This window comes from Pleurodeles waltl, chromosome 11 (genome assembly GCF_031143425.1).
Source record: "Pleurodeles waltl isolate 20211129_DDA chromosome 11, aPleWal1.hap1.20221129, whole genome shotgun sequence".
In the NCBI taxonomy this organism is placed as follows: Eukaryota; Metazoa; Chordata; class Amphibia; order Caudata; family Salamandridae; genus Pleurodeles; species Pleurodeles waltl.
This window is the reverse complement of record NC_090450.1, coordinates 541725916-541870094: the sequence shown is the minus strand read 5'-3', so window position 1 is coordinate 541870094 and position 144179 is coordinate 541725916. Positions and strand designations below refer to the sequence as shown.

Sequence of the window (144179 nt, the reverse complement as noted above, 5' to 3'; positions counted from 1 at the left end):
TTGATGCGGTGTCGAGCTCCGAGCCGCCATGAGCTTCAAGGACTGCTCCCTCAAAGCCTTTGGATTCATGGTTCGGCACTCGGAGCACGACTTCCAGTCATGGTCGTGCTCCAGGCACCACAAGCACCCGAGGTGCAGATCCGTCACTGATATCCGTCGGTGACTGGAGTCACACAGCTTAAAACCAGTCTTCCGTGACATTCTCGATGCACCAATAAGTCAAAAATATTGCAAAATGGTCGAAGTTAGTAAAAAAAAAATAGTAACGGTAGCCTTCTTCAGATCTGCGCGTAAGCTGGTGCGGAAGTAAAAGAACTGACGCCAGCACACCAAGGTGGTCCTATATACGACCACAATGTCAACACGGCGACCACAACGCCAACAACCCACGCGGAGTCCACAGACGCCACCAGACTGCACGCAAGGGCACTGCTCGAAAAAAAGTCTGCGGATCCAGTTTAACTCCTAGGGGAAATTCTAAGGTAAGGAATCTGCAACTAGAAGTCTCTATCAGATATAATATACAATAACAAACCATTACAGTATAATTACAGTCCATATCATACAATAACAGACCACACAATAACATACCATACAATAGCCCACATCATACTCTAAAATGACAGGCCAAACCATACATATAATATTATACCATACTATATAGTGGCAGGCCATTCGGTATCATGCTATCCATTACAGTCACCCTAACCTCCTTTATCCTCTGCCCATCCCTGAACCCTCAAGTCACCCTCCACCTTTACTCTCAAGCCACTCTCAACTCCCTTTACCTCTAAGAATCCCTGAATGCTTAATTTACCCTCACCTCAGTGGTGTAACAGAGGCCCACACAGCTCCTGCATTATTTGGAGGGTGCCCCCCTCACCCTCTAAGCCATGCTATTGCATGCCCTGCAGAATGGCATAGAATAAGTAATAACTAACCACAAGAGAAAGACACTCTTCTTTAAACAACAGGTCCCTGCAGTGTGGGGGGGCCAACCGTTCACCCCCCCTATTGAGCCCATTCTGCAGGGGACCACCATCCTTTTGCATTGTGCCACTGCCTCACCTCCATTTCCCTCTATCAGCCCCAAAACACTCAAGTCATCCTCACATCCCCTTACCTATACCCACCCCTGCGCCCTCAAGTCACTCTCACCTCCCTTTACCTCTACTCACCCCTGAGCCCTTGCCACCCTCATCTCGCCTTAGCTCTCTGACCCAAGCCCTCATCACCGTCACCTCCCTTTACCTCTACTCTCCCACCTCCCTTTACTTCTACCAACCCAAGCCTTCCAGTCACCTCACATCTGTTTATCTCTATCCAGCAAGAACCAGCAAGAGTTATAGAAAAATGGAGTAGTGGTGACAGTCTGCAATGGTGCCCAGCTAAGAATTCTATGTGAATAGAAAACTTACCTAATTACCCTAAAGGAGTCTGCTTGGTCCTTCGTGGAACTTTAAAAGTTAACACCATAAGAGGTACTCGACTATCCACACTGTCCACTGTTGTAGAATTCCCTTTTGCTGGACTCCAGACCTTACCTTGTGATAACTTGCTCTCCTGCAATTATGACCTGAATTAACCTAGAAGAGAGGTCTCTGAAACATTTTCTTTCATTGCATTTACTCTTTGGCCACCCTGCTACTTTTTTTTGTAACTTTTCTTTCTCAATACCAGTACCCAGATTGAGTAGCTTTAAAGGGACCCAGATGGACAGCAGCTTTAAGGGATGAAATGGTAAATGTGCTATCCTTGGAAATGTAATCAATTTCTATTTCGTTTGTGTGCCTGATTCCGAAGGAGGGAGCCTACAGCCTAGGTTTTTGCATTGGTGGGTTGGATACATATTATGATGAGGGCTGCTGGAATTATGCGATTCTGTGGCCGTGGCATTTTCCGCAGTAGAATGGATTGGCCTCATAATCATCAACTCCATAATCTGCAGATGTTAACAAAAAAAAAGTTACTAGCTCAAAAGTTGCTAAAAAAATAAAACGCAGCAACACGTGTTGCTGCTCAATGGAAGGCCCTTCGCAGGGCTTATGTGGCCAACTTCCAGTTTTAGTGCTGCATTTGCGTGTTACACTGATACTAATGGTGTGAAACCTTTCACCAGACAGTGTTAACTTGTGAAAAATACAAATAATAAAGTAATACTATCCCAAAATGTGCCGCATTGCACCACATAATTTGCTTTTGTCTTACCACTTAATTTAGTCAAACTGGCTGCATAATTTGATTCTCCTCTGTCGCATAAATCCAGTGGTCCAAAGAGTGATGCTTTTCACTTTCCTAATAAAATGTATTTTTTTAAAGCATGCAATGCATCCCTTGTTCATCCATATCTATGCCACTTTGTTCCACTGATTGGGCCCTGAGGCCCAGGTGTAATAAAGGGGTTGAGATATCAAAGGCTCCCAATAACAGGTAAAAACTGAGAGGGGCACTAAATCATTAATAAGTTAGACTATTCACTTCCCCAAGGGATCTACTCCTACCTTCAACAAAAAAAAAACTTTATTACCTGCATGAAGATCCAGAAAAGGTTTTAATGAACGCTCCGAAACATGTGCACTTGTAAGTGGACTCAAAATTGTGGTTCATTTCCTCACTGGGTCGCCCACTCCCAACCCACAGGTGGAGATTTCCTTACACGATAACCTCTGTGTGCGTAAACTGATTTGTGAGAGCAAAACCAACTTTGCTAAGTAGGAAAAATGGCTTTGAACTAAAAGCTATTGAACATCTAAGTTTGACTTACATGCACAAGCAGCTTTAACTCTGAGGCCCATATTATTTTCTGCGTAGGATAACATTGTACAAAATATTGTTTGGATTTGTATTTCTACTGCAGAAAGCACAAGGACCTTCTGTGATAGTTTTTTTTTTTTTTTTTTGCTATATTCATTTTTACCTCCTATTTGTTCTGTTATGTAAAAGGAACACACAGACCTGAAAGAGCAGTAACTTTTATTGAGTGTCATTTCATCATCATCATCATAACACAAGCTTTATTCGGTCATAAACCATCAACGCGGAAAAAAAAACTATATTTTTATAATTACAATATACAAGTAAAATTTAGTTAAAAAAAGGAATAAATAATAAACAATAAAAACATCATTTATTGTTAATGATAAAACCAATAAAATCTCTCAATGCGTATCCCAAGGCATACATAATTATAAGTTACAGTAATTTAAAAAAACGAGTCCGTATATACCATGCAGCCACAAGGAACTTGCTAACTGCATGGATCAAGATAACAGAAGTATCGATCTTTAAAATCCTAAGGGCAGTAGCAAACTGCCTAAAGCCCAGCATCTAACAAACTGGACGAATCCACTTACATCTGGGGGAGGACATACGCTGTGCAAAAGAACATGAAATGTTCAACTGATTCCAAAGCAGTATTACAGCATGGACATAAGTCAGGTACCGGCGATGACCACCAACTGCCAACAAAAGACAGTAGCGGTAGGCACCCATAATGAAAGCGGGCATACAAACTCTTTCCCAGAGTGTCGGGTATAAGATCTAAGTAGGGCTCAAACTCAGGATACCATTTAAAACCGAGAAAAGCATTGGCCAGTCGTCCATGTGATTAGCCAAGGAGATAGTTATCCCTAACATAGGACCAGTAAGCTATTTTCAAAGGAAGTTTATGGGCCTTCTCTAACTCCTGTGAGTTCTCCCAATAGTTCCCAAGCCCTAGAATGCGAAACCAGTTACACACATGCCTAAACAATGGGATAGAGGCTACATTAGGTCTTTTTCAGAGGTCAAGAAGAGAGTCCCTATAAACAACAAGCTGGGGAGTCATCCAAATTCTTACCAAGAAGAGTAACGGTCTTAAGGCTACCATATCAGAGATACGGTTAAAGCCAAGGTCCAAAAAGATGGGGATCAGGGGAGTGCTACCTGGGCGCGTAAGTAGTGCTCTAGCAAAGTTATTCTCACCCACCAATAATTTGGAGGTTTTACAAAAGCCCCACACCTCAGCGCCATAAGTAGCAGCATTTTGTGCTTTAGCTAGATAAATCTTTATAGCCGGAGAAACGGCTTTCGTAGCTATACTCTTATAAAAGCACAGAATGGCCCCAGATCTATGTTGAAGAAGGGACACACTCTTGTTAATCTGTTCTTCCCAGATCAATTTATTAGCGATCCTCACCCCCAAGTAATCCATTGAACTTACTTCCCCCAAAGGTGCCCTAGCTAAAGTGATAGTACATCTCCTTGCTGATCTTGGGCTAAACACCATTAATTTAGTTTTGCTAGCTTTTAATTCCAGCCCACGGTCAGTACAGAAGGTTATAAACTTATCCACAAGGGTCTGGAGACCCACTTGGGTCTTGGAAATGAGGAGGGAATCATCTGCGAAAAGCAGTATAGGAATCTTTTGCTTATTTAGGGAAGGGGCATCATATTGACAAAGAGATACAGCTTGTACCACCTCATTTATATATAAAGTAAATAAAGTTGGTGCCAGAACACATCCTTGACGAACCGCCCGTTGAATAGCAATATGATCTGTCAGTTCACCCTGATTGCCCCACCTCACCTGAGCATATGTACCTTCATGTAACCGCTGTAGGAGATGAATTATATTCATCGTAGTACCTATTTTGTATAAAACATCCCATAATTTCCCTCTCGGGACCATATCAAATGCAGACCGAAGGTCCACAAAGGCAACATACAGTTTTTGTTTGGCAGCGTTACATATTTCCAGTATAAGAGCCTAAAAACCTGATCCACGGTATTCATTTTGGGGCGGAAACCTGCCTGAAGTGGAGACATCTCATAGTGGGTGTCAGCCCAATCTAAAAGCCTTTCCAGAAGTTGTTTGGCAAACATGTTTTGAAGGTTGTCAATGAGGCTAATGGGTCTATAATTGACAGGAGAACTCACCACTCCCTTTTTATAGATGGGAACTATTTCAGCCCCTTTCCAGGTACTAGGTATAGGGCCCCCCGCTGCTATTGCATTAGATATAATTTTTATATAACTGGACTAGATCACTGGCTCAGACTTGTATAGATCCCCCGGTATCTTATCTGGACCTGGGTCTTTAGAGGGTTTCAGGGAATTAATTGCCGCAAATGTTTCCTCCAGGGTAAAAACAATATGGTCATCCTGTTTGCACACATCCGTTCCCGGGTCACCAAACGGTAAGCACACTGCAGCTGACTGTTGGAAATGGAGATCACAAGGGGAAGAATTACAGGGCATAGTATAAAGATTAGAAAAGTGATCGACCCAACTCTCAGGTTGGATATGGGTACGAATTATGTTCTTGCCCTCTCTATGTCTATCAGACAGTAATTTCCAAAAAGACATATTATTGTTGAGTCTGGCAGCGTCCAATAGATTCTGCCAGATTGAGTCACCCCAGCTTTTCTTTGCCTTTGCTATAGCATTATAATAGGCTAGTCTAGCTGTTCTAATCGCCCCCTGGGAACGGGACACGGTGGCTAGCTTTAGTGAATGTTTGGCCTTCGAGCAACCCTTGTTAAACCACTCTCTATTTTTAAGTGGGTGATCAAATTGCTTAGTGGGAATTTTCTTGTAAAAAATGTTCTGCAACTTATTAATCATTATCTGATGGATGGTAAGAATTTGAATATAGGCAACCTCATGTCCCACATAGTCCGCCATAACACCAATAAACAATTTATAGAGCTCCCTAATCATATATGGATTGGACAGCACTTTTGGCCAACCAACACGGGTGAAACTATTATCCAATTGTGGCTCAGGGACAACAGTGTGATGAGTGTTTGAGGACCTCCTCAATTCAACACTGTGTAAGGTAAGAAGCAAAGAGTTGTGGTCGCCGTCATGGCAAGATTCCACCTTCATATCCTCCAACATTGGCCATAACCTAACAACCAGTAGAAAATAATCAATAACACTAAACGATTGGCCTCGTTTGAAGCTGGATGCAATGTTTGAGTCAGAGAGCGTTCGACCATTACAGGCCCCAAGACCATACTTAAGGCACAATGATGTCAGCTGTAGGGCAACACGGGAACGGCTGCAGAATGGCTCATTCGCCAAACGAGGTATACCCCATTGTTCATCCTCTTCAACTGTTAGGTCATTACTTAAATAAGAGGGTTCAAATGTGCAATTCACATCCCCTGCTACCACTACCTTGGTGTTGGGAGTCATGGTATCTAAGTATTCAGACAACTGAATTAAAGTCTGAGTCTCCTGTCCCCGCGACATCGAGCTTGCATAAGTATTAATTATAATAATCTTCAGACCTCTATTAAATACAAGCTGCACACCTAGTATAACCGGGGAATCAAATTTTAATACCAAGTGGTTGCACTGCAACCTCTTGTTAAGCAATATCAATTGACCTCCCTTGGCACGACCAGTATTTCCATCTGCAGGTAGGGCCATCACCTGGTATGATAAAAACCCATCCAGGAAGACAGGGTCCATAGCCCAAGTCTCCTGGAATAAGCATGGAATGGGCATAATTGACCCATTCGGGATCCAGCAGTTTCCTGCCCAGCCCAGCCAAGTTCCAAGACACAATAAGAAGTTCAACTCTAGTTCCTAAATCTCTGGGCCCAAAGCTCTGAGCTTCCCCATAATCAACAGACTCGTTGGACACCCCAGGCCTACCCACCAAACCCCAAGTAGAAATTATTAAATTGGAGTCAGGGCACTGGAGTTCCCCGTAACCAATAGACTTATTAGACGCCCCCAGCCTACCCACCGGACCCCGGGTGAAAATTGTTAGATCTTTAGCATCAGTCGCGCACTTATACTTAATGGCCTTAGGAGGGGCCTGTGGACCTTCAATATGAGGAACAGGTAAAGTGGGGAAGGGAATAGGACCAGGCTGTAAATATTGGTTGTCTACTTGAGGCCTAGGATCAAATGCAGCTAAAACAGTGGATATGCCCCCCCGTAACAGGGTAGGGCACATCCAATCTTGATCGGGAACATCTACAGCCACATAACAACCCAGGTTCCCTCGTCAATTGATTCATCAATGTCAACACCAGGTTCTTCACTTCATCTAGCTTGCGGTGAACAGAGGCCAAATCAAGGTTGCCGTGCAGTGTCAGCGATCTATCCAAACCCAAAGGTGAATTAATATTGTCTTCAACATCCACACATGTCCCAGTACGTATATATATGTAGCAGTGTTACAAGATCCTTCTTCATTCCCCAAAGTCCCACACCAATTAAAACATGGAATCATAGGCATTACCAGAACCTCAGGGCTCAAGGGGGGACAAGGAGCCTCATCCCCCGCAGGAAGGCCACCTGTAGTGCACGATACAGTATCCAACCCACTACAGGACACTCGAAGTAGTTCCAACCTTGGCACTTCAGGGATCCTCTTTGATTCAGTCTCCCTTGATGGATTGGGCTGCGGTTGTTTTTTCTTAAATATATCTGGTATTTTTATAACAGGGGGATCCTGTTTTAAAGGAGGTAAATTTGAATTCTCTCTTAAAATGGCCTCCACTTCTTCAGTTAAAATATCCATGTCTTCCAAGGAGTGGCTTCCTTGGTTAAGTTTAGGACTTGTTTTGTTTTTGGACCATTTCCTTGATTTTTTTGAGCCACTAACATAAGTGAGAGTATCCACAGCCTTTCATTTCCCCATCTCTGGATGCAGAGTAGCAAACAAAGATGTGTAGACAAATAAGTCAAGCCTTAAAAGTTAAAACTTACTTCTTTAGAAGATAGTAGCGCTCAGCCCAGACTCTGTCAGATGATGACGGGCGAAGACGGGTCCGTCTTGGCCCGGTCTTCACCCGGGCGCATGCCAGCACGCGTCCTGCGCTGCGGGAGTCGAATAGCGCATATGAAGTCCGAGTTAGCAGCAAGGGAGCCTGGGGGACGTAGTCCCACCCCAGGTTCAGGGCCCCAAAGTGAATATCCTTTCAAGCATGTCCCGCGCTGCGGGAGTCGAATAGCGCTTATGAAGCGCAAGTTAGCAGCAAGGGAGCCTGGGGGACATAGTCCCACCCCAGGTTCAGGGCCCCAAAGTGAATGTCCATTCAAGCGTGTCCTGCGCTGCGGGAGTCGAATAGCGCTTATGAAGTGCGAGTTAGCAGCAAGGGAGCCTGGGGGATGTTGTCCCACCCCAGGTTCAGGGCCCAGAGTATCCACAGCCTTTCATTTCCCCATCACTGGATGCAAAGTAGCAAACAAAGATGTGTAGACAAATAAGTCAAGCCTTAAAAGTTAAAACTTACTTCTTTAGAAGATAGTAGCGCCCAGTCCAGCCTCTGTCAGATGATGACGGGCAAAGACGGGTCCGTCTTGGCCTGGTCTCCACCCGGGCGCACGCCCGCGTCCGTCCCGTGCTGCGGGAGTCGAATAGCGCTTATGAAGCACGAGTTAGCAGCAAGGGAGCCTGGGGGACGTAGTCCCACCCCAGGTTCAGGGCCCCAAAGTGAATGTCCTTTCAAGCGTGTCCCGCGCTGCGGGAGTCCAATAGCACTTATGAAGCGCGAGTTAGCAGCAAGGGAGCCTGGAGAACGTAGTCCCACCCCCAGGTTCAGGGCCCCAAAGTGAATGTCCTTTCAAGCGTGTCACTTCTTTATATTGTACTTAACTCTTATCAGCTTCTGGACTAATTCTTGAATGCACGACCACACCCCCCTTCAGACAGTTATACAGGAATACTCATTGAGCAGTGTAATAGTACGCAAGGCGCTGTGGTATACAATAGTTATTCACCAGAGACCTGCCCAGTAATCACTGTCTGTCCTTGACTTTTAATGAGACCCTTAGCATGGGCTCACACCACTGTGAAAATGCACCTAGTTATCGACCTACAGCATCCCTATGACACTTTACTGAGGCCAATTCTATGCAGATAGTATCCTTCAGCCCTCACAACACCGCTCCTTTTGAGCAAAGGGAGCACACTGCTCTACAAATGTATCTCTATTGTTAGTGACTGCTTCTAATCTTAGGTTTTCGTTCACCACTAATACAATCTAGAATATGTACTATTGGTTTAGGCCACTTGATCTCAAGGTACTATAACACCTCCAAAGAATGGTTTTTTGCATGCAAGTCCTCACTGTCCAAGTTTGTCTTTGTGAAGTGGATCAAATGGTAACTGCGTGCACATTATCCCTGAATTGCAGCACCCTGTGCTGTCCCATAATTGAAATCTTACAAAGGTTCGCTGGGCACCATAATCCTGGCCATTAACAGCCCCTCCCCGTTCCTAAAGATCCACGCATAGGTCTGCCAATATACCTCAATGTTGATCAGTTTTATAAAATTGACATAAAATTTAATCAATTTAAATCTAGCTGTTTACAATTTTTCTATAATACAACACACTTTGCAAGCCATACGTCATGCCTTTCACATATTCCCTGGTGGTGCCTTCTTAGACGGTGTAGGTGTGGAACTTCTCAGTAAATCTTACCCTAGAGGAGGTATCATCCATAAAGGAGCATTCCCTCGGGTTACAAAGTAGAAAACTACTAATCTGTAACTCCAACACTCTAGTGTTGGTATCTTTCATAGATACACATGCTTGACTCATTACTCTTCATCATCAGGCTGGTCATACATGGTACTTTTAAAATAGCAATAGCAGTTGTAAAATGGCCATAGGTTCAACAACCGTGTTTCTTTAGCAGCATATCCACTTCAACTGAAAAAAATCTGCATTCAGCCATTGAGGTGGAAAGGGTGAGCTCTGTAATGGCCCTGGAGGCCACCAAAGCTCTGATGGTGTACCACAATGGCCAAGGGACATAGAAGAGTTGGCGAGCCTTTGAACAAAGAGAGGAGCTGTATGTGAATCCATGAAAGATAATAACACTAGAGAACTGGAGTCACATGTAACTAATTTCTTTACCAGCACTGTATCTTTCATAGAGTCACATGCTTGAATCAGACTAACAGGCAGTATAAGAAATAGTCAATAAACAGCAAGTAGGCTCAAACTGAATAAAAGAAATTGTGTAGTAATGCCTGGCCCCCCTACGAATCTGCAACTTCATTCACGTCCAGTGCCAACTGACAAGGTAACCCTACATTCCTCAGCACCTGAGTAACATACGCATTAATAGAAACAGTTGGTCACACAGATTTGTTCATACCAAAATCATGCTACTCAAATAAATACTATTTGCTACTGATTAGACCCTTGGTTTAAGTTTTTTTGGATATTTTCTATTTGTATACAAATATAGATGCAAACATATATCAAGTGCTCCAAAAAATGTTAGGGGGCTAAGTGCACATGTTTTGGGACCAACTGGCAAAGAATAAAATGCAATAATTCTAACTAGAAAAAGAGAACTTGACTGTAGATAATAAAGAAAATCAAATAGGGTAATGAGATCAATAAATCCCTATATTAATTAATGTTAATATTTTGTTTAAGCAGTTCAAGCCGAGAAAGATTATTGATGTTTCAAACCCAAAAAACAATTTAGTAAGGGTCTTCGTCGGGACAAGAAAGCCTGTACCCTCCATACCAGCAGCAGACGCAGAGAAGACTGCGACTTGACTTTAATTCAACTTGGCAACAAAGGGAACTAACAGTTCCTTATGTAGAACAAAGACAAATACGATTCCCTACCATTTAAACACTCACTTAGGAGTCGGAATGAGCACAGATGTGCAAAACTTTGTTCAAAATAGAATTGCAAGATTCCCCTCAAGATAAAAACATAAATCACATAAGCCACTCAAACTCTGCTATAAATACACACAATATCCAAAAAGATAACCACTTCAGAGTAGCACAGAAGTTAGGAAAACTATTTATGGCTTTAATCCTCTTTATGTATGAAATAATTTAACATTTATATTCTATATCAAAGAACATTGTTGTGTTAACATATGCATCACAAAAAAATAATGATAAACAATATAAAAATAAGACAATAAAAAAAACAATAACAGAAGGGAGAACCATTACGACAATAATTAGTCTTCATAAAACTAGCAAATCTGCTTATTGTATCAACAGGAGTCCATGACAGTAGTGTATCCCATCTAAAGACCCACTCTGTACTGCAAATTCTGCTTTAATATTCCATCGACCTGTTTCGGTGAACATTCTTATTAATAGCCATATTCTTCCAGAAATATACAAATGTTTCTCCTGAATAATTTCATATAACAATTCTGTGCCACTCAGAGGTGGTGCATCTTTTTAGATATGGTGTGTATTTATGGCAGAGTGTGAGAGATTTATGCAATTTATTTTTCTATCATGAGGGGAATCTTGCAATTCTATTGTGAAGGGGAACCGTGGCCCTTTGGCGTGTGGGGTCTCTCTCCTTTTTTGTTTTTCATTGTAAAGTACAACCACTTTGTTCAAAGGCAGCATCAAAGTACATATTTGTAATGTTTTTTAGTTGGTTCAGGATAGGGGCCTAACAATTAAGTATGTAGGGCAAGTAAGTGTTTCACCCACTGTAACAATAACTTAAACTGAGACGGTAGGAACAACTTAAACTGAGTCATTGTATATTTCTACCTTATCCTGTTACAACCTCGACGGTCCTCCCATCAGCTCTCTTGTCTACTCCAGTGGATCACTACAGCTCTGTACCAAGTCTCTGGACAACGGTTCCTATTTTCCCCTTCCATTATCTGTCACTTCTCACTGTTTCCACATCCAAGCCGATCAGAGGAACAGAAGAGTTAGATGCCAAGCTGCGTAGGTCTCTGCCGCAGTGCAGAGCTGTATGTTTTGTCACCAGAGACGAGTCAAACATAGCAATAGAGTGGCTGGTTCCCCATATCCTCCAAATAGATCTCCAATACTAGATGCAGCTAAATTCTGCTGGAAAAGATACATCCAGGGCAGAACCAATCTCCCCCCTTATTCTCCTTTAATACCCCTATCTCAAATACCAAAGGTAGAGGACCTATCACTTCATCATGATATACGAGTAACTAAAACGTTAAACGTGGGAGACTTATACTCTAACTCCCATATAACCACTTTCGCAGAACAGGTGTCTGCTGGGACAATGCAAACCGGAGCATTTCTAATACATGGCGCCATCATTAAACTTTTACGCAATTTCTGGGGTAGCGATTATATCGAGCCCAACAAATCCCCTTTACTTACAACACTCCTAACTATAGGTAACGCTAAAGGCATTATCTCAATAATATACAAAGCACTATCAGCAAGCGCCCGCACAGAATTATCCCCAGCTAAATCCCGCTGGGACACCGCCCTTGCTGCACCAATCTCCCAAAAAACCTGGGAAGCTGCCCTCGCCACGATCAAAACTGTGTCTCGCAACACCAGACTAAGATACACTCAATTTAACTATATTCATCAGACCTATTTATCCCCAGCCCGCATCAACAGAATCTACCCTAGCTCTAAGTCAGAATGCCCTAGATGCGCCACACCCTCAGCTAACTTTTATCACAGGGTCTGGGAATGTCACTCAATAAATGCAAGCTGGCAGAGAATTACAGAAACTACATCAGAAATCGCTGACCATACACTCACCCCTTCCCCGGAATCGTGTCTACTGGGAATACGCAGATGTTCCAAAGGAGATAAACATCAACACAGATTTATAGATCTAGCATTTGTGGTATACAAGCGTATGATCTCTACACATTGAAAGGCCCCTCAAACCCCTCCTTACTCCACCTGGCTACGCGACTTATACAATCGCACACAAGCAGAAGCCTACACATTAAGACAACTACAACAAAGGGGCCAGATACACGAGGGAGTTGAAATCTGGGACAGCTTTGTAGTAAAAATAGAAACCAGAGACAACATGTTCCCCCCATGACTCCCTACACTCCCCTTGTCAAAAGCGTTGATACTATTACACTTAATTATCATATAAACCAAGCAAACAATAACATGGCCTCCAAAGTGATTACCGAGCACTGCGCTAAGCTAACATGTACAAGCCGGACCCACTTAAACCTTGCTCCTGTTGTTAACGTTCGGACCCACATCAGACGTACACCTCCTCCCCCCATGCGCTCAAATTCTACCCTCATCACTTAAAACGCCACTCATAGATAAAAACTACAATCAGAGTGACTATAGTTATATATCGCACAGTTTTTTCTCTTCTTTGTTTTTCGTCTCCCTTTCAATGCATATCAGTAAAGTTAATGTTGATTGCGCAGCTTAGAGCGCAAAAATACTGGTCAATATATACAAGCAAAGAAGCTGCATACTTTTCTGTAATAATTGTAATGCATTACTAGTTTTTGCACCTTGTTCAATAAACAGATTAAAAAAAGAAAGAAAAAAACATAGCAATAGAGTATATGTAACTATGACAGATAGCTGCCTGGCAGTATGAGTTGTGTCAAGTGATGTTTGCTGTTAAATTTGAATGACCGATATAGTGTGCAAGTGCGAGATCACCGTTAAACCAAATGCCCGATTACCCGTACCACAACATGCATAGAGGGGTGCAAGCCATCGACCCAGCACCAGTGTACTTTCCCACCCTCGGTGAGGTGAAGGGTGGGAGAGTGGATGGCAGTGTGCAGGGAGGCACCCGCTTAAACCAAGACCCCTAGAACAGATTGTTGCAAGGACATTTCAGTGACTGAAAGTCATAATATGCCCTGCATGACTTTTTTTTTTTTTTAACTGTTCTTGTGTAGAAGGGGAAGATGGCAGTGGATGTGCTTTTTCACTAAACAGCAATATCTGCCTAGTAAGGTGGAAAGGTAAACTTTGACAGGAAAGAAGGCCAGTGCATAAACTCTACTCAATAATAGAAAAAGCAAAAATGAAGAAAAAAATAAATTCTTAAAGGTGCATTATGACTGCCCTAATACATTTTCTACTTTCAAGCATACCCCTATTAAGGAAGTATCCTTCAAGTGAGTTTCTTTTCCCTCAAAGTGGAAACTTAAATTCCTGGCAGGGCATAAGTCAAGACAATGTAAAGTCGGCTTCGCCAAGGAAGAAAAAGGTGCTGCTGCCTCTGGCGAGAAAAGCTCTGTAGCAAACAGAAATCCCAGCAGCCGAGGAAACATGGCTTCAAAGCACAGGATATTATTAGATTAATTTAAAAGATCCCCTCTAGCTGTTTCAAAACAAAAACTAGGTTAGTAAATAGGATAAAACTAGTAAAACAATGAAGAACTTTCTATATGATCCTCATCTAAATATGGATATGAAGAAGTTGTCCCAGAAAGAAGATGATCCTACTATCCAAGGAACTTTTGCATCAAGTACGCAAAAGCCTTCACTTTTGTCAGTTCTCTGGGGACCTAGGTCCAGGACACTTGGAACCATGTTTATCTACCTCACCAAAGATGAATACAATTTAACTATCCTCTGTTAGATCAAACTATCAGGATCATGGAGTATTATATAAGCATAATTTAAAATCTCACCCCTATGGGACACATGGCCAAGGAATGGCAAAAGAACTGTATGGAATGCACATTTTTCTAATGTTTCATCAAAATACATCTGCATCCTCATCTTCATCAGTATTAAATATCTTGCTTTGTATGCAATTTAGTCTGTGTTATTATGCTCTATTTCATTGATGTTAAATAAACACTGAAAAAGTGCACACTGGGATCCTGGATGTAATTTCATCCAAATTAAAACAGATACATTAAAGTATATTATCATTGGTAAGACTGGTGCAAGAAATGGTGAAAATATGATGTAGTAAACTCTATGATAGAGTTCCCAAAAACTAGGACAAATGTTGAGTCAGTTTCCTCAATTTATACAGCCCATCGACCACTGATTATTAAAAGGCAAGGTAACCTATACCTTCCATTGTCTCGGATACCCTCAATTGTATCAGAGGGTATTAAGGCTTAAGAAGAAAGAATCAGTTGAAAAATATCTCAAAATGAAATAAGAAAGATATCTCTTTAGTTATACCCAAAAACATGGAATAAAGGCTAAAACATTTGGAACTCTGATATCACAATCCCTGTGTTGCGATTGCAAGGCTCCTATACCTGCAACATCTAAAACTTTACCAAAGTATGGAGGATGAACGAGGGAGATCAATGATTTTGATCCACAGAGAAATCAGAAAAGGTTGAAGTATACACCAGTGTATTTGTCCTCCATAAGGTGTATATTAAAATCTGCTGCACTAACTTAATCTCTGTAAAAATAGATCTAAGAGGAGAGGAAGAAAATTAAGACCATTCAACAAATCAGAGATTTTTGGTGAACTTTAGCAAAATACACATATTAAAAGCAACATCCTTCAACAATTTGAAACTGGTTGGTTCTGTATCTAGAAAGGAAGGGAGGGAAGTCAACAAAGTTGATCTAAGTTCTTAACAAGGTAAAAAACTAATTATGATGGTTCATGCAAATATATTACAATCAGAAATTGTTTTAGTTGCAGAAAGTGTGATCGCCAGCCTCCCCTGACGGTATTTCTAAAGATGGCCATGGGATATGCTCAAATTAAAATGTCATTCCTTCCAAACCACTATGAATGGATAGATGCAATAGATTTAACTTGAAGGAAGAGAAGGTAAATTATACAGTGGTATTCTCTACAAAACCTGATTTGCCCCAAAGTGTGTATTCCAAACTATCAAATTGTTTTGCATGCCTTGGAAATTATTCATTTTATCATTGGAATGACTCTTTTTCGAGAAAGGTTTCCTAATATGGGGACGTTCATGCAACCGGTCTCCTATTTTGGACTTGTGAATGGGTTTATTCTACAGGAGACTAGGCAGCATAAAGACCTAATGCAAATAGTTTTGCAGCACTCTACCGTAAATTCAATCCAAATAACATCTAGTATGGATCTAGTGGATTTCTTATGCTTAATTTTATGATGGTGGTTAAAAAATGGGACCACAATTGACAGAAAGGGCCTCATTACAACTTTGGCGGTCTTTTTGGAAGTCAGCCACGGTGGCGGCTGCCAAAAGACCACCATGTTGGCAGTAATCCGACTGCCGTATTAAGAGTCACACTCTGAAGGCCGCCAGAAAACAGCCCAGATCTGACACTGCCAGGACACAGGAAGGTGGGAAAGAGGCAGTTCCACCACCAGCACCGCCAGCCCAACACAATTCCACCCACCAGATTACGAGCCACAAATCATCACTGCGGTTCTTTCATAGCGGGAAACCATTGGCGCCGTAAACTGCAGCGCTCAGAACTCACTACTGTAAGAACACAACAGCAAATTGGACAGTTTGAATATCTCACACCTGACACACATACACACACCAGACATACCTACTCACTGCACTATATAACACACCCCCACACAACCCACAATCCTTTTGCTACAAAGTCGATTTTCACAACCACCGAGAGCAGGCAAATACACCTATATAGCACCATTACACCATAGGCACATATACACATCTCACTCAGCACACACCACACAACTGCACTACCAACACAAAACACACATAACGAGCACACACACACAAGCGTCCTTCACTCACAACGCACCACCCACACCCCATCAATTACCCTACACTGCACCCTTACACACACAACACCCCCTCAACTTAATCACTATCATGTCCCCACAAAAGCACCCACGGTTCACAGACGATAAGTTCAGGATCATGGTAGATTGAGGGTCATGGTAGATAAAATTGTCAGGGTAGAGCCACAACAGTTTGGAGTACAGGTCCAGCAAACCTCGATAGCCAGGAAAATAGAGTTGTGGCAGAGAATAGCAACAGAGTCAGCTCAGTAGGCAACCATCCATGCACAAGAGAGGACATCAGGAAGAGGTGGAACGACCTTAGGGAAAAGGTGCATTCTATGGCATCACAACACCAGATTGCCATGCACAAGACTTGCAGTGGGCCCCCAACAACTCCTACACAGTTCACATATTGGGAGGAGAAGGTCTTGGACATCCTGCATCCCGAATACCTGGCGGACTGGACTCTGGTAAGTACCCACAACTACCATGTTACACAATTGTTGTGTTCTGCATGCTTCCTCACCACTCAAATACTCCCCAATCCACTATATGTCTCACTGCACTGCCCACCTATACAACTAATGCCCCACTCCTGCATGCCACACCCTCACCTAGTCCAACTGCCCACACAGCTCTTGGCAAAGGCACGGATAACATTGCATAATACTAGCACTATGACTCCCACAATGCACTAGCCCATCTATGTGAAAACCTGCAATGTGGACAACACCTCTCTTGCATGTATGACTATTGAACTAGCTATACCAACTAGATGGTATGACTGATGACCACTACATGGCAATGACAATGCAATGGCACTACACAATGCCTAATCAGGCAAAACATAGCTACAGCACTGTGACTAATCCAAGTGGTCACTAATCAGGATTCACAACCCAGAAATTGACCCACCTTGGTATGGAAAGTAAAATGGCAGACTCCATGCACATGCACAACATATACAGAAAGGACAATTAACCTTGCATACTCACATACCCTCCTCCTACTGAGACATCATGCTGCAATGTCCAGACATTTCCCCTTACAACTAGCAAGCTCGAATAGTCACTAGCTAGCAGTGCAGAACAGTCATGTGAACTATCAGACAGTACCAGAACCCATCCACAGAGCCAAAGTTACTAAACCTAAATGGCACCAACCTAAACAGAGTATGGTACAAATGTCACAAACCACTATCTACCACCAATGGTATGCTGTGCAGCATCTGTCATTGTCATTGCTGGGAATCATGTCAAGCCAGTGTATGAATATGATATAACTAAACACACATTCAATATTTAACTCCTTCTTTCACTGCATCCACAGGTACCCCTGCCAGTGCAACAATGGAGAGGATACCAGAGATTGCCAGCCCTCCTCAGGATGAAAGCCCAGTGAGGACAACACGTCTGAATGTCTGGACACCGACAACCTACCTGGCCCATCTAGGTCACCTGGACAGTGTACAACTCCCTGCCTCACCCTGCTCACATCAATCCCCTTGAATCCTGTGGCTTCTACATCACAGCCAAACCTTTGTCCCAAATCTGTGTTTTTTTAAGGACTGTTCAAACTACTGTGTGCCCCACAGTACAGAGACCCGAGTTGACCCCTCACACCCCAGACAATGAAGGTCCTGCACACACTGGGAGTGGGTACACCTTGCTAGGGGCACAGGCACATGTTGACAGGGGGCGTGGAAGGGAAGCTGTGGGCCAGAGGATGGGCCCCCAAGGGACTCTACTGCCCAGGAAACCATTTCCCAAGTCCTGGGAGCTTACCAACAATCCCAGGATAGGATGGGCTAGATCACCACCATGTTGGAGGAAAACCAAAGGTTGCAGAGGGAATACCACCAGGAGATCATGCAGCAGTGGCAGGCCCACAGTTCCACCATTGATGGGGGGCTGAGGGACATCAACGCTATCCTGCATGCTTCCTCCGCCCACCAGTAGGCCCCCTCCGCAACCTAACATCTGAGCCATCCACTTCAGTGGCAGCTAGTGGAATGGAGATCATGTCAGGGGAACCACAGCCCTCAGACACCCCTCCCTCTGTAGCCGAAGAACCCCCGCAAACGTGGACGTCCATCCAGACATCAGGCTGGAGTAGATGCCAAAACCTAACCCACTGCCAGGAAGTAATCCTCACCTGAATTGTCTCCCTTGTGTGCCAATGAGATACCCTGTTGACTGTTCAATTACATTACTCAATCTTCCCATTGGCACATGGATATTGGACCTTTGCAACCAACATCTGTACCACCTACGCTGATGATTCCATCTACTATGACCAACCTCACTCATCACCTGTTGGACAATGTATGCACCATAATAGTTTTTGTCATAATTTTATTATATGCACAAAAACACCATGAAACACAGCTACTGTAAATGTGTCTTCATTAAAACATCAACAACTATAATGATAACCAAATGTGATCTGGTTATGCCCCTCTACATCCACAACAGGCAGTGTAATGGACAGCAGAGGGAGGCATCCTCAACAGGAGACAAAGTACAACAGATATGTCCCAGGACAGATGTCAGAGAGTCCAAAATCCAGGGCCAAACAAGAGTATAGTCAGTATTCCAACCTGTAAAAAGACCAAAATAGAGTACCATCAGGATGGAAGGCATGGAGCCACACAAAGCACATATGCAGTTCATAGATGACGTGCCCAGTGAAGAATACCTCCTAAGCAGGAGCTCCTAGATATTACCTATAACTCAGATTATTCAACTCAAATCACTTTACCTGCCATCTCTCATGTACAACCCTCAATTCTTTAATCGTTTACCAACGGCTAATGACTATGAATGCCTCAAACCATAGGTAGCAGAGGCACATATTTAAATACCACAGTCAGTGGCTGGAATGACATGAGAACAGGAGAATGCAGCAAACATAGCTCAATACTGGTCTGTACACAGGAGATGTGAATGTAGGAAACTGCAGTGAGAACACTCGTCACAGCTGAGACACTTTTACTGTGCAAATTACATTCAATCATTCAGCTCCCTCAACACAAACACAGGGATAGGACCACATTACACCCCCACTGATGAGTCAACTCGGTAGGACTATTGTCAGCAATTAATGTGGATATACAACACTTGCAAACCCACACTCAACATACCTGTATGTCACTGGAAGTACTGATTGATGAACTCAGTCCTAGAGTGAGCTGCAACTTCCTCCTCTGCCTCTTCATCACTTGCCATGTCAGCATAATCAGCTACTGGTCCAGCTGCCTCACCCTCATCAGCTAGCAATGGTATCTGACGTACCTCTCAGGGCTAGATTGTGGAGCATGCTGCAGGCTACTATTATCTGGCATACCTTTTGGAGTGAGTATAGGCGGACACCTCCAGATAGGTCCAGGCATCTGAATCTGACCTTCAGGAGGCCAAATGTTCTATTGATTATATACCTCGTCCTCCTGCGGGCTTCATTGAAACGGTGTTCTCCTTCCGTGGCAGGGTACCTCACTGGTGTCAACAGCCAGGGAAGGTTAGGGCAGTCAGAGTCACCCGTGTTTAAAAATGTAGGATTAGTGAAATTACAGGTACAGAAACAGGGAAGAATGTGATGACAGGTGCCATAACAGTGAAACACCTTCATATGCATACATATCAAGGAGCTAGGCCCTCTCTGTGTGTAGTCGTGCCATCATGTGTAGGACATTGCTGTTTCTTAAAACGTAGTCATGCACAGATCCTGGAAACTTGGCTGTGACCTGTGAAATGTACTGGTCTGCCAGGCACACCACTTGAACATTTATGTAGTGGTAGTTCTTCCTGTCTTATACACCTGTTCATTGGCAATGGGAGGAACCAGGGCTATATGGGTGCCACCAATAACCGCTATCACATGAGGGATGTGTCCCATATCATAAAAGTCTGCCTTCACAAAGGCCAAATCTGCACATTGGGGGAACCTGATGTAGCTGTCCAGGTTATTTCAATATTGCACACAGTACATCTTTCAACACAAGACTGAACATTGGATGAGACATCCCTACTGTCAAGCCCACTATATTCTGAAAGGAGCCTGTGGCTAGAAAGTGTAGCGCTGACAGGACTTGTACTGTGTGAGGGATGCAATAGGGATTGTGTATGACTGGCAAGAGATCTGGCTCCAACTTTGTACAGAGATCCATGATGGTCAGACAATTCAAACAATAGGTCTGGATGACATGCCTGTCCTCCATGGTTGCAAGGTCAACTAGTGGATGGTACACTGGTGGTTGTCTCAATCTCCTCACGGCAGGATATCTAGGTAGAGAGGAGAAAATTTACATTGAGAAAAGCATTTGACACATGTAAGCAGAACATGTCAAAATAGCATAATCCTTACACTGTACGACATGTGTTGCACTGCTGACATATACTATTATGGCCATGCAGAAGCGTTTTGGACACCATCCTTGCAGCACATTGCTGTACATGTAAGTTGTATAGGACACATATCACTGGTGTAATGTAACATATGTGGCATACTGAGCTGCCCTGAACTGATCAAAAGAATAGTTGTTGGATATACCAATATAGTGCCATCGCCTATGTGCCTCCGAGTATCTAAGCATGGCTATCATCAGATATACTGCCATATCACGTCACTGTCATGCATGTTACATTTCTTTGCACTACCGTGATGGCACAGCTTAAGCTTACTCCGCCATTTGGGTGAATATGTGTATGGCCCATTTATTTGGGCACATCAATGCATTTTATGTGTACAAAATGGCAGCTGCCTGTCCTGCTGCACTGGACAGTTGGAAGTGACCCAAGTCTTCCGGCGGATGTCATCATGGCGGTAGGCGGTCGCAACCACAGTGCTACTTGTCATTGGTTAACATTGCTACCTGTGGCAGACTGGGGCCAATGGCAATGACGGTCCTGTATGTGGCGGCCGTGACCGCCATTTTCTGCAGCCTTGCTCACTTGACTCCCGACACTGTTGCTAGCAAGACCTCCATGACGTGAGCTGCTGTGTACTGTCTCTGGGAGCCATCATGTCACATCCTGCAGGTGATAAGGCCTCAGCCTTCATCCCAGAGGAGGATGTCCTACCCCTGTAAGAACAGCTATATGAGACAACAGAGGAGCGATTGAGTCCAATGCCATAGACATGTGCGATAGGGGTTGCATGTGACAATGAATCGGGCAAGTGTACCAGTGAGGGAGTATATACATGCACAGGGCATAAAGTGAAGGCGTATGAGCAGAGATGATGGGTATGTGTGGGTACTTGGTGAGTCAGGTGTGTATAAGCCACTCCTGTTAGTATGGTGCCAGTGTACATTACTTTCTCCGTTTGTCCGTGTCATCCATGCAGGTGAACGCCCATCAGAAGAAAGGGATCTGGCGTGCAATTGCCAAGCAAGTGTGGACCCTGGGGGTCCACAGCCAGCGGAATATCCATTGTCACAAGCCGTCGGAGGACCTGAGACACTGGGCCCAGAAGACCGCGGAGGCCCAGCTCAGGATGTCCTGCCAATGAGGGAGGGCTGCCCGTCGTACCTTGACTCCCCCTAATGGCCCACATTTCGGCGGTGGCCTACCCTTAGGTGGATGGGCGTTTGAGGGCAGCACAGCAGCCACAAGGGTGTGAGTACTGATTGTATCCTGGGACTTGGCTGGGGTTATAAGGGATTAGCTACCTCACTGTAACTGTGACAATGTACTCAATGCGACATGTATGCAGATTAGTGGGAATGGGTAGTAACCACCCGACCTGAGTATAAGTTGTAGATGTGTTTTGATGGTTTGCGGTCAGTGGATGTACATCTCCCATATCAAGACATCTCCATGTCTGTATTGTGGGAATGGTCTAATGACATTGGCACATGTGTGACTCCATCCTGCCTTTTCTATGGATGTGAGCTTGTGTATCACCGTACCCACTGAGATTGACATGCTCCATACATCTGCATTTGAGCATTTGTGGCTCTAGGGTGTCAGCCCACACCCATCTGTTTAGCACACCTGTAGGAGCAACTGTGTGACTCTTGTTTTATCACAGGGGCTATATACATCAAGTACTGGTAATGGTATTGACTCCATGTGAGGCAGCCTTAAGATTTCCACCACAGATATGGCCTGTGTAGGACTGGACTAATGGCTTCAATCAATCACATAATTTATAAAGCGCGCTACTCACCCGTCAGGGTCTCAAGGCGCTGGGGGGGAGCTACTGGTCGAATAGCCATGTTTTGAGGTGTTTCCTGAAAGTCAGGAGGTCCTGGGTCTGGCGTAGGTGGAGCGGTAGGGAGTTCCAGGTATTGGCGGCGAGCTGAGAGAAGGATCTTCCTCCGGCGGTGGTGCGGCAAATGCAGGGGACGAAGGCGAGGGCGAGGCTGGCGGAGCGGAGCTGGCGGATGGGAGTGTGGAAGCTGAGTTTGTTGTTGAGGTAGGCCGGACCTGTGTTGGGGAGGGCTTTGTGTGCGTGGGTGAGTAGTTTGAAGGTAATCCTCTTCGATACAGGTAGCTAGTGTAGGTCTCTGAGGTGGGCAGAGATGTGGTCGCGGCGTGGGACGTCAAGGATGAGTCGGGCGGAGGCGTTTTGGATACGTTGCATTTTCGTTTGTAGTTAGGCCGTGGTTCCTGCATAGAGTGCGTTGCCGTAGTCCAGTCAGCTGCTGACCAGGGCGTGGGTGACAGTCCTTCTGGTTTCGATGGGAATCCACTTGAAAATCTTGCGGAGCATGCGAAGAGTGTTGTAGCAGGAAGAGGAGACTGCGTTGACCTGCTGAGTCCAAGATGATTCCCAGGTTTCGTACTTGGGTGGTGGGTGTGGGGGCAGCTCCTAGGGAGATAGGCCACCAGGAATCGTTCCAAGCGGAGGGGTTGCAGCCGAAGATGAGGATCTCTGTTTTGTCTGTGTTTAACTTGAGGCGGCTTGATTCCATCCAGTTGGCGATGGCGTGAAGTCCATTGTGGAGGTTGTTTCTTACTGTTGTAGGGTCTTTCATGAGGGAGATGATCAGCTGCGTCTGGCAGGGCCTGGGGTTGGAGAGTTCTTTGATGATGCCAAAGAACTCTCTGTTGTTGTGAGCGTTGGTGTCTATGTGACTTTTGTAGTAGGTTCTTTTGGTGGTGCGGATCAGCTGATGATGTTTGCAGGTGGCAGTCTTGAGGGCGATGTGGTTGGATTCGGTAGGTGCAAGGCACCAGGCCTTCTCCATTCTTCTGCATTCCCGTTTGGAGGCCTGTAGGTCTGGGGTGAACCAGCTGGCCTTGGATCTGTGGTGGATGTCCAAGGGTTGTTTGAGTGGTGCGAGGGTGTTGGCGCAGTCGTCTATCCACTGATGCAGGTTGGTGGCGGCTGAGTTGGGGTCCCGGGTCCTAGGAGGAGGTGCCTGGGCGAGGGTGGAGATCAGCTGTTCTGTCGAGATTCTGTTCCAATAGCTGCAGGGGGTTGAGTGGTGAGGTGGTGAGTGACCGGCTTCTGGAAGGAGAAATGGATGCAGCGATGGACGGTCCAGTGGAGTTCGGTGGAGTGGCTGAAGGAGACGTGGTTGCTGGCTGAGAAGATGGGGTTGAATGTGTGTCCTGCGGTGTGGGTGGGCGACGTGACGAGTTGCTTGAGGCCGAGGTTGTCGAGTAGGTTGGTGGTGTTGATATCGTTGTTGTTTTCTAGGTGGAAGTTCAGGTCGCCGAGGAGGATGTAGTCAGTTGTGGCGAGGGCTTGGGTGCTGATGATGTTGGTGATGTCGTCGCAGAAGTGAGGTCGGGGGCCCGGCAGTCTGTAGACCAGTGTTCCTCTGAGGGTGGTGCTGGCATTGATGTGGCTTTTGAAATGGAGGTGCTCGGCGGAGTTGATGGTGTCGCGGTAGCTGGTGGAGACTCTGATGATGCTTTTGTGGACTATGGCGATTCCTCCTTCTGGTTTGTTGGTGCTGTCTCTTCTAATGATCTTGTAGCCTTCAGGTATGGCTATGGCTATGTCTGGTTCCGAGGCAGAATTCATCCAGATTTCGGTGAGAAATGCAACGTCAGGTGATGATGAGGTCAGTCGGTCCCATAGTTCGATTGCGTGCTTGTGGACGGAGCAGGTGTTGAGCAGAATGCAGCTGAGGTGGTTGTATGCGGCTCTGTATCGGAGCTTGGTGGTTAGGGTGCAGGTGAAGTTGCAGGCTCTGCAGGAGAAGGGTCCTTTGGTGTGCTTCGGAGTGGACTGGAAGCAGATGGTGGAGCGTCCTGGATTGAGGGCGTGGAGGTCATTGGCTGTGTAGCGGTGATTGGTGGTGCAGACGGCGCGTGGGCCAGGGGGACTGGCACTGGGCATGGTCTGGGTGCAGACGGGCGAGGACGGGCTTGCCTTAGGCGCGCCTTCGGTGGGGAAAAAGCGAATGGAAGAGCAGGAGGGCGGGGCCCCAGAGACGCAGTGGCGGGAGAAAGAGAACTGAGGTGGAGGGAGGAGGGCGGGGATGCGGGGACGCAGCGGCAGGGAGCGGGAAAAGAAAAACCCAAAATAAAATCCAAAACCCGGCACCTGGAGCAGAGGCAGTGGTGAAGGGGAGCGACCTGCCTGAAGCAGGATCAAGGGTCGCTCTCCTTACCGCGTGGCGGCGGCCATATGAGGGGCAGTGGGAGGGGGTGGCAGCAGGGAGGAGGGAGGGGAAACAACGAATGGGAGAGCAGGGGGGTGGGGGCCGCAGGGACGCAGCGGCGGGAGAAAGAGAACTGAGGTGGAGGGAGGTGGGCGGGGCCGCGGGGACGCTGCGGCAAGGCGCGGGAAAAGAAAAAAATGAAATAAAATCCAAAACCCGGCACCTGGAGCAGAGGAAGCGGTGAAGGGGAGCGACCTGCCTGGCTTGATACTTTTATCCCCATATAATGGTAATCTGCTAAGTATAGGGTATGTGAAAGTTGCTAAAGTAGGATAAATTGAAATGCATGTTTAATTCGGTCTGATTGCAATCATCATGCATTTCCAGTGCTTAATTTGTGCTTGTTGTTTCCGGAGCGGAGCACCGGCACTTATTTTTGAGGGCCGGTGCTTATCTTTCTGCCTTAAGCATTTGCTGCGAGCAAAAGACACATATGGGAAAGACGGAGGAAGAGAAAAACGAACAAGCGTCACAAAGGCAGAAAGCAGCAAGCTGCAAAAGTGAGCTGAATGGGTGGGGAGTGGCTGTAAATGGTTTGAAGAGGCCCGAGACGGCTTTCGGTTTACGCTGCCTCAGTATCCAATTACAGTGCAACACAGCTTAGTTTCTACCCACATCATGTCTCAATGGTTACTTGGGGGCACATCTGATGGAGTGGGACAATTTCTGATACCCTTGGCCTAGCTGAAGTGGGTGATTTGGACAGGTTTCAGTATTGTATGGCTTATGTGATGTTGCTGTGTAATGAATGCTGTATTTTCTCTCCTGAGGCTGCCCTCAGTAGTAGTGGGATGTGTTGTCAGTGCAGAGGCAGTGGTGTTGGTCCATGTGTGCATAATGCTTACATGTATTTACCGTCTGAGATGTGTGTAGTCTGGACTTATTGGGGTATTCACTATTTTGGAATGGTGTGAATGAAGGTGGTGTTATCATGTTGTGAAGTCCTACTGGTGAAACTGCATGTGTGGCGGTATGGTATGTGGACCATTATGTAATATGTGTGTTCCTGAAGTTCATCACTTGTGACACTGCACTCAGTGATTTGGATGTGTAATATGTGCAAGAAGGGCCATTGTAGATGCACTTAGATGTATGAATACTTGTGATATATGTGGTTGGTGTCTGTAGATCTTCCTCTGTGATTGGGTCGGACTAATCATATGCCTGTACCCCAGACTTGTATTGTACACATCAGATGTCACCTGTATGGGTGTCTTACTTCTAGTGGCTAAATCAGTTATGAGATCTATAGTGGCATAACTGTAGAGTGTTAGGTCAGCCATGTAAAGTGACAGGCAGATGGTGTTTGAGTGTACTGTTCTTCACTGTCATGGAGATTTAGCAAAGAACATGGACTGATCAGCTGTTGTAACTGTACAGACCTGATGTGTTTTGTTCAATCAGCTGCACTTCCAATAGGTAATAGGAGTATGCAGAGGTCTGATGTGAAATCAGGGAGTCATGTGTACTGCACCCAGGGCATGATGTGGAATTGCGAAAACCACTTTTGTAGAAATTGAGGGTTTGTTAGTAAAATGACTATCCTTGTGTATTTGTTGGTATTGTATGGTTCCTGGATTGCAAGTGCTTGTAACTTGCAAACTCTGCATGCTGACGTGACTGATTTTAGGAACCCTGTCTTTATGGTTAAGAACTTCAACTCTGTCTTGTGTGATGGGCTCAAATGATTCTGCCATCAGTTGTGTCTGTACTGTGTTCATATTCCTCATTGTTGTTAGTGCAACTCTTGGTGGCGCCGCTGTATTTGATCCTTCCAGGAATCTTTCCACCACAAGTAGAGTGAAGAGATTGTTACATGTTGTAACTTAGGTGTGTGTGACTGTGGCGCCCAGGTGGATCTTTGGTGATGCATAGGGTAGGCCGCTGTCTAGTAGGTGGGTGCAGTGTTAGCAATGTACCATGCTCCGTCCTGGTTTCTGGTTTTTCGTGTTCCCTGCACCAGTGAATGTATTTAATCTACTTGACCATCTAGCACTTCTTAGTACGTGGCTTTCTAGCCTCCTTCAGGACTTCTATTGTCATGGGCAGCAGTTGCAGGTGTCCTAATTTTAGGTATTTAGGAACCACGCTGCTAAGTTGAATATGGCTGGTTCTGGGTGGCACTGCAGGAGGCTGACCTGGCTTATAGTGGGTACCCTGGGGTACTTACATCCTGTGCCAGGTCCAGTTATCCCTTATTAGTAGAATGGAGGTGTTTCTAGCAGCTTAGGCTGATAGAAGGTAGCTATGGCAAAGCAGCTTAGGCTGAACTAGGAGACATGCAAAGCTCCTACTATACCACTTATAGCATATGCACAACATCATAAGAAAACACAATACTTAGAATTACTAAAAATAAAGGTACTTTATTTTTATGACAATATGCCACAAGTATCTCAGTGAGTACCCTCAGTAAGAAGGTAAGTAATATACACAAGTTATATGTACACAAACCCAACACAGGTAAGTAAGAGTAAGAAAAGTAATGTAAACAGTGTAGAATTACAATAGGATGCAATAGGTGAACATAGGTCTAGGGGCAACACAAACCATATACTCCAAAAGTGGAATGTGAATCACGAATGGACCCCAGACCTATGGGAGCTTGTAGAGGGTCGCTGGGACTGTAAGAAAACAGTCCGGGTGTCCAAGATACCCCACCCCAAGACCCTGAAAAGTGGGAGTAAAGTACTCCTACTACCCCAAAAGGACACAATAGTCATGATAGGGGGATTCTGCAAGAACCACAAACACCAGCAAAGCACTGAAGACGGATTCCTGTACCTGAGGACCTGCAAGGCAAGGGGACCAAGTCCAAGAGTTGCGATAGTGTCCGGGGGGGCAGGAGCCCAGGAAACCCCGGATGAAGGTGCAAGGAAGCTGCCTCCAGATGGAAGAAGCTTAGGATTCTGCAACAACGAAGAGGACTAGGAACTTCTCCTTTGGATGGAAGATGTTCCACGTCGTGCTGAAGGTTGCAGAAGTGTTCCCACGCAGAAATACCGCAAACAAGCCTTGCTAGCTGCAAGGGTCACTGTAGAGGTTTTTGAGTGCTGCTGGGGACCAGGAAGGACCAGGATGTCACCCCTTGGAGGAGGAGACAGAGGGGGTGCTCAGCAACTCAGAGAGCCCCCACAGAAGCAGGCAGCACCCGCAGATGTACCCGAACAGGCACTTAGAAGGTTTGTGAACCGGAGCTGGCTCAGTCACAAAGGAGGGTCCCACGATGCCGGAGTCCAACTCAGAGGGTTGAGCACTGCAGGACGGAGTGCTGAGGACCCAGGCTAGGCTGTGCACGAAGGAAATCCTGGAAGAGTGCACAGGAGCTGGAGCAGCTGCAAATCACGCAGTACACGGGGTTGCAGTCTAGCATGGGGAGGCAAGGACTTACCTCCACCAAACTTGGACTGAAGGATCACTGGACTGTGGGAGTCACTTGGATAGAGTTCCTGTGTTCCAGGGACCACGCTCGTCAGAATGAGAGGGGACCCAGACGACCGGTGATGTAGTCTTTTGGTGCCTGCGTTAGTAGGGGGAAGATTCCATCGACCCACGGGAGATTTCTTCTTGGCTTCCAGTGCAGGGTGAAGGCAGGTGACCCCCAGAGCATGCACCACCAGGAAACAGTCGAGAAAGCCGTCAGGATTAGGCGCTACAATGTTGCTGGTAGTCGTCTTGCTACTTTGTTGCGGTTTTGCAGGCGTCCTGGAGCAGTCAGCGGTCGATCCTTGGCAGAAGTCGAAGAGGGAAGTGCAGAGGAACTCTGGTGAGCTCTTGCATTCGTTATCTGAAGAATACCCCAGAGTAGAGACCCTAAATAGCCAGAAAAGGAGGTATGGCTACCAAGAAAGGAGGATTGGCTACCGAGAAAGGTAAGAGCCTATCAGAGGGGGTCTCTGACGTCACCTGCTGGCACTGGCCACTCAGACCAGTCCAGTGTGCCCCCAACACCTATGTTTCCAAGATGGCAGAGGTCTGGGACACACTGGAGGAGCTCTGGGCACCTCCACTGGGAGGTACTGGTCAGGGGAGTGGTCACTCCCCTTTCCTTCACACCTATTTCCAAAGGGAGAGGGTGTAACACCCTCTCTCAGAGGAAATCCTTTGTTCTGCCTTCCTGGGCCAGGGCTACCTGGACCCCAGGAGGGCACAATCCTCTCTGAGGGATTGGCAGCAGCAGCTGCAGTAGAAACCCCGGAAAGGCAGTTTGGCAGCACCCGGGTTCTATGCTAGAGTCCCGGGAGATCATGGAATTGTCCCCCCAATACCAGAATGATCTTAGACATGTTACATGGCCATGTTCGGAGTTACCATTGTGAAACCATACATAGGTAGTGACCTATGTATAGTGCAAGCGTGTAACGGTGTCCCCGCACTCACAAAGTCCGGGGAATTTGCCCTGAACGATGTGGGGGCACCTTGGCTAGTGCCAGGGTGCCCACACACTAAGTAACTTGGCACCCAACCTTCACCAGGTAAAGGTTAGACATATAGGTGACTTATAAGTTACTTATGTGCAGTGAAAAATGGCTGTGAAATAACATGGACGTTATTTCACTCAGGCTGCAGTGGCAGGCCTGTGTAAGAATTGTCTGAGCTCCCTATGGGTGGCAAAAGAAATGCTGCAGCCCATAGGGATCTCCTGGAACCCCAATACCCTTGGTACCTAAGTACCATATACAAGGGAATTATATGGGTGTACCAGTGAGAATTGGTAAATTTAGTCACTAGCCTGCAGTGACAAATTTAGAAAGCAGAGAGAGCATAAACATTGAGGTTCTGGTTAGCAGAGCCTCAGTGATACAGTTAGGCACCACACAGGGAACACATACAGGGCACATACTATGAGCACTGGGGTCCTGCCTAGCAGGATCCTAATGACACAGGGGCTAAAACATACATACATACATACAGTGAAAATGGGGGTAACATGCCAGGCAAGATGGTACTTTCCTACACACACTATTCCATTTTGCATCAACAAGTTCTGTGTTGTTGTGATTGTAATGATTTGACCTCTGGACATCTCAAGAAACTCTGAAGCCATGTTTGTTTAGCCTATTGCTTTGCTATGAGTATAAGTGATGTCCTTGGTTGTCTGATCCTATCCAGCAGCTCCGGGATCAGGGAAATTTGTAAAACGGCATATGCAAATCTCCTGGATCAGTCTATTGACAGTCCCTTTGAACTGGTGGTGTGGAAACCTGGATGTGACTTGGCATTTTGTGTTTTCTAACCTTGCAAATAGGTCTATGATTGAATTGCTAGTTTAAAACTGCATTCACCGGGGCACACCAACTTGGCATGACAACCCTGTTGTCAAGCCTTGAACTCTCCTTTTATTACATACAAGTCACCTCTAAAGTAGGCCATAGGGCAGGGTGCATTGTAATTAAAAGGTTAGACACGTATTTTTTATGTTTTCTGGTGGTGAAAAGCTCCTAAATTTGTTTTTCACTGCTGACAGGCCGACCTCTCCAGAGGATAACATTGATTTGCCTTATTACATTTAATAAGTGCTGACTTTGATTGTGAACAGGTAGAGGTTTCATATTTGGTGTCTAAAAAGAATCTTAATTTAAAATTCTCTTTAATGTTAAAGTCAGATTTTAAGTTACAATGTTGGAAATGCCACTTTTAGACACTTGGTATTTTCTTGCCATAGCTATTTTGTGCCTGCAGCGTGTTCCTGGGTCACATGACCCGGTGTAGTTGTCTGTTAGACTTTGTTTATTGCACAAAGACAATCACACAATAGAGGTAATATGTGTGCCTGGCATGGACCATCACTGACAGGGGCACGGGGGAAGCAGAGTCGGGCACAGCCCCATGTGCAAATCAATAGGCTGTGCCTTGCCTATACACAAAGGGCTTCACTCCCCCTTCATTGCTCAGGCAGCGTGGCTGTAGCCAGGGTAGGGAAGGCAGGAAACTCCAAACACTTCAAAGGGAATTCTCTAGAAGCTTCTCCTACTTCAAAGAAGGCACCAGGTATGGAAATAGGACCCTCAGACCCACTCTTCAGTTCACTTTCTGGACCAGGCCTGCAGTCTCTTCAGTTCACTCTCTGGACCGGGTCTGTTGTGTATTTCAGATGACTGCTCTGCTGCCTAAAGCCTACCTTGAACCCTCAGAAGTATAGCTTGCTGCTTGAGCCCTTTTCCTTCTCTTGAACCCAGGAATACCAGAGTGATTCCAAAGGCGAGTTGGCTTGCTTTCTGATCAGAGACTCTGAAAAGGCTACAACCACCTTAAACCCAGCATGAGTGATGCCTCCCTAGTCCTGGGCCCTTGGAAGTGGTGCTAACTGTGCCAAAATCCAAAACCTTAAGACTTAGAAGGTTATGCACCAAACACTGCTCTGAGAACCAAAGGTACCCCAGGACAAACCTTCTCATGTATCCGCCCAAGGTGCATCGCCAGTCAAGCAGGCTTCGCGGCAGCTCCAGCCATGATCTTCTCCGCAGAAGAAAATCCTCTACAGCAGTCCTAGGCAGGAGGAGGATCTGGCCTTGTGGAGGCCTCCTCAGCAACATTCTACAACCTAGTCACACTGGAGACTTTTGTCTTCCAAAAAAAGACCAAGTCCTAACGTGGAAATTTTGTGACTTTTTGTCCAGCATTCTCCTTGGACACCACTTGCAGCCTTGCCCAGCTGGACTTTACCTTCTCAGATTTCTTTTTTTGTTTAAATTTCTTAAAAGTCTGAAGGTAAGTGCCCAACAGGCCCAATCCACTTTTTGTACTGGATTTGTGTTTCATAATGGTCAGCCATATTTTTCGATATTTGCCCAGTCTTGCACGACTAGATGTCTGTAGGTGGTGCTTTTATCTTTTGTGCACTTGTTTTTACTTTAAAAAATCTTAACTCTGGTTCTACTGTTTGGATTTTTGTTGTTTTGGTGTCAATTTATTAAAACTTACTCTATTTTTCAAAATTGGTGTAGATGTTTTCTTGTGTTGGGTTTCCACTTCATTTCTGTTTGCATGCTGCATAAATACTTTACACATTGCCTTTAAGCTAAGCCTGTCACCCCTTCTGCCAAGCTACCCGAGGGTTAAGCACAGGTTAATTTAGTGACTTTGTGTTTCACTCTGACAAGGACTGTGGCTGTTGCTTCAGTAGGATTAACACCCTGCTCAACAAACCAATTTCTTATAAAGCTTAAGTAGTGCCTCGACTCAATGGCCGAAGGTCCCGATTGAACTACTATATGGCGTTGTTCAATCCCCCTTTTTGGTCATGACATGTCAACATCATGACCTTCCAAAATGCATACTTGTTAGCAGCTGAAGAATAACTTTGTAGTCGGGGGTAACAGGACGTCCTTGCAGAATCTGAAATTAAAGCAGTGGCCATAGATACAATGGTCAGACCTTACAGTAACTCTAAAATTACAGTACATTGACCAGTTAGCGTGAAATCAGGATAGTTTTAACGTGCAGTTAGTACTTTGGCTTGAAGGCCAAAAGTGCAAACTAGTGATTGCCCTTATTTCCTGACCTTTCAAACTGCAAATATATAAGCAGCTAAAGGTAAGTGGATGGCTTTTGTATATTTTCTATGGCAAAGTGGCATGGCCTCTTTGCAGCATCTGATATTCTAACTATACCTGGCCGCTAGTATCTCCACCTCGCATGGAGCTTTCTTTCACATAGGAGCATGAAATCTAATAGTTTCTTAGGTGTAGTTTTGCAGCTTGAAGAATTGTCTGCATTCACATGCTGTGCATTATTCCGACTTATAGTGGTTGGGTCCACAATTCTCCAACTTTTCGTTTTCTGTAGTCCTTTGTTTTGGGGCATCAACGGATATGCGCCCAGTGTGTGGAAAGCTCTTGCAGCTTGATTTTTTGGTTTTTGGGGAAAAAAAAAAAAAAAAAAAGTTTGGTTATGTGGAAGCACAAAACTATATTTGGTAAAAACTGGATCTGTTCTCATGACAATTCTGTGCTTGGGAATTTGTAGATATGGTTCCTGAATTGTGAGTGCTTGTATTTCGCTTGTCCTATGAAGCAATGTTATTGCAACCAGGAAAGCTGTTTTTAGTTTGAGCATCTTCAGTGAGGCTTTGTGCAAGGGCTCAAAGGGTGCCTTCATTAATTGAGTTAACACCACATTGAGGCTTAATGGAGGTGCAGGTACCTACCTTGGTATGCTCCTTCTAGGAATCGTTTTATTACTGGAGCTGTGAAGAAGCTTCTTTCTACGTGGCTCCTTGTGGAAGCCACTGCTGCTGCTAAATGTACTTTCAATGAAGAATATGTTAGCTTGCAGCCTATAAGGTGTGTTAAATATTTTAGCACTGTTGATTCCTTTGTATTCTTTCTTAATACTCTGCTTCTGAGGCACCATTAAGAGTATCGCTTCCATTTTGAGTGGTAGTGAGTTTTGTTTACCACAAATCTTAGATATGTTTTGTTCTGCCCATTCATTGGGATGTGCAAGTAGGCGTTCTTTAAGTCTACTGCTGCCATATAATCTCCTACTTGTAGTTGTGGGATAACCTCTTGCAATGCCGTCATCTTGAGTCTGTGTCTTTATGAACTTGTTCTTAAACCTGAGGCCTAGCAATGGTCATTGAGAGCCATCTGCTTTGGGAATTAGGAAATAAGTGGAAGCACTTTCCCTTGTTGATTTCTTGTCTTGGAACACTCTTTATTGCTCCTTTCCCTGGCAATTCCTCCATCTCCTTGGGGAGGAATGCTGTTTCTTTTTGGGAACAGACCGTTTTTTCTTGGTACTTTTGTCAGTGGGAATTTTAGAAATGTTATGCAATACCCAAATTGAACTAAGTTCAGTATCCATTTGTCTGAAGTTACTTTCCTCCACTCCTGAAGCCTTTTTTTATCCGCCTCCTACTGGTACTGTGTGTAGGAGTTCTCATTCTTTGCTGATGCCTCTAACTGATGGTGTATGTGAGAGGTCTCTCACTTTTGCCCAGTCACTTGTGTATGTGAGTAGAACCTCAGCTGTGAGGTTGACCTCTTCCCTTGCCCGTCCCACAAAATGACTGACTGCTTTGTTGCTGGTATTGACAATCTTGCAGAGTCGAACCCGCTTAGCTGCTTCCTTTAAAGCTTTGGTGTGAAGTTCTCGCCTGGAGACTTGCTGTCCCTGTGGGTCCGTGTGATAGTGCTGCTCTCCTGCACACTTCTCCATGAAACTGCAATGCTCCCATCGATTTTGCAGTCTTGCTATCCTTTTTGAACTGGTGAGTTTCTCATCATCTGCACTGCCAAACAACTGCTGTCTGGTTAATGGGGTGTTGATGCACCACTGGACTTCTTCCCCATTAGGTCCATCTTCTCTTGCTTTCCTTCTCCAGCCGAGGCCTACTGCTGATGGAACGTTGGCCCTCTTCCTCACAGTTGATGCTATGATAGAGCTGTGCCCTTTATATAAGCTGGATCCTTGGAAGACTATTTGTACTTCTTCTCTACCCTTTGAGTCCCTGCTCGACAAGTGGCAGGTTCTTTAAAGGCTTCTCTTCCCGGGTCCAGGACACTAGGGAAGCAAAGGTTAAAATTGGTTCCTGGATTCCGTCGGCATCAGAGTTTCCAGTAGGAAGCCCGATGGAGGTTTCTTTTCCTCGAGTTGTACCCCATTCGTTTCTGCTGCATGTTTGAGGACCTGATTGTACCTGCCAATGCCATCCGGGGTGAAGAATGAGGGATAACTATCCACATCTTCAAGGAGTCTGTGTCCAGGTCCTGCCACTGCTCTATATACTCAGCCTCCAAGCTGTGGGGTTTCAGTCACCTGTTGCTCATCTTTCTGGTAGAAGAGGCCTTCCTCCTGATCTTGGGGCTTGGGAGTAAGGGAGGTTCGATTTCCTCAACCTTTCTCCATTTGCTCTTTCAGCATCTAAATCTTTTGAGGTATGCAAAATGCCTTCAGACTTTTTCTGAAGTCTCTTTCTGGATGATGGTGGCCATCTCCACCTATGAGCACTTCTTTCGTTCTCTCTCCACATTTTCTTTGGTGTTAAGACTTAGGGCCATATGTACGAACACATTTCCCCATAGACACAGAATGGGCAAAACTGCTTGCTACATCTGGACCTTAGTGTCTTCCTCTTCGGCATAAAAAAAAGCGGCCTTCGACGACGTATCAATCGCTGAGCTTCGCTGTTCTGCTCACTGCCTGTTTTCAATGTGTAAGCTTCTTTCCCTCGACCACCTTTCGACGACTTGGATTTCTCTTGTCCGCCTGCAGACCCTCCTTCAAGAGATCTGGGGGACTCTTTGGCTCGGGGTGTGCCTGCCGTCGGGGAAAGCTTCAACACAGATGCTCCTTTCAACACCCTGGAATTGGATTTTCACAACTTGGGCAGTTTCCTCGGGGCCAATGACTCTTACCTCTGGTCTCCTCATATTTTTGGTCATCTGACCAGACAATCTTAAGTACTATGTCAAAATCTCTCCTGTTGCTTCCCCGCCAACATTCTCCTCTTCTTCCCTTGAGACCCCCTGGTCCCTTAGTTGTTGTCTGTTGGCCCTGCATGTTGTGATGGGCTCGGCTCATATACACATATATATATATATCGGACGTGAAAACCAAGCAGGCGCTGCAGTTCTCGCTTCGGTGGTCAACAGGAAGGCAGAGATTGCCGACCGGGTGCTTGTCCTTTTGTGAGAATGTATGTGGCAGTTGTCCCAGAGCTAGAATGATGTTCTGTCCATCAGGCCCTTCAGGGAGCCCCCGAACGGGAATTCTCTAAAGTCCCTTGAAAACAATTCAACTTTTGCACTGAATACTTTTCCAGTACCTCTCCATTGGTGATGTTAAATGACTCCGGTGAACTTTGACTATTTTCTTGAATTTCTTCTAAAACTTCTTTCTTGTACTGGAGATCCTTCAGCTGGCTCCCAGACCCAAAGGTAGAAGGAAAAGAAAAAAGAAGCTGAAGATGGCAACCAAAGTTGAAAGCTTTAGGAGGAGGAGGAGGAGGAGATATAACATCACAGGGAGCACCAAATAGGCAGATCCGCCGATGCCCAAACAACAAAACAAAAAACAAAGAAAGCACTAAAGACAACAAAAAGTGGGAGAATTCCAGACCCAAACCACTAGATGGCCAAACAATGCACAGCATGTGAATCCAGAAAAGATTCTCGCTGCAAAAGCATTGTTGTTTCAGAGCTACTAACAGAAAGGTAACAATTCAGAGCCAGATGAATCCTTATGCCAGGCTTTAGTGTAGGCATGATGTCTTGCAGAGATTTTAAGATGTTCTATGTATTTACTAACGCATAAGTAGACAAAACTTTCCCTCTTGGCAGCCTATCAAGTGTGAGTGGTGGGTTTATATGTCTCATACAGAATATGCATACATTCTTCTGGAGTTTTGAGGTATCCAAACTCTTAACACCCAAGGCGCCAGATTGCAAGGTTCAGCTTCCTGAGGCCTGTGTGCCCAAGTGGACCCTGATACTTAGCGAGAAGATAATGCATCAATCGCAACTTCTAGTACGTGCTCTCCAGTTACTAAAATGATGGTCACTGATCCTTGCCTCATTTTCTTGACCACATACGGGACACGCAGAAGTGGAGGCAAAGCGTAAGCAGATATCCCTAGCCAGTTCCTCCATAGTACATAACCCACAGCCCATGGCTTGTGGATGTTTAAAAGGGAAGCGTGGTAACTTGCAGGGTGGCAAAACAAATCAATGGTGGAGTCAATTGAGAAAGTATCTTTGGAGGACTTGGGGATTCCGTTCCAACTTGAGGACCTGCCCTTGTCCACACCAAGGATATGCTTTGCAAGGAGCTGAATCTGGTTGCGAATGGCCCAACACAAAAAAAATTCAGATAGCGAGATTGAGTGCATATCCCCTTTTTCTGCATGTAATACATCACTGTCATGTTGCCTATCTTTATGAAGATTGTCTTGACCTTAATGAGCTTGTAAAAAGATCTGCATCCTAGTCAGGTTGCCATAAGTTCCTGAAAGTTGATGTGGCAACGCTATTACAGCAACATCTAGGTACCTTGTGCAAAAAAAGAAAAAAAGAGAAAAAAGAAAAGAAGAAACAGAAAAGGAGAGAAAGAGAAAGAAAAAAGAAAAAGGAGGGGGAGGAGGAGAAAGTGGAGTTTGCTATCGGCTTCTGGTCTGTATCACTTTGAATTGATGCTACTGTATCTCACCATAAAGCACAGGTAACACTAGTGGGGTAGATGTATGGGGGTGTGGGACTGTTTCCTTTTGGTTGAAGGCATCCTTAAAGTAGCTGAATATCTGAAGCAACCGTATAAGGTCCTGCAGGGTGGTCATGTGGAAGAGCTCAAACATGTTGTAGTGTGTCAAAGGCCTAAGTTCCAGGTTTGGCATAAGATCCATCCTTTTGGGGATTTAAAAGTACAGGGAATAAACTCCTTAACAGTGAAGGTGTGGGGGTACTAGCTCAATGGCACATTAGGAAAGGAGTACCTGCACTTCCTCTTGCAGAAGACACAGATGGTAGTGGATGAGGACTTGGTGGACTGGTTGGCGGAGTGGTGTGGAACGCTAGGCAGTTACTCTGCTGTACCACCAACAGCAGCCATTTGACAGAGGTTATCTACTCCCATTAGGGAAAGAAAAATCTAAGTCTTATTCCAACAGGCGGTGCGTGCTCAGAGGTAATCATGGGTTAGTCACTGTTTTGAGGAAGATGTGCCCCCTACTGTAACCTCTGCCATTGCACCCGTATCTACCTCAGCCATGTAATTTTCTTGGCTGTGTGTGTTGGAAGCCTCACTGCTGTTTGTATCTTGCCTCTGGTATTGCACAGATGTTTTTGAGCCTCATCCCGTCTGGTGTTTACGAAAAGGAGGCCTGGTGAAGGTCTGCAGGGCACCCACTGCTGTGGCTGTTTCCGTGTCCTTTATTACCTCGGGCATGTTATCAACCTGCGGTCCAATGAGAAGCTCTCCATCGAAGGACACTCTAGGCACATGTTGTTGGACTTCTGGCTAGAAGTCAGAAATCGTTAGCCATGTGTGTCACCTTGAGGAAATGCTGGTATTGATTTCCCACAAGGTAGTGTCTGCAGTACCCACCTGATGTTTACGCTGGAAATCCCCTTGCCTTCTGCCATTTGTTCCTGGTCTCATTTCCAATGGATGTCAGGGAGATCCTTTATCAACCCCTCCATTTCTCCACAGTGGCGGTCTTAATGGGAAAGCAAACTGACAGAATCTACAATTTACACTCTGCTCCGCTCACACCACCACATGCTTCTCTGCAGCATCTGTCTTTTTACTCTCCATCTCTAGAGGTGGTGTGTCTCCAGTGGTCTGTGTAAGGCTCCCCCCCCCTTCTCTGCCCTCCCACCCTCCATCACATTAAATACCAGAAAAATCAGACGGAACTTAGTCTCTGAAAAGCTAGGTTATCAGAATATGCCTTAACTTTTTGCCTGGTGGCCCTGACCATCTTTGGAACTGGAGGAGTGGTAGTGTCAAAAGAGTTCTTATTCGAAAGTAAGCCTGCTTTTTTTAGGATCTGTAAGGTGTGTGGGAGTGCTCCTGTGAAGAGAGTCGGATAAGGATTTTCTCCATGCAATGGTTTAAGATCTTCTTTTATTACATGTCCAAGATCTCTGGGAACTAGAGCATCATAATTGGCCCTCCACTCAAGTCTGATCACGGAGTCGAATTCTTTCAGCAAAGACCTCGAGGCAGGTCTGGCTGGCTGACTTGGCACTGACTTTGAAACCAAAGCAGGTTTATGGATGCATCTGGGTCGAGGTGGTGATGGTTGGCACAGCTCAGTGCCCTTTGCCAAGTGAATTCAGCTTGTGTAGATGGACCTAAAGATCGGCGCCTTTTAAAGTCGGATCTCAATGCTAGTCTCCCTCAGGGGTGGTGTTCTACCATGGCCAGTGGATTCTTTTGAGGTTTTTGTCACTTAAGCGTTTTAGTAGGGATAAAGGCCCAGGGTGTGGTCTTTGCCTTAGGGCCCTTGGGTTTTTCGACATGGAGGTCTTCTTTTGCCTCAGACCTCTGAGGACAGCACCTCCAGGCTTTTATGTCCTTGTACCAGCAGAAGGCCCAACATGCCCGATTCTTCTCACTCACAGAAGATATTGTCCTGAATGAAAACATCTTGTGTCTCGGGCAACTTGTGGAGCTGCATTCTATGGTGTGCCCGTACACAGTCCGTCAGTATACTAGAGTCTTTTTGCACTGAAATGCTTTCCAGGCCACCTTGTTATGCTGGTGAAACAAGTACAAATCGCTGACTATGTGTTGGTCCAACCAGAAGAATATAGTATTACAATAGGGATAGAATTAGAACGGTGTTTGCTCCATAACAGCCCCCACACTCCCTCCCCCCCACCCCCCACACCTCACACCTCACACCTCACACCTCACACCTCCAAGCTATTCTCCAAATAAGACCTGAATCTTTGTGAGCATCTTCAACAGCAATTGTCTTTGAAGGTACCTGGTTGCTGTCCAGCTAATTGCCTGTTATGGTGTCGAGTGTGGCTTGTTCATGGAACTCAGCTCCTGGTGGATGGCACTGAAGAATGTAAAGAATTTTCACGTGGCTGGAGGTCTAAGTCTGAAACACTGTTCCAGGTGATAAAGTGTTGTCAGTATGATAGCTACCACTCAAACAACTGAATCCAATGGCTGAAGAACACAATCTGAGGTGGAGTTTTTGTCCTGGTGCACTGCAGAGCAACTGTGGAGTGACAAGTGGTCTTTCAACTCAAAAACAACTTTGAAGAAAAACAACAATAGGCATGTGCAACACTACATGACAGGAGCATGCATAGCACATGCATCTAGTCACACACCTTCTTTGATATGCACAGTATTGTTGGTAGATCATGTGATACTTCTAAAAGTTTACAATTGAGAGATACTCAATAAGAATGGCATCGTTTATAAAACAACATTGTTGGCCTGCTCTAATACACATGGTTAAAATGTGTTCACTTTGTGGCATAACACTTATTATAGAGTAGGTCTTCTTGCCTTTCATCACATGTTTCTGTGTAATGCTTCAGTTTACCTAGCAATGTTTTGTGCTCAACAATAAGTCTTTTGAGGAAAGTGGTTTTGTTTTTGACATGAGGTTTTAAGATCATGCATGATTTGACCTAAACTTTAGGAGTCATTTGTTTGAACTTTTCACAGGTTTGCCAACCATCAGCCATGATCCTTTGGAAGGTATCCATTCCACACATTGTGCAAATCCTTCTGTGCCAATTTGTAATTAATTTAAGAATGAACTTGGAAGCTGTTAATTTCTGTGATGTCCAGAAGAACAAATAGAAAACGTTTCCTAGTGACTCAAAAAAGCAAGGGTGTTTTTAAAGGAGTGGTTGCTTCTGTTTTATAGATCGAAAACCACAAGGCCTACAGTTATCATTCCTGTACAAGTATTACTACACTTACCAGAGTAAGATCCATTAGATAGCCGCACGTTCATTTCAATACTAAGCACGTCTGTGGTAGCTATCTTTGCCTCAATACAGAGACTATGAGGCATAGCCACACTTGTGTTTTTGCCCAGTAGAACAGAGACAAGATACAATTATTTTTTAACATTGTTGACACTGGACAAATTTGCCAGGTGATTAACTTAATTTAAATTAAAGTAGAGAATTACCTTTCATTCCCATTACCTGCTTCCCCCTTCACACCCCCTTAACAAAAACACAAATCAACAAATTCTGGTAAACCTTTGACTAATTACAGTAAAATAAAGGCAACAAATACACTTGAAAACGTTTAATATTGCTTAAAAATGTACAATATAGACTTTGGCGTTAAAAAAGTACGGTGGTCCAAGAAACAGGAAGAGTTGGAATAAGTCGGTCAAGTGTTCAATTTCAAGTAAAAGGATCCTGTGGGGAATAAAAAGCTGCTGTAGAAACACACAGAGTGCCTATAAAAAGTATGGATAGAAGGCCACGTTGGGGACTCAGGTAGGCCCTTGGGCATGCGTATTGGACACACAATGTTAAGACTGGATTGCTGGTCCCAGGGGTTATCTCCTCTGCTGATTACTGTTGAACGTGCAGTAGTACTCTTCGGTCTTGTAAATCAGGTAGCAGCGGCTCATAACATTATGTCTGCATAAAACGACCATGCTATACAACACGACGGGTCATTTCAACTTGGCTCAACATTTTCATCATACTCACAAGGTTCAAGAAGTTGCCTGTAGGAGGTAGCAATACTTCTTAAGGGGCAGTATGTAGTGATACCATGCAGAAACCACAGTTTAGGGGTTCCTCTTCTGACCCCCAACAGTAACTGCTTCCCTTTACATTTAGTTGGTTAGAGTAACAAATATACAACTATCTGTTTAACACATAGGTCATTAAAGACATTCTGCCAGCATTTAAGTGAAAACTCAGGTCAACGACCAGAGCTCCATGGTACTGGAGGTCATTAAGAAGAAGAGGGGTGAAGCTGGCCTTTCCTTTAGAAGCAGAAAGGACAAGCATGCAACAGTCACATAAATTAATGGCCCCAAGCTGAAAAGCAACTCAAAATCAACATAAGGTAAATTAGGTGCTTTAAGTTCACATGTACACATGAGGGGGCATGACGTGCACAAGAGAAGGGGCACAGATTAATGCAGAAGGGGCAGAGTTTCACAAGTAGAGAAGGGCTTGTACATACAGGATAGAAAGGGAAATGAACAACAGAAATGCTTGAGGAAATTTCTAGAGAGCAGGAGGAGAAAAGTCAAGGAGGAGGAATGCTGATGCATGCCGGGGGTAATGAAGGGGAGGGGCATAAGGAAGTAACGCTGAAACAAAAATGGATGTGTTGAGGACATGATTTCATACCACACCAGAAAACATCAGCATTTTTATACCAGGTATTGTAATCGTCCTGTTCTGCCTACATAGTGTAACAGTTAACAAGGGAACTGATGAGGGCATGTGTAGTACTGCAGAGTTAACCACACCAAGGATTCGTACTCCCTTCAGAAAGCACATTCATGGTGCCCCTGAGGAATGATAGTGATTTAGGCGCTCCTGGATCCACAAATGCAAAGAACTGTAGTGTCAAAGTTCAAGTAGTAAAGCATTGGATTCCATTTTGAAGAGTGAGGCTAGGTGAGAAGATAATTTGGCTAAATTATTGCTTTTTGAGGAGACTGTGCTAATCTAAACAGGATCTTGTGAAATTCCTCATGCTGAGTTTAGCATCCAGACCAAAATGCTGGGTTGCCAAACTAAGAGTCCTTTACTGGGGCGAGGGAACACTGCAGGCCGTACAGTCTGATTGTCTGAAAGGCATAGCGCAAAGATGCCAAGCAGAATGTAGGTGGACGACCTTCCTAGGGTCCAACAGAAAAGGGGGGTGGAGGGTATGTTGTAGGACGGGAAGAATTAGGACCCTGCAGAAGTTACCTGCCAAAGCAGCTCCAAAATTAGGACTACAGTGGGTAAGCAGCACCATCGGGGGAGGCAGAGACTTACCCAAACAGATAAATTAAGAAGGACAGAAAAATGTTCTAGCCTCACAACACTCCTTGTCTTCAGTAACGGACTGGGAGCTTTTGTCAAAAGCATCAGTGCCAAGATATACACTGGGCCGGGGGGCCTGGCCCTTTCCTCAGAATAAGACCAGTAGTGTTCATCATCCAGGTCACTAGACCACTAGCTGTCCTGGTCTGACTGCACAACTTTCTTCTTGGTGCGCAGCTTTCCCATCCTGGCGGAGCCCTATAACCAAGAAAACATGATATTACATTACATTACAGGGTCAGATGGCAGAAAAATTCCCTATTTTAAAGAAAGGGCAAAAATAAAATAACAACACAGACACATGTTAAAAGACTTGGTTTGTAAATAATAGAGCAGGACACTGGTAGAGAACAAGCAGGTAGGACACAAAAAGGTCCAAGCCAGGATAAGACATGGCCAGAGGTACAAGGGTGAGAAAACTAGGGAGAAGATAAACCAGAACCATGCGCCCTAAACTAACAGGGATTATTAACTATTAATACACAAAAATTCAGCCCTCCCCCCCTTGATATCAAACAGCCAATTCCAACTTCAGTTACACACTGCTCTTAGTGAATATCTCATGGCATTCTCCTCTATCAGCAGACATTGAGGGTCTGTGTCACAGGAGAAGGATCATATCCTCTAAGCCAGTGAAAGCTTAGTCTTGCCTAAGTGGAACCCTCATGGGCAGTGGAACCAGGCATGCCCACCTCTTGAGGGAGATCCGCATCCGGAACAAACCACTCCATGTATAACAGTGTCTCGAGAAGGCCCAGTTACAGAACCAGCTTCCCACCCTCCTTTTCAACTCCACCCCATGAACATACAAATACAGACACTTCACTATCAGGTACTGTTGCCCAAATGAGGTCACTGCTGAATTCCAGCTCTCCTGAGCCGCTGTTCTGGGCAACAATACATGATTAAGCCATAGTTCTGAAGAACCACTACCAAGGAAAGTAGTAGGGGCCCCAAACATGTTTCAGAGACCTCTCACTTAACAGCCAATAAGTCGTCTATGCCACTGCTTCCCAATGACACTACATCAGCAGCAGTATGCAGTCAGCTCCACCTTCTGTGGGAGCCCAAATATGGTTAAAAGCACACATTAAGGTACAGTGCTTGTAAAAGCCCTCGCTAAGGTCAGCAGTAATTGTCCAATCAATTGAACCACAGCACCTAAATGCTTTACAATTGGTAGCAGTCCTGAGTAAGGCATTGTTTTTCACTGGGTCCCCCCCACCCCCAACAATGGGCAATACGTCTTATGAACCTTTATAGGGGCAGCAGTATACATCAAGGAATATCTCTTGTAAGAGTTTAAACATAGGTAACAGCACCCCATACTCTCCAGCTCCTCTGTACTTCTCGGACAGGACTAAAAAGCCCAGTGATCAAGTGAGCTGCAATATCTGGATGAGGCCCACTAACTGAAGCACCCCACACATGGGCCAAATCATCTAGCTAAGCTAACAATTCAAGAAGGACACCATAACTTACTTTCTCAACCCAATCATGTTAATTAGGGTCTTCCCATAGACAACAGTTAATCAGTACCTAGTAAAGGTCCAAACTGCCTATGATAACCTCTTCCCATGAACAGCAGTAAACTCATAGTGCTTGAGCTCCTGGAATAACATTGCAAGGACAGCAGTCCATGGATCAGCTCTTTTAATAACCATTTCATGGGCAGTACTGTTGGGAAAAGGAAGATCCGACAGGAGCCCTTTCATGGCAGCCAGACTGGAATATGAAAGTGTATTCAACAGTCTACTGTCTGTGATCCTAAGCCCCTGCAAGTCCATCTCAAAGCCTACCATGAAGAACCTGGTAAGATCCTTACCTCTCGAACCAGTGGCTTCTTCTTAGACACACGCAAGCTCTGGCTTCTGCTCAGCGGTTTGGAGACAGGAACTTCACGGGTTCGAGCTGTAGTGCGGGCATCCGTCACCTCAGAGTCAGACCAGTGCTCGTCCATGGAGTCGCTCTCCTGCCCAGAGTGCAGACCAGTGGGACCATCATACCCTAATGGGGCAGAGGATGTTGTAAACTGAAAAATGGTGAAGCCACAACTACATGTCAACCCCTGCCACCCACTTCTCTACTGCTGCATACTGCAAACCCACCTCATCTAGAAATATTACAATACAAGCCTAAATTTGGAAGACTTGGTGACACTGGAATCATTAGGAGAGTTACAGGAAGGGGTAAAGCTAGAAATAAAGTAGTATGTGCTTACGTCTGTGGTTAGTCTATTTACCAAGCATTCAAAGGGTGTGTGTGTGTGTGTGTGTGTGTGTGTGTGTGTGTGTGTGTGTGTGTGTGTGTGTGTGTGTGTGTGTGTGTGTGTGTGTGTGTGTGTGTGTGTGTGTGTGTGTGTGTGTGTGTGTGTGTGTGTGTGTGTGTGTGTGTGTGTGTGTGTGTGTGTGTGTGTGTGTGTGTGTGTGTGTGTGTGTGTGTGTGTGTGTGTGTGTGTGTGTGTGTGTGTGTGTGTGTGTGTGTGTATTTTTTTGTTTACTGAGACACAGGCAGTATGTCAAGCAAAGGTGGACATTGTCGAATACCAAACTACAAAGCCCCACAAGTTAAAAATCAAGGACTATGAAAGCTTTGAAGGATCATGACGAAATGGGAAGAACACAGGCATATGGAACTATTGAGACCTAAATATTTGGTTACCAGAATAATTCTGAAAACGGAACAAAGGGTTTTTGGTAAAGACTACTGGAGATAAAGTACTTTACATGAAAGGTTGGCGGCGGCGGGGGGGGGGGGGGGGGGGGGGGAATATGATTCTGACATTGAGGAGACGGTTTGATCTGTTGCTAAAGAACTATGCCTACTAAAAGCTCCCAGTCTAAGGGGAACTTCTGCAGACATATAAAGGTCTGATTTATGCCTCAGTATTTAAAAATGATGTTGGATATTTTCTATGGGACAGTGCCACATGACTTATGTACAAGGACTTTATAATAACCATTTATGTTTAAAAATTAGAAGAAAAAAAAAGGGAAATCTAAACCGTTTTAACTGAGTACTGTTGACAGATTAACATTATTTTGGGCTAGTAATGTCCTGACAATGCGTCTATGCTTTGTGGTTAAATGGATTGGTGGAGATAAATTTGTCGATCCCACTTCACAGGCAGGCTTTAGAGATGTTAATACAACCTTGAAACATGCAGCAGATCTGGCCTTCTTTGCAAAGAGCCTTACTGCCCCGAGTGCTCAGTATTTGTAAGGATGTTAGTCTAGTGGAAGAAGAGGTCTAGTGGAAGACCTGGGTTGCAGGGTCTTCAATGTGACAGACACTGAAGGTTGAGGGGTGTCCAACTGCATTTTTAATTTAGAGGCTCCCCTTATAAGAGCATCTTGAAATGTTAAGATGTCATCCATTGGTGAAACCCTACTTGGAGACTTTCCTGGGGAAGTGTGAGTGTAAGAAGTGGTAGTAGAGTCTGGTGATCTAGACCTTGAAGATGAAGATGTTGTACTAGGGGATGCCGGTCTTGTTTTGACTGGTGATGGGGCTTTCCATTTTCTAATTGGGGACACAGAGGCCGCTCTGTCTGTTGCATTGTCTTACCAGTTAGAGATTTAATGGTGTTAAATGAACTTGTAGAGGGTCTTTATGTGGTTTAATGGGTCGTAGTGGAGGCAGGCTTAAGTCTTGTTCAGGTGAAGGAGGGTCTGAAAGTTGTGAAGAGCCTGACCAGTGAGATGAGAACATAGAAATGTCTTTACAAAAGGTTATTGACGTCGATTCAGGTGTCATGGACGTCATATGAGGTCATTTAAGAGAAGATATACCTCTAGGCGGTGACATATGCCTCTGACGTTGAGTGGGTATCAGGCATAGACTTCGAGTGTTGCGAGTCAAATGGTGAGAAATTGACATCAGTTATTGACAGCGACCTATTAGATCTCGACGTCGATCGCAAGTGTGCCAGTGTGAAGATTCCGGGCATCGTGGAGAGTCTCGCTGTAGATCTTGACGTTGAACAGTGACGTCGTTGGTGTCCCGTCAGCGTTGAACCTGGTCTGCAAGATGAACAGGATCTTCTGACAGCGACGGCTTTGACGTCGAGGCTTGCCGTCAACGAGAACGGTGTGATGATGTTGAGCTGGAGAGTTTTTGGCAACAGATCTTGAGTCTAACTGCTTTTTATTTCTTTTGTGGGGAGATATGTGATAAAGATCTTTCCATTCTCCTCCTTTTCTTCCTCTCCTGTTCTTTTTTCCTGTCCTCCATACAGCTACGTAGTCTTATGCCTTCTGTATCTTTAAGATTTATTTTTGACTTTTTTTTTTTTAATACAAATATCACAGCCCTTAGTGGTGTGTTGAGGTGATTAACATACCACACATACTTGATGGGCATCTGAAGATGATTTTTTCCTGCCACATGAAGGGCACTTTGTGAAGAGAGCTGGCATTTTTAAATAGAAAATACACTTCCACAAAGAGGAAAATAAGCAAAAATGTCTTCGACAGTGCAAGTGAGGAGATGTCAAGTCAAAAAGGTTTGAAAAGCTCATAGAAAAATCTTCTCACAGATATATGGTGAAAAGAAAAATCCACTGAGGTATTCAGAGATCCTGCCTTATGGAGCCGGAAAAAAGAACTGACTCCCTCAAGCAAACTGCTACTGCAGTGCATTCTGGGAAGGGGTCTCTCAGGGGTCCTTAAAGGTACAGACTATTTCAAGCTTTCAGTGTTAGCCTATGGGACTGGTTTCCCTCTCATGCTGCCTATGTCAGGGTCAGCCTTTTTTCTATGACAAAGTGTTCCAGATCTTAAAAAAGCCTTTTTTTCCTCACTACTATTCTTACTACGCTGCTTCAGAATTTCAATGAAAAATAAATCACTGAGTCTACACCGCAACTATGAAGAAAATGATGCAAGTGATGGACACAATTAAAACACAATAAAATCTAAAACAATATTGAAGGTGTTCTGGTGTCCACGCAGGCAGCACAGAATTATTCTAAGTTTATAACTATCAATGAAGATCCTACAATGCAGAAATAACAGATTAACAGATCACTTGGTGCACAAATATTTTAAAGAACTTAAAAGGACTAAAGGGGCCTTTTCTAACAGCGGTGCCCTTATGAAAACTATGGAAGGCTCTGAGGAAGTCCGAGCCAGAAGACCACAGATTCATTGGGTTGAAGAGACCACAATCAATTTACAGTTTACCAAAACATCACATGAAGCTCTATTGATGCCATAGGTTTAAACATTAAATGGATTATATCAGATACCATTCCATTTAGATCCCAAAGTGAATGCGGTCTGTGACCAGTGAGAAGTACATGTAACAGCCCAAGAAAATGTTATTTTAATAGACAATTGCATAGCACTGTACTACTATTAGTGTGGCATTGCAATGAGCTGTAAGGTTTGGGTACCTTGATACACTGAATGAGTAACTATCTCCCAGAGTCCATTTTCTGTTTGAATGTTTGAAACGGTCATCAGAAGTGTTCGTTCTCTTTTTTTCTCATCATATATATATACACACACATATACACATATACATATACACACACACACACACACACACACACACACACACACACACACACACACCCCATCTGAAAGGTTGGGGTATGCACCGCCTGGCAAGAGGAATGCATAGGAGGTAACAAGTAATGCATAGGAGATAATGAGTTATGGTGCCCATAGCACCACAGCATCTGCCTAGTCGAGAGGGGCTCAGTGGGTGCTATTTAGTATGTATTGTTTTATGAAGAGAGGAGCTTCACTGTGAGCTTGGTGTTTTACAAGTATATGCGCCTCTAAGCAGACATTGATCACCGTTCTGTTTCTGACTGTTCTGTTGGCTTATTATTCTAGTTGATACAGCAGAGCTTGGTGCTACCAAACTATATGGAATATCAGAACTTTGCTGAATGTGTCCTCAATGACATGTTAATATGTTCAGTGTGATGTTGTATTTTACTTAGTGGGACTGTTGTGTGCATAGTAACTGCTAAACATCAGTCATATCTGGATAGCTCTGCACACCAAAGTGCAATTCAAGAAACATGCACTAGTGTGTGTCTCAATTCTCGTAGGAACTGTTGCATGCTTGTTGATCCTAAATTGTATAGAATATCAGACCAGTGTTAGATGGGTCTCATGGTACTTTCTATGTGTGGAATATTGTTGCTGGAAGAGGCGTGTGTTTGTAAGCACAGCAATGCCACAAATATTGTGTATTGGCACTGAGTTAGATGCATGCTTCATGGTAGGTCTAATGTTTCCTATTGGATGAATGGTACAGGTGTAAGAATGTTCTCCTCCACTATTCTCTCCTTTCCAGGGGAAGGGTCACAGTAAGACCTACCACTCTCCTACTTTGTGGACGTCGCAACAGCTCAATTTTCTATGCCCATTTGGAGCAGTCCTCTTTTTCCTGTACTCAGTCCTCTCAAGTTACAGTCCTGTGTGCCAACAACTTACTTCACTTCTGCATTCCCAATATCTTGTTAGCCCTGCCTCCCCCTTTTGAACTCCTCTGTTCAGTGTCAGAGGGCAAACTCTGCCACGCTTACTTATAGCTTCTGAATGTGAGACACTGTAAGACCTTCCTGAAGAGCTTTATAGGCCCACACAAATGTGTGACAACCCCCACTCCCTTTAGTGAATTAGATTTAAGCTACCATCATGTTTAATCCACTGGACAACTGGCAAAATTGAGAGTGGACCTCCAGACACACATAGCAAGGTGCAGAAACCCCCACAAAATGACAAATCCAATGCTTGGGTAGCTTTCCAATCCACATATTAAGAAAGATCTACATTTTAAGTGGAAATCCGGACATTGGAATGTAGATCTAAAGGGAAGTAGCACAAGAAATGCTAGCAGATTTAAGCATCTTTCAAAGACTTCCAGGTGTATTTGCTCAGTATCGCTATACTGAACTAGAATATAGGGGCAGACTCTACTTTTGTTCCGTGAAAGGTGGAGATTAACAGAGAGCTCATGTCAAGAAGCTTAAAGTCAACCTGGTCTCTGGATATAAAATGCGGAAGTGGGATTGTGGGTTTACCGCAACATACTTGCGCCTTAAGCACAGGAGAAAGGTCTTCTGCTCCAGAGTGCACACATGAAGCATGCACTCCGAGAAAAAAACAAAAAAAGACCACAACTCTACAATGATCACATGGTGCACCTGATCCAAAATATGACAAAACTCGTAAGTACTCCATCTCCATTCTATGGGACTTAACCACGATGGAGAACCAATGGTTCAGAATGAAGAATGGAACACTAATCACAGATTTTTGAGAGGCCACCCACTAGTGGAGTTTAGCCTTCACATGATATGGTACAAATTCTGCCTCTAAAGTCAAATTAAACCTGTGCAGCTATTTCTGGAAATCTACATAACATGGTTTTGTTTTTCCAAATGGTTCACTACTGTGCAGGGAATGGAACAGTGCATTTAATTCATTTTGCATTATGTAACTTTTAGAAACACTTAAAGGCATGACATGAAGGACCTCAGTCCTCTAGCAATTCTCCCATTCTTGGGCTGGTCCTAAACTCAACAGGATAAGTAGTGCTAAGAAACATATGGAACTCACCCAGGGGTCTTCGCCTCAGGTCTTGTACATCAGGGTACAGCGGGTCTCTGTAGTGGATTGGAGCATCATCTGGCATCGCCCGCAGGTCCTGCATGCTGAAACTGCGCAGGCGTCCGACTAAAGCACCCTGACCCTGAAATAGGAGTAATAAGCACTCTGCACATGTAGCTCTAGGTCAACAGCAATATTTGATGCAGATGAAGAAGCATCCCCCTGTTTCGAAAACACCCCTATTCACGTACCTTAGATGCAGCCTGCACGGCTGCCGTAGCTGCAATATTCAGGCCTTTCCTCCCAAAGTTCACCATAGTCTCGTAGCTCCTCTCCTTTGCTTGGATTATGTAGGCATCAATCTCCTGCAAGACAGCCCAGAAAAAGTATTAGGACATAGCCCAAAGATTCAATTCAATAATGTGTAGGAAAATAAACTATTTGCTTATTTGTCTGATGAAGCAGAAAATGTTACAGTAACTTTCAACTTGTAATTCATATTGCAAAATCATGAGAACAACCAATTAAAGCAATAAAAGACCGGAAAGTCAAGTGGGTTTGAAGTAAACATTGTGAATAGAGTTTTATCCAAGTACTATAATTCTTACAAAATGTAGACAACGTTCTAGCACTCTTGAAAGAGAGATGCCCGAAACTGCACATTGCCTTATCCTTCGTAAAATCCGTAAGGATTATCTTATAAGGAGCAAAACCTTGATTGCATAAACAGCACAATCATTCTAAGGAGGATTTTAAAGAGACAGACGTGTAGTACATTATCTGGGGACAAAAGTCCCAGTGGAACAATATTCTTTTCCTAGTAGCTGCTTTTCAGTAATTTCTGCCTGCAAAATGTAGACAAATAGTGTAAAGAAAATCAGGTATCTTTACAAGCATAGAAGCAACATCTGACTAAGCAGACAAAAGCCCTAAATGAGCTACAACATCCAAGGATTGGAATCGGGAACGCTACTATACATGCAATAAGAGTATCACTAAAAGAAGTCTGGGAAAATGTGGAATACTAAAGCACTGCTACAAAGCCTATTTTAAACAAGTAATCCATGCCAAAAATATTTCCAAAAAACAAACAGGCCAACTGTTGCAGCAAAGTAGAGAAAATAGGACAAAGGGGAAAGCAGCCTTTTGGGAATAGAGGATGGGATAGCACAGAGGCACTTTGGTTTTCTGCACTAAGTCGGTCATTAAAATAGAATCAGACACCCTACATAAAATAAAATACGAGGCTAGCACTGGTGTGCTTATCTTCAGTGTTCTGTGCTTACTTTTGAATCCATGACAGATTCATCATTTTTGCACAAAATATTGTCATTTTGGAACTGATCGATACCATCCTCAAAAGGTTTTAATGAAAAAATAAGCATGCTGGGCACTGGAATTGATGGTGCTTCTGTAACTGCAAACATTAAATAGGTCAACCGGTGTCAAGTTTGCCCATTTAATTAAGCACCCTCTTCAGATTCTTAGGCTAACTCTCATGGGTGCTCAAGCTTAACCTTCATAAATTCTGCCTCCCTGCGGAGACGGTTCAGAGGATTACATTTAAAAACATAACATTTCAAAGCTTCAAAAGGGAACTATTATGTAACAGTAAGGAATGGTTTCTTCCCTGTTACTCCTGTTCTCTCGTAGAGGGATTTCCGTTACAGTCATAAGCAGTGAATAGTCCCGCCCACGTGCGAAGACCCCGGAGCACTTTTTCACAACACATTTTCTTAAGTGCAGATATGTGTGTGTGTGTGTGTTGACACATCACTGTAGTGGTGAGTTCTGTCCGATCAACCTGGGAGGGTTGTTTATGACTACAACGGAAATTCCCCTATGAAACAACTGGAGTTACAGGTAAGAAACCATTCCTTCTCTCGTATGGGATTTCCATTTAAAGTTGTAAGCACTGAATAGAGTAGCAAGCCCATCCCTACTTAAGGGAGGCCTGTCCTACTTGAGCATCTGCTCTGGCATCAGAATCCAGGCAGTAATGCTTGGTAAATGTATGGACAGATCTCCAAGTGGCTGCTTTGCAAATATCTGGGATAGGGATATTTATCAGTAATGTAGCAGTAGCTGCTTTGCCTCTAGTGGAGTGTGCTTTAGGCTTAGCTGTTAGTGTCTTGTTAGCCTATTGATAACATAACAGGAAACTATTAATCAGGAAATGGACTGTTTAGAAGAGGCCAAGCCCGTACAGATCGGACCATAGTTAATAAAGAGTTGGTTCCATCTGCGGATCTCACATGTCCTCTCTAGGTAGAATTTCAAAACTCTCCCCACATCCAGGGAATGAAAAGATCTTTCCGCTGGAGATGAGGGGTTCTGAAAGAATGTTGGAAGAAATATGGTTGGGTTAGCATGAAAGCCCAAAATAGCTTCAGGGAGAAATTTCAGGTGAGTTCTCATAACCACTTTGTCATAATGGAAGACTGTGTATGGTTTGTGAGACCAAAGTGCTTGGATCTCGCTAACCCAGTGAACTGATGTTATTGCTCCAAGGAAAGCAGTCTTCCAAGAGACGTGTTGCAGGGAGGCTTTGTGAAAAGGATCAAAAGGAGAGTACAATATTAAGCTCACAGGGAGGTGAAGGAAATCTAATGGGAGGGAAAACCTTTTTCAAACCTTCAACAAAATCCTTGATGATGGGGATTTAAAAAAAAAAAAAAAAAAAAAAGGAGGTTTCTGAAGGACTTTTTTTGTATGCAGTAAGGCACTGCAAGGTGAACTTTTACAGAAAAGAATTGCAAGCCAGAGTTTGCCAGGTGGAGTAAGTATGGAAGAATGACATCTCTCAGGCAAGAAATGGGGTCCACGTTTCTAGAGGAACACCAAATGCAGACTCTCTTCCACTTAAAGGCATAAGCGGAACGGGAGGAAGGCTGCTTAGCCTCTTTGAGGATGTTCATGCAGTCTTGCGGCAGATTCAAGTGTCCATACTGCAACAGTACGGGAGCCATGCCACCAAATTCAAGGAGAAGTGATTGGGGTGTACTATGTGGCCTCCAAACTTCGTTAGCAGATCTGGTCTGCATGGTAGCTTGAGATGTGGACGGTTGGACCAGTGACCCACCAATGGCGTGGTCCGTCTAGAGCTATTAGATCATCTTGGCTCTTGAGTGGACAGCTTGTTGAGGACTGATTGAATCCGGGGCATCAGCAGAAAAGCATAAAGAAATTTGTTGGACAAGTCGATGCATTGGTCATTCCTCAGCATCCCTAATTGGTAGTAACTTGATGCAAAGCTTCTGCATTTTATTTTTTATTTTGCTGTGGCGAATGGGTCGATGGCATATATGCCTCACAGATTAAATAGGTTGTGAATGACATCGTCATGCAAGACCCACTCATGGTGTTCTTGCAGAACCCTGCTGAGAGTCTGCCTGTGCATTTTGGACACCTGGAAGGTGAGTCGCGGTGATCGTTGAATTTCTGCCTATGAGCTATTTCCATATTGCTTGTGCTTCGTGTGATAGAGGCCTGGGCCTCGTCCCTCCCTGCTTGTTGAGGTAGTACGTGGTTGTATTGTCCGTCTGGACAAGAGTTGGATCTGAACGATGGGTGAAATGGTTTTAGCTTTAGTTGGACTGCATGCAACTCTAGGAGGTTGCTATGGTATGTTGATTCTCTCGCTGACCATTTGCCCTGTATCTGGAGATGGTCCATGCGTGTCCCCCAGCCTAGCAGCAAGTTATCCTTTTGTTTGAGGAGGCACCTCCTGATGAAAAAGTATTCCTTGAAGCAGGTTCTTTGGGGCACACCACCATTTCAAGGAGAGCTTTGCATGACTAGACAGGACTATCCTGTCTTCCAAATTGCCTGTTAGCTGGTCCCACTGGTACTCAAGACATTCTGAAGAGGGTTGCATGTGGAGGCGAGCATTTGGTGTGAGGAAGATGCAGGATGACATCGAGCAGAGGAGACTGAAGGTCAATGGAACAGAGCCAATCCCCCTGGTGCAATGGGGGATACATTTGGTGTAATTACAGCATCCGGAACAGTTATCACTGAACCCATTTGTTGGTTGATTTGAGATCGAGAATGGGTCTGAAGTTGTTCTCGTCTTTTTCACCAGAAAGCACCTGGAATAAATGCCGGTCCCTCGTTGGTGGTGAGGAAAAGGTTCCACTGCTTATTTCTCTAAGAGGATGTTGACTTTCAACCGTAACAGCAGGAGTTGAAAACGGGACAGTTTCGGAGGGATAAGCGGTGGAGGACTGGTGAACCCGAGACAATATCCAGGTTGTACAATATCCACAACCGAGGCGTCTTGTTATTTTTTGCCACTCTACCAAATGAGGTGATATGCTTACCCCCACCCCCCCAAGTGGAGTAAATAACAGAAAGGGGGTAAGTAATGACTCAGGTTTTGAACGTGGATGGTTGCTTCCCACCTTGAGCAGTCTGCTGGGTGGATTTACTCTTGGTCTGTTTTCTTTGGTACTGCTGGTAAGAGCGTTGCTGTTTGTTGACGCCCCCAATGAGGGGTTTGAACCCTCTGAGTATAGTACCATAGTTGGTACAGATGGAACGATTTTAATTGATCTCTTGAGCTTTCTAGGCCAACAGCTTTCAATGTCTCCATTTCTGACTTCATCCTTACCATCTCATCATCAGTGAGGCTTCCGAATACAGTGGTACCAGAGAATAGGAGATTTAAAATCCTCGGTTGAGCCTCTGGCTTGCGTAAGGTAAGGCGGAGCCATGAATGCCTCAAGAGAGCGTCCCATGTGCTGCAAAGTGTGAGGAATCAGCCGCAGCACTAATGATTTGATTGGAGACAAGTAACCCCTCATTGAGGATTTCTTCGAAATCTTGTTTGTCTCGTGGGAGATAGGCAATAAACTGTTGCCTGGAGTCCCATAAAGCCCTATCGTATCTACCCAAATGGGCTGCAGTGCTTGCCTATTTCATTGTGGTTGCCACTGTGCTGCAAACTGGCGACCCACTGAGTCAGTCCTCCAACTTTCCTCCTCAGGAGGAACCGGGGGAGTAGTGGCATGATGTTTGTTTGGCTACCACTACAAAGACAGTGTGGTGATGGGTCCGTTTGTAGAAATGAACTACCCTGCCATAGAGGGTGGTATTTGTTATGAAGCCTGGATGGAGCTGGCTTGATAGAGGCTGGTGTTAAAAATACATCTGGAACAGTTTTTAATAGGCCTGGCACTAATGGTAGCAAAGGCCTCGATGCTGATCTGTGTTGTAGGGTCTCAAAAATTACTGAAGTCGACGGTGATCGAGTCTACATTGCAATATTAATCTTTGTAGCTCCCGTCACCAAGACGTCCTAAAAGGTGGTGATGTCATCCACAGGTGATATGCGTGGCAGTGGTGACTCAGTGTTGATGAGTAACGTCCTATAGTAGACGATGCAGTGTCAAAGGTGTGGCTTGAACAAGATCTCTGAAAATGGTGGCAATGACGTGAGCGCCTAATTGATTGAGATGAGCACCTTGAGCTGTGTTGTTTGGAATGATGAAGTAGTCAAGAACGAGTCGTGGACCTCGGTGGAACTACTGGCGAAGGAGGCAGAGGCTGAGGTGATGGAGGAGGTGGTGGAGGAGATGGCGACGGCAATGGGGAGCCAGGTTGAACTACTGAAAGGCGTAGGTAGGTAGGTTCTCGAATACTCTGAATCTGGAGAGGTATAAACGTGCCTCCTCTCTTTCTTCTTGCCTCCTGTAGTCTTGAGGTTGTGAAGCTCCTCGACATTGCTCGGTCTCTATGTCTCTACATCAACCAGCTTATCAGCGGTGACAGACGTCGATACCTCAGTGTCGGCATGGATCTTAAAATGGATCTCCTATGGAGTTGTGACGGCAAGTGTTGAGGTGGCGTTAGGACCCCCAGACGGTGACAGAGATCTCCCAGTTGATAGTGTTGTTTTTGACATTAACACCCCGTGCCTTGACGGCGACCCATGGCGTTTCCTCGACAGCGAGCAATGGATGGACAGCGAACAGGTAGAGGCCGTACCTCTCCTTGAAGTTCTCGAGGTCGATCAGGACCTATGCCATTTTTCTGCCGTTTTCTGTCTGGGACGCTCGCCAGAGACAGATGAAAGAGCCCTGATAGAGGTCAGACCCTCTCCTCACTTAGAGGTCCCTTCTTCAGACTGCATAGGTCTTCTTTCTTCTGTTCCATGAAGGAAACTTTTTTCTCGGTCCTTCAGGTTGCGTCTGAAAAAGGATCTGCAGTGTGACAGAAAGCAGGAATATGAGTCTCAGGAGGACAGAGAATACACACTTCATAATAGTCTGTCTTCTCCATCCTGTGGGAGGAAGAAGGCAATGACTAAAAAAGAGAGGGCATTTTCAGAAAAAAAAAAAAAAAAAAAAAGAAGACCTAATTCCAGTCACAAAAAAGACAGAAGAAGCTTGGTAAACACCAAAGACGTTGAATACAACAGATGTCATCAAAATTCTGTAGGGAATTTGGAAGAAAAAAAGCCAAAATTTGGCCTAGCTCAATGCTCCAGGGTTCTGTAGCGGGAGCCGGAAAAAAAGAACTGAAGCAACTGCCATCTGCTCAGCATGATGGGAGACTGGTGGTCTGTGGCTTCTTAAAGGTACAGCCTCTATTTTCACTCTTATAATGGCAGCATACACTTCCCTATAATACTTAATCTCTCTGCTATACCAAAAAGGGTTTGTGAAAGACATTGATGCGGTTTTTAACAAAACACCATAAAATTATATACATATATAATCTCCTGGACCCTTTTCTAAACTCAAGATAAAGAACTGGGCCACTGTAGCCTGTTCCTATATGCTTCATAATAATTGTCTTTCTTAAGTAACTCTGCAGGCCTTCCCGAAGAAAGGCCAACATCTGCACTCAAGAAGATATCTTGTGAAAAATGGGTGGGACTATTCAATTGCTTATGAATATAAATGGAAATCCCCTACGAGAGAATAATTGTTTGGCAGTTTGGCTTTGTTGTAGATTTACACACTGGGCTTTTTTCTTCACCAACGCTAAGATTATAAGTAGGTTGGAATCCCATGCACACATACCAGACATCCAAAATGCGGTTACCAGACAATATTTATGACTAGAATTCCAATCATCACAAGTTAGATTTCTCGAATGAGGATTAACTGTAGACCAACGACATACTATGTGGAATTCAGCACAGCAGGGGTTTAACTATCCCATTTGCCACCTGCTCCAAGGGTTATAGGGCTTGTCTGAGGTGTGGGTGAGAAGGAAGGTGAAAAGTTGTTTGGTCTGAGGGAGGGAGTGGAACACTAACGGCTCCCTCTGTTTTTCAGAAAGTGGGAGGCTGGGTCAGGAAAAGTGTCTTGGATGCTGTTGCAGCTAAAGCCACAAGTAATTTAACCAGCCAGAATTTCTGAGTGCTAAGATCTGGTCTGGAGTTTCCACACCAAGGGAAACTAGGTGTGATAAAAAACAGGACTTTCATAGGTTAGGCGGAGCAGAATTCTACATAGAAACTCCATTTCACCCAATTCATAATCAGGCCTCTATTGTTTGCTTTCTGAAAGTAAAATTTCTTTCAGTATCAACAGCAGAAAGGCATATCTATAATGTCTGACCAAGACAACTCGAAGGAACCCTATATGCATCTATTTTCCCCATTGTGTGCACTGAGAAGGTTCCTGATGTGCATCTGTCATTACCGGTTTCTCCACTCCATAGAGAGACTGAGGTATAAATCTAAAACTGAGAAACTTCTAAGCAATGGTTACAGGTAACATATTGCTTTTGCAGCACAAATCTGCTCTACATTCAGACTGCATTGCTATAGCAGTAACCACCTCTCCCATAACATGGTGGGGTTAAGAAGTGGAAATCAAATCTTAAGAGCAGATAATCTAATCAGAGCTTTTGTCTTGGCATGAATGTCTGTACCTAAATGTTGACTATGCCAGTCTTCTACATCAAAGGAAAGCTTATGCAATGGGTCTATGCATCTAGTCTAAACCCAGAATCCACTGTCACAAGAGTCTCCACAACAAAACTTTGGCCTCTAGAATACCATAAGTATCTGCAGCATCTAGTGCTGGCTAGATTGTCATTCAAGACTGCTTTGCCTCCACATGCCAGAACTTCTGCTCTTTGCCATTGCTAGTTTTGAAAGAAATGGATGAATTTTTTAATTTCTTCACACTGATGGTAATCAGAACTTCTCACTGAGAATTAGCAATATGTAAATTTGGTTGCAGCAATATTTTGTAGCCGTTAGTATTTTGCTCTACTTACTAGAACATTTTGTGACCCATGGCTGATTGGCAAAGGAGCAGTGTAGATTTGCCGCAACCTCACTGAACTGCTCTGCCCCCTCGTAGCTCCACCAGCAAGTGAAGCCCTTCTGTCCCTGAACTCTGACCTCTGTCAGTAGTTCGAGGCACTCCTCAACCCGCAGGCTTCTGCCTGCACCTCATCCCTGGTGTCTAGCGGGAGATCTCTGCTCTTCTGCTAGGCTACTCTCTGCCTCTTTTCTCCTGGTTTTTATTCTTACCTGTGTGCTGTCCTTTTTGTGCCTTTCGCTTCAGCACCTTTTCTCTATCTTTACTCTGTTTTCACCTCACTCCTTTCACTCTCTCATCTCTCTCGCTTGCTCTCCCCCCGCCGCTGCTGCTGCCCCTGCGGCCCCCACCCCTCTCCTCTCTCTCTATCTATCTATCTATCCCTGCTGCTACCCCGCCCCCTTTTTCGTGCCATTTCCCGCTCCTGCCTCCCAGCTGTCTCCCCCCCCCCTGCTTAATGGCAGCCGCGCATAAGGCAAGCCCATGTGTGCCCTTCCACGACCCGCGCCAGGACCCCCTGGTCCTGCCACACGCCACCTCTACTCATCAGCAGCACTCATAGCACTCAACCCAGGGCGCAACAACAACTGCAAGCATCTCCAGGTAACACCCACGGTCCCTTCAGCTGCCTCCGCAGCTACCAAAATCTTAAACCACCACCAAGACCTTGTACCCAGCACAACCCACCCGCAACATCGCTCCGACCCTGAAAACTCTGAAGGGCATTCCCCTCAAAGTCCACTCCCTCCATAAACACGCTACAGGAATCTGGTACCTCCTTGACAGCACCACCCCGGATGTCGCATTCCTCATCGAGACGTGGACCAACACCACCTCAGGCCCAGACTGCACCATTGCCATCCCCCAGAGATACAAGATTGCCCAGAAAGACTGCTCTGGGGGTGGGGGGGGGGGAACTGGGGACATCGCCATCGTCCACAGGTCCAACCTCCGCCTGAACACACACTCCAAAGACTCCACAAGCCTGATGGAACACCTCCACTTCAAGCTACACACCAACCCAACATCCACCATCAGGGGTACCCTCATCTACTACCGCCCCCCCCCCCCGTACACCCTTCACCAACTCCATCACAGACTGCAACTCTGCACAAGCCATCACAGCCACCAACTACACCCTGCTGGGAGACCTCAACTTCCACCGCGAGAATCTACAAGACCCCTCCTAGACAATCTCCACAACATAAGACTCCGACAGATCATGACGGATCCAACACACTCAGTAGGACACACCCTCGATCCCATCTTCTCTACAGGAACCTCCGCTACCTTTAGACACACCACGCAACTCCCATGGACAGACCACCGATGCATCCATTTCACCTTTAACACACCCACCATAATCAGACCGCCCAACTCCAACCATCATATAGAACCTGGGCAACAATAACCAACGATCAGCTTACAGCCACCCTAGCAGTCCCCACCATCTTCACACGACAACCGCAGCACACACCTTCCACAAATGGATTGCCGACTGCGCCAACACCATAGCCCCCCTCAAAAAGAACAACAGCACCCACGCCAAGAAAGCCAGCTGGTTCACCCCCGAACTCAGAGAATCTAGATGCACTTGACGCACCCTCGAGAAAATCTGGAGAAACACCAAATCCACAGAAGCCCATAGCAACTTAAGACCCGCCACCACCACACACCCCCAACTCATCAGAAACACCAGAAAGAAAGCTATAAAAGACAGAATCTCCTCACAAGAGCAAGGAGCTCTTCAGCATCATCAAGGAACACGCCCATCCCAACAGTGAAACAACAGACATCCCACCCTCACAGGACCTCTGTGACAGACAACACCTACTTCCACCACGAAATCAAGACCATCTACAACAGTTTCAGCAAGGACAACCTACGCGCAGAACCCCCTCTACTAAATCTCAACACCGACAAACCAACAATCACCACCTGGGCCCCCCCCCCCTCACCATCGAAGATACGCTAAGAAAAATGAAGTCCATACACTCCAGGACCCCCGCAGACCCATGCCCCCATCACATTTTCAACAGAGCCGTAGACACCATCGCCCCCAAGCTCTGCCTCACCATCAACTGCTTTCTGGCTGCTGCCACCTTCCCCGATGACTGGAAGCACACCAAGATCAACCCCCTTCTCAAGAAACCCTCAGCAGACCCAAACGACCTCAAAAACATCAGGCCCATCTCGCTACCTCCATTTCCTGCGAAAGTCATCAAAAAAGCAGTCAACAGCCAACTTGCCACGTTTATAGAAGACCACAACATCCAAACATCTCTGAATCCGGATTCAGGAAAAACCATTGCACCGAAACAGCCCTCCTGGCCGCAGCAGACTACATCTGCTCCCTGCTGGACAAAGGAGAGACGGTAGAACTCATCCTACTAGACCTCTCTGTGGCTTTCAACACAGACTCCCATCACACCCTGATAAGAAGACTCCACAAAGCCGGCATCAGAGACAAGGCCCTCGTCTGGATCCAATCTTTCCTCTCCGCCAGACCTCAACGAGTGAAACTTGCCCCCTTCCTCGCAGATCACACACCCCACCACCTGCGGAGTTCCCCAGGGATCCTCCAAACCCCCACGTTTAACATCCACATGGTCCCGCTAGCCACCGTCGTCACAAGCTACGGAATAAACATCATCTCCTACGCTGACGACACCCAATGTATCCTTTCCAACGAACCCAACAAAGCCAGACACAACTTCCACAAAGGCATGGAAGCAGTTGCCAACTGGATGAGAAATAGCTGCCTTCAACTCAACGCAAACAAAACAGAAGTACTCCTCATGGGCTCTCAACCAAATGTGTGGAACGACTCCTGGTGGCCAACCACCCTTGGAAACACGCCAACCCCCCACCAGCCAAGGCTGCAACCTCGGAATCATCCTGAACTCCAACCTCAGCATGAACCATCAAATTAACTCAGTCACCTCCACTTGCTTCCACACCCTCCGCAAGTTCTTCAAGTGGATCCCCCTCAAACATAGAAAGACCGTCACACACACCCTCATCACCAGCAGACTGGACTACGGCAAAGCACTCCACACCAGAATAAAAAAAAAACACCACACCTGCCCACACTGCACTGGCTCCCCATGGAGAAAACAATCACTTTCAAGATCCTCACCCACGTACACAAAGCCCTCCACAACACCGGACCAGCCTACCTGAACCAGCGACTCAACTTCCACATACCCCACAGGGCCATACGCTCAGCCCAGCTCTCTCTCTCGCAGAAGTACCCCACATCAGGAAACCAGAACAGGAGGACGCTCCCCCCATCGTGTCCTAACCTTATTAAATGAATTATACACATTCAATGTAATCTTATCACCTCCTAGAAACGATAACAGTTTAAGTAAGGTGTGCACTAATGTTTATTCTTGAGAAATGTGGTTCCCGACCATATCTATATTCATGTATTGACAATTTATTTTATTTATATGGACTGTAACTTTGATGTCACTGACACTTATATTAATATAGAAATATGTGCACAGTAGAACGTGAAATTAATGTGCATTGGTGAATAATGAATACTGACATGACTAGGCCTGAATTTCTTTAACATGAGAAACTGTGTTCCAATTTCTGCTAACGTGTCATTTCATTGCAAGTGTATTCCACACAACATGTTAGATTGGAAATAGATGTGCTATTGTTACTCATATAGAGTCTGAGAGAAGAATGTAGATCAGAAAGAACAGCGAGAGAGAGGTGACTGTCCATTATTCATACATCTTGCTAACGATGTACAAGAGACCAAGAACAGCAACGTTCTCAGGACTGCTCTGGGAGCACAGAGTGATGCTGCAAGTTACACAGTGGGACAGGAGAATACAATGGTGCTTGTGATGGAGTGACCAGGAAGGTGTTACCCGATTGGTTAAGTGGTATTAAGTAAGGCTTTCACTGATTGCTGATACAGGAGATTTCCCTTGGACTTTGAGAGCTACAGATCTCAGACATTCCCTTTGTCCCCCATGCATCACCGAGTGCGGCTTAGGCTTACACTTAACTAAGAAGACTCTTGACCAAGCTTTGGAAATGCTGACACCTTCCCCTTCATTTTTCCAAACCATTTTTGTCCTATGTTTACTTATTGCCTTTGTCCTTATGTCTTTTAGTTAGATTTCTCATTTTTGCAAGTCTATCTAGACTCTCTAGACGATTTCACTATTTGCCCATAGTTCAATTCAGTTAGATGCTTTTACCTTACACTAATGTGTAAAGAGAACTGACCGTCGTCTGCTTTCAGAGCATCAAATTTTGGTTTGTCTTATGCTAACTCGTTTGAATTTCTTCAAAAGATTTGGTTACCCTATGGTCATTCTGTATTTTCATAGCATGTTTTTTTTAGATTTCTTCACATTAACCTGTGTGTTAATTTGTAATAAAACCCTTTAACTATTTTATTGTTTGGCAAAATTAAATGCTGATGACGGATTTGTCCTTCCTAGTTCAATCCTCCTGCAAGGGGGGGGAACTGTCGACCTCAATGAAAGCGCTTACACAAATGTGCCATCAGCTACTTATTAATTATGCACACTTGGACAAAATGCACCTCCACATGACCCTTGACTTATTGGGATTCTTGGGAATGATCTTGCATTTAGCAGGTTAACCAAGCATGCCAGGACAGGTCTTCTGAAGTGTTTTTTATAGGAAGGTTTTACAATCGCCTTAAACACTGGTATAAACAAACTGGCTTTTGACTTTGGGATAGAGTACCCACAAGGCATTTATTCTCCTGTTTTTGCACTCGCGTCGGCATCCTGTGAACGGTAAGCCAATTGCTGAGCTACAGTTTCTTTTTGGACAAATAGTAGTGGCCTAAGAGTTTGAAAGTCTAATCTTTGCAGACTGATGAACCCAACCCTATACATAATCTGAAGTCTAAGGTTTTTTTGCCTGTCTGTTTCCTGGGAATTGTCTATGGACAATACTTCTAAAGCACATGTTCACCAAATATTCATTGTGCGCAGTAACATAAAAACTGATTATTGGGTCATACACACAATGGAGGGCATAAAATAGATGTGAACACTCACAAGTGTATTCCTGGGTGTCATTCTGCAGAAGTAGCATGTCCAGAGTATGACGTAATGCTGAAATGGAGGTATCAACTAGCTTTTGAATGTCTCTTTGGTGCTGGTAGCAAATGGGCATTTTTTCAAATATGGGAAGCAGCAGCTATTTTCTTCTATATATTAGAAAGCTGGAGGTCTGGGTAAAGTTTAATACCAAAGACTGTTAAGTGTTTTACTGCCAATTTTTGGAGGTGGTCCTCCAGAAAGCTGAAATGTTTAGCTTGGTCCACCTTTTCGCCACATGTAGATGGCATTATGCCATGCCTTAATGCCGCTCCTTGCATTTTCTGTGTTTCTCAAATGCAGTAGAGTGATAGTCTGAAGCCAAGTCTGAGCTGATTTTTTGTGTGGATTTTTTTAAAGATATAAAATATTTCCTTCCTCTAAACTGATCAAAGCCTCAAGTGATTTGTTGCCGACAGGCTCATAGTGCACTGCAACAATCATCTTGTGCTAACTCAGTAAAAACATCACTGCTTGATTTCATCACATGGTGTGCTTCAGACTCTAAATAAATACTGTCTTTTTCCTGCAAAAAAACTGGTGTGCATCTGCATTTAATCCGGAGCAACCAAAGATTGCACACTTGGAGTCACATTATGAGTGCACTATAGCATTAAGTGATACTTAAATCTTAAATTCAGAAATTTATTGTGTGAAATAAATAGCCCCTAGTTATTTACTGGAGAAGACCATGGGGATTTCGGTGAACACTGCACAGAATTCGGCATGTCTGTAAATGCTGGGTCTTTTCCCCCTTGCCAAAATGTACCTGTAAAATGTATACACCCGGTACTACTGCTAATCACTGCAACCCTTGTGCAAACAGGTGTTTGTGCACAGGATCGCAATTTACGAGGCCTGAAGTCTACTCGGGGAAACAAAAGTGTTGCATGTGGGACAAATTAAAGGAGCATGCTTTCCGTGCTGCCATTTTGGTACAAGTACCAAAATTAAATAATGGACAGTCTCTTTCTCATAGGAATAGTAGCTGCCTGGTTCTGTGGCACTACACAGATAGAAAACTAAACTTATGCTGGCATGAAGGTCTTCTAGCTTGCTGTCAGTGTGTGTAAACTACCTTTGTTTCCATTCGGTCTCCCATTATGGGGGTTGCATATGAATACAAAGGTGGACAAAATAAGCCTGATATTAGAATTGCGAAACATCCCGAACCACGACTCCGGAAGAACGAAGTCCTGAACAACAAAAGCAGAACCACGACTTTGTTCTTCTGTGCCTTAACCCCGCATGCGCTGAACAATGCACATGCGTGGTTAAGGCACAGAAGAAGGGAGTCGGATTCTGAGGAGGACACGGTCAGGTAAGTGGGCCTGGGGCAATTTGAGAGGTGGGGGAGGGGTCGCAGTAGTTTAGGTTTTGGGGGGGTGGGAGGGTCACTGTAGTTTTAGGGGTCAGGGTATTTTTAGTTTTTTTGGGGCGGCGTGGGGGGGTTGTGTTAGTTTAGGTTTTAGGGGGGTCGTGATAATTTTGGGGGTGGGGTAGGGATATTTTTAGTTTTAAGGGGCGGGGAAGTTTAGGTTTTAAGGGTGTTTTTTTTTTTTTTTTTTTTAGATTTTAGGGGAGGGAGTGGGAGGGTCGCGGTAGTTTTAGGGGCAGGGTGGGGGGACGCAGTAGTTTTAGGTGCAGGGATGGTGGGTCAGAGTATTTTTAGTTTTATGGGTAGTTTTCGGGGTGGGGTTGGGGTAGTTTAGGTTTTAGGGGGTGGAGGTGTCAGGGTATTTTTAGTTTTTAGGGGCAGGGGTGGGGTCAAGTAGTTTAGATTTTAGGAGGCGTGGGGGGGCGGTCGCAGTAGTTTTAGGGGCAGGGGTCAGAGTATTTTTAGTTTTTAGGGTAGTGGGGGGTCACAGTAGTTTTAGGGTCAGGGTAGTGGGGTAGGGGTAAAATTGTTTTTCGGGGTGGGGGTTGGTGTACTATTGTTTTAGGGGTGGAAGGGCACATGCTGGAACCACGTATGCCGATCCACGCATGCCTTTACAATGAAAAATCGTTGTTTCGACCGCACTGTTTAGACATGAGTGGTTCCAGAATTCGTGGTTCCGACTTTTATTCAGTGGAATTTACTCCTTTGGGTGCATTAGGGGTTACCAGTCCAAGCAATGACACAGACAGTCCTCTCCTATAGTCATGGCACAAAAATGTATGATTTGGCAGAATCGTCAAGGAAAATGGCACACAGTAGCTGGTACAGATAGAGAGGATGTTAGATGAGAAAAACACATTATTAAAAACACAACTACCTTATTTTCCCGATTTGCAGACTGGAAAGTAATTTATGTGGGGCACTTTTGGTCTTTATTTTTTAGCTATGTAGCACACCATACTTTTTTCCAATCACTACATTTGATCCATCTGCTCCTCCTTACACTAGTGGCACATTTCTGTTTACAATCTTCAAGGGGAAAACTTCTACTTGTGGTCTGAAACCACTCGTTGCTGTCGTAAGAAAACTGAATAACTTACCTACTACACTGCGATCACTTCCATGATTTATGAGTTTTAGGGAACAACTACAAATACTGTTTAGAAAAGCATTCTCCCATCTTTAGACCTTTTGCCATAATAGTTTTCAGTATATTTGGAGCATTCACGTTAAGTGCCACACATCTTTGTTATAAGTGCACTCTACAAACAAAACATAAATAAATAAAACATGAAACAAACAGAACATTATAGAAAACTTCAGTTGTGTCCCTGGAGTTCTGTGAGTCTAACTAAACACATTACCTTGGGATAACCATGGCCTTCGGGTCAATGTTATGAACAAGTAAGCATCTAGCAAGAAACGCCAGAAATCGGTTTAGGTCATATTTCAATCACAAGAGGTTTCACTTTTTGGTTTTCTGCGTGTTTCAGATTTTAACTTCTCTTTTAAATTCCATATAAAATGTATGTCCTAGAGTGTGTGTGTGTATATATATATATATATATATATATATATTGAAAATGTCACTTACCCAGTGTACATCTGTTCGTGGCATTAGTCGCTGCAGATTCACATGTTTAGCACAGTCCGCTGCCTGGTGTTGGGCTCGGAGTATTACAAGTTGTTTTTCTTCGAAGAAGTCTTTTTTGGTCATGGAACCGAAGGACTCCTCCCTCTTCGGCTCCATTGCGCATGGGCGTCGACTCCATCTTAGATGGTTTTCCCCGCAGAGGGTGAGGATGGAGTTGTTTGCTATAAATAGTGCCCATGCAATGGAGTGAATACGTATGTACATAAAAAGTTTATAATAATTATTTACAAATGTACAAATGTTTAAGATTTAAGATCTACTTCTAAACGGCTACAGGCTTCTCGGGGAGGCGGGAGGGCACATGTGAATCTGCAGCGACTAATGCCACGAACAGATGTACACTGGGTAAGTGACATTTTCAGTTCGATGGCATATGTTGCTGCAGATACACATGTTTAGCATAGACTATAAAGCAGTTACCTCCCCTAAAAGCGGTGGTTTAGCCTGTAGGAGTTGAAGTAGTTTGGAATAATGTTCTTAGTACAGCTTGGCCCACTGTAGCTTGTTGTGCATTTAGTACGTCTACACAGTAGTGTTTAGTAAATGTATGAGGCGTAGACCAGGTTGCAGCCTTACATATTTCGCTCATAGGAATGTTTCCTAGAAAGGCCATTGTAGCACCTTTCTTTCTGGTTGAGTGTGCCTTTGGTGTAATAGGCAATTCTCTCTTGGCTTTAAGATAGCATGTTTGAATACATCTGACTATCCATCTAGCAATGCCTTGTTTAGAGATTGGATTTCCTATGTGTGGTTTTTGAAAAGCTATGAACAGTTGTTTTGTTTTCCTGATTAGCTTTGTTCTGTCAATGTAGTACATTAGTGCTCTTTTGATGTCTAATGTATGTAGTGCCCTTTCAGCCACGGAATCTGGTTGTGGGAAGAACACTGGCAATTCTACTGTTTGATTTAAATGGAATGGTGAGATTACTTTTGGTAGAAATTTTGGATTTGTTCTTAGAACTATTTTATTTTTGTGTATTTGAATAAATGGTTCTTGTATGGTAAATGCCTGTATTTCACTTACTCTTCTGAGGGATGTGATTGCAATGAGAAATGAGACTTTCCACGTTAGATATTGCATTTCACAGGAATGCATGGGTTCGAAAGGTGGACCCATGAGTCTTGTTAAGACGATGTTAAGGTTCCATGAAGGAACTGGTGGTGTTCTTGGTGGTATAATTCTTTTTAGCCCTTCCATGAATGCTTTAATAACTGGTATTCTAAATAGAGACGATGAATGAGTAGTTTGTAGGTAAGCAGATATTGCTGCGAGGTGTATTTTTATAGATGAAAAAGCGAGATTCGCTTTTTGCAAATGTAGTAAGTATCCCACTATGTCCTTCGTAGAGGCATGCAATGGTTGGATTTGATTGGTATGGCAGTAGCAAACAAATCTTTTCCACTTAGATGCATAGCAGTGTCTAGTGGAAGCTTTTCTAGCTTGTTTTATGACCTCCATACATTCTTGTGTGAGGTCTAAGTGTCCGAATTCTAGGATTTCAGGAGCCAAATTGCTAGATTCAATGATGCTGGGTTTGGATGCCTGATCTGTTGTTTGTGTTGTGTTAACAGATCTGGTCTGTTGGGTAGTTTGACATGCGGTACTAGTGAAAGGTCTAGTAGAGTTGTATACCAAGGTTGTCTTGCCCATGTGGGTGCTATCAGTATGAGTTTGAGTTGGTTTTGACTCAATTTGTTTACTAGATATGGAAGGAGAGGGAGAGGGGGAAAAGCATATGCAAATATCCCTGACCAACTCATCCATAGAGCATTGCCTTGTGATTCACGGTGTGGGTACCTGGATGCGAAGTTTTGGCATTTTGCGTTTTCTTTTGTTGCGAACAAATCTATCTGGGGTGTTCCCCAAATTTGAAAGTATTTGTTCAGAACTTGGGGGTGAATTTCCCATTCGTGGACTTGTTGGTGGTCTCGCGAAAGGTTGTCTGCTAGTTGGTTTTGGATCCCTGGAATAAATTGTGCTATTAGGCGAATGTGGTTGTGAATCGCCCACTGCCATATTTTTTGTGTTAGGAGACACAATTGTGTTGAGTGTGTTCCTCCTTGTTTGTTTAAATAATACATTGTTGTCATGTTGTCTGTTTTGACAAGAATGTATTTGTGTGTTATTATGGGTTGAAAGGCTTTTAACGCTAGAAATACTGCTAACAGTTCTAGGTAATTTATATGAAATTTTGTTTGGTGTACATCCCATTGTCCTTGAATGCTGTGGTGATTGAGGTGTGCTCCCCACCCTGTCATGGAAGCATCTGTTGTTATAACGTATTGAGGCACGGGGTCCTGAAATGTCCGCCCTTTGTTTAAATTGTTGCTGTTCCACCATAGAAGCGAGAGGTATGTTTGGCGGTCTACCAACACCAGATCTTGAAGTTGACCCTGTGCCTGTGACCATTGTGATGCTAGGCACTGTTGTAAGGGTCGCATGTGTAGTCTTGCATTTGGGACAATGGCTATGCATGATGACATCATGCCTAGAAGTTTTAGCACAAATTTTGCTTGTATCTTTTGGTTTGGAAACATAGCACTTATTACCTTGTGGAATGCTTGCACTCTTTGTGGACTTGGAGTGGCAATTCCTTTTGATGTGTTGATGGTTGCCCCTAGATATTGTTGTGTGACACGGTTCGAGGTGTGACTTTGTATAGTTGATGGAGAAACCCAGTTTGTGAAGGGTTTGTATGACATATGTGGTGTCGTTTGTGCACTTTTTTACTGTGTTGGTCTTGATTAGCCAATCGTCTAGGTAAGGAAACACATGTATCTGTTGTCTCCTGATATGTGCTGCTACTACTGCTAGACATTTTGTGAATACTCTTGGTGCAGTTGTTATTCCGAATGGCAACACCTTGAATTGGTAATGTATTCCTTTGAATACGAACCTTAGGTACTTTCTGTGAGAAGGGTGTATCGGTATATGAAAGTACGCATCTTTTAGGTCTAATGTGGTCATGTAATCTTGCTGTTTGAGCAGTGGAATGATGTCTTGTAGTGTGACCATGTGAAAGTCGTCCGATATGATGTAGGTATTTAGTGTCCTGAGATCTAATATTGGTCTTAATGTTTTGTCTTTTTTTGGAATTAGAAAGTACAGGGAGTAAACTCCTGTGTTTTTTTGTTGTACTGGTACTAACTCTATTGCATCCTTTTGCAGTAGTGCTTGTACTTCTAGTCCTAAAAGTTCTAAATGTTGTGGTGACATTTTGCGTGTTTTTGGAGGGATGTTTGGTGGGAATTTGTGGAATTCTATGCAATAGCCATGTTGGATTATTGCTAATACCCAATTGTCTGTTGTAATCTGCTGCCAAGATTGGTAGAATTGGCTTAGTCTTCCCCCCACTGGTGTTGAGTGAAGGGGTTGTGTGACTTGAAAGTCACTGTTTAGGAGGAGGTGTTTTTGGAGTCTGGAATCTTCCCCTACTCCTTGGGAATTGACCCCCTCTATATCCCCTGAAACCTCCCCTTTGGAATGAACCCTGATATGGTGTGGTTCTTGTTTGTTGGCTGGTGGTGTCTGTGGGTTGGCCACGAAACCCCACTCTAAATGGAGTTTTTCTAAAAGAGCCTCTGCTCTGCGGGGAGTAGAGTGCGCCCATGGCTTTGGCCGTGTCTGTGTCCTTTTTAAGTTTTTCAATGGCTGTGTCCACTTCAGGGCCAAAAAGTTGTTTCTCGTTGAAGGGCATATTAAGGACAGCCTGCTGGATTTCAGGTTTGAAGCCTGAAGTGCGGAGCCAAGCGTGTCTCCTTATGGTGACAGCAGTGTTGACTGTTCTCGCTGCAGTATCGGCTGCGTCCAGTGAAGAGCGGATTTGATTGTTTGAGATTGTTTGTCCCTCTTCAACTATTTGCTGCGCCCTTTTTTGGTATTCCTGGGGAAGATGGTCTACGAGAAGTTGCATCTCATCCCAGTGTGCGCGGTCATATCTGGCCAGCAGCGCTTGAGAATTTGCGATGCGCCACTGGTTGGCTGCCTGTGATGCCACTCTTTTTCCTGCCGCATCAAATTTTCTGCTTTCTTTGTCCGGAGGTGGGGCGTCGCCAGATGTATGGGAATTTGCTCTCTTGCGAGCTGCACCTACTACTACGGAGTCAGGTGGTAACTGCGAAGTAATAAACACTGGGTCTGTGGGTGGTGGTTTGTATTTCTTATCCACCCTTGGGGTGATGGCTCTTGATTTTACGGGCTCTTCAAAAATTTGTTTTGCGTGCCGTAACATCCCTGGTAGCATTGGGAGACATTGATATTGGCTATGTGTAGCCGAGAGGGTGTTAAATAAAAAATCATCCTCTATAGGATCGGAATGCAGTTGGACATTGTGGAATTCTGCAGCCCTAGCCACCAGTTGCGAGTATGAGGTACTGTCCTCTGGCGGTGACGGCTTTGTGGGGTATGAATCGGGATCATTGTCCGGCACTGGGGTGTCATATAGGTCCCAAGCGTCTTGATCCTGATTATCTTGACTTATGGTAGTTTGCGCTGGTGAGTGCATTTGTGGCGGTGTTTGTGCCGGCGATGCCTGTTGTGGTGGAGAGGGCGGAGGCGTGACTTTTTTAACCACTTTGGCTTGTGGTTGTGCGTCATCCTTAAGAAGTCCGATCCTTCTTTTCCTTATTATTGGGGGAAGGGTTGATATCTTCCCTGTGTCTTGCTGGATGTACAGTCTCTTTTGTGTGTAGTCTGATTCTACACTTTGGAGCTCTTGTCCAAATCTGTGCATTTGGCCACTTATTCCTTGTTCCTCTGTGTAGGATGAAGGTGTGGAACTTTTCGGCGCCGAGAGAGAATCTTTTTTCGGCTTCGGCACCGACAGAATTTTTGTGGATTTCGGCAGTGTGTCTCGGTGCCGAGGTTTTTCGGTGCCGGCATCTTGTTTTTGCCTCTCGGAGCCGCTATCTCGGCTCCGAGGTTGCTCCATGGCGGTCCCTCGACCGGAGTCGGGTGTCTTCGCTATGGGCGTGCCCTTTTTCGGCGCCTTCGACGGGTCGCCGGTCTTATGGGTCGAGCCATGGCCTGTTGGCAGTGGCGTCCCCTGGGCTTTTGTCTTCTCGATGGTTTTAATTTTCGACGTCTTACTCACTGTTTGTTGCTGTTGTTCGACGTCGGAGTCTCCGGATTCTGATTCCGGAACCGAGAAAGTTTCCTCTTCGTCGTCGAAACGTTGTTTTGTTGGCGTGGACGCCATTTGTAGACGCCTGGCTCTTCGGTCCCGGAGTGTTTTTCTGGACCGGAAGGCTCGACAGGCCTCACAGGTATCCTCCTTGTGCTCGGGGGACAAGCACAAGTTACAGACCAAGTGCTGATCTGTATAAGGATACTTACTGTGACATTTTGGGCAGAAACGAAACGGGGTCCGTTCCATCGGCTTCGATGTTGCACGCGGTCGGGCCGACCAGGCCCCGATGGGGGAATCGAAGCTACCCCAAAGTCTTCCGATGATCGGTGTCTATGTACCTAACTATCCCGATACCGAACGGAACAATACCGACGCTTTCTTCCGAGATTCTGACTAACTTTCCGAACCGAAACACGGAGCGAAAAGGAATACGTCCGAACCCGACAGCGGAAAAAAACAATCTAAGATGGAGTCGACGCCCATGCGCAATGGAGCCGAAGAGGGAGGAGTCCTTCGGTCCCGTGACCAAAAAAGACTTCTTCGAAGAAAAACAACTTGTAATACTCCGAGCCCAACACCAGGCAGCGGACTGTGCTAAACATGTGTATCTGCAGCAACATATGCCATCGAACATATATATATATATATATATATATATATGACATCAGGGAAAACAACACCGCACTCCCGGGGACTGAAATCCATTCTTTATTCACCACATAACATGAAAGCTTCACAGCAAACCCCACGACGCGTTTCGACAAACAAGTCTTCTTCCAGGTGATTTAGTCTGCTTTCTCGATTTTTCTCCTGCCATCTAAGTAAGTATTTATGCATTCTGGGACATTGAGTCCATAACTGCCTTACACCTGAAACCAATAATGTCATTTGGTTCTTATTTCAGCACAAACCTTTCAAAACAAATGTGCAAATATGTTATTTCATTTCCTGATATGATCTCACCTTCATGGGGGTACGTGCCTGCAAAAAACGATATTGATTTTATGTTTACGATCATTTGCTCATTCCAAAAAGTGTCCTTCTGGCACTTATCTCTCCCCTCCACAATTCAGGAATTGTTTCGCCACAATAAACACCGTTGGACACCGTGAAATAATTTTAACATCGATTTGATGGCACAAACTAACTTTTACTTTGTTTATTGTGGCGAAACAATTCCTGAATTGTGGAGGGGAGAGATAAGTGCCAGAAGGACACTTTTTGGAATGAGCAAATGATCGTAAACATAAAATCAATATCGTTTTTTGCAGGCACGTACCCCCATGAAGGTGAGATCATATCAGGAAATGAAATAACATATTTGCACATTTGTTTTGAAAGGTTTGTGCTGAAATAAGAACCAAATGACATTATTGGTTTCAGGTGTAAGGCAGTTATGGACTCAATGTCCCAGAATGCATAAATACTTACTTAGATGGCAGGAGAAAAATCGAGAAAGCAGACTAAATCACCTGGAAGAAGACTTGTTTGTCGAAACGCGTCGTGGGGTTTGCTGTGAAGCTTTCATGTTATGTGGTGAATAAAGAATGGATTTCAGTCCCCGGGAGTGCGGTGTTGTTTTCCCTGATGTCGTATTTGAGGGTCCTTGGCCTGAACCCTAACACCTGCACCGGCAGAGAGGCGCGTCGCTATCAAAGGCCAGTTTCTTGTGAATTAAATTTGAATAGTGACTGTGCCCGGCATGAAGAACTGGAGGAATTTGGAGTAAGCAAGGGAATACTTATTCCCTGCGTGTGTACTTACACTGGAAGATTAATATTATAAAGAATTGACTTCTAATACGCCTAGTGCAACTCCAATTGGCAGGCACTGCTCTGACAGGATATGGTGAGCAGTTGCCTATTGAAGGTTTATGAATTGCTGATGTGGCCCTAACGGGTCCGGAGACTGCCATTATTGATTTTACCTACGTTCTGAAAGTCTGTCAAGCATAAAAGTGGATAATTGCCGTTTGGACACCGTGAAATAATTTTAACATCGATTTGATGGCACAAACTAACTTTTACTTTGTTTATTGTGGCGAAACAATTCCTGAATTGTGGAGGGGAGAGATAAGTGCCAGAAGGACACTTTTTGGAATGAGCAAATGATCGTAAACATAAAATCAATATCGTTTTTTGCAGGCACGTACCCCCATGAAGGTGAGATCATATCAGGAAATGAAATAACATATTTGCACATTTGTTTTGAAAGGTTTGTGCTGAAATAAGAACCAAATGACATTATTGGTTTCAGGTGTAAGGCAGTTATGGACTCAATGTCCCAGAATGCATAAATACTTACTTAGATGGCAGGAGAAAAATCGAGAAAGCAGACTAAATCACCTGGAAGAAGACTTGTTTGTCGAAACGCGTCGTGGGGTTTGCTGTGAAGCTTTCATGTTATGTGGTGAATAAAGAATGGATTTCAGTCCCCGGGAGTGCGGTGTTGTTTTCCCTGATGTCGTATTTGAGGGTCCTTGGCCTGAACCCTAACACCTGCACCGGCAGAGAGGCGCGTCGCTATCAAAGGCCAGTTTCTTGTGATATATATATATATATATATATATATATATATATATATATAAAATAATCGCTTCTAACCCCACACAAACGTCTAGAGTAACACAACAATGCTCGGCTTGACTGGATAGACCATGATTATTCAACTGAACCTATATTGGTGGCCATGGAACAGTAGAGGTAACAAAGCACCCACACAGGATAATTTTCATTTAACACTTTCTTTCCCAATTTCAGTCACAGTAACCAAGAAAAATACATCACACCGTTTTTCTTTGGATCAGGTAGAGTATGGTTGCTTGGCTTTCGAGTCTTAGGATATTGTAAACAGACTACCTCTACTGAAAAATGGCCAGTAAGCAGCCGCAGGATATTCTATAATCTTATGAACTAGAGTTTTGAACTCTGAGACACTACCCTTTTGTGGGTCAAAAAGTGGGATCTCCATTGAACTACCAGAACAGTTTCTTTCTTCTTGAGTACTGCAGCATCTACCAATCATGTCCTGATTTGGGCGTCTCAGGAGGATGTCCGGTTTTAGATCTATTAAGGCACATCCAGTTTCCTTCTCTTTAAATGAACAATGATGCAAAGCATGCACATCTGTGGAGTCACAATGTAAAATTCTCAACTAGACAGCTGAAAAGGAAACTGAACTGCACAAATTGTAGTAAGTGATAAAGGCGATCCAACCATCTTAGGAAGAGACTGGAGTTTCTCCTTTTTCGTACTCCCCACTTCCCCGACTAACTTATGACTAATTCTCTAAGAAGTCACACATTTAATTTTCCATGCAAGGTTTTCAGTTGGCTGTACGGGCTAGTGATATCAACACTTGCTTTTGACATCTGGTGTGACCGTCATTTCTCAAATTCCAATTGTGGCACAGTCAATTACGTTTTTTTATCCATTTAAATTGCTATACTGAGTGGCATAACATTGGGCAATAGCAACAATATACAGTGTTTAAAAACTGCAGTGTAAATGCTAAAAGCACTTTCGTTAACGGCTGCCTACCACACACCTACATCTAACAAGGTCAACCCAGCCTTCAATCCCTTTGCAAGACCATTATTCGAGTAATAGTAATGTATATTATGTTTAGCACTTAGGAACAGCAGAAGTGTGGTATGAAGTCAAGACGTTAAACCTTGAAGTGTGCACAGAAAAATCTGAAACACAATCCCACTTCAGGGCTGGCAGCTACTTACGAGGAAGCTGACATTCTCGGTTATTCATACGTTCATTTAGTTACCAGATACCAATTTAGAACACTCCCTTTTATTAGAAGCCCATACCCATCTGTACTGCTCACATCTTATAAAGGGCTGCAATGCTTTGTGGTTAGTTCACTCAACGCAAGTCACATCCATACATAGGGCCCTATGAGTTGGCCTCAGTGATGGAATAGCGTGGAGTGTGACAAGAATAAAGCATCAGCTGTGCCATGTGAAAGTTGAAGGTGTGATAAACTATGTTCAGGGTTACCTTTTCTCTTCTTGACAGTGCCGGGTGGATAAATTTGCGGTAGAGGAGGCTGGCTCCCTTTGTGTATGGAGAAAGAAGCCAGATAACGAATGCCATCTTTATCTCATAGTAGAAAGGAAACCTGCAGACGCAAAGGGAAAAAAAAAACCAAAAACTCAGCATTCGGAGTATGAAATGGGGGAGGCAAACACATTCTAGGGAAAATCATCTATGCAAGTGAGAAGGCTGTGGAAAAGGCTGGGGGTTCCTTGCTGCTGTGTCCTAAAGATAAAAAAAGAAGACATTAGTTGCAAAAACAGGAATTGATTGGCCCGGCAAAAGAAGTTATGATGTCATTCTGGGATTATCTGCACAAGCAACGAATCACTGAAGAATAAGTGTGAAGGATGCCTCAAGGAACCAAGACTGTCCAGGAACTCCCAGTTCCTCATAGGTCAGGTGCCCCAGAAATCAAAGAAAAGACAAAAGAAGCACTGCTGTAGTGGACAGGTGAGCTTGCATTGCCCCTAGACCCCATCATACCATTAGGGTACCTGTATTGTCCAGTCTCCAGTCCCACAGCAACAAACTGTGGTTTGCTTTCACACTAGGGCGACGGGTTCCATTAGCTGGAGGAGGTCGCTCAGATTCCAAAGTGGCTGAACCACTCATCCGGAACTTCGAATTACAGAGACACTCTCTTTTAATCTGCAATTGACCTCAAACTCAAAAATTCTGTTTGCATTGGGAATTCGTAACACTCTGTGGTCCAGTGGGTTCCCCAGTGCTATTGGGGATTCTGCTGTTAGGAATGTTTAAACTGCGACCAGTAGTTTCAAGGATAGCAGTCACTAATACCAATTACTCCAGGGGACTTCACAGAGGACCTTGAACTAGAAATACATCAATTTTCAAAAACTGAGAATCAGTACACATGCTAGCTGGAACCTGAAAACAAGTGTAAAGCTCATCAGACTGAGATCAGGTAATAAGCAACACCACTATACAGCACAATAGCTGATCAGGGCCATAACTGCTTTTTTTGTTAAATACTTACACTGACCCTAAACCTGTAACCAGATACCTGGTCACCACTGGCTCTAGTATTCTAATCTGGTGTGGGATCTTTTTTATGTGGCATTTTCACAGTTTGAAGTTTTGCATGAATACTTAACACATTTCCTCCAAGTTAAGTCTGACTGCTCAATGCCAAGCTAGAAGGGGGTTGAGCACAGGTTAATTTGGGGTTTGCTTGTGCCTTGACCAGGACTGTGGTTGCTGCTTGACCAGGGCTCACACCCCAGTCAACAAGTAACCCAATTTCGAGCAGGCGCCTTTTTCCAATTGACTACAGCATGAAACAACTATCTGTAAACATTGCAGTAAAATACTTGTGAATTCAGTAAGTTCCCATAGACAAGCAAGACTCAGGATAATACTCGCCACAGGACATTAAAAAAATGTAACACAGCAAAGATTCTGATAGCTTTTGCAGTCAAATTCTGGCACTGCTAATCTTCTGTGTATCACATTTTATGTACTCTCTTTAATTTCTTATAAACAGAATACCCATTCAAATTTAAAGTTATAGACAGGCTGAACATGGAGTTCTAACCTCTACCACCATCTTAGAGAGGACTGCTAAACGTCGTTGCCCCAGGGGAGTCAAGTGTACAAAAGGAAGTAACTTGTGTACCCAGTTAAAATGCAACAGAGACATTAACAGCAAATAACATTAATAGCATATAGGTTATTGCCAAGTAAACCCAAACTGTCCCAAGACCACCAACATTTCAACAGCAAGCAGATATCAGGCCACAATTTTCACATTTTCAATGTTAATAACCATTTCAACATTAATCCCTCTGATCTCAAACAGCAGTAGTGAGAACATTGGGGGGTTCACGGATCCCTCAACTCCCAAGTGAGGCTAAAATGGACCCATGCATGTGGGAACATGGCAGCAGAAGCCCTTCTGCATATCTTGCTGTACTGGCACTCAAACGCACCCTACCACATGGCATTGGTGTTGGCCTTGAGCACTTGCACCATCTTTTCCTTCATAGAGGGAAGAAAGGCTTTCAGTGCTAGCTAGATCGTACGGAGCTCCATCAGGTTGATATGGAGTCTGCTTTCCATAAGGTCCAAAAAGGTTGGTGGATCCTGTGTCCTCAGTCATGTAGAAGCTGGGCAGCTTGCGTGGCACAGTGGCAGGCCAGGAATGGACAAGGTTCAAGGCCCCTTCCGTAGCCATGAAAAGAGCGAAAGGCAGACTGAGGGGGACGGAGGTTCGACGTGAGTGCCAAGGCCCTGGCCATAGCCAAAGTATCCTTGAAGCATTTGAAGAGACAGGTGCCATCAAAGGGCATATCCATCAAGGAAGCTTGGATATCTCTTGAAAACCCAGACATACTCAGCCAGGCGTTGCCCCTCAGGGCCACTGTCGATGAAACAGTTCAGCCTAGCAAGTCGGTCGTGTCCTGTCCGCAATGAATTGTGAACTTTGCTGCATCTCTCCCATTGGCAACAGCCTGAAAGTACAGCCCGGGCATCCTCCGGGATCTGTGGCAGCACTTGCGCAACTGTACCCCACAGTGTGTGGGAAAAACGGATCAAAAAGCATGCAGTGTTCACAGACCACAATTCAAGGCTGGCGGAATAAAACATCTTCCCAAGTGAGCCCAACCTTTTGGATTCTATATTCGGGGACCAGAAGGGAACATGCCCTGGGAGATAGAGGCCTGAACCACCAAGCTCTCAGGGTGGGGTGTTGTGTCAAGAAACTTGGGTTCCCAGTTGCAGGGCGATGGTGGTGGGCAATGGTCCTGTTCACAGAAGCCCATCTGCTGGATTTGAACCAAGTAGCCAGTAGGATATCAGTGAGGGCCTCGCTGAATGGAAGCAAGGGTTCTCCGGTGGAAGCTACCGGTTGCAGCACCTCTGTCAAGAAATTAGTCTTGACGGCCACAGAAGGTATCTGTAGTTCCAGGACTTTAGCTGCCCTCCTCACCACCACTGCATAAGATGCTCCCTCCTTCGTTACCACAGTAGGGAGAGAAAGCTTGCCAGTATCTGGGAAGTATCCAGTCCGCTGGCCACTAAGTCCTCACAACAGTCCATTCCTTCATGGGGCTGTTATTCTAAAGGGTTCAGCAACCCCTTCCATTCATCCCAGAAGAATAACCCATAGTAAAAAGTAGCTCAGGATCCGATCTAGGAGGCAGGCTCCTGCAGGCGTCTGAGTCTGCATCATACACTACCTATCCGGGTCCATGTTGAAGTCTAGGATCACAATGGGGATGGTCCTGTCTGTGGGCGAGGATGGCACTGGGAGTGCCGGGACTGATGTCTGGGAAGGTCGGGGTAGTACGACCGGTGCCAGTTTGGATCCAGGACTGGATCCCTGGGTGCCCCTCAGTGCCAAGGCTGTAGCTGCTGGCACTGAACCCAAAGGGGCCCCTTCTGACTCTGTGGGGCCGGAAGGCACTTCAGCGTTGTCGAGGTGCCCAACAGTGAAAAGCATGGTCTCATAAAACCCAGAGATCAGCAGGGGTCGCTCCAGCTCCTGGAAACTAGGGGAGGCGTGGAGTCGGCCCAGGCACAGGTTCTGCAGAACAAGACCTAGAGAGTCTATTTTCACTCTTCTAGTTGGCCGATGGGCGAGGAGAAGGAAAAGAATGTTTAAACTTATTGGATTTCTTCTTGTGCCTCAATTTACCCAATCACCTCGAGGACTTGGAGTGGGATGATAATGATGGAGGGCTCTGCTACTAATCCCGGGACCTTTCTCTTGACAGAGGAGATCTCAACTTGCGGAGTCAAATACCGGGGCCACCATCAGTTTCAGGGACCACTTCTTCAAAGCATTCTATTGCATTGCCCGGCACTCGGGCACAAATTTGGGTCGTAGTTGCGATCTAGGCACCAAAGACACATGAGGTGAGGATCTGTCACGGACATCCCTTGATGACAAGATCCACAGGGCTTGAAGCCAGTCTCTCTGGAGGACATCTTTGAGGCACTAGGAGTAGAAACTCAATAAAAAAAAAAAAGCTGACAAAAAGTGAAAAAAAAAAAAAAGGAGTCAAAAATTGACTCCGGGGCAGCTCTCTTCGGATCAGTGCTTCCTGGCTCAGAAAGAAAAGAACTGACATCAGTGTGCCAGAGTGGGGACTATCTGGTGTAGGCGATGGATGCGGAGCCAATCATCTCAACGGCGTGCAGGGGTAGGGCTCACGAAAACATCTGCATCCAGTCTAACACCTAGGGGCCAATTAAAGGTAAGGAATCTGCAGCTAGAACTCTCTATAAGATTGCCTTGTGCATGACTAGGTGAAACATTATGTCAGATATCGTTAGTTCAACAATGGACCTTCACCAGCACATCGAGGGGTAGCTGCAGACAGAATGTTTGGGGCTCCTCACCTTTATTATGAAACAAACTAAATAAATAAATTTAAAAAATCAATTAGGGCCACCAGGACAAACATTCTCATTGCGCCGCTGGTACAGGATGGCTGCATATGTAAAGTCTGTGACCTGTGTTTTTCAGGTGAATTAGCACACGTGATAAATAAGGTGGGTCAAATATCTCCTATAATAGGGCCTATGTCGGCAGAGATCACAGTCTATCCCGCCAACAGTCCAAAATCTTACCAGGCAATTAACTGGTCTGTGAAGGTTTCGACAGCCATAAAGAGGGCAAACACAATCCAGTACATCATCCATCGAACCTATAATGGAGACAGAAAAATGCATCAAAAGTGATTAAATTATCCTAGTTAGGCCTCGACAAAATTTTAATTACAACTGTCAAAATTCTCATACTCTCTAAATTTCACTTTGAATAATTTGCAATTTCGAGAAATTATGCACAATGTTGAATACGTTTTTGGAGTGCAAGAATTATAGTTGGTTTGAGTGAGACACTGTCTGCGCAAGTCTCCTGGTAGTATCTCAATATTTTTATTTTTTTAATATACATGATCTACAAAGTGGTATGTACAGTTAAAATCATTAAACGAGATACTCAAAAGCCAAACTTCGCTCTAAAAGTGTGATTTCACTTTAAATTATTTTTTGTGACATGTCACTATAAATATTACGTGATTTCAAACACCCCTAATTCTAGCCCACACAGCCCTTCACCGATTAAGTGGGACAGGAGTACAGAGGGGCATGGACGAAGGTCATAAACCTAAGGGGTCGAAGCAGGGAAAACAAAGACAACGACAGAAGAACGCCAGGATCAAGTTCAGCTGTTGCATACTGTAGGAGTGTCGTGACTCAAGTGAAGCCAAGCTGGATGACTGAACAGTCACGTGATTTGAAGCAGCTGCCACACCCTTACCATTGGCTGCCAGCCAGGGGTCTAGGGAAACCGGTACGACAACCTGATCTGGAGTCACCTTCCAAGCATATGCTCAAATTTGTTTACATGCAACATGCAGCGCTCCTGGCAAGTTTCAACCGACCACAATGGACTACCTCATGAAAAGCAGAAATGTCTGCCAGGGAGAGTCAGTGTGCGTACATACTGTAGGGCAGATGCAACATCAATTATGAAGCCCGAGCAGTGGAGGTTGACGGTGAGATATTCACACCCAAAGCTCTCACTCAAATTAAACGCCTACATAGTCCTACTCATTAACAAACATACTTATATTACAACAGGTTCAGGAGAGGACATATGTCTAACTAAACCCAAGGCCATCCACTCATACTTACATAGTCTCGAACGTTCTTGGTCTTTACTGCTTTGTATGATGTGTAGGCTGGATACAACAGTCCAAAAACGAGGCTAACAGAAAAGAGAAAAATACACACGTCAGAGGAGACAGATGAAAACGGCCAATCGAGAAACAAGCAAGGGGAGGCATTTCAGAAGAAAATCAAGAGTTCAGCGAGACAGACAAGTAAAGGGGACAAGGCCAGAAGATGAAAGGCATGCACTTTGTTATTGTACGTATGGTGAGAGACATCAGCTGAAAGGAAAAGGCTCAGGTCAGAAGTGGAGGATGATATATGGTAGATCCAAGGAGTAGTAGATATGAGGCATATCAGAGGAAGGTGAAAGGTATCATAACAGACCTCGAGGATACAAAAGTAACTAAAGGAGAATGGCCAGACATTAGACAGGCGATGTGATATCAGGAAAGGGGGGGGGGAGAGATATTAGATTTTCAATAAATGAAGGTGTGTAAGACAACAAATTGAGAAGGAGATAAAGAGTAAATGTGATGATGACCAATGTAAGGGGGGGGAGGGCAGAAGACAAGTGAGGGATGAACGAGAGAATGAAGAGGGGGATTCGGGAGAGAAAGAGTAGACATATCCATCAGGAAGAAAAAAATACAGAGCTATTTCAAAGAAAAACAGAAAATGTGTGTCCAAGGAGGAAGATAATAAATATAGGAGAGAACAGACAGGCCAGTAAGGAGAAATGAGATGAGATAAGGAACATCAGCAGATTAGATCACCTTGGAAAAACAAAGAGGAGACAAACAAGGAAGGAAATACATTTATTGAGAATGACGAGTGAAAGTTATAATCAAACTAAATACATAAAGAACGTAGACCAACACATAAATTAAGAACTCAGATATGGTCTTTTCCAGGCGCATTAGTGGTGAGCATTTTTTTTTTTAAATAAATGATGAGGAGTTTCAATTGGATACGGGAGAGGTTTTAACCTGATGCCCTATACCACATCTGTTCATTTCCCAAACATTAGGTCGTTTTTTCCCTGCAGTTTTATGATGGCAACTTATACTAGTAAAAGTCACCATTATTGGAACCAAGTTAATCTAAGCCCATAGTCTTCCAATTATCCATGTGTGGATATCGAGGTATCCCTGGCATTTTCTGGCAAGACCAGCAATTGCAAGGGTAAGCGTCATATATCCAACATTCCTGCCTTTCCTACACGTGACACACAACTTCTTCAATTCCCTTCCAGAAAATAATATACCAGTTAGTGTGTCTTCTGGGATGATGTCGAAGAGGATTGGTGGAGGGTGCTGATAATTTTAAAGAGCCTGTTTGTAGGTGTAGCAGTGTCCTAAAAGTAACTTTATCCCCTACTACGTCATGGCTCTGTTCCATTCTCAATGTGTATATATAGATTCTACAGCAAATGAATGAAAAAAGGGAGGTGGACAAAGTACTGTCAGGCAACTAAAGCACTGGAAAATGTGTAGTGAAAAACTTCATGAATTGCTCAAAGAAGAAACCCTGAAAGATATAGTTGGCAGAATGCATGTGGTGTAGCCCATAGGTCTTGCTTATACAACACCTTTTGGCTATGCTTTTTGCCATGTTGTAAACTAGTGTGGCTGCTGTTCAGCGTAGCTAAAAGATAGTGGTGTGGAGTGTCGCAGACTGGATTTGTTGGAGTAGAGTGTCTTACAATGGAGTAAAGTGAAGGGAGTAGAGTGTCAGACTGGATTTGTTGGAGTAGTGTCTTACAGGGGAGTGATGTGAAGGGAGTAGTGTCGGACTGGATTTTTTTTGGGGGTGGGAGTAGAGTGTCGTGGAGTGGGGGAGGGAGGAAGTAGAGTTGTTGAGTAGAGAGGGATAGAGTTTAGTGGTTCAGTGGCAGAGTGTGTCAGAGTGAAGTGGGGTGATGTTCACCCCAGGTAGTGGGATGGACTGGATTGGAATGGATTGGGGCAGATTGGAATGGGAGTGGGTGGATTGAGTGGGGTGGATGGAAATGGGTTGAAATGGATTGCAGTGGATTAGACTGGTTTGGAGTGGGGTGGACTGGATTAGAGTCGGGTGGTTTAAAGTGGGGTGAATTAGAGTGGAGTTAAGGGCTTGATTGACTTGAGGGGGGTGGATTGGAGTGGGGTAGATTGGACTGAAGTGGGGGATGGATGGATTGGATTGAGGGATGGGCTGAACTGGGGTGGGGTGGATTGGACTACAGTAGAGTGAGGTGGACTAGACTGGAGTGGGGTGAATTGAAATGTGGTGGAGTGGGGTGAACTGGTGTGGGTTGGACTGGAGTGGAATGGAATAGAGTGGAAGGGAGTAGACTGGATTGGATTTGAGCAAGGAAGACTGAATTTGCGTGAGGTGGACTGGACTGAGTGGGGTGGATTGGACTGAGGTGGATTGCAGTGGGATGCACTGGACTGGATTGAGTGGGATGGGGTAGACTGGAGTGGTTTAGATTGGATTTGTCTGGATTGGCGTGGATTATATTGGGCGGATTGGGGTGAGGTGGATTGGATTTTAGTGGGGCAGATTTTTTTGGGATTGGAGTGGGGTACACTGGGGTGGGGCAGGTTGCCTTGGATCGGAGCGGGCAGGTTGTTGTGGGGCATGTGGTTTTAGATTAAAATGGGGAAGGTTGAACTTTGGGGGGAGGAGGGGGGCGAGGAGGGAAGACTGGAGTGGAGTGGATTGGATTGTGGCAGACTGGACCGTGGTGGGGAGCGGGGCAGACTGGACCGCGGTGGGGAGCGGGGCAGATTATTTTAGATTGGAGTGGCGCAGATTGGAATGAGGCAAATTGTTTAGGATTCGATTGGGCCAGATTGGACTGGAGCAGATTTGTTTTGGATTGGAGCGGGCAGGTTGGAGTGGGCTAGATTAGTTTTGGATTGGAGTGAGGCAGGTTGTGGGTTTGGAGCAAGTTGGAATGAGGCAGACTGGAGTGGAGTGAACTGGATTGGGGCGAGTGGAATGAGGTGGAATGGATGATTGGTCTGGGATGAATTTGATTGAGTGGAATGGTGCGAGTTTAGTGGGGTGGATTGGTGTGGATTAGAATGGGGTGGATAGGGATGTACTGCACAATTATGTGTTAAAGCATCATATTAGAAATTACACAAGAATGAAACAATGTAGCTTTGCAACAAAATAAACCTCATCTTCTGAGAACAGCATCCACAAGCAAAAACAAAAGAAAAAAATGAGTGCAAAGTGAGAAAAAGACTTGTCAAAATAAAAGAAACAACTTTAGAAAATAAATCTTCCAATTTTGTTTGTCCTACTGGGCATATTTTTGCCAGTCACACGCCTTTGGTTCGCAGGGCACTAAAAGTTAAGCAGAACAAAATAGTACCTCCATCACATCGGCAACAGCAGACAGGCCCGGTTTGATTCAACTTAATCAGTACTTGGTCACTGCTCCAAGGGGAGGAATGGAAATGATGTTAGGCCTGCCTTGAGAAATTACGAGGCTGTAAAGAGGAGTGCCACGCAAGCCAACAAGTGGAAAGCGAAAGGCAGGCTCCAAGCCCTTTAGTGTGCACAACAGAGTTTTGCAAGCAAAATGCATGCACTCGCAGGCTCAATCCAAAAAACAGCTTCAGTGGAAGGGCAAACCATCCTCACTAAAAAAATAAAAATAAAAAAAAGTTTTAAAACTTTACTTTATATGATAAAGTGTAATCAATAAATGTTGTCCTGTGTTCATAGGTTGGTGTTATGCTTCATATTGCCAGGAGTCTTATGCAAAAGTGCTTTTAGCAAGTGCCCTCTAATACCTTTCAGCCAGACTTCAGAAAAAGGTAATTCCATCGTCAACCTAGCATTGTGGTCGATGGGTTTGCTGGCAGTGAGCAGGATATCTAGCTTCTCCAGAGAAGCCAAGGTAGGCAAAGAATTTGTCTTCAAAAACCAGGTGCACGTGTTTAATGATGGAACTGAGAGATGCAGCACAAGTTGCCTCACTCTACTTCTCCACCTACATGGTCCGGAATGTGCTACCATCGCTGCCTCAAGGGAAGGAGGGTTCTCCTGGTGAGGGATGAATTGGACTCTTCCAAAGTGAATGAAGCAGGTCAGAGAACCAAACTTAAGGAGTCCAAGTAGTAGCCACCTGGATGAACAGATATGCTTGATCTTTTGTAGAAACTTCTTAATCAGACGACTGTAGGCAATGGATGCAATAATGCCGCCGCCAACCCCAATATTCTGCTGTTCCACAAGAACTTGGGCACCTGTCAATACAGAAGGCAAACTGGATGCATCTCGAATTCAGGTGAGTGACAAAAGTCTGTGGCAACCTCAAGCAACAAAGGTGGAATCAAAGACTTACTAATGGATATTCCACTTGCTTGGACAGTGAATATGGCTTCACAAGGTCTCTAGATAGATATTTCTGAGTCCTGCATCTGAAACAAAACATACTCAATAAAATACTTTCACATCCTGGTGCCACCTGGCAACGATGTGTGAATGTGGTCTCCTTTTGATTTCTCTTTCACAGAGGAAAGTTATGGTTATGTTCACAAGTTTAACCACTACAATGGATCTGACAACTGTGCTAGAAAAAATACTTTAAATATTAATACATTCAGGTGGAGGGATGACTCCGATCTGTACCACAAGACTCTGATAAAGAGTTGCATCTAAAGGCATGTGCTGAAGAGTAACGTTGCACCTAGAGTTGTAGAAAGCAAATTCAATGGAAAGGCTGGAATGTAGAGGTGGAGAATATGGGGGAAGGCGACTAACACAAGTTTGGTACCACTGAATAAAATACTGTACATCCAGACACTGCTTTAAATCCTGATATGGTAGGTGTCCATACCCGTCAACTGCTCAACTCAAAGCTTGGCATTTATGAGGGTGACCCATCGGGCATTAAAGTGAATAGAGAATGAATACTTCTTTTAGGGGGTGACAGGTTTGAAAAGCGGGTGACCCCAGTAAAGCAAATGGAGGCATTTTGTTTTTCAGGCAGATGTAGAAGTAAAAAGAGGGTGACACCTGCTAAAATGCAGGGGAGTTGACAGATCTGGGTGCCTGGATATAGCTCTGTGTCAGCTTTGGTGCATCCTGCCAGGAGGCAAGGACAGTCCAGAGCATTGCAAGCACAGAATGCAAACACCAAAAAATGCACACTCGCTCCCAGCAAATGATGTGCATAATAAATCTCTATCTCCATGGTGGTGCAGAGATGTTTTCAAACGTTGTTCTAACATGGGATGCATTAATGGTCAGAGTTTCTTGACATCTTCCTGCTTTCACTCAGGCTCACGAGAAGCGGACTGTCGGCGCTGTCCAAAGTACCAATCCACCCCATCATGAGACGGACTGGGATAACAAAAGAAGCACTGGCAGCATTATGAACTCGGAGATGAGTGGTTTCAGATCAGACATTATGGTTGTGGATGGGGTTCTCCTGCCAGAGGTAAATCAGGCCAGAACCTTGTAATATGAGCAAAAGGACAACCTGGTCTTGAAATAACGAAGAGTATCTGACATCAAAACAAGCAGTGGTGGTCTCGACAGTACTGTTTGGATGGCACTTAATGTGGCAGTGACCGATTTATAATGCTGAAGAGTCAAAGACGTTCTGCCCATTTTAAGAAGTTCATGACCTTTGACTGGGCCTTTGGCATAGAGCGCGAGGCCTTACACAGACCCGGCAGTGCATGGAATGGTTGGCATTCATGTTCTAGAGGCACTTCTTACGACATCCCTGGCCATCAGGCGTTTTTGCTGAGACGTTTATTTACCCAGGCTAAGATGAAACCTACCTCTGACAGACCAGAATGAAGGGAGAGAAAAAAAAAAAAAAAAGAACATTTCAATATTAGAAAAAGAAAGATGTGGGGCGGAAGAAGGTTCTGATCCATATTGTTCTCCGGGAAACTAACAAAAAAAAAAGTCACGCATATATGTAAAGAAGGGGCATACCATGTGAGGCACACACGGGCCCAGTACTTGTGCACAAAGCTCTATTAAATCTGCTTTATCAGCCGTTTCTGCCTCCATGACTTACGGGCCATATCTACAAAGGAATCTCTGTGACAAAACCTTTCATACTGCTTTTGTCAGAAAGTGCAAAGTGGAAAAGCCCCTTCTCACCTTATTGTATTTGACAAAGTCAAAGTTGATATTGCTATTGTCACAGTCCACAATGTAAAATCCATTCCTATCATATTCGTCTCACTTCAAAATGTTAAGAACCTTCCTATTGTGTTTGACAAGGTCTTGCTATTGCTTTTGTAGAGTTACAATGTAAAACCAATTCCTATTGTATTTTTCAAATACTGTACTATGTAAAGTCTCCTCCTGTGGTGTTTGCCATGGAGCGCACAATGCAAAACTTCTTTTGTTGCATTTGTCACAGTTTACAAAGTAAAAGCACTCTATGGATTCTGGTAAGCTGTTCAATGTAAAACCGCATCCTACAATGTTTTGTTGGAGAGTTAACAATACAAAATACCATCCTAAGGTACTGGTCACAGGGTTGCACCATGCAAGGCCCCGTGATGCTCTATTTGTCCTGGGGTCTGTGCTATGAAATACTATTTTACAGGCCTTAACACAGTACAATAACAATAGACCCATAAACGCCTACTTGGTTTAACCTGTGCTTTCCACAATGAATAATTCAGGCCTACTGCATTTGTCACAACTTTTCGCAACCAACAGAGCAGACCTACAGCATCTGACGCAGCATCACCCAATGAACCAATCAGGGTGACAGTCCTGACCACTGTTTTGTTACCATAACCAACTCAGGCCTGCCATACGGCGCATGATCTGTGCATTAACACGTTTTCAGCAGAAGCACACTTTAGATCAATCAAACATAATAGCAAGGACGGTCACTGTGGGCAAAGGCAAAGCCCCTTGCAGTAGTGCTTCTTTTAGCTCTTTTTCTGCTGATCACACAAGGTACACAAGAACAGTGTTGCTAACCTTGATCTGAACAGCAGCAAGTACCAGAGAAGAGACTGCTTTGTTCACTTGAAAAAGCACCACCTACTGACAGCTGAGTGGTTCTAAGTTACAGACTATGATTCTATCAGCAAAAGTCAAAGCGCCACAGATTAACTATGAGTAATTGATCACCCACTAACAGTCTGTGGCCCAGTTCCATGCCAAGAACTGTGCAGGTATCTTGTAGTTCATTTCAACAAGACAGTGTCATTGTACACAAGAAAACAATACATCAAAACACTCCAAGTCGCCGCCACCTCAGCTAAAATGCAAAACCGTCCATCCTCCAGGAAGTGCACCGATATCACCAAGATTATGACAATTCTCAAAATTCAGTTTCTGCATACTTAAAGCTCAATGCCATAATTACAAACTATGCTCTTTTGTCAGCAATAAGCCGATAAATGCATGCCCCAATAAAAAAAGAAGAAAAAAACAAAAATGTAAACCTGCTGCAATCAAACCCACACTCAATAAGCTAAATGCTCACCTTATCTGTGTGTACAAAGTGCCACTGTTGGCATGGTTACTACCCCCCCCCCCCCACACACACACACACACACATTTTCACTAGTGTTGATGCCAGCTTTGAAAGTGTGCTGGGACCCTGCTAACCAGGCCCCAGCACCAGTGCTCTTTCCCAAAATCGGCACCTTTGTTTCCACAATTGGCACACCCCTGGCACACAGTCAAGTCCCTTGTAAAAGGTACCCATCGTACCAAGGGCCCTGTGGCCAAGGAAGGTCCCCAAGGGCTGCAGCATGTATTATGCCACCCCAGGGGACCCCTCACCAAGCACATGTACACTGCCCTTGCGGCTTGTGTGTGTTGGTGGGGAGAAAAAGGCAAAGTCGATATGGCACCCCTCTCAGGGTGCCATGCCCACAAACCACTTCCTGTGGCATAGTTAAGTCACCCCTCTGGCAGGCCTTACAGCCCTAAGGCAGGGTGCACTATACCAGAGGTGAGGGCATACCTGCATGAGCAATGCACCCCTATACTGTCTAAGTCCATTATTAGACATTGTAAGTGCAGTGTAGCCATATTGAGTATATGGTCTAGGAGTGTGTAATTACGAACTCCACAGCTCCATAATGGCATCACTGAATATTGGGAAGTTTGATATCAAACTTCTTAGCCCAGTAAACCCACATTGATGCCAGTGTGGGATTTATTGAAAAATGCACCCATAAGGCATCTTGGAGATTAGGTAGGTTAGCCAAACTGCTAGTGCAGGACTGACCAGTCTGTGCCAGCCTGCTCCTTTCAGACAAGTTTCTGACCACATGGGGTGAAAGCCTTTGTGCTCTCGGTGGAGGTGCTTCACACCTCCCCCCTGCAGGAACAGTAACACCTGGCGGCCAGCCTCAAAGGCTCAAGCCTTGTGTTACAGTGCCCCAGGGCACCTTGGCTAGTGGAGTTACCCCCCCCCAGACAAAGTCCCACTTTTGGAGGCAAGTCCGGCAGGAAAATTAGGGAAAACAGGGAGGAGTGACCACCCCAGCTAGGAACACCCCTAAGGTGTCCAGAGCTCAGGTGGACCCACCACCCCCCCCTGCAGAACTCCAGTGGAAAGCAGCCCGGTCCAAGAAGAAACAACAACTAAGGACTCCTGCCTCACTCCGAATGCGGGACTCGTGACCACACTTTGCCCGACACCCACGGCCCGTGTCCTGATGGTCCAACCAACTAGAGAGGGTCCCAAGGCAATTGCGAGCAAGTGCTCACACTGGGTTGACCTCTCCACGACAACGCCTGCAGAGGAAATCCCAAGGACCCCCTGACAGTGAAGATAACTGATGCAAAAAAAGACCACTGCACCCGCAGCCCCCAGCCCTTGAAGAACCAGACCTATGATGCAGCAACGTTAAGCAGGCGGCCCTCCTCCCTGTCCAACCTGTGGACTGCCCGATACGACCTCCTCTGCAGCATTTGATTGATCCCCAGGGTCCCCTCGTAGAGAACCATTGAAAACCTGATGCCTTGTTTGCACCCTGCCCCCGGCTGCCCCAGTGGTAGCTGAGGTGCGTGTTTAGGGCCTACCTCCCCCCCCTCCCCCCAGTGTTCCATTAAACCCCCCCCCCCCAAGGTCTGTCCTCCAAAGACGTGGGTACTTACCTGCCTACAGATCTGATTCAGAGTGCCCCGTCTCCATAGGTGCCCACATTAAAATTGCTCCACTTAGACCTCTGCACCTGGCCCACCCTGTGTTCCTGTTGGTGGGTGTTTGAGGTTAACTTGAACCCCACCCTGTGGACTTCCTAACCCCTGGAGACTGGAACTGTAAGCGTTGTATTTACCTATAAAATAATCTAATTTTTCTTCCCTCCAGAAACTGTTTCTGAAAATTGCACTGGGTCAAGTTTTAAAACAGATTATTGCCAATATTTCAAAAAAACTGTATAACTTATCGATTTCAAACAAAGTACTGTTGATATATGTGTGAAATACGTATCTATTCAAGTACTTACCTGCAACTTGAATATTGTGGTTCTAAAAATAAATTAAGAAGATATTTTTGCTATATAAAAACCATTGGTCTGAGGTTAAGTCATTGAGTGTGTGCTTCTCCTGTTGTCTGTGTGTACACAACAAATGTTTTGCACTATGCACCGCCCTCTGATAAGCCTAACTGCTTGAACACACTACCACAAAAGAGAGCATTAGTATTATCTAGTTTAGCCTCTAGGGAACCCTTGGACTATGTGCACACTATATCTCACTTTGATATAGTATACACTGAGTCAGCTTCCTACACCGCCCAACCTAAAAAACAAGAGGGGCACAAGGGAAGGTTTTGGGGGTGGGGGATGTCAGTCTACTTAGATTTACCAAGCTGCTGGGGGGAGCAGGGTCTACTTTAAGTTACCAAACTGCTAGAGACAGTGGTTAATTCTCACCTCCTTAGTGATCTGGCCTAAATGAGCAGATCCAAGCCCACCTAGAGATGAGGGTCTGGCACACAATTTCAGCTTGGAATACAGTGTATTGCATGACTCCTCACCATTCTTGTAAATGCCTATGGGCATCCATGGTTCTAGAGTCAAATAGTTTGCTGCTATTTTTATGAACACAATAAGTATACAAAGAAATGATGGATGAAATACTTGAATTAGTTGCAGCCGCTGGTAATCACTCGGGATGCGTTCCAATCCATTGTTATTTTGCACACCATGCCACCTCAGTTTGGACCCATCTATATACAAATTAGTCTCGACACCTGCTCCAATAGGAGCAGCCCAGCCCAAAATGCCAAGCCACGTCCTCCATGAACTAGAACACAAGTTGGCTTTCTTGTTAATCTCTTTTAATTGTTTCTTACTGAGTGGTTTATTTTCCTCCTCTTATGTTAAGCTCTATCCCCACCATTGGAACATAACCTCTTTACCATCTACTGGACTGGACTGTTGTGTCCTTCCACTGCTTACATTCCAGAACTACTTTTGCTTTTTTTTTCCTCAATCATTTCATGCAAGTGTTTGTAAGGATTTCAGAGGGAAGAAACATAGGTGAGTCCAATAAAACACACTCTCCTTGTGCGCTCCGTGTTACTCTGCCCTTACGACCTTACGAGCCCGCAGCTTCCACAGCCCAATTTTCCTTTTGCCGCTTTTTTTTAAATTATTTTTTTGGGGGGTTTTATGTGTGCTTTCACTTCCTACTTCTTTTTTCATTGAACACCTGCAAGCATTCTTTGGTAGGGTTAGTGATGTCTATAAACTACAAATTTAAGTACCAAGGTTGTAGACCTGGGAACAGGACTACTCTCATTCTTGGTATCCAAAAATTTAGCAGGAATGCAGGATGGTAAGACTGTTACCACTGGTTGGAAGTGCCAGAGATTTCAGTCACATAAATGTGGAGAAAATCGTGTTGGTTGGCCTTTTTTTTTTTTTTTTTTTTAAACACGTGCAAGACATTCTTGGAAAATAAAAAATTGTGATGCATTTAAGCCATGCCACCCATGTTACCCCTGGATTTCAAGTTTCAGAAATGTAGACGATTTCATAGAGATCCCTGGGTTCCAGCTGACCCAGAGCCAATATAATGCAAGGATTTCCTTTGGCAAGTGAAAGGAAATTAGAACTTCTTTTGGGTGTGGTTGTGATATATGGGGCAGCAGAGAGGAAGTAATTGCCCCATTATTCTTTCACCTGGCAGCAGAAATACTGTTTGGTGCCTAGGGTCAAGCCAGATGCAAATCTTCTGAGCTAAAGTAGGCAATAAGTCTACCAGATAGGAAAATAAATTGTGTGTGGGGTTTGCACATCCTGGCATTGGGCTACACTCCCTAACCTGGGCTCCAAACAATCTTTCCTCACGCTCTGGGCAGCATGTATGGTTCGAATCTCAAGGAGTCAGACAGCCCATTAGACAAAAAATATCGGTGTTAAAAAAAGGAATAGTATGGAGTGCTTGCCCATCTTGGAATCAGGCCCGCCCCCAAGTAGATGGAAGTTTTCTATCTCCTATCCCACCAGAGGTTGATTTAGGTTTCTAAACTAACTACACCACAACCCTCATCTCAAAAACAAAAAAACAAAAAGAAAAGAGAAAAAAAATATATATATATAAATTTTCTGTCACGAGCCAAAGGTGGTTATAGTATTCAAGCTCTGGCTCCAGTGGGTAGAACTGTTTGGGCTGCAGAGTTTAGAATGGACAGAAGGCAACACAGCAGTCACCCACCCCCATTTTTCAGATATTTGCCCTAGTGTCTAGTGTGGCCTTCTGCCAACCCCTTCAACAGGGCGGGGGCAAAAAGACAGTCTGGCCCTAGGGTTGTGGGAGTGTCTCCATGTCAGGATGAGTAGGCCTCCTCCCAAGGATGGAAGGGGTGGCCTGATGCCAGGACAGGCTAGCCCCACCCCATTCTTTTCTTTGAGAAGCATTTTGCTGGGGTCTGGTGGGCTCTCAAACCCATTTCTCCTGCCTCAGGGCAGCAGGCAGGCTTTGGATAAACTCCTCTTATTTGCCCCACACCAACTGTCAAAAGACATAGTTGCACCCTGGTGGGGAAGCTACTGGCTACCACTAGAATCTAGTGGATGGAATCCTGCACTAGGATATTCCTCCTGTGCCCCAGAACAGGGATCCTCTAGGGACTGGGACCACAGAACAGGGGAGAATGTCCTCTTTTCACCAGTTCCTCTCCCTTTGAGATTGCTACTCGTGGGCAAAGGGGGGGGGGGGGGGGGGGGGGGGGGTAGGGGGTGTGAGCTGTGCCCACTAGGACCGATCAAACTGAAAGCGGCTCGAGCTTACAGGTGGCAGAAAATTGTAAGTGACCTGTAACATCCTCCCCATTCCAAGAAAACCCATGAGGGTGCCCGTCTTGTGCAAGTGAACTAAAATACATCCTGCTCCATGCCCACAACACTAATCGAATCTCTTATCCCCAGTGGAACAAAAGCACCTCCGTGCCAAAACTTATTAGGCCACCCAAACAGATTCAGCAGGGCCACACATTAATCAACCCAGAGTCAGATTCTGCTGAGGCCTGCGGGGCAAAGATGCGGCTGTCCGCCATAGCAGACACACAACTAAGCAGAGAGCCAATGTCCCTAGACACTGTCCCGAGACATTCCAAGGGATGCTAGGTGCCATACCAGTACCCCCCCTTTCAAGGGGAAAATGGTCGATCAAAATACTTGACCCCCAACGAGTGACAGCAATAAGTGCCAGGAATGATTTGCCAAATGCATTCAGTCAGTAGCATCTCAGTAACTGCAGGTTGTGCAGGACAGGGGGGCGGGCTCATAAGCGCCGCAGTGAAGCTACAAAGAAAGGGTGGATTGGCGAGGAGCAATGAATCAATCAGGAATGACAGCAACGTCTCAAAATAGCACAGCTCAAGTGCACCGGCTCACCATAAAAACAAGACTCCATTTAAAAGGATACAGGAGTTTTACAACGTTCGCCGCTGACAGGCCCAACCAAGATTAACACGGCCTTTTTGTGCAAGGAAGGAACATCCAACAGTAACCACAGCATCAAGAGCCACTAACAAAACCAATATGTCTGGGAACTACTCGCGACCAAAATGGCACCATGCTCGCAAATACAGAAAACTGCACTGTGGGGTATACACAGGACGTCTAGGGAAAAACAATGGTATTTTACACGTTCAACGTGAAGTTAATTCAGGTCTTAGTTACTTAAAACCACATATGCAAGAGAAACTGCGAACATCACTATCAACAATCAGCGTAAAAAAATACATAAAAACCCCTGAAATCGTCTTTGTGCGAAACATTAGTTTAAACACGAGCAAAAACAATATAGTGTAAAACAATAGTCTCAAAATTTCAATAGACTGTGGTTAATGACGACAATCTGAACACCGCGCGCTCCGATTCATCACTGGCGAGTTGAAGGGGACCTTGCAGGGCATAATGCATGGTTCCAAGATGGCAGTATTATACAAGTAATTACGGGTTTATCAGCCTTGGGCGCTATGTAGCACGATCATCTCTAGATTTTAGATGACACTAAAGTATTCCCATCACTGGGCCGAGTAATGCAACACTTTCCCAGCATGTGTACGCCGTGCCAGTGAAATATAGAGCGTTTTGCTAGTAAACGTACATTCACACATTTATTACTAAAGACCAGAGGTAAAACCCCATTACTACAATACACTAAAATGGGCATTAGAAAAAGAGTTCTTTGCCTTACATACAGCATGTTACAACGACTTTAGACAGGGAAACAACTCTATTAGTCACCACACCTCTTCGTTGTAATTTTACCTCACTGCACAAACGTAACCCCTCAAATCCTGCTCTTGGTAAATAGCTTTTTAAATAAATACGCATAAACAAAAGTCATGCTATGAACCACGTACATACAGTGTAATATGCTAATTATTACCACTGCTTAGGGAGGCGGGCATCATGACCCAATTGAGGCTTCCCCTTTTGGTAGTCCTGGCATCGCCCAACTTTCAATACGTAAATAAATCGGTCCTCTACAGCAGTTGTTCGAGAGTTCCAGCACATTTTTTCCCCTGTTCATGCGAGAACGCTGCCTGATCACTTCTAGGGGTGTTGCCCCCAGCTTTTGGGCTATAAAAAAATATTCAAAATTCTCACTTCTGTTTGGATAAGTGCTTTCTGACGAGCATTTGTGGATGCTTTCCATCACTTTCCCCAGGGACCAGCAGATAGGACATCGCTGTTAGTCAAGTGCCCTGGCTGTATTGGAAAAATAAGTTGTTCATAGCCCATATGCAATAAACATAGGTGCTGCAACTGTTCAAACTCAAGGGCTCAGATTTTGAAATGCTGATGCACTCCCAAGCAGCTCGTCGCTGCAATACTTCGACATCAAGCAAGCTCATCACTGGGTGTGGGAGTGCACACTGTCACACCATTTGAAGTTAGGACGCTTGAGCTCATCACATATGATGCCAAGACAGATGTCTTCAACCTCAAAGCACAGAGGTTCTATGGCGAGAGGGATTCCTTTTACATCACATTCTCCACTAACTGAAGTGTCCAGGTCTGCCAAATATTATCGCTTATATCATTTTCTGCTTTCTTCAGCTCCAGTGTGAAAAGGTGGTGACAGTGTCTACTACATCACTCGCATATCTTGGAGAAGTACTTAACCTTCACAAGAAGTGGCAGGGACAACTACCTCTACTTGCTGCTCCATCCACACTGGTCCAATTAGACCTCGATATGCCATGCCAACCTCTAACTCCAATAACTTTTCTTATTGTGGATCCACCCCCCCATTTAAGAAGAGAAGAAAAAGAATGTCAACATCACCACCTTATCTGCATCAGCATGATACCTACATCACGTCCAGGTGCACCATCTAGAATTGTGCCTGTGATCATATATCCACCTTTAAAGAGCTACAGGTGAGATATGCTAGAAAGTTTAATATACCCACTGAGAGGCAATGCACAAGTGTGTCCCTTATTGTGGAAACACTAGCAGAGTTCCAGCAGGACCTCTCCTTCCTTAGGAAACAGGATATGGTGAAATAGAGTAAAAACATTTTCTACGCCTGAAACAACTCAGGAAGCAGATTCACACCTACCTAACAAAAAATAAAAGTTGCTTGGGCAATACAGCCTATTCTCCATCTCAAAGGGGGAAAGATTTTCTAGTAAAGATAATGCTAAATTCAGAAGAAAGGTCAAAAGAAAGAAAACAAACCAATATAGGGATTGAAAAAAAGCAAACGTGTAACAAGAAAGCAAGGTTTAGGATTCTGTCTCACCAACAAATGTTTTCAGAGTTAAAGATATTAGGCCAGGATGTGGTCGGTGGACTTGTAGGATGTGTACTTCTACATTCCAACAGTACTGAAACACAAAGTTCCTGAGGTTTGTGGTAAGCAAACTGAATTATCAGTACAGAGTGCTTCCTTTCAAAACAAAATTAGCCCTCAGAACATTTTCTGAGTACATGGTGGAGTTTGCAGTACACACGAAGAAGAGAAGACTTTGTATCTAGCCATAGTTTGATGCCTAGCTAATTAAAACAGACAGGCTTCAACAGATGTCAAGAGTTTCAGATCATATGAGACATAAGGTCAATTTTCAAAAATAGACATCCATGCCAATCCATGTATTAAACTATCTGTGGCCCTTTTTGACACAAAGCAAGGAAAGTGTTTTATTCCATGGAGTGTGTCATCTAAAATTCTGAAATATCTTCAGCTACAGACTTCAACTGTAATTTCAGGCTCATCTCTTCAGAGCTACATAGTCTTTTGAAATGTAATTATTACAAATACTAGGATTGAACACGAGGCCTCTCATGGGTGGTTTAGAGGACCAACGGAATCAGAGGAACAACTTTTAGAAGACAGAGAACCACTATCTCAAGTATCAATTCAATTTCTAACTTTAGAGGGTCAAGGACAATTGCCTGCAATCAATGCTCACTAACTTGCTGCAGATGCCTCAATGGTGAAAAGACTGACTATTTGAGATTTCAGGTCACAACGGAAGCCTTAATCCCACTTCAAATTGCAGACACTCCGGGCTGCTCACTTACCCTCAAGGCCTACCTTCCTTCTAGTATGACAGACAAAATTGTAAGGGAAATCACAACCACCATGTGTTATGACAAGGAACAGGAGGTTACCAGACCAAGAAGATTGTTGAGGGTAGCCAAGGCCATTTGTAGATTCCAAGGAGCTTGATCAAAGCAATGTATTACCCAGGGGTACAGAACTTCGAAACTGATAAACTAAACCATTTATACTCACATGGCACGACTTGACCATTTATTAGACCTTTCAGGACGTCTGGTTTTGAGGAGCACACAGGCTGCTATTCTTAGTCCAAGAGAGTGAAACAAGTTGGGTCTTCTTTGGAAGCCCAGTATGGGTATTGTTCAGAACCATTAACTAAAGCAAAGAAAATACTTTTGAAGTGGTAACAATCTTTTAAAATTTAGCCATCACCTCATTTAAAAATAGATTTTACCGCTTCCTTAATTGTGTAATGTGAAACTGCTGTAACATTTATTTTCTTCCCTTTATATACTCCAATGTCATTAAACTAGTTTCTCTGCTTATGTATGAGTGGATAATTAACAGAAGGGGACGGTGGGGTATTAAGAGAAAATTAGATGAAACTGGAGATCAGGTTGAAGAGAAGAGAATAGGGAAGCACCCCAGATCATTAAATCAAGCTTGGCCGTGTGTGTGGAATACCACGTTTCCATAGAAAAAGCATTTTTTTGACTTGCCTATATATTTGGCACCATTTGACAAATCTTTATGACCCACGCGTAGACTCGCATACCCACTCACGCTCCCACTCACAGATTCACTGACCAAGACATGCCATGTGACCAACCTCCGCTGTGCACGGTCCAGGCTGTGCATGGCGCGGTGCAGGGTGGTTATAAGGGTTTGGATGCAGGGCCTGACCTCAAACCAGGCCCTGCGACCAAGCCCCACCGCACGTGGGTTAGAATAATGTATAGTAATTAAGATTACTTTACGTTAAAAGCACATAGAAATTCAATGAAAAAAAAAAAAATGTTACACGGACGTTATAGTTAGGTTCTGAATTTATTTGCACAAAACCATAGAAGTTCAGCAGTTAGAGTAACTGCAAGCAACTATAACCCTCGCCTTCCTCATGCACAGCTGATTGCTCCACATATTATATCTTTGATAACAACTTGTTACACTGCAATAAAATTATTGATAAGAAAAATGTGCATGGCGAGGACGCAAACGGTCAGTTTCAGAAATCCTCAGAAATACAGTCCACAGCAAATATCAATCTTAGAAATCCTTTCCATTATACTATTTTGTAAAACTTGATTCAACCTTCCTCTCCCCCCGATTGGAAAACCTTAGGATCTTATGAGCTCAATGTGGTATTATCTAATTTGATGGCTCTGTCTTTTCAAAAAGATACCTAAAGCTTGATTACAGCATCTTTCATGTTTATTTTTATTTTTTTTAAATTACAAACACTTCTGTCTGTTGAGTTAGTGAGATTGATAAATTATCTGGATGAAAAATAATGTAAAGCACAGTAAAGAGGACTCACTCTTCTTTAATGCATAATGTTATTTTAGAATTTCATGTCAAGAACGTCTGTTATTTATGAACCCTTCATTACCAGCAGAAGGGTCTCTTCACACACTAAATTTTTAAAGACTGTGGTTCTGCAGGAGTATTATCCCAGGAAAGCAGAGGATTTTCAAAGCAGGTGGTGAATGGAAGAGGCAGTATATAGTAAATGATAATTTATGAAAGTGTTTAACACTATATATTAATAATATATAAACATAGTGGTGGTTGCCCCCCATCTACTTATAGTTAGGAACGTAGTGTGCAAGAAAATGATGTTTGGTTTGTTAGTAACTTTGGGGTCGTTTGACAAATTCACATGAAAGCTTCCAGAAAAAAAAAAAAAGACCAGGTTCATCCACCTAAGCTCCTTTACTTTATGGAGAGAGACTGATAGAGAAGGGGGGGGGGGGGGGGGGGACGACGTCCCAAAACGTGTTTTCTGCATGCAGTTTTCTATAGGAACATTGAACTGAGACACATTGGCTGCCTCATATCAACAGATTTGTTTTCTCAGCCATTTTAGGAGTCTATGATCCATGTCCTAAGGAAAAAAAAAAAAAAACATAAGGAGGCATGGTAGACATACCCTTCCCACCTTTATCTGGAAGGTGGTTCCCAGCCAGAGGAACCCCCTCTGGAGACAAAAACCGTTTTAGAAAGAATATACTTAAAATATTAATGTGGAGGTGGGAGGGAGAAAGCAGGCTCCCATTCTTTTCAAATAATAGCCCCCCCAGGGTGGGCCAGTGCTCATTGGTTTCAACTTTTTTTACATATATTAATTGGAGGGGGCATGTTTGGGTCCTTCCCTCAATCCTTTATTGGTCCTAGGGACCCCGGATCCGAAAACCAGGTTATTAATTGCGCAATGGGGCCTGTGTGTGACCCCCTTTACCAAGCCATTACAGGCCTCTGGGACCCATCGCTCGGGGCACTGGGTAAGTATGGTTACTGCCACAGGTGGGAGAAAAGATTTATTTTCCTTTGCTGCCTGGTGAGTGCCTGATTCAGGGACGAAATTTTAAACTGCTGTCATAGGACAGTAGCACGTTTGTTGTTGACAGCTCCGATTGGCACCCAAGATGGGTTCAGGCTACCCACAGAGAAATTAAAATGATTGTGTCAACTCTTACCATGGGGACCACATCACAAAAGTGTTCTTGGGGCTGCAGGGAGCACTGCAGCCCACCAGGATCCTGGGTCATTAACATACATGACCCCAGGAGAGCTTACCATTATTTTGAAGCATTCTAGCTGGAGATGCATGCTTTTTAGCTGGAATGTGGGGACCTACTGTGGTTGGTTCTATGGCTGCATTTTGTGGCCTGAAGAGTGTTCAAGAAAGACATATATACACTTAAAGTTGTTTGGAATAACAATGTTTTTTTGTCTTTTTGAAAAAAATAATTCTGCAGTGCGATGTGTGTACATATAAGGACTACTTTGGAATATGACTATTTATAAATGATTATGGTGATTTTTTTTGACAAAGCCAACAGGTCAGCTTTATATAGGTTGATAGGCTGAGTCCTCTCTGATGTCAGCTTTCTATGCTTTGGTGTTCGGACTCTTTGACAAAGCCATTCGGTCTAACTTCTCTTTAAATTGTTACTTTGCGGACAGTCATGGCATGTTCCATAACATCGATAACATCACACTTCACAAGTGAAATATCATAGACAACAATACTGTTCTTTGCGATGGTGCAAGCTATAGTTATTCAAGTTAACTAACTGGTGAATTAGTGTTTTTTTTTTTTTTTTTAAGTTTAAATGGTCAAATTGCATTTCCACCTTTCTGTGGAAAATATATAAATATATACACACACCCTAGAGCATGTTTTCAGATGCTAGTTTCTCAAAAACCACAGAACAGATTTACAACAAAATAATAAAACTGCAATCTTGAGGTAATGTTCTAGCTTTGTATTAAATTTGGTGCAACAGTGCTCAATAAAAGAGCAATTAATCCACTAGGGATTAAAATGGGAAATTTTATCCGTCGCCCACTTGATAGATCTGCATGAAACTTTCCATGAAGAACCCCCAAGCGATTGTACTTTTTTTCATCTTAATAGAAAAGTGCAGATTCATTAAATGGTGGTAAAGAAAAACAAGAATACCTCCCTAATGGAAAATCAGATCTAATGCATTAAACACCAGGGTGATATAAACACACACTCCTATGTAAGTTTGACGAAGTATTTCCATCAGAAAGCGATGCCTGATGGTATTTTTAGATCCATTTGGAACTTGGCAAGTGTGGACAACTTAACATAAAGAGATGATTTAAGCGCATCTGGCCTTATTTGGTCTTTGGTAATTTATTTATAAGGGGATGCGTTAGAGATTAGATTGACCTCTTGACTCCGCTACGAGTGTTCCACCACAGGCACAACTTTTACTCATGACCCAATCAGCAACAGTGCAACTAGACTTAACACATCAATTATCAGAACTTTGAGTCGGTAAACTTTACACGTCATGGCCCATGTGGCCTTGAATAACCACAACTTTTAGTAAAGTTAGAAAGTTTGTTTCCCTAGATTAACAATGCTATCACGTAAATTAATCTCAAAACCAAATGATATGCATATACGAACAACAAAGGCTGACCAAAGCGGCAGAAAATCTCAATCTAACCGAAGCATTTATCATTATACATTCAAGGGTTACCGTACAAATTAATAACTGAACAACAGAGATGGAATACATCTGGACTTCACAGGTAAATAAAGTTGCATTTTGTTATACCTCTCCTGAATGGATCAGCAAGCAGGGACTTCGTCAGTTGCACACCCATCTGGTCAGCGTTGGCAGGGGAAAGTGGAGGGGATTGGCTCAGCCACGGTTGGGCTCTAACTTAACTGATCCAACTTAGAAAGGGTATCAAATTAGGCGAATAGCCTTAAGGGGGTATCTGGAACTCCCCTCAGTCTAACTGCTTCTGTTCCTCGAACTGGGACTGGAACTACTAACTCTCCTGCTAAGTGTAGTTGAGGTAAAACTGAAAATCCATAAGGAAAACTTTACTTACCAGTAGTTTTCTCCAAACCCAACACTAGATGGCGAGCTTATGCATATCATGTGTATCTACAGCTACACATGCCATCGAACAGTATTTTCTCACTTCGCTATTGGTCAGTATATTCTGAGTTCACAGTAAACCAATAAATATGAATTCCCAAATCTATGATATAAACATACAGTCTTTCACACGTCAATGATTGGCTCCTCTTCTCCCATCACCAATTTTGTCAGATAACTTTTTAGTTGCCATCATTACTCCAGTCAGTGAAACCATTGTCATGTTCTGGGAACTTCAGCTTCTCACACACCAAAGATACAATTGTATCCTTAGGTAGCACATTTTATAACAGCAGACAGTTCTCATGAGAAAGTTTAAGACATCAACTAGTTTAACATTGCAACGTTACAAATATATTTGGTCAGCGCTGTGTGCACAGTGAATAAGTGTTAATTCTCTGCTTTAACAAAAATATTTATTTAGGACATGAAACTGAACATGAGGCCTGGTCGACTAGGCCCATAATTTCACACTTACTCTATGCCTAGTATAATTAAGCAAATACATTTTATTAATACATTAGTATGGTCAACAAATACATTTTATTCTGCATGTGCACATTAATCATTTAAATAAAGTAATTTCTTTATTAAGGTCGTTACGTTATAGTGGCCATATTTTTCAAAATACTCAATTTCTCTGTTAGCACAATTCATGTAAATTCCAAGCTATTAATCAATGCAGATTTATTGTTAATTAATTAATTCAGCTTTCACACCACCAAAATGTGTTAGAGGAATATGGCGGCAGTAGGACAGTCCATATAAAGGACAAGACCTGCCCAACTTGCCTTACTCTTTTGCATCATTGTATGGGTTGAAGTTTTTGTTGTTTGTTTTTTTAAAGCTCAGTAGATTCCTTGCCTCTGCAGTCTTCCAAATATTTAATTTTGGACTCCTAATATGAAGTACGACAAAACACATGCCTGAAGCAGTTTCCATATTTATTTTCTTTCTTTGCCCACTCAAGATCCTCACCCAACCTCAGCAACTGGTTAGGTGTGCTCTGTAGCAATTAACAGCCCTTGCTCTACACGTCATTCACAAAGATCACAATTGCTCTACAAAGAGCGACTTCCTGTGGTCATCGACAGAACGTTCGTTATTATTTCAATGAGGCAGTTGTCAGCTCCAGCAGCTCCTGGACTGGGAATTCTGGTACTGGTCGGAGTAAAGCTCTTTGCTATGCAGCCCTATCAGTCAGATACTGAGAGCTATTTTGTTATCATGGCACAGATCAGCTGCAAACATTTTGTTCACGATGGCTTATTATTTATTCACCGTAATTCTGATGAGAACTATACACTAACTGCTATTTGCACATCAGTCGACAAACAGCCAGCTACCTCTGCATGCTAGCTTCTTAGGTGAATTAGTTTAGTATGTTAATTTTTTAGACGTAGCATTGTTACTTGTAGCAGGCCTGTACAACGCTGGTCCAGGAAGGTCCGACTCTGTCAGACTTTCATATCACAGTAATATAAGCATGCATACTATTTATATAATTAGACCACCCTCATCATCTAGTTGGAACCCAGTCTTTAAAGACATGTTAAAACCCCTGGTTTCAAGCAGCTCTATGATGTTCTAGCTAGAGGACACTCGTTATTTCTCCTCTCTAGTCTCCTTTACAAGTAGTGGGAGTCTGCACTGTCTTTCCATCCATAACAATCTGCCTTTCACATCAGAAATAGGCTTGGTTGAAATTGTAATTACGCCAGCATATTTCAGATAAAGTTGTGGATTTCTTGTTACGTCAAATTCCAAAACTTACTCCACTGTGCAAAAATTATACACAAGTTACCGGAAATGGCACAATTTGGGGGTACTAATTTGCAGCGTGCACATGACTGTTCACGATGTTCTTGTTTAAATGCATCCCAGCAAGGATGCATTTCAAAGTGAAATTTAGCCATTAAGAAGACAAATCCATGTGGCTGCCTGCCTTAATGCACACTTACTCACTAGAACTTGCACACACATAATTATTCCATGCCCACTGAAGTGACATGTTTGTGTGGATTGCATTGAATACCAATGTGGTGTGCTGCAGTCAAGAAAGGGATTTAGGCTTTAAAACTGGGATTTCCCAAAAGACAAGACATTCCCAGCTTGCCAACCTTAAGATGGCAGAACGTATTTGTGTATGTGTGGGGTGACCACTGGTTCAAGCTATTCGTACATATTTCAGTACACAGCTGGGAACAAACAGCCTGTATTCTCTTTGGAGGGGTGGGTGGTAAGGACAGCAAATAAAGCTCTCACCAAACCCTCTGATTTACCTCGAAAAATTAGATCTCTGAAGGGCATGTATTCACGTACCAACTTAAATAATGATGGAGACATTTTAATAAGATGCCTCCCAGATAGACAGGTCAGCCTACAGGTCCAGCGAAGTTCTACCATGCTAATATGGCAAAACCATGTAACCCCAAAAGTGACGTCTCCGTGGTTAGCTGCAAGGCCCTCATCAAGCTATTTAAAAAAAAAAATAGCTTAAAGTATTTAGTTTTGGCTTCAAAAAGCACAGATAGCCATAGTAAGTCCTGGCACTTAAAAGATTTACTTTGGACGTCATCCCTCACAGTAAATTCAGCCAGTGACTGAAGTCTGCTGAACCACTGCCTCAAGCTGTATGCTATTATGGCCACAAGAAAAATGCGAATAATACAAGAACAGATCAACGGGTGAAGAAGGCTGGCTAAAAACCTCTCCAGGTATTTTATGCACGTAATTTTGGTAAATACAATACACCGGGACTACAAATAAAGTTCTGGCCTGCATACTTCGACAGATATGCCACGGATCCATCTCTTTGCTTCCTACAACAAATTATTTTGCCAAGTCTCTTAGATGACTTTTCCTCTAGGCCCGAGTACTTCACAACTGTAAGGCGGGCCACTTGGGAGGAGGTCTTAAGTGGTCACCAGAGGCGGAGGGGGGAAGAATACAAGGGTGTGCCAGACTGACCAAATGGAACTTCTATTTGCACAGGCAAAGTGCACAAAACAGTACTGCAGATTTTAGTAGAAGTAAACAGATTAATGAATCAATGAATCACCGGTTAATCTTTAGTCCTGCATGTCCTATAGCTGGTAATCGTGCTAAAACGGGGGTTTCAAATAAGCCTTAAAGCCCCTCGTCTATATTTCTGATATAGAATCACGCAGTGGATACTTTTACATTTTTGGGAATGACCGTGATGCTAATAAGAATGTTGGCATTCGGGTGTTTGCGTTTTTGAAGAGTATAATTGAACATAGCTGCAACGTTTGACGTAAACCTGTCCAAAGCTCTGTTTTATCGAATAATTGCGAGAAAACAAATTTGTTTCTGGAGGTCCGCTGTGGTGGGGAGGGGGGCGTTTGAAGGCGAAGGGAGCATGGCATTAATAGGTTTGAAGACCACTGCTCTAGTCCAGGCCATAAAAGTTGCGGTCCCTAGAAACGTAATGTGTCCCTTCAGCAACATCACCACACCCAGAAACATCGCGAGAGAAGCCAGAGACCAGAATCACTGCGTTTATTTAGAGGACAAAAACACTCCACGGTGCTGCTACCCAACCCTCCACCAGCACACTTACAAGCATTCCTAAGGCACATGCCAAGCAGGTTTCGGCCGACTCAGCTTAGTCAGGCAACTTGAGACATGCAGAGAGACACCAGGAATCTTCGAAAGGAATCTCGGAAAAAACACCTCAGCGCAGCCGGGAAGCGCCCCGGACTTAAGTAATAATTCGCACTAGGACAAAACTACCCAGACAGGAACGTCAGTCCGCAGCAGAGATCCGGCGTGTGCCCTGTGGAAAACTCTCCTATTATGGACACAATCCCTACAGCCTAACACCTACACACAGCCCAGCCTGCTCTTCCCAGAGGTTATTATGGAAACAGTCCACGACATGCAACTATAGGCAGCCACAGTTTGCCCTTCCAGGTGGAAATACTTCATGTTATGGAAACGCCCACTCAAAAAGAACATTTAAAAAAAAAAAAAAAAAAAACCCTCAGCTTCTTAATTTTCATTAAGGGAGCACATCCCTAACGCTAACACAGTCCCATCTTGAATCGATGGAAATAATCAAATTTGTAGAAAGGCTATCTCAATACTAACAACCCCCCCCCCCCCCCCCCCCAAAACCTCCGCCCCACCCCGAGCCCCAGCTTGGATCTGTGGAAATTATCCATGTTATTGAAACATTCCATTGTTACTAATACTCCTCCACAGCTCCTGCTTGCCCTTCCCTCTAGAAATAATATCATGGGAACGTTTCCCTACAGGAGGTAACACCTTCCAAAGTCCCAGCTTGGACCAGTGGAAATCTATGTTTTAAGAACACTTCCTGAATGACTGAATCTTATAAAAGCGCACGTCTACTCGAAGAGTGTCCCAGCGCCCTAGGTAAGGCCGAAGTAGACAGACAACCGCCCTGGACACCGTAAGCCTGGACACCGTAAGCCTGCCTAAACAAAAAACACTTCAGTTGTTTCCTGAACCCAGCAGGAGAGCAGATCAGCCTAAGGTACATAGGTAATTGGTTTCCAGCCTTAGCTGCCGGAACCGGAAAAACGGAACCTCCATTATGCTGTTTTTTAAAGCACGGGACTCTGAGAAAACTGCTAGAACACAGGGACCAGGCAGGGCAGTATATTAGCAGCGTTTTATTCAAGTACTTAGGTCCCTGCTTATAATGGCTCTGGTGGGCCAAAGGCAGAGTCTTGGACAGAATGCACTGCCGCACAGGAAGCCAGTGCAGTTTACTTTGCAGCGAAGACCCCCAGCACCCTTCGGAACTTTAAATAGTAGGCGGACTGATGTATTCTGAACAACCTGTAGCCGGTTAATCAAATAAGCAGGCAAGCCCAGATAGAGGGCATTAGAATAGTCCAGTCTACATAAGATTAGTGCCTGTACAACTGTCACCTGGGCTTCATTACGGAGGTAATGCAGTAATTTCTTCAACATCCGCATGACCCAACAGCACACTTTTACCACTGCTGAAATCTGACCTCCAAAAGAGAGCTCATCATCAAAAGGTAGCCCCCCCCAAGTTTCAAGCGGAGGAGCGAGGGATGGGGAGGCACGCTCCCTTCCAACCCAAAAATGGATTAGGATCAAATAACACCTCAGTCTTATCCAGATTACGTTGGAGTTTATTCGTTTTTAGCCAATTCAGCACTGCAGTAATGCACCCAGCAAAAAACCTCTTTCGCCTTCACAGACTACCCATCAAACGTAAACAGAAACGGAGTATCATCAGCATGTGAAATAACTTTGATGCCAAAGAATTCCACTGCTGCAGCCAGGGGGGGGGGGGGGCGGGGGGCATATAAATATTAAACAGAGTGGGACTGAGGGATGAACCCTGAAGCAGACCCCATCTCAGGCCCTTAGCCTCAGATGCAAATGGTTTCATCCATACCACATTTTCTCGTCCAGCTAAAAAGGACCTCACACACTCCACAGCTGAACCAGTCACCCCTATTTGCTTTAACCTGAGCATGAGAATATCATCAAACCTTATCCTCAAAAAATTCACTAAGGCGAGCACAGAGGGTCTGGCTGAGTTCAACTGCAGAAGAAGAAGCTTTAGGATTGACAAATCTAGTTACAATTTTGAAGACCTGTCTACTATTGTTATCAGCAGCTTCAATACAGTCAGCACAATAGTATCCCTTGCCTTCTTGATATTCTTATTATAAACACTGACAGCCATTTTATAAATGGCTTTATCCTCCTCCTGGTACTGCCTACACCAAGACCGTACCAGCTTCCTACAGGCCACCCGCTCCCGGACTTGTTCAGCCGAGAACCAGTGGACTGAGTGGGTCTTAACTGATTTCCTTACCATTCTTCTTCTCAGGGATACAACATCAGCAGCTTTCGCCAGCCAGCCCTTCGTGGCCTGCTCTAAATCCTCCATTGAGCCAGATAATACTGGTCTAGATTTCGCCAATTCTTTCTCAAGGGATAACATAGAACCCTTACCCTAAGCCCCTCCTTACTACCAACAATCTCAGGTCTCGCATCTCTACAAAATGTTTACTTCCATGAAAAAGGGATTAAATTAGTCAAGGCACCGGCAATGTGATCTCCCTGTCCAAAAGGATATTGGGTTTTTTTTTTTTTTTTTTTTTAAATCCCATCAATAGAGTGGCCACTTTTATGTGTAGGTCCCTGGGCTACATGAGCCAGATTCAAAGAGGTTGCAGAATCCAAAACGCGTTTAACCCATGGATCCTCAGTCTTGTCTAAATCTAAATTGAAATTGCCTAAAACTGTGAAATTAGAACGGGCAATACATTTAGGCGTCAAGGCTCAGTCAAAGGAAGACACAAAAGGACCAGGATAGCCTGGAGGATGATACAACAATGCACCAGAGAAGGAGCACTGGTCATTGATCATAATCTTTCCGCTCCCTGCAACTCCTCTAATTAAAACTAGTGCATCTGAATATCTTTTAAAAAGTAATGGCCAGTCCCTTCAACCCCCATTTCCAGACCGATCAGCATGTATACAAGAGTAGGTCTCATACAAGGCCGGATGTAGACTTGGATAAGAGGTTTCATTCATCCATGTCTGTCAGGAAGCGCAGATCAATGCTCTCATCTTTTAACAAATCATACACATCCAGCGCATGTTTAGGTTAGGAGCGAACGCTTATTAAGAGAGCTTTACGTTTGCTCACTTTCTCAGACACATCCTGCTTCTTTACTCCAGTTGGGGCCAGGTGGGAAGAACTGGTATTGCAGTGGTGACAGGAACTTGGCTCCACTGAATTAAACAAAAACGGACAACATCCCCACCCTTGTAAACTCCACCTCCATACATTTTAAATCAGAGGCCGAGTAAGATTGTCTCATGCTGTTGTTTATCGCCAAACCACCATCATGTCTGGCCCTGTCCACGACTGGGATGCAGACGGGCTTGCAATAGGTGTGCCAGTGGCGCATCCGCGCTGCAGCCAGCATTTTATGCACACAATTACTCCACCATTCCCCCTGCCCTTTAAGAGACTAGAGCGATAGCCACTAACAAAATGGCAGTGCAAAATGTCCCCACCGGACAGCCCGCCTGAAAACTCCCTTATCAGTAAAGTACAGAACCTATGAAACCAGAGTACACCTACAGGCAGCATAGGACACGTGAGGCCAAAATGAGTCCCGATACCCTCACCCAGAATAACACACAAAAACAAACACACAAAATACGATCAGTCCACAATCTAGGACACCACTATTAAAAACAAATGTGCAGCAACAAATATATGCAGCCCCAATAACAAGCATTTGCAATGCAACGGGTCTCGCGTTTGCTCATGTTAGAGCTGATAGAGTTGTAAACTCCTAACCCGACTTTTCACCTATCGGCAAAAGTGCATTTATGTACGTAACCCGAAAAAGTGCAATTAACTGTGTAAAGCGCTCGGCTTCTGCCAAGCGAAACCGTGCTAGTAAAATAAAGAAAAAGTAGTCCACGAGCCGACAGAAAACAGCGAGCCTCGCTTGTTTTCTGTACTTGGTCGATGCGCTCGAGGAGGGCTAGCCACCGGAAAAGGCATGACATATGCATGCCTTCGACTAATGAAAGCAAGCAGATTTTAATAGGCAAGCCCACCAACCAATGAAAAACACTGACATGACGTCAACAGGGCTCCGAGCCCTTTTATTATACCTAAAGCATCTCGCTGCGATACGCATGCGCGAGCGCATACAACGCAGGCTTGACCCTAAAAAGGTACAGCTAAAAACAAATTACAAAACAAAGTAAGGGCTGTATGTAGCACCTCTGTCTCAAACCTGAAGGCGAGTCCATCATTTAATCCATGCTTTCGCTCCACCAATTCCCCTGTCGTTTCGGAGGCTAGAGCGTTAGCCACTAATAAAATGGTGGTGCAAAATGTCGCCACTGGCCAGCCCGCCTGGAAACTTCCTTATTGGTAAAGTGCAGAGCCTATACTACCCAAGTACAACTATGGGCATCATAGGACACGTGAGCCCAAAATGATTCGACACCCTCACCCAGAAAAAGCCTCAACAACAAACACACAAAATACCAAAAACAGATCAGTACACAATCTGGGACACCACTACTAAAAACAAATGTGCAGCAACAAATATATACAGCCCCAACAAAGTAAGGGTGGTACTAATGCCTCTCCACCGCCCCAGGTTAGACCTGTGGAAATAATTCACTATGTGGACATGTTACCTCGATCCTGACACCTCTCCACAGCCTCAGCTTGGACCTGTGAAAATAATGCATGATATAGAAACACTACCTCTATACTACTTAATACCTCTGTACAGCCCCAGCGTCGTCTCTGGCAATAATTCCCATGACAGAAATACACTATCGACAGAATCACCTATAAACAACGATGGTTTGCCTTTTCAAGTGAGATATTCTGTTACGGAAACACTCCCTAGGTAAGAGCACCTCTCCAACCTCGGATCTGTGGAAATAATTCATGTAATGGAAACGCTCGCTTGATACCAATGCCTCTCCACAGACCCATCTTGGACCTTTGGAAATAATCAGGTTATAGAAACACTCCTTCGAAAACAACACCTTTCCACAGCCCTCTGATCCATTCCCCGTAGAAATAATTCCAATGGAAAGACTCAATTGAACACACCACTACGGGCTTTGCCTGCACCTCCTGATTGAAGCGATCACTATTCTTTTGATGAGGTTTCTCGGCCACAAACGTAGTGTTCCCCTCCCCCCCCACTACCAGTGTCTACTGTTTACCCAAATAAATAAATACATACGTAAATGACATATGCAAAAAAAAAAAAAAAAAAAAAACGCCCTGGTGAAGCCCCTAACCAAAGTCTTACAAGTCCCCTTATGTTAAAGCAAACCATGCAAGAATAAAGTGATTGGTGGCCCTCCATAGCAAAGATGCAGCTTTCATTCCTGCTGTAAGAATACTGAAGAAGAAATTCACGCTAGGACAGCAGTGCACTGGTCAGAACGTCCCCACAAAGCTCCGGCGTGCCCAACCCAGCGGACATAACTGCGGTTATGGAGACACTCCCATTACAAGAAGAGCTCTCGAAAGTCTCAGCTGTCTCTCCAGTGTACATGAGAGGTTTCTGACAGTTACAGTACATCCTTGCCTTAAGCCAAGTGAATCATGTCTAAGTAATTCTTGTTTAAAAAAAAAAAAAAAAAAAAAAAAATGCACTGAAAGCAATATGTCTCCAAATTCCTATAGCTGCCAGGTTTCCAAGGTCCACACGTGATTAATGTATCCTCACCTATTTTTTTTTCTTAGAATTCTGGGATTTGTAGCCCTGGTTTTATGCTGGGTTAAATTAGATCAGGAGTACAAGAATTTTAAGGGTTGGTCTAACTAGTCACACAAGGTCCTGGGAAACATGGCAGCTCTGAATCCCAGGCTGAAAACCTTATGTTGAAGCAAACCAAGCAATAATTAAATAATTGTGCGACACAATCGGCCCTCCATTACAATGATGCAAATATCATTCTAGCTGCATGAATATCGTACACTAACAGAAAATCACTCCAAGGCAACAGCACAGCTGTCACTCTTGCTTTACGAGCACCTTACACCAACATGCCAAGTAACCCCTTAATAGTCTTTTTAAATGAAATACAGCGTGCGTTCATTGCAGCAAGTCTATGAGTCGAATACTAGCCTGGTGGCTCAAAAAGTTTAAACCACTTAACACAGACGTGTGAACATGCTGGTCCAAAATAAATAAATAAATAAAATAAAAAAACATAAAATACGCAAAACGGCGAACTTGGGTCTACCTGTGAACAATGTGTATTTAACAAAACATTACATTCCAAAATAATTTTTTGTATTGTGTGCAATATACATGATCATAATTTGTACATAATTACCTGCATAAATATGGCATATTGCATTTAATATGCGTTAAATACGTTTGTTATTTTTCTTGACTGTACGGATTACAGGATACAACAAAGAGTTTGGAAAATTAGAACCCTTCCATATGAATTAATCCAGTGGCGAGATTGTGTGTAGAACGTATATTTGCTTCCCGTGATGGCCTGCTGAGCGAGTCTCAAAGCAAGGTGTGAGGTGTGACTAGAATGGCCACTCAAAACTGGAACATTGCTAAGTGAGAGAAAAAAAAACCCTGACCCCTTCTTAAAAGAAATAATACCACCAAGACAAAGTCATCACGAGAAAAAGACAGAATCAAAATGGTGAAAGAACTGCAATTGTGCATAAGCCATTTGTGCATTGCTTGCTCCTACACAACCCATCATTGAAATGCAAAACTCTCCTAATTAAACAGCCCTTACCCTAAAGCACAAATCAACCTCTTGCTAATCTCCCGTCCCACTCTTCAAACAGCTTATTTCACAAAATAACCCCTATTTCATGTTTTAATGATTTGAACAAACGGATCGAAAAAACTGGAATATCAACAGCAAGAGGCCTAATTCTCGGGACTTCCGGCACAGTAGCTCACACAGCTCCGCAGGAACCCCACACAATTTGTTGGCAAAAAATCCATCCAGGTTGCGTCCAACACCAGCAACACAACTACTTTCACATCTCTGCCCTGACCTGAAGTCATCAACTTGCCATAACGTTCAATATCACAGGAACAAAATGCAGCCACATCAAACGCCCCCTTTCCGCCAAAATACAAGATCGCACTAGGAAGGAGCTGAACCTGGACTCCCTGAAAGCTACCATCACCAACACAGCTATGCCGAAATCTAACCAATGGGTTTCAAAAGCATTTTACAAAATAATCCCAGGGGAAAAAAATGCCAGCAATCATTTCGCACCCAGCCGGCGAAACGATTTAATAATGAACTCCAATCTCTCAAGGACATCAACAGAGCACTTCAGCGCATATGGAGGAAAAACAAAAAAACCTGGACACTCACAAAACTTCATATCTGAAGAGCAACCATCTTAAACGCAAGAAGAAGTACACTCCTCTTGCCTTTCATTTCCATCACGCCCTGCAAAGGAGGTTTGCAGAATTATTTCGTAATTGAATAACTCAACAGCTTATTCAAATTAAACCACCCCATCTGAAATACTTTGTGGTGGGATTGCCTTCAATTCCTGGAAAAAGCAAAAAGACATACATTCTTCTGAGCCTAAAGACACCATCAGACTACACAAAGATTTAAAAAAAAAAAAAAAAAAAAAAAACACACACGACCTCAGAGCTGCAAACTCCAGTGCATTAAACAAGCACAATGTAGGCGTTTACCCCACGTTGAAACACTTTTAAATAACTACTGCTCCAAAGCAAAAAAAAATAAAAAAATAAAAAAAATAAAGGGGGGGGGGGGATCAATAAATCCATGCCCCCAAACTCACCACTTTCGAAGAAATCCAGGCATAACCCACTGCTGAAGCTGCACACACAATAAACGCCCCACACACTACTAACGGCCACAACTGGTCAGACTCCAAATGTGGGTATTCACTGCACCGCCTGGGTCTGGATAGTCATCTTCTTGGCTAACTCGAACCAGGTCACCCTTAAGGCCTGGTTCTTTGATTTTGACATTTAATCTGAGCAACATTGACACCCACCAACCAATATAATTTTCAGCTTTCTACACATTCATTTCACTTCAATATTATGAATAAGACCGTATTCTTGGGATACATTTAAAATACACACAAGTTTTTACAAAATGCTTTTGAGAACCACTTCAATTATGTGAAGGAGCATTTCGATGTGAGCACAATTTAAAGAAAAACAATATCCCAATGTAACATGCCACGATGTCAATAACACACTATTGCATTTTTTTATTTTATTTGTTAAAGCACATCAGCTATTTCAGCACTAGGGACCCACACAATGCACAATTACAATCCTGTGCGACCAGTTGCCATCATGTTATAGAGAAGAAAAGCACACATCCCGGTCAACAAACCTTAAGTATGAACTTCAGAAGACACCTCAAATCTTGTAACACGTCAGCACAAAACTCTTGCAATACACATTTATCTTGCACTCCAGAACTTCCTTCAAAAACATAAAATCACCTCCTTTCCTCAAAGTTCATTTTGTAAGAAGCAGAATAGACACATTCTGAACATTCTGAGCATAGCTATTTTATTCCATCATTGCTGCAAGACGAAAAACCGATTATTTGTCTCGTTGCTACATGCGTTGCTAAGGGAGTGATGTGGATCAAGTCAAAGTGCAACACTTAACCCCTTAAAATACACAAATAACTCAATGCATTGGCAGAATAATGCAGGTAGCAGTCTGGTACACAGGCAGTTTATGTATGATTGTTTGCGGTAGTTGTATAGCACAAATCTAGCCAAAGGATGTGGAGTGCTGCACAGGATCAACACACCATAAACTTCAATATTTATTCACAAATACAATTTCCAAGGGAGTTCGCCATGCTACTGTTGAAATTAATCTTGATAGGCAGCATTTAATTCCACTCACAATAAATGTTTTAACGTTTGTTTTTTTTAAATTACACATCCTAAATAAATTACTAATATGAACACCAGTTTAAGACATTAGGAGGTCCTAGCCTCATTAAAATTCTAACACCTTCTTTTCTTAATCATGTAAGGCAATTTCTGTGGTTTCTAAATAATCACTATTAAACAAATACATCAACTAATATAACATGGTTTTGGAAAAGTTAGGTTGTAAATCGACATTACAATATGTTTATTTCCGATACATCCAATAAATATTTTAATCTAAAAGTAATGCAATTTGAGTGATCATTTTCAAGAAACGGTAGAGCTTTGAATAACTGATCTCGTGTTTATGTATAAAGGATTTGTTACAATATGCACAATTCTGTCCTCCCCTATAAGCAAGCTAAAACAGTATCTATTAACCCACGAATGTTGACAAGCTAAAAAAAAAAAAAAAAAAAAAAAAACACAACAACACACCACACACAAAAACACATTTACAGGTTTCAACTTTACTAGGGGTTTCCCCTTGAGATAAAATAATTTAGACTGGTCATACAATAACGTGGCTTTACGAATACATTTCAAATATATATATATATATAAAAATAACTGCTATCTATGCATAAAACCATAATACATATATATAAAATAAATAAATGTTCTGCGGCTCTAATGAGGGCTATACCAGTGGTTAAAAGCTGTTCCCAGAGTGTGGCTCAGGACTAATGAGGTCATCTGCTGACCAGCCAGTACACACCTTGGCAGAGGAGCTGGAGTGTATGCCTAGCAATTTATCTGTTGCAATCTGTCTAAGTTTATAGATGACGATTTGTCAAGGGCGAGGATGTATATTTATACTCTCATTCCCGATCCCCCAACCCAGAAAACTTTTTCTCCTTGTAAAGGGAGGAGCTTGAAGAGATTGTGTGTTTTCAGATCTCCAATGCCTAAAGTGCCTTGGATGGGCTAGAGAAGGGGCAGGGCATAGTAGACACCACTGCAGCTTAAAAGCACCTCTCCTAACATCTTGAAACTACAAAAACAAAGGATTCTAAACCTGCCTCTTTCGCCTTAAGGTGAATGCAAAACCTTTAATACACTTTAGGGGCCGTAATACACTTTAGGGGCCGAAAAGCCTCCAAACACACATGCTGGAAAATCTATGCAGGGCTTTCCAGTTCACACTTTGTTCATTTGCTCTTAACGGGAGACCGTGGGAAGAGAGACCATGCAGGCTTGCAAGTCTGCATTCGCCATCACTAATATCTGTTTACACCAGCCTGTTTAAATCAATTGAATTACAACGGAATTCATTTTACACTTGTATGATTTCTAATCTGCAAATATACCTGCATTTGACAGACAGTGAGCTCAGTAAATTACCCTAAATCCATACATATTCCGGTTCTTTAAACAACAATTATCTTTGTCAGTGCCTTTCATCCTGACGAGATGTAGTATTCAAACACCCAGACAGTGATAGCACTCGGTTACAGAGTTTTAACAATGACCTGCAACGTCCAGCTATTCCAACCTTGGAAACAACAATAACATTTGCCTCATCCTTGCCCTGTTGTACCACTCGGTTACTTTAGCATTAGGCCCACCCAAATAGGTCTGCAACAGCAACTAATTCTGGGGTAGATCACCTCCTTCTGTTCCAGAGTTTATTACCAAGTACCGCTCTGACAATCCACATCTAATTGAAGAACATCACTCCTCTATAAAGGACACCGAAAGATGTTTTGTACATGGTACCAACCAGACAATTACTGTTGTGGTTAAAACATACTTACATGACCAACCGGGATATCAACGAAGAAACCATTGTGACCTTAGAAGGGAGAAAAAAAAAGGGGTTGCACGTTAGCGATGAAAAGTACATCAAGTATCAATGTGTCCTACATCTAGGAAGTGAGCTGGTGTGCAAGGTCATTAAGACAGATCAGGATTTTAAGGTAAGTGAACAAGCAGAGAGAGGATCAGCGCAAAAGCACAGGAAGAAGGCAGATTTATAGGATCAAGAACGAAGATATTTACAAGCTTAAGATACTTACCCAGTAAGTGGGAAGGAGTTCATGGGCAAACTATAAGCAAAAGAAACAAGTATGTGCACAGAGTAAAACAGCAGCATGAGAGGGGAGGGTCTATTTTGTCATTTTTTATAGTGCATGTATTAAAAAAAAATGAAAAGGTGAAAGGGGCTGTAGAAGCAATGCAGTGAAGTAGTGGGACAATACAACTTAAGAACTGTGGAAAAATAAATAAATAAATAAATAAATAAAAAAAGGTAAAAAAGGAAGAAATACAGTGACAAAAAGCTGCTCTACAAAAGGAGAGAGTTCCAATGAAAATAAATGCGAAAGAACAAAGAACGAAAGCAGAAGATGCACCAGGAGCAGGGCCCTGGGAGATCAGAGAGCTATAACAACTGCAGCAGGAACAGAGAAATTAAGAAGTAGTTAGGGTGTACAAATTCGTGTAAAATGCATGAAATTTCCATAGAATGTGTTGCAATATGGAGGCCTTTGGAATGAGAAGTAGGAGCACAAAAAGAAGACTGAAGATAAAGTAGGGAGTAAAGCTTTGTAAAACTGGAGTGGAGAGATCCATTAGGCAAGTAGGTCTTGGAGAAGGAAATTACTATAGGCCATGCATGAAAAAATATAGCTAAGAGAAAGATTCTTAGCTGAATTAGCAGTCAGGTATTTTGGAATGTAACAATAGAAAACCTGGTATCGGCAAATGCGAGTTTACTTGAAATGCGGGAAGAGGCATGAAAAAGTATTCAAAGTTTAAAAACAGACGTGAAGAAGGGATACCAAGCGTAGGTATGCGAAAACTAGTACATGACAAGCAGTGGCAAAGCCAAAGCATCTCACCTATTGCAAAGGTCTGCAGAGCTATTGGCTTTGAAATACAGTTTTCCTAAATTGACAGGATACACATGCAGTAGCAGTCTTCAAATACTTTTTCTTAAAGGAAATGAAATACCATTTCAAGATGGCCACCACAAATGTGCAGCAGAAATCATGTAATGATGATTGTTAAAAGAAATAAACCTGTTGAGATGGAACAGTCCCCCGCGTGGTAATGGAGGTGCGCCCCTGTCCTGGGTGCCCTAAAAGTACTGATGTCTGGATCAGTAATGCTGATTTTTGTTGTCATAGGCAAAAACAGATCATACATGTGCGCCATACCATAGGCCTGTCTCACAGACTGAGATCTTATTGGATCAGAAGGAGTGCCTACGGTGTTACCCTCATAGTGGTGAAATGCTACTGCCTTTTGCAGGAGTTAAAGCAGCACAAGTGCAGTGGTGGCAGTATGCCATGTAGTGATCAGTATGAGTTAACAGGTCCTTTTGAGGGTCGAGCGTGCAAAGTGCTCTGTCCCTGCTATCCCTCTACGGGCTTGTAACCATGCCCAGCAGTTTGGTTGGTTCGTGGGCTTGCATTTTAAAACTTGCTTGACTTGATCAGTGAAAGGCATGCTTCCCCAGTGTTAAGCCACCCTCGAGCGCTTCAGCCAACTACTGAAAACATACGAGGCTCAATGTTATCCATTTGGTTTCTGGACTACTTTTTTTCATGAATTTCATAGGCAGCGCGATCTCGCTGGGCAGTAGTTGAGCGCTTTGCATGACATCAACCCTGTTATACAGATAATTGCGCATTTGCTGGTTACATAGATAATTGCACTTTTGCAGATATGTTTCACTGCGAGCGAACTTCTGTTTCCTTTTCTGTGTCTCCTTCACGCTAATGGCGACCATTGGCCTGCTTATATGAAACAGTTTTACTTTTCATTTTCAGTTTATGTGGCAAGAAAAGTCCAGTTAGGAGTTTACACTGCTAATAGCTCTAACTCGTGCAAACGCAAGGCCCATTGCATTGCATTGCAAATGCTTGTTACCTTTGTGACTGGAGTGAGGCCTGCAGGCTCACTCAATTGAAGGTCCACTGCTCTGTGCTTCACTCACCCTTGGCCTACAGCAGATTGGTGGGAAGTGCTGCGCAAGGCATGTGTGATGTACATGTGCTGGAAGTACGTGTGCCTGTGAGTGGTACAGTACATGTACTGCTGTGCAGCGTGTGTGCTGTGTACATGCGCTTTGTGTATGTGTGTTTGTGAATGGCGTAATACAGGGCTAATGCAGTGCTGTGCAGTACGTGCAGGTTATATGTATGTGCGACTGAGTTGTACTATACATGAAGGATGTAGTTCTGTGCAGGTTGTGTACATTATTTTCATGTTCTGGGAGTAAGTGCACCTGCGAGTTGTACAATATATGGTGGACTCTTGGTTCTACTTTGGGGGACCCAGAACTTCATGGTGAAACATGAGGAGAGAAGGTAGAGAAATCCCCCCAAACAGATTTGTGTATTGCTGCATTCCTCTAAGTTAGGTGGGACACACTGGAGAGAGGGAGATCCATGCTCCCCTATAACTCTTCAAAAGGGTACTCTTTGAATCCGAGAGGTCACAAGTAAGGGGCCTTGATACATCTCAGGAAGCAGATGGGACTGATGATGGAATCAAAAAGAGTAGGGTTGAGACCCTGGGCTAATCTTTTGATATACATATCACGGTAGATGAGATCCAGTTGTGAGCTCCTAGTCACTCCTGTGGTCTGTGTTGTCACTCCTGCTGTGAAACTGATTTCTGCAGGAAGACAGGGCAGAAGAGTGGTCACATCAAAAGGAAGCAGACCCCAGCATAAACTTCAAAAACGTAGTCTAAATTACGTTTGGTGTCTGGAAATGGACTATAAGAAGGGTAGCTTTAGACCCCAAATATTGTCACCCGCCAAGCACCCAGTCATGCTGTGTGCGGAGGAGAAGCTCAGCAAGGCTTGTCTGTGGCAGGACTGGAGGCCAAGCCTAGTCTCCCAGCTCAGTGAGGGGACATCGCCCAAGGAATTCACGACCACCTGTCTTAGAGGGCCAGTGCCTGCTAAGACCAGTGTGCCCTATGAGGAAGAGGAAAGCGTTGGAGGGAGCAAGGTCCAGTGGAGAATGCTGATGAGTGGATTCCCCTATTAAGGTGTGAGGAGAAGGCTGTTGCACCAATTGGGGTCAGTGCCCATGTGCAAAGAAAGTCGGTGACTCTCATATGCCAGAGGAGGGGCACCATGAAGTGACCTGTGGCTGATGATGTGCCAAAATGGTCCTAGCCTGTGTTTAGTGAGGAACCGGCAACCCTGTATGCCAGGAGGAGCAACTGTGAGGAGACTGCTACTGAGTAGGACATAGCCATGTGTGGTAGAAAGCTGGTGACTGTATGTCAAGAGATTGCTGCACTGAGTGGGCTATAGATCATGTGTGGTGGTGAGCCAGTGATCCAGTTGCTAGAAGCGGTCACCATGAAGAAGTCTGCTGTGCGATCAGGTCAGAGCCCAACCACCTCTACCGTGGAAAAGATAAAAGAACTTACCCAGATTGGAGGAGCCACAAAGAACCTCCAGCAGCTGTGACTGCACAACCGCAATGAGGAACTTAAAGTCAGTTGAGCGCAACCCACCTGGGATGGATGCATCGAACTTACCGGAGACAGTTACTACAGCGCTAGCGCCTGTGAAAGGGGTGCGCTCAGGGAATCCGGTGAATTGTCCTGCAGTTGCAGGTAAAACTGATTTTGAGCCAGTCAGCCCCAGGAGAACTTGCTGGCCTGATAGGGCTACGATGCTGGAACACTTGACTTTTATTCAGAGTTGGAGTGGGACTCCTGAGACTCTGACTAGTGAGGCTTCACCTGAATGCTGCCTATAGTGAATGGACAATAACAACTACTGCTTGAGCTAGGAGGGGGTGGGAATAAGGGAACCACCTAAGAAATACTAGAGCCATGACCCCAGGGGACTATGGAAGTTGTTTGTGAATGTTGTATTTTCCTTTATGGTAGCAGCTATAAAATAAAATAATTAATGTTTCATAAAAGCATGCGTTTGACTGGACAATCAAGGGTGTCAAGGCGCTGAAGCCACCTAAAACATAAGCACCAAACAAGGAGAAAACAAAGCAAGCAGCCTGCACTGCACCAGGCGCTAGAATGAGAAAAGCCAGGCTTTTAGAGGTTTAACAAAAACAGAGACTGTAGTACATAGTAGGCTAGGACATCAGGAATATAAGGCCTCAGTCCCCGTGGCTGAGTTCTGTAGCTCCTGCTTGCTCCGTGACCCTCTGAAGAGGGTTTTGGCAAAATCTTTTCAAGATGTATGGGACACATGAGCCTGCATGCACCGCAATAAGATAAAATAATTTCAAAATGGCAGTGATTTTTTCTTTAAAAGAATAAAAGTAGTTTTACCATAGCTGCATTCCAAAACTACAGCAAGCAGCATGAGGGGTGCAAGTGACTGAGGGGCATCATGTTTTTTTAATGAAGAGGGCAAAAGGACCAGTAATGGAGCTGAAAAAAAAAACACTCATGCACAGCAATCCAAGGTCTGACGTCAGCAGGGAAAGGATACAAGTCATCCAATTAAAACACAGCTAGGTCAAAATGCTGCTTGAGCAGGACAAACAAGTGTAGGGAAGAAAGCCATGCAATCAGGAGCAGGGAACTTAGACAGACAGGAAAGGAAGTGAATTAAAAGCAAAGGAACAGACATGAAGAGTAAGTATATACAGAAAATAAGTTACGGGCCAAGCACACTGGGAAGGGTCTCCTGGGGAGCGCAAGTTAAGCCTGGACTATGCGAACACTTCATGTGGGGGAGTTCACTGTTACCAACTACTACAAACCCAGCAGTTCAAGAATGCGGTGGTCAAGTAAGTTTTGCATCTAGGCCTCAGTGACAGCATCTCTCCAGTCAAACAAAAGGACCACACAAACTTAGAGCTGGAGGCTGGCACGAGTACGGATAAGGAGTATGCCTGTAAACCGACATAGAAAAAAACTAATACATAGGGTCTAACAACAGACACTGAAAGACGGAACATCAAAAGTATTAGAATAGGTCATGAAGGAAGAATATGCATGGGCACTTTAATAATGAGATTTGGCGTCCATAGCGTTTTGCACATAATGATCGATTTACCACATATTCCATCAGCTGCTGCATAATCTATAGATCCCCCAAAAAATGTTTCTATCGCAAACGGATCCCAAGTTATTAAAAGCACAGCAACATGTCTGCCTAAAAGTAGAAGGCCCTTCGCCGAGGTTGACTGTTCCATCTTTCTGCTACTTATTTCTGTATTTCAGTGTCAAAGTGTTACTAATAAGGTGAAACCTTTGCTCAGAAAGTGTTAACATTTCAATAAATTACAAAATAATTAGGGAATACCGACATCAAATATGCAGCATTACGCCGCATACTCTGCCTTTGCTTGCCGCATAATTTAGTCAACCATGTCGCGTAACTTGGTCCATCTTTGCCGCATAATCCCAGTAGCCACTGGTATATAGAGAATGGTTAAAGACCCGCAGAAAAATAAGGTGAAAAAAGATTTATAACGTCACAAGACTGGTACAAGTAGAAAGCATAGTAAACGAGAAATAAAAAAAAAAAACACAGGAATAAAAATACTCCTTACATATATCACTAGAGCACTGGCCCAGGAATGAAACGGGTATATGAGGTAAGGGACTAGCATGCGAAAGGAATACATGTATAGAGTCAGGAGACCAAGAAACGGAGAAATATACAGTGTCACACGTCGTCGCCGAAAAGGGACTCGCTTTTTAGGGCCAAGGCAGTAGTAGAGTAAGAAAAGATTATATGGGGAGGTAGAAGAACTGGCACTGTTAGGGGAGAAAGTATTGTATTTAAGAGGTCCGAACAAATGGAAAACAAGCAAAACCAGACGATCAGCACGTGAACTCGAAGGCTCCCGCAGCAGAGGAGCAAGTGTATAGGGCCTGAATAAAGAATACATATTTAATAGAAAAGGTCTATTTAAATCAATCGCCAGGGGGGCTCGTAAACAGAAAAATATGTGTTGGTGGTAATTTGACGGGAACAACCATATTGGGCCAAAAACTGTAAGAGCAAGGATGTGTACGGTAGGCAGTCTAAAGCCGTACAAGTGTATAAAGTGTAAAGAACAAGGCGCGTGCCACGGAAAACTAGCAAGTGTATCGGGTAATTGGGGGAGGGGGTACAGGTATATTGGGCAAGTGGCTAAATAACAAATGATTGAAAGCAGAGTCCATGGAACTGAAGAAAAGGATGATCGGAAGTACGTGAACGAGAAACGAACATAAGAAACGGTGTATTTACTTACATGTCAACCCTCCCGAAACAGGCCGAATGTTTTCGATCGGAAGTCTTACCTTTAGTCAGAAGAGCTCAAAACAATAGATTTTCATAGGTTTGCTTTCAAGTTCCGACTGTAACCGACGAAGGGAAGTTCTCAGAAAGCTAGTTTAAAACTGATTGACAGGTTAAGGGGTGGTACTAAGAGTGTCTTTATGTTTGTACTTCCGAGGAAGAGCTGTGATTGGTTGGAAAAAAAAATGACCCGCCCCCGAACCAGACAGCCCACCCGCCCCCAAAGAAACCTTGCTGACCCGGAAGAAGCTGTTCTTGCTCCTGCTCCGGAAAAGACCTCCCCTCTGCTCCGGAAAGCATGGCCCAGCCGCAGGTGGTCGGCACCTGTGGTCCAGGTAGCCGCTTGTGACGACACAGGTTCATTGTTTGATATCGGGAAATCCCGAATTTGACACGTGCGTGGAAGCTTTTTACGCCACCGATAAAGACCTGCGCGGCAGCCTTAGTTGGACAGGCAGTTAATCTTTCGTTGTCAGGTTGGCGAGGGAGCAACGGTCCTTACTTTAACAAAAGGCTCTAAGATAAGTATGTGAAGAAGTGGAGCAGTACTGTAGTATCCACATAGCATTTAATTTAGTCTGTTTCTATCTTGTGGAATGTTTTACATGTCACTGTGATGTACATCGTGTTCTCATGTGGAATCCTGGTTGCCAGGTGAGGCCAGACCGTTCCTGCACTTCACCTGGTAAGCAACAGTTCTAAGTGGGCCCTTGTTTGCTTTGAAATAAACTTCATACAAAGAAAGTACCATTCTGCTTCCATTTTTTCCTGGCGTATTGTACAATTTGGTACCAGGAGTTGGGTGTTTCTTCGACCCCTTATTTTCAGCGGACGTTTTTTTCAGGACCCACAGGATTGGGAACCAAGGCTGCAGGTTTGTTTGGAAAAAAAAAAAACTGTGACTCTTTTTATTTTTTATTTTATGTGTTGCTTAATGAGAAGAAAACAGTGAAGAAGAGTATTATACCTTACTTCCCCCTTGCGCAGTTTTCACTGCAGGGTTGCCTCTTCCAACTTGTAACCAAAGCCTGCTTAAACTGCCATTGTCCTCGCACACTGTACGTTGTGTGCGCGCTATGCTGCCCTTCTCGTGCAATGTATCGCTCTGCTGCTGCTCTTGTGCGCACCTGCCTCGACGCACAAATCTTCTGCACGCATGCCTTTAACCCCTTCGCTGCCAGGCCTTTTCCCCCTCCTGTGCCAGGCCTTTTTTTGCCTATTTGGGGCAGTTCGCGCTTAGGCCCTCATAACTTTTTGTCCACATAAGCTAACCAAGCCAAATTTGCGTCCTTTTTTTCCAACATCCTAGGGATTCTAGAGGTACCCAGACTTTGTGGGTTCCCTTGAAGGAGGCCGAGAAATTGGCCAAAATACAGTGAAAATTTCGTTTTTTTTTAAAAAAATGGAAAAAGTGGCTGCAGAAGAAGGCTTGTGGATTTCCCCCTGAAAATGGCATCAACAAAGGGTTTGTAGTGCTAAACTCAGCAGCTTCCTAGCTTTCAGGAACAGGCAGACTTGAATCAGAAAACCCAATTTTTCAACACAATTTTGGCATTTTACTGGGGCATACCCCATTTTTGCAATTTTTTGTGCTTTCAGCCTCCTTCCAGTCAGTGACAGGAATGGGCATGAAACCAATGCTGGATCCCAGAAACCTAACCATTTCTGAAAAGGAGAGAAAATTCTGAATTCAGCAAGGGGTCATTTGTGTAGATCCTACAAGGGTTTCCTACAGAAAATAACAGCTGAAAGAGAAAAATATTGAAATTGAGGTGAAAAAAACATCAATTTTTCTCTACGTTTTACTCTGTAACTTTTCCCTGCAATGTCAGATTATGGAAAGCAATATACCGTTACGTCTGGTGGACTCCTCTGGTTGCGGGGATATATAGGGCTTGTAGGTTCATCAAGAACCTGAGGAACCCAGAGCCAATAAATGAGCTGCACCCTGCAGTGCGTTTTCATTCTATACCGGGTATACAGCAATTCATTTGCTGAAATATAAAGAGTAAAAAATTGCTATCAAGAAAACCTTTGCATTTCCAAAAAGGGCACAAGATAAGGTGCTGAGGAGCAGTGGTTATTTGCACATCTCTGAATTCCGGGGTGACCATACAAGCATGTGAATTATAGGGAATTTCTCAAATAGATGTCTTTTTTACACACTCTCCTATATTTGGAAGGAACAAATGTAGAGAAAGACAAGGGGCAATAGCACTTGTTTTGCTAATCTATGTTCCCCCAAGTCTACCGATAAAAATGATACCTCACTTGTGTGAGTAGGCCTAGCGCCGGCGACAGGAAACACCCCAAAGCGCAACGTGGACACATCCTACATTTTGGAAAAAAACTGAGGTGTTTTTTGCGAAGTGCCTACCTGTAGATTTTGGCCTCTAGCTCAGCCGGCACCTAGGGAAACCTACCAAACCTGTGCATTTCTGAAAACTAGAGACCTAGGGGAATCCAAGGAGGGGTGACTTGCGGGGCTCGGACCAGGTTCTGTTACCCAGAATCCTTTGCAAACCTCAAAATTTGGCTAAAAAAACACATGTTCCTCACATTTCTGTGGCAGAAAGTTCTAGAATCTGAGAGGAGCTACAAATTTCCTTCCACCCAGCGTTCCCCCAAGTCTCCCGATAAAAATGATACCTCACTTGCGTGGGTAGGCCTAGCGCCGGCGGCAGGAAACACCCCAAAGCGCAACGTGGACACATCCTAAATTTTGGAAAAAAACTGAGGTGTTTTTTGCGAAGTGCCTACCTGTAGATTTTGGCCTCTAGCTCAGCCGGTACCTAGGGAAACCTACCAAACCTGTGCATTTCTGAAAACTAGAGACCTAGGGGAATCCAAGGAGGGGTGACTTCCGGGGCTCGGACCAGGTTCTGTTACCCAGAATCCTTTGCAAACCTCAAAATTTGGCTAAAAAAGCACATGTTCCTCACATTTCTGTGGCAGAAAGTTCTGGAATCTGAGAGGAGCTACAAATTTCCTTCCACCCAGCGTTCCCCCAAGTCTCCCGATAAAAATGATACCTCACTTGCGTGGGTAGGCCTAGCGCCGGCGACAGGAAACACCCCAAAGCGCAACGCGGACCCATCCTAAATTTTGGAAAAAAACAGAGGTGTTTTTTGCGAAGTGCCTACCTGTAGATTTTGGCCTCTAGCTCAGCCGGCACCTAGGGAAACCTACCAAACCTGTGCATTTCTGAAAACTAGAGACCTAGGGGAATCCAAGGAGGGGTGACTTACGGGGCTCGGGCCAGGTTCTGTTACCCAGAATCCTTTGCAAACCTCAAAATTTGGCTAAAAAAACACATGTTCCTCACATTTCTGTGGCAGAAAGTTCTGGAATCTGAGAGGAGCTACAAATTTCCTTCCACCCAGCGTTCCCCCAAGTCTCCCGATAAAAATGATACCTCACTTGCGTGGGTAGGCCTAGCGCCGGCGACAGGAAACACCCCAAAGCGCAACGTGGACACATCCTAAATTTTGGAAAAAAACTGAGGTGTTTTTTGCGAAGTGCCTACCTGTAGATTTTGGCCTCTAGATCAGCCGGCACCTAGGGAAACCTACCAAACCTGTGCATTTCTGAAAACTAGAGACCTAGGGGAATCCAAGGAGGGGTGACTTGCGGGGCTCGGACCAGGTTCTGTTACCCAGAATCCTTTGCAAACCTCAAAATTTGGCTAAAAAAACACATGTTCCTCACATTTCTGTGGCAGAAAGTTCTGGAATCTGAGAGGAGCTACAAATTTCCTTCCACCCAGCGTTCCCCCAAGTCTCCCGATAAAAATGATACCTCACTTGCGTGGGTAGGCCTAGCGCCGGCGACAGGAAACACCCCAAAGCGCAACGCGGACACATCCTAAATTTTGGGAAAAAACGGAGGTGTTTTTTGCGAAGGGCCTACCTGTAGATTTTGGCCTCCAGCTCAGCCGGCACCTAGGGAAACCTACCAAACCTGTGCATTTCTGAAAACTAGAGACCTAGGGGAATCCAAGGAGGGGTGACTTGCGGGGCTCGGACCAGGTTCTGTTACCCAGAATCCTTTGCAAACCTCAAAATTTGGCTAAAAAAACACATGTTCCTCACATTTCTGTGGCAGAAAGTTCTGGAATCTGAGAGGAGCTACAAATTTCCTTCCACCCAGCGTTCCCCCAAGTCTCCCGATAAAAATGATACCTCACTTGCGTGGGTAGGCCTAGCGCCGGCGACAGGAAACACCCCAAAGCGCAACGTGGACACATCCTAAATTTTGGGAGAAAACAGTGCCTACCTGTGGATTTTGGCCTGTAGCTCACCCGGCGCCTAGGGAAACCTACCAAACCTGTGCATTTCTGAAAACTAGAGACCTAGGGGAATCCAAGGAGGGGTGACTTGCGGGGCTCGGACCAGGTTCTGTTACCCAGAATCCTTTGCAAACCTCAAAATTTGGGTAAAAAAACACATGTTCCTCACATTTCTGTGGCAGAAAGTTCTGGAATCTGATAGGAGCCACAAATTTCCTTCCACCCAGCGTTCCCCCAAGTCTCCCGATAAAAATTATACCTCACTTGTGTGGGTGGGCCAGGTGCCTGCAACAGAATAAGGCCCAAAACCTGAAGGGATAGAAGGGATAGCACAGCAAGTTTATAAGGGCATATTCTTTTATACATCTTTAGACGGACTCTGCTTTGGGGACCCACATAAGTGAGGTGTCATTTTACTTGGGAGACTGAGGGGAAAACTGGGGAGTAGGAATTTTGTGCTGGAGCGGTGATCCTACTAAGAAAAATCAGGAAAATATGCTTTTTTATGCAAATTTTGAGGTTTACAGAGGAGTCTGGGTAAGAAAATGTTGGGGGAGCCACACAAGCCACACCTCCCTAGACTCCTTGGGGTGCCTAGTTTTAAAAAGTTTCTGGGTTTTGTAGGTTTCCCTACATGATGGCCGCACCCAGGACCAAAAACATAGGTGGGCCCTCCCCCCCCAAACACAGGTATTTTTGGAATATATCACTTTGATGTGTGCACATACGTCCGTGGTGTGCCAAACACTAAAATTGTGAAAAGAAACACACTTAGGTTATGTGAAGAAGACCCCCTCACCCACCAACCAAGTTGGTGGCATGCTTCATCATCGGGGTCCCACCCGAGGCACCTAGCGTGTCTCAAGTGTGCTGCGACGCCTGATTACAGCGGAGCAGGTTTTGTCATTTGTACCACACATACTGGTTGGATTTGGCACGAGGGTGAGTGATGGTTCAGTAGATCAAATTTTATTAACAAGAGATTTCACAAAAGTGAAATGCACTGGTAATAACTGAAAGGCCAAAAAACTGAACCAATGACTCACAGCTCGTGAGCTGTAAAGCCACGACAAGGCACCAACCGCTTTACAGTCCATTCACACACCTTTCATACATGACATGCACTAGACCATTCACGCCGCCAGCCACGGGCCCAGCACATTACAAGACTCGCATCCACAGACAGCGCCAGTCAAGGGCCCATCACTTTCATACGCCCACATGCCTGATACAGCAATCACACCAGCTGATGAGTGTGTGGACTGGCGTTTGGCCGGCACTGCCAGCCAAGCGCCACACCACCAGCCAAGCGCCACCCCACCCACACCACCAGTCAAGCGCCACCCCACACACACCGCCAGCCCAGCGCCACCCCACACACACCGCCAGCCCAGCGCCACCCCACACACACCGCCAGCCAAGCGCCACCCCACACACACCGCCAGCCAAGCGCCACCCCACACACACCGCCAGCCAAGCGCCACCACACCCGCGCCGCCAGCCAAGCGCCACTCTACACATGCCATCCCCTTTTTTTTGTTTTTAAACAACAAAGAAACCACTAATCATAAATTAGTACAAAACTACAAACACAAAAGCTCTAACTGAATACATGACTAATGCCAACCGTGAAACCGAACATATAAAAATATAAAACACCAGTTTACGCTCACGGAATTTCCCAATAATTCTTCTGTGTGTGGTAGCTCCTGAAACAGCCACCCACACACAGCCCAGGCTTTGAAGGACAATCAGGGCAGTACATCCTAGTCTCCTTCCTGATACCTCTTCGAGCACAGACTCTACATCTCTTAGCAGGAAAGTTTTTTTTGGCCGTGGGAGGAATGTGCTCAGCAAAGTGACGATCTTTCAATCTAGCCACATCCTCCACCACTGCTTCTCTAGGAACTCTTGCCTGTTCCAGCACAACAAAGCTAGCTATGATAGACTCCTGAAATTTCACAAATGTCATCCTTGACTCTGGAGAACTATCCTTAAACACAACAAAAGCATTAAAAGTTGCCAAGTGGAACAAGTGAAGCGCTAATTTCTTATACCACACATAAGACTTACGAGCAGCAGTGTAAGGTTCTAACCTCTGATCTACTCTATCAACACCACCCATGTGCTTATTATAGTCTAAGATGCACACAGGTTTGCGCACTTCGGCAACCTGACCCCAAACAGCCACAGGTGAAGTACTCTCATCATGGATGGTGCTTAGCATGTATACATCCCTCTTGTCTACAAATTTCAGTGCTAGCAGCTCATCATTCCGCAAGGCACTGCACTGTCCCTTCTCAAGTTTTTTACAGACAAGCTCTTTTGGATAGCCTTTCCGATTAGAGCGGATTGTGCCACAAGCAACAGTGTCCACTCTGAACAACTCCTTGAACAACCGAACTCCAGTGTAGAAGTTATCTACATATAAATGGTGACCTTTATTAAACAGTCGTCTACCAAGTTCCCACACAATTTTCTCACTAACTCCAAAAGTGGGAGGACAACCAGGGGGGTCAATATTGGAATCCCTACCAGTGTAGACCCGGAAATTATAAACATATCCTGTACTACTTTCTGACAGCATATACAATTTAATTCCGTACCGTGCCCTCTTGCTAGGAATGTACTGCCTAAAAACCAAACGACCCTTGAACAGGACCAAAGACTCATCTACAGATATTTCTTTCCCTGGAACATAGATCTCTGAAAACCGATCTACCAAATGATCAAGGACAGGTCTAATCTTAAAAAGACGGTCAGAATCAGGATGATCTCGTGGCAAGGCTAAAGCATTATCTACAAAATGCAACATCCGAAGAAGAAGCTCATACCGGTTACGACTCATGATGGCAGGAAATATAGCAGTTGCCATCAAGGGACTAGTAGACCAATATGAAGACAGCGACGGCTTCCTTATCAGCCCCATCAAAAAAGTTAAACCCAAGAACTTTTTCAACTCTTCCAGATTTGTGGGAATCCACCGGCTAGCTCTAGAGTGTGGCCTAAGTCTGGCAGCGTTGTCCCTCAAAAACTGCTCTGCATACAAATTAGTCTGCTCAACAATCTCTTCCAAAAATATATCGTCCATAAACAACTCAAAAAAGTTGACGGGCAAAAAGTTTTCCGTATTAACTCGACACCCTGGAAAACCAGTAAACGCAGGCAACTGTGGCTGCTCCATGTTTGGTGCAACCCATGCGTCAGGTCTTCCAATGGGAAGCCTTTCAGCCGCTGGCTCCTGCACCATTGGCACATCACTGTCCTCCTCTAAAACAGGCCCTTCATCAGCACTGAGAGTGGCTTCATCATCAGATGATTCATCTCTGACAGAAAATTCACTTCCAGAATCCTGCACTTCCTCCTCTGCCTCAGATGCAGAGTCAGTCTCATATTCATGGTCAGAAGATGACTCAAAAAGCACACTAACAACCTGCTGAGCGGTCATCCTACGACTGGCCATGATCCTTCCTACAAAAATTAACTGGACAAATACACCACCAACAACCAGCACTGTGTAAGATAAGTAACAAAGTATAGGTTTATCACTAAGAATTATAAACTCAAAAACTATACTGCTCACTTGCCTGAAAAAGCTTGACTCACCAGCAACTACTCTGCACAGCCACAGCAATCACCAACGATATCCCACTAAAAAGAGAAAAAAAAAAGCAAATTAGACATAAGACAACACAATAATCATTGTGCATAACTCTAAGGACAATTTCACACACAATCCTGCATTCAGTACACCACCTACAAACATGTCATTCATGCATTGCAACAATACTCACTTGGAGTAAATTTATTTACTTACCTAAAACATGCAACTACGCAAACCGCAGGACAACTACTGCCAAAACTGCAACAAGCCACAGCAAAGTCAGCAAAAGCTTTGAACTAAAACAAAAAGGAGAAAAACTGTTATTATCATAAAAGCAAATACTTCGCCAGTTGACAAACACTCCGCCACTAACCATTTTTTCATTTTCCCTTGTGTCTAGTCTTCTCTGCTTGGGGGAAGATGGGCCTAAAAAAAAATAGGCCAATCTACCCCCAAGAGGAGGGGGCAGAAATCGCCCAGATTACATTGCACCCTTTGGGGGGGGCGACCCTTGCCCAAGGGGCCGCACCCCCACACAAAGCACACACACACACATAGTATCCCTGGCGCTATGGGGATTCTGCCCCCCTTGGGGACAGAAAGGCCTAAAAAATAGGCATATCTGCCCCCAAGGGGGGCAGAACTGCCCAAAAATACATGTGGGCCCCTGGGGGCGACCCTTGCCCAAGGGGCCGCCCCCCAACACAAAAAATAAAAACCAACAATAAAATCCCTGGTGTCTAGTGGCTTTCTGCCCCCCTTGGGGGCAGATCGGCGTAAAAATAGGGCCAATCTGCCCCCAAGGGGGGCAGAAACGACGATAAATACATTGCGCCCCCGGGGGGAGCGACCCTTGCCCAAGGGGCCACCCCCCAACACAAAGCACACATACAAACATATCTTTCTGGCGCTATTGGGATTCTGCCCCCCTTGGGGGCAGAAAGGCCTAAAAAAAATAGGCTTCTCTGCCCCCAAGGGGGGCAGAACTGCCCAAAAATACATGTGGGCCCATGGGGGCGACCCTTGCCCAAGGGGCCACCCCCCAACACAAAAAATAAAAATCAACAATAAAATCCCTGGTGTCTAGTGGCTTTCTGCCCCGCTTGGGGGCAGATCGGCCTAAAAATAGGGCCAATCTGCCCCCAAGGGGGGCAGAAACGACAATAAATACATTGCGCCCCTGGGGGGAACGACCCTTGCCCAAGGGGCCACCCCCCAACACAAAGCACACATACATACATACTATTTCTGGCGCTATTGGGATTCTGCCCCCCTTGGGGGCAGAAAGGCCTAAAAAAAATAGGCCTCTCTGCCCCCAAGGGGGGCAGAACTGCCCAAAAATACACGAGGGCCCCTGTGGGCGACCCCTGCCCAAGGGGCTGCCCCCCAACACAAAAAATACAAATCAACAATAAAATCCCTGGTGTCTAGTGGCTTTCTGCCCCCCTTGGGGGCAGATCGGCCTAAAAATAGGGCCAATCTGCCCCCAGGGGGGGCAGAAACGACGTAAAATACATTTGCCCCCAAAGGGGAGCGACCCTTGCCCAAGGGGCCGCCCCCCAACACAAAAAATACAAATCAACAATAAAATCCCTGGTGTCTAGTGGCTTTCTGCCCCCCTTGGGGGCAGATCGGCCTAAAAATAGGGCCAATCTGCCCCCAGGGGGGGCAGAAACGACGTAAAATACATGTGCCCCCAAAGGGGAGCGACCCTTGCCCAAGGGGCCGCCCCCCAACACAAAAAATACAAATCAACAATAAAATCCCTGGTGTCTAGTGGCTTTCTGCCCCCCTTGGGGGCAGATCGGCCTAAAAATAGGGCCAATCTGCCCCCAGGGGGGGCAGAAACGACGTAAAATACATGTGCCCCCAAAGGGGAGCGACCCTTGCCCAAGGGGTCGCTCCCCCACACTAATATAACACACACACACACATACTGAAATCCCTGGTGTCTAGTGGGCATTCCTGCTGCCCGATCGCATCGCGATCGGGCAGCAGGAATGCTCAAAGAGACATCGAGGGAAAGGAAAACCCTTTCCTTTCCCTCGATGCCTCTCTCAGAGCACCCCCACCCCGCACAAAGGTGAAAAACTCACCTTCTCCCTTAGACGCGCTGGAAGCAAATGGCTTCCAGCGCGTCTTTCCCCCTTTCCATGAAATCAGCGCGCGATCGCGCGCTGACGTCATGGGGGGGGTGGGGGGGGTGGGCGTGAAAGGGGAAGGGATTCCCCTTTCAGCCCTGGCCTGGGGGTGTTGGGGGGCGGCCCTCGGGGGAAGCGCTAGCGCTTCCCCCGACTGCCAGTCCCAGGACGTAATGGTTACGTCCATGGCGCCACACGGGCGCTGCCATGGACGTAACCATTACGTCCCTGGCGGGGAAGGGTTTAAAGGGAAATGTTCACAGTTCTTAAAGGTGATTCCCTGTTTATTTGTCAACTGCACATTGGGCAAAAGGCACGGTGACGTGCACACCTTTCTAACGTCTAGAGAGTGTTTTATTGTTGGCAGCTTAACAGCGCGGTGACGTGCACACCTTTTCTACATTCTGGAAAGCGTTTTATTGTTAGCATTTAACAGCGCTGTCCCGCGCACACCTTAGAAATTTTCTGAATGGTGGACTTCTACACGTTAAAGAAGGAAGAAGATGAAGAGAAAAAAATACCACTGTGTTTCAACATTTTCTTTACATTATAATTTTCTCTTTGTTTCTCTGTGTTTAGATATTATTGCAGTCTTTAAACTGTATTGTTAATTTCATTTTTTTATTACGTATCCATATTATGGCTACTAATGAAAATGTAATACATCCACCACCGTTTTTGCAAAAATCTGATAAACCTGAGATCAAATGGAAACAATGGATACGCATTTTTGAGAACTATTTGCTGGCTATTGATGCTCTCCACTACAGCTCTGCCAGAAAATTGGCCTTGTTGTTTAGTCATTTAGGCATTGAAGGGCAAAAAGTTTTTGACAATCTTTCTCTGATACCTAATCCAGGTGGGGATGGTGACTGGGACTTATATTTGGAAGCCAAAGAAAGGTTAAAAAAACAATATTCTGATGAAGCCACTGTACTCCTAGAAAGACATATATGTTTTTAAACGAAAGCAGTTTCCTGAGGAATCAGTCGAAGAATACGCAGCTGCTTTGCGCATTTTGGCTTCATCATGCACATTTTAAAGTTGTGTAGACACGTACATTAGAGATCAATTTGTTTTTGATTGTTTTTCTAAGAAAATGCAAGAAAGATTACTCACTTGTAGGAATCCTTCATTATCCGAAGTCATAGACATTGCAAAAAGTATAGAGAGATCTGTAATCTCTACTCAGGCTTTGAATAGTCAAGAATGTCTCTTATCAGTTTCTTATATTACTGAGAATGATTCTGCACCTGCCATAACTGCGAGGGTAACAAAAATCAGAAAGAAGTAGTTCACGTGTTATCTTTGTGGGTCCAAAAATCATTTAGGCAACAGTTCCACATGTCCAGCTATTGGTAAAAAGTGCACAAAGTGTAGTAAAATCAGACATTTTCAAGCTGTCTGTAAGTCTCATTATGCTGGATCATCTGTCCGAATACACAATGTTAATGTTCCTTGTGATGCTCATATTAGTGATATTCATGAATGTACCAATACATTTTCAACGTACTTCTCACTATTCAAAATGTTGAAAAGGATATTAAGGTTAAAGCTCCCATGTGCCAAGCTCTTATTAATGGTAAATCCATTACTGTCATGGCGGATTCAGGAGCACCTATTACAGTTTTGGCAGATAAAACATTCTTTTCATTGTGGTATAACTCTATCATATTGCAACACCCAGATATTATCCCTAAATCATTTGGAGACAAGGACATTGATTTGTTAGGTTATTTTCATGCACATCTTAACATCCTTGGTAGAGACACCTGGACTAAAGTGTATGTTGTCGTAGATGGCAGAGATTCAGTAGGGTGGATGGATTTAGCCAAGTTGGGTTTACAGCTAAAACCTGACAAAGACCATCCCATTGTATTGGGAAGTATGCCTGTTTTATCTGTAGATATTGAGGGTGATGTTCTACCCATATTGGTTTCTAAGTTTCCTAAACTTTTTAAAAATGAGATAGGCTTTATGAAAGGTTTTGAACATGTCATCAGATTGAAGAAGGATGTTGTTCCTGTCAAACATAAGGTCAGACCTGTACCTATCAGCGTACAGAATGATTTAAAAAAACTTTTGACTGTTCTTACTTAGGAAGGAGTTATTTCTCCTACAGATTCATCAGAATGGGTTTAACCTATTGTTTTAGCTAAAAAAAAGTATGGAGAGCTACGTCTTTGTGTTGATTTGAGATCTTTAAACAATAATATTATTATTGATTGCCATCCTTTACCATGCATTCAGAAAATGTTAGCCAATATTGGGAATGCTAAATATTTTTCTGTGATTGATTTGCACTCAGCTTATCATCAAATAGCATTCAGTACTGAATCTCAAGAGCTCACCACCTTTGTAACACCTTTTGGAGCCTACAAATATCTAAGACTTCCTATTGGACTTGCCTCAGCTGCAAGCGTTTTTCAAAAGGCAATGGATGTTCTGTTCACTAACATGACCAACGTTCAGGCATTTCGGGATGATATACTTATTTTCACCGATACTAAAGAACAGCATTTTGAAATTTTGGAAAAGGTGTTACATATATTAGAGGACATTGGTGTAACAGTTAAGCCAGAAAAATGAAAATTTTTAGTCCAACAATTGGATTACTTAGGACACATCATTTCTGCTGATGGTAGTAAACCTTAGTTCTGCAATTCAGAAGCAATTCTTAAGACACCGGCTCCAGAAAATAAAGATGCTCTCAGGTCTTTTTTAGATTTATGTGAATACTATGCCCGCTTTGTACCTGATTATGCCATGGAAGTGCAGCCTTTAAGGAATTTATTGAAGAAAGGAGTTAAATTTACTTGGACCGCTGAAATTGATACAACATTCACTAAGCTCAAAGGTCTTGTTTGTGGTGCTCCTGCCTTAAGCCCCTTTATTCCTGGAGGAAAATGCATCGTGACTGTTGATGCTAGTGCAAAAGGCATTGGAGCGGTTTTCAATCAGTCTGTTAATGGTAAACTCATCACCATAGCCTTTGCTTCCAGAGCTCTGTTGGAAGCAAAAACTAACTACAGTACCATAGAGAGGGAAGCACTAGCTTGTGTTTGGGCTGTTCAAAAAGTCAAAACGTATCTATGGGGTAATTCCTTTGAAATACAGACTGACCACAAACCTCTAATATTTTTGTTGAATGGTGATGGGCTAGGCAAGGCTTCCGCTCGTCTTGTATGTTTACTTTCCAAAATGCAGGAGTATGATTTCACTATCAAGTATATTCAAGGAGGTAAGAATTTTCAAGCTGACTGTCTCTCATGTATACCTCTTCCTCTTTCAGAAAGAGTATGAATATGTTGTTGCTGTTATTGATGCGGTCAGTGATCTTAATGGATCAATTTCCAAAACTAGCTGGATGAATGCCACTACACATGATAAGATTTTATTGAAAGTTCTGGATTTTTTGAAAAAAGGTTGGCCCCCCCCATTCGTAGTATCCCAGATTGTTTGAAACCATTTGCTCAAGTTTCATCGGAACTATCTTGCAATGGATGTTTTGTTCCACCTATTAGTCTGAGAGATAGAATCAGAAAGTTAGCTCATGAAGGTCATTTAGGCATTACTGCCACCTGCAGGAAGTTGAGAGAACACTATTGGTGGTCGTACATGAATAAGCAAGTTGAGAATGTTATTAATTTGTGTCCCCAATGTTTAGTTTCTGACAAACATTGGAACACTATACAGAAACCTCTTCAAAACGTGCCTTGGCGAGATCAGCCGTGGTCTAAGGTAGCATTGGATTTTGCGGCTCCATTCAATTTGCTCCCTGCAAAGATTTACAATAGTTGTGATTGATTATTATTCAAAGTGGATATATTACTCTTTTGTAGATTCTCTTTCCAATAATTCAGTTGTTTCATTTCTTGAGAATGTTTTTGCATTGGAAGGAGCTCCAAAGGAAATAGTAACTGATAATGGCACTCATTTTGTTTCTAAAATGATGAAAACTTTTCTCGCCAATCACAACATCACTCACATTCAAGTTGCTTTGTATAGTCCTTCCACAAATGGGTTGGTGGAAAGGGCAAATCGTTTTTTATTAAAGACGGAATACAGACTGCTTTTTCTTCGGGTGTTGCAGTTGAGGAATTCCTAAGAAAGAAAATTGCAGGGTATCATTCCACTCCTCATTCCTCTACTGGAATTACTCCTTTTGAGTTACTGAGAGGAAGGATGTGTAGATCAAGAGTAGTACCCTGCTGGCTAGACTCTTTGCACTATTCAAATTATAAACATGATAATTCTGCAATCTCTGTGAGGGAAATAGTTGAGAACAAACATAAAAAACTAAAATAATTTTTTGATTTGTTAAAACATGCTAAGGATAGAGAATTTTGTGTGGGTGACTGGGTTCTTATTAAGAAACCTCTTAAAGTGAAAAAGGGGGAATCCACATTTCCGTTTCCGTTTATGATTGACAGGGCCACAAAAAATGCTGTTTTAGTACATGACAAAGGTTGGTAGAATAAATCTAGACTTTTTCCTATTTCTGATGTGCAGGCACAAGTATATAACACAACTCGTATTGGTACTGATGAGAGTTCCGTTTTGTTTGAGCCTAATAAGGTGTGTGTTGATAACAGTGCGTTTCCTGACACTGCTCCTCCTCTTGCTCCTTTTAACTTAAATGTAACAGAGGATGATTCTTCTGAAGGACACATCTCTGAGGTTGTTCAACACACGTGTGATGATTTTGTGTTTGATGATTTTGTTCCTACTTCATCTCAATCCAATGTAAATAGTTCTCAACATGTACGTAATGTTCTTAATAGCAAAATAATTACAAGATTACCTGTACAACTCCAGGACTACAATTTAGGTTAATTGTTGTCTGGGAAGGGGGTGTTGTAGTATCCACATAGCTCTCATGTGGAATCCTGGTTGCCAGGTCAGGCCAGACCGTTCCAGCACTTCACCTGGTAAGCAGCAGTTCTACGTGGGTCCTTGTTTGCTTTGAAATAAACTTCATACAAAGAAAGTACCATTCTGCTTCCGGTATTTCCTTTGGCAGATTCTACAAGTGCTTTTCTCTGTGTCCAAAACAGCCTCTTCTATCAATTGAAGTGGTTCTTAGGAAAGCTTCACCTGTAGAGGAATTGCTTACTGAAGTCTCAACTGTCCACGCAGGAGCTGATAAGCACACAGAAGCTCTTGGATTTGAGTCACATTTAACATTTATTTTTTGTTTTATTTATTTTTGCTATTTAATACAGCGCAAACATGGCCTGAAGGCATCAGGGCACTTTACAAAACACAGAATACAGGGATACAGATGGTTACATTAATAGTAGTTGAACTCAGGTGTTTCTGTCAGTGTATGTATATGGGAGTTACCATAAGAGACTTTTGCAACAATAGGGCAGAGGACATGAACAGTTACACAAAGGCAGATCAGGGCAAAAAGCAAATAAGTCTAGCCAAGGGTGAAAACCAACATGACTGTCAAACAGGGGGAGCTTGAGATCCTTTTTGAAGATTGCAATGCACGTGGCTAGACAGAGTGAGGGAGACAGGGAGTTCCAGAGTCTAGTGGTACTGCCAGAGAAGGACTGATTCATTTATCGTTCTCACTTAAAGGTGGTGGGGTTCCAGGAGCAGGGATTGGGCATTTCTGGAACCCCTATTTCTTCCAGAGATTTTAAATTTCTCGTTTAGCTAGGAGAGTAAGAATGAGTGCAGTGCTCTGTGGGTGATGCAAGTGATTTTGAATTGGGCTCGCACTTCAATAGGGAGCCATTGGAGGGTTAGGGGAGAGGAAATGTCAAATTTCCTGAGACATAAGACGAAGCGTGCTGCAGCATGTAGTGTTGCTCTCAGTGGGCCTAGGTGAACTCTGGGAATGCCTGAGAGAAGGACAATTCCATAGTATAGTTGTTAGACCTGATAGCCCTAGGGTGGTCTTCCCCCAACTTGTTGCATGCCTCCTTCTATTTTTCTGATCTTGTTTTTGCTGGTTTTTGGACTCTGCACACTTTACCACTGCTACCTAGTGCTAAAGTGCTTTTTGCTCTCTCCCCTAAACATGGTAACATTGGCTCATACCCAATTGGCTTATTTAATTTACTTGTAAATCCCTAGTAAAGTGCACTACATATGCCCAGGGCATGTAAATTAAATGCTACTAGTGGGCCTGCAGCACTGATTGTGCCTCCTACATAAGTAGCCCCTCAGCCATGTCTCAGGTCTGCCATTGCAAGGCCTTTGTGGCAGTTTCACTGCCACTTTGACTTGGCATTTAAAACTACATGCCAAGCCTTCCCCTTTTATTATATATGTCACCCCTAAGGTAGTCCCTAGGTAACCCATAGGGTAGGGTGCTGAGTAAGTAAATGGCAGGATATGTAATTATACGTTTTACCTGTGCTGGTAGTGCAAAACTCCCAAAGTCGTTATTCACTATTGTGAAGCCTGCTCCTCTCATAGGCCAGCATTAGAAATTCCATTAAATGGTTTTAAGTGGTAAGTTCTGATCTAAGAGGAGTAGCCTTGCGATATTTGGTATGGTTGGAATGGTAGTGGGAAATCCTACTTACTGGTGAAGTTGGATTTTACATAACTATTTTAGAAATGCCACTTTTAGAAAGTAGGTATTTCTCTGCCCTCACTGCCATCTGTGCTTTACAGCCTGCCTCCAATCCACTTCTGGTATGTGCTAGTTGACAACTCCCCTTGTGTATTCCACCCAGACAGCCATAAACCCAGGATACTCAGCTGCATCTACATTCATCTGCATATTGATAGGTCTCCCTGGGCAGGAAGGGTGGAGGGGCTCTCACATTTCAAATGCCCGTGGCCTGCCCTCCCACAAAAGACGGATAACGCCCCTGGCAGACAGGGCTGGGTTGAAAAGGGAGCTTGTGTACTTCAAAACCACTCTTTGAAGTCCCCCGCCCCACTTCAAAGGCACTTTTGGGTATATATATATTGGGTCGGTGACCCCACCAAATCAGACACTTTTGGACCTAGAACTGAACCCTGCTTGGCTGTCCAAAAGACTCCTCTAGACTTCTTTGCTGGAAGGAATGCTGGCCTGGTTGTTGCCCTTCTGCCTGCGGATCCCTGACTCGGCTGGAGGGACTCTACCTTCCTCCTCAAGTGCTCTCCAAGGGCTTGTACTGAGCTTGCCTCCTGTTCTGAGGTATCAGGGCTATCAAAGACTTTGCCAAAGAGAAGAAAATCCAGCACTTTGGAAAATTGACGCAATGCCTGCCGGATTGACGTGGCACTTGCCTCGCAGCTGAAAAATCAATGCATCGCTTGCCAGATAGACGCAGCACCTGTTGCCTCTGCTTGACATGTTCTGGGTTTTCCACGCATCTTCCCCCGTTAAAATATCCCCACATCGCAGTGAGGAACCAAGGATGCGCTCCTTGAAAACGATGCATCGCCTTGCAGCATGGAAAGAATCAGTGCATCGCATTTGCCGCGCTGGAAAACTCAATGCATCATTTTACTTTTCAATGCATCTCCTCATCTGCGGCCCTTCTGCGTCATTATCTTTGACGTATCCCAGGTACTGTGTGTTAAAAGGATACAACCACTGATTCTTAAGGATTGAGGCTTATTTAAACCTCTAAAAAGTGATATCTTGTCTTGTGCATATTGGATTTTTGTCAATTTGATCTTATTTTATTCAGATAAATATTATCTATATTTCTAAACTGGTGCAGAGTCCATTTTGTGTTGTTTTCACTGTGTTACTGTAGGAGTTATTGCACTTATACTTTACACCTTGCATTCTAAGTTAAGTCTGCATGCTCTGTGCCGAGCTATCAGAGGGTGAGCACAGGATAATTTGGATTGTGTTGTGACTTACCCTGACTAGGATTGTGGTCCCTACTTGGACAGGGAGCATACCTCTGCCAACTATAGGCCCGGTTTCTAACACTAATCCAGAGAGAATGAGAGACTGCACCACTGTTTTGAGGTATTATTCCAAAATCTTTGTCTGATGCCCCAAAGCAGCCTAAGTTGGTGTTGTGCGCTGTTGCAACACAACAAGATGATGGACAGAGTGTTGAAACCTTTCAGACCCTCACCCCTAGTCACAGATCTGGGTTAAATCCATTGTTCTTTTGCTCACCATGCCACCCCAGTTTGAACCCAGCCATATGCAAATCAGTCTTGACACAGTTCCCCATTGGAACAGTTCAGCCTGACCTGCCAGACCTGTTCCTCCCTGGACCAGAAACAGTCATCCTTGAACCGGTTTTGGGGTATCACCACTCATCAGCCAGGCTAACTCAAATCAATTGACACAGTGAGCAAGGAATCCACATCGGGGAATAGCCGGCCACTTAGGGCAAAATCTAGAGAGAACGAGACACTGCATCACTGTTTTGAGGTCTTGCTTTAGAATCACTTGTCTGATGCCCCAAAGCTGTCTAAGTTGGTATCTTGCGCTGTTGCAACACAACAAGATGATGGGCGGAGTGCTGGATATATTCAGACACTCACCCTCAGTCACAGCTCTGGGTTAAATCCATTGTTCTTTTGCTCACCATGCCACCCCAGTTTGGACCCAGCCATATGCAAATCAGTCTTGACCCTGTTCCCCATGGGAACAGTTCAGCCAGAACTGCCAGGTCAGGTTCTCCCTGGACCAAAAACAAGCATCCTGGGACCGGTTTCGGGGTATCACCCCTCATCAACTAGGCTAGCTTGAATCCAGTGGCACAGTGAGCAAGGGACCCACGTCTGGCCATAGCCCGGCCACTTAGGACAAAGTAAAGAGATAATGAGACACTGCACCACTGTTTCAAGGTCTTGTTCTGAAATCATTTGTCTGATGCCCCAAAGCTGCCTAAGTTGGTGTTGTGCGCTGTTTGCTATGGCTGCTATGTGGCTTTGAAGATTACAATGATTGTCAAGGGTAACGCCGATTAACTTGTAACTCATGACAATGGCAGGTCAGCTGACGAAGATGGGAAATATTGTCATCCATTCTTGTACGTGCATTTTGCTTTCGGAGGTGAGATCAAAAGAAATTCTGTTTTAGTTGGGTTGAGTTTTAAATGGTGGTTGGACATACAGTTTTCAATCTTTAAGAGTGTATTTGAAAGCAGGGAAATGTCCTCCATGGATGAGATTTTCAAGTATATTCGGGTATCATCGGCGTAGAGGTGGAAGAGAATCCCAGAGTTTCTAAGAATCACTCATAATGGTTCTAGGTAGAGGTTTAAGAGGGTTGGGGAGAGAATCAAACCTTGGGGGACACCTTGGTGAATGCTGACTGGTATCAAGAATGTGTTGCCCATTTTCACAACTGGGAACTGTTGAATAGGTAAGAGGAAAACTAGTTGAGGAAATTTTCTCCACATCCCATACGTAGTTCAAGAATATGAAGGAGGTCACAATGGTTGACAGTGTTGAATGCAGCAAATAAATCCAGGAGTCAGGAGCTGCTGGAGTCAAGGTTTCTAAGGGATACTTTGACAGTTTGGAGGGCTGCAGTTTCTGTAATGTGACCCTGGTGGAAACCTGATTTGAGAGTGTCTGCAAGGTTGTTTGTTTGGATGTGTGAGGCTAGTTGGGATGTTACGCAGCTTTCAATGACCTTGCTTACAAATGGGAGTGCGGAGACTGGGCAGTAGTTGTTCAGGTTCTCTGGATCAAGTGATTGTTTTTTTGAGAGTGGAGTGATTTGACCCTTTTTCTAGTCACTGTGGAAAGAGGCCCTGATTGAGAGAGGAATTGACCATGGTGGTCCATATTGGGAGTAAGTGAGTAGCAAGAGATTGGCTGATAAATCCTGGAATAGCAGCCTGATGATGGTTTGAGGGTTTTACTTTGGAGATAGTGGGAAGTAAGTCCTTCTCGGAGATTGGAGAGAAAGATGACCACGATTGTATTGCTTTGCCCAGTAGAGTACCAACTGTTTCAAGGGAGCCATTGATGAGAAGCAAAATATAGATGTCGCTAACTTTTTTTTATTAAAGCAATCCATGAAGTCATTGCAACAGGCCATGGATGACTTAGGAGCCAAAGCAATAGTGGGGTTAGTAGACTGTGCGATAACCTCGAACAGGCGCTTCCATCTATTCTTTGCGGAATTCATGAGGGCTCTGATATGGGAGGATTTAGCTCTGAGAAGTTGGTATTTTGTATTGTTTACTCGCATTGCGAAGCTTAGTCATATTCAGGAAGGTTGGGGCATTTCCCCATCCTTTCTCGTAAAAGTTCACATTTATGTCTCATTAATAGGCAGCCGTGCTAAGTCCCCAGCTCCATTCTTGCCATAACAGGGTCTTTCTTTAAATCCGTGTATTAATAGTTAATTTTTTTCTATTATGAAACAGGACTACAAGTTCCAGAAGTCAAAGAAAAAACCTGAACTGGAGAAGCACATCACGCATAGACTTAGAAACCTTGGCAGCTTTTCTATGTGACATTTAAGCTTTTATGGGTAACTTTTTTTTCAAACTCCAAATGTGTGCTTCTTAGGTGGCAAGTTTTCAGTATGATTATGTGTGACATTTCCATTTTTTTGTCAGTGTGCCGAAGTGTGAAATTTCACAGTCACATTTCACACTTTGCGTGACACTCTGTCACAGATGGAACAAGCAGGCATGGTCTTGTTATCATTGAGAGTTAACATTGCACACCTTCGTATTTCTGATTTTAAGTTGGTCATCCTCAAATTATTTGAGCCACCACAAAAAACATAACCCCGTTACTTTCTTGCAAAGGTAAAGTCATGCATCAGTGCAATTTCACAGGGGACCTGGGGCGGTGAACATAAGCAATGTACAGCTTCAAGAGCTTTGTGTGAGTGGGTAGCATTTCTCTACATGGGAGACTAAGGAAGCCGCTTGAGCACAGAAGATGTAAATCAATAATGAGGAGTCAACAGTAAGCAAGAATCATAAATCTGTCCATAGTTGTTCTACGCTATAGATGTTCAGTTTGAGCTACCTATGACTACCATTTTGTAAGAGTCGCTCATTGCCTCGTTGAGCAAAATATTCTGCAACTACTTAATGCAATTTCATATGGCCTTTTTTAACAGTTAACAGAAACTAACAAACTTCCAACCATTTCCTACACAGACCCTCAACTACATTACCATGTCCATTCTGACATTTATAAAGGCTGGAAAAACATTGTTATGGTACAGTGTATGTTCCACTTAGGTATCCATGTGGTATTTGTTTACTTAAGTTTCAAGAAATTCTTTGTTTTCCTTCCCATTTATTACATCAAAGACCCAGCACTCTGTCAACTAAAATAGTTACAATGTGCTTACTGGTATAGCATCACTGGTCATAATGCACTCTACATGTGCACAGAAGAAGAATCAGCTGTAGACAGGCTGTTTCCTTCCTAGACCATGGTGCCCTAGTCAGTTCTATGTAATTTCATAGAAAAATGATTTCATTAAATACCATTACTAATAAACAATTTCATCTAAACTGTTTATTGGAATTTTCAGAATGAA

The 144179-nt window shown here is 44.1% G+C and overlaps 1 protein-coding gene across 2 annotated transcripts; it reads right to left on the bottom strand.

Annotated features, from left to right (window-relative positions):
* Positions 1-40758: 40758 nt before the first annotated feature.
* Positions 40759-122815, bottom strand: REEP4 (receptor accessory protein 4). Of its 2 annotated transcripts, none has more exons than XM_069213968.1 (9): positions 122700-122815; positions 116216-116253; positions 81372-81444; positions 80301-80377; positions 75666-75786; positions 50353-50466; positions 50111-50243; positions 44356-44537; positions 40759-42728 (listed from the first exon to the last, which is right to left on the bottom strand). In XM_069213968.1, exons 2-9 carry the CDS (start codon positions 116245-116247, stop codon positions 42663-42665), a joined length of 798 nt encoding a protein of 265 aa, XP_069070069.1. In that variant the 5' UTR covers positions 116248-116253; positions 122700-122815; the 3' UTR covers positions 40759-42662. The 2 variants fall into 2 exon arrangements, with proteins under 2 accessions (XP_069070069.1, XP_069070071.1); XM_069213970.1 differs by having other exon boundaries at positions 122651-122813.
* Positions 122816-144179: the final 21364 nt, after the last annotated feature.

Bases quoted from the DNA above. Each gene is read 5' to 3' on its own strand.
- REEP4 (XM_069213968.1), bottom strand. From the start codon at position 116,247: ATGGTTTCTTCGTTGATATCCCGGTTGGTCAT. The intron at 44,538-50,110 runs GTGAGTTCCATA...CTGCCCCATTAG, and splicing joins CCTGAGGCGAAGACCCCTGG to GGTATGATGGTCCCACTGGT. The intron at 42,729-44,355 runs GTAAGGATCTTA...TCTTGGTTATAG, and splicing joins AGAAGCCACTGGTTCGAGAG to GGCTCCGCCAGGATGGGAAA.